We start from the raw sequence: 143,798 nt of genomic DNA on the forward strand, positions 1-143,798 counted from the left end.
TGATAATGTGTGATAAATAATTAAAAATAAGCTTTTATTATCATATTTGTATTGTTATTAGTTTATAAGATATCGATTTTTGAAATATAAAATAAGATAAACTGTTTTTGACCTAATATATGATTTTATATATGATTAAAAACATTTCATCGCCCTATAGACAGCCATAAAAAATAAACAATTTAAAATGTTTTTGTCGATAAAAGAGCTCACAATTACTTTTTTAATATTTTTTTTTATTTTGTCGTTTTTTTTCATTGAAAGTAGCCATTGAATATTTATAAGTAAATAACTAACAGCTCTCATTTTATAAATTAAACTTACTACTTTATTAATACTATTTATAATCTAAGCAAGAATACTTTTTGAAAAATCATATTTAAAATACTAGTATTAACCAAAATATGATACATAAATTTCGTCAAATAATCGAAACAATTTAGTAATATTTCACGATTATAATTTGTTAGCATTATTGCTATGTTTTTTTAATTGTTTTTTACTGCGCAAATTCTGCGTTTCACTTTTTATATCGTTTGATTATTATATAAACGACCGTTGTTGTATAAAATAATTCAGCACAATATAAAATGTTTTAAACCTCTGGCTAACGCACATTGTTATGCAAGTCAAGATTTAATTGTATCCTTTGATCTGATCAATATAAAGAGATTCGGGTCTCACACCTCACCATATTACAGAAGCACGTAAATATATTACAATACAAATGTACACGTTTCCATAATATAGATTAAATATGTATCATTTAATTTAAAGCTTTAAAAGTTGACTTTATATAATATCTACCAATTTGTCCTGAGATACTTTCGAAGCGTGAGAAATTGACGAGATCTTAACAGATCAACGATCTTTCACAAGAAAGGCTGTTAGTAAACGAGTCGAATAGCATAAATATAAAATATCTAATACCACTCATGTTATTCGGAATTTTACAAAAATAAAAATATATATTTTCATACCCCAAGTTTATATAAAAATATGAGAACATAATATTTTTTTAGAATTAATATGAGATCAGACAATTAAAATAAAAGTGACTGCCGGAAATATGGAACAGACTGACACTAAACGTCGTAAATCTTCCTTTATATAGGATTCAAAGAGTGAATTTATTTTTAAGTTAAAAATAGTACACGATACCAGTTGTTTGTTCAACGACAAACATAAAAAGATCTTAACTTTTGAGGGCAGACTTACAGAAGAAACGCGGTTCAGCGATATTAACATTTGAGAAGAATACGAACAATATGAATATAATTATGCGACGAAATTATGTTTCGTTGAAATATTTTTCTTATTTTTAAATTAATAAGCTATAATATAAAGCTCGAACCACAATGTGAAGAAAATTATGTATAATACAAGAAAGGGGTTGAATGAGGCTCATCAAAAATTATGAAAGAACGGTGTGATTAATTTCTTTGTGTACAGCGGCTCCAAAAAATATCGAGTAAGTGAAAGTTATAATTATTTACAGTATAATTATCAATGTATAATTATTAATTAACATTTACTTTGGTAAAATATAATACAAATAATTTTACGCTGTGATTTTATGTAGAACCTCTGCGACATATGACCCAAGATGGTACGACATGTGTGCATTTCTTGCTGTTTAATATTTATGATGAATTATTTAAATACAAAAGCATACGTCACATAACGTTAGAGAGGCCCTACATGAACAGTTTTTCAAACATATAATAGTTTTATAGATATATAAAAAAATCAGGGAGAAAAATTGAACGAAATTAAATTAAAAGTCCTACGGTTTGTCTGACCAATGTAAATTGTGTCGTTAAAACGCGACAAAATGCTTTGGTGAAAAATCATAATTGACGAACCACACTTTCGATGAAAACCAGCGTAAAAAGCAAAAAACTGTAGAGATGCAATTGAAATCGAAATTAAAAGAATAATAGCACTAAATTAAAGACACGACGCGAAAGCAATTTCGGATACTTAGTTACTTAGTTACCAAGCTAAATTATGTGTTAACAAAATTCATACAAAAACAAAGCAATTTGAAAATGAATACACTTGTTCTCTTAGCAACAAACAAACGAAAAAATATCAAAACACAAGATCGACTCAAAGATTCAAACGCAATTGAAAAGTCTACGGCGGCTGAGATATGATCCAGATTACGCTCAAGATGATGACGCTAACATCGGTGGTCGAGACATCGGAAAACGAGACCCGAGAAAGAAAAGGCGCGATATGCAAGCTCTCACATCTCAAAGCTAAGTAACCTTCCAAGTTTCTTGATTTTATGGAGTAAATTTCGCTACAGGCCTTGTTTTTATTTCCTCGTGCAAACTATCCAGCTGTAATATAGATGCTTGCTATTATTGTTTGGCCAGGTTTAAGAATTTCGTAATGCACAATCCATTAGAAATACCACCATACACATATAATATTTTTTTTCGATGTAAGTTTTGTTACTTGATTTTTGGATAACCTCTGTCTTCTACGATGATTGTTGTTGTAAAACACTCATTTTTTATCTTTCAACAAGTTATTGAATGATCAAGTAAAAGTGACTCAGCTTCAAGATCCAGAAGCTTTAGGAATATATTGGGATTTCACAATAAACTAGTTCTTCCCTTGTTCTTAAAAATATGAAGTTTTAAAGGCTTTGAAGTCATCAAAAGATATAATATCATTGATTATTTCGTATTTCCAAGCAATAAGTTAAAAATATGATATTCTGCAGGGGAAAGGTTAGGGAAATATGAGTGATGAGATAAAATTTCCAATTCTAATTCGTTTAATTTTGATAATTAATGAAGTACGTCTATTTACCAACATCGAATGTTTTATGGTTAATTTTCAATATATGACTTCATTTTTTTATAAAAATATTCTGCTGCAATATAATCGCCTGGTTCAAGAAACGATTGAAGAATAATTTCCCCAAAATATTTTTGTGGTGAAAAATCAGTTTCAGGAAATATTTTGTAATGTTTCTTTACTGGCTAACTATTGTCATAACTTCTCAAAAAAAATTCTCGTCACAGATAAGGATTTTATTCAATAATAGTTACTTAAGGTTTTTGGGAAATAACGTACATACTTAAAATTGTTGCTGTTTTTGCCTTTTAGCCAGTTATAGCGGTACCCATTTGTCCTTTTTATTTTACATTTCCTATAGCATCCAGAAAAAAAACTAATATGTAGATATCCTATGAGGCTATCTTTCAATAATTATATCGCTAATAAGAAATTTCTCGAATCAAAGTCCTACAGTACTCTGAAAGTACCCACGCCAAATTCCAACCCAATATTTCTTGTGGTCTTCGCTGTTTATATTTCAGTTTGAACTCATACAATAGGAAGACATTCTCTTTTCATTAAGGGAACGCAAAATATAAAATAACAGCTAAGAGTAGAAAATAAAAAAAATACGATTTGTTTCAATCACATACCGTTTCTGAATCAATAAAAATCTGCCACTTTCAATGAAACGAGCTAATATAATATATATTATATGTAAATACATATTTTGCTTTATCGAATAAATGTCGCGATAATGAAAACTGTTAATTTCCAAGATAAATAATGTAAATGTACTTACGGTATATACGCAAATATCATTTGCAAAAATCAGGGGGTGCGCTTATAAATTATCTACACAGTAAGTTAATTACCATGACAGATACTGTCATGAAACAATTATCGATGATGTAATACTGTTCAAATATTACCATTTATTATATTACATATATGCAACTCTTACATTTATATGGTGAAACCATAGAAGTATGTGCATGTTTATGTAGGTAAAATCGAGTCAGGAACGTTGTGACGAAGCTTAACCAGAACCCAATAAGTTGGACTTAATCAGTCGCAATTGTAGTAATAAAACAGTAGAATTGTAGAAAGGCTACACTTTCCGAAGACCATGTGGTTTATGTTAAAATGTAATGAAACGCATTCGTAAAGCATATAATACATATAGTTTTTATCTTCGCACCTTAATACAAATAATAAAATGGTTAAAATATAATATGGTTAAAACTGATTTTAACTTAATTTATATTAATTATTTATTATTAACATACATAAAGCATCAATTACAAAATAAATTGCAAATTAAAATATAAAGGAGTTAAAGCTAAAGGAATACGCGCAGATAAGCGAATAATAAATTACGGGTTTTAAAGTTAAAGAGACGTTTAAATGCGTAAGATATAATTTAAATGTATTTAACACTAAAAGTTAATTTTATGAAAAGAGTGAAGTAAATTTTTTACAATTCTATGTAAAGAAAAAATATTTTAATTTATATAATAAAGATATATGTATATCATATATTAAGACCAAAGATACATTTTTAATTACATATATTAAAAATTAAAAATCCAGCTCATATCGTATTTTTGTATATATAGTAATTATTAATTTAGCAAACGTTAAGTAAGCAAATATGTATAGTTAATAAATAATAAATTAATATTTTAATTATCAAAATTTTACTGTTTAATTATTAATATATATTAATCAAATTACACTTAAAGTCCGCAATAAAAAAAATCGTATTACACAAATACCTAACTATAGCATTTATTAGTTTCATCACAAAGTTCATGAATGCATTTCTTAATAAAAATTAACTAAAGCGTAAATTGTAATTGAATAACATTAAATCACATATGCACTTATAAAAAAATATTTTCCATAAATTCTTTGCTAGATTAATGAGTAAATACAAACATTAATACCCAACCAACCAATAAAACACAACGTGTTATTAAAGCAATAAGTGAAGTACAACTGATTAGGTAAATATAAAAAATAATAATATGAAAAACACAATACCTATAAAATAAACTATAAACGGTTATTGACAAATAGGGTTTTGAAAATATTCAATATAATTTAGTAGTTTTTACAATAACTAATTACACAAGTCAATTAACATATTTTTATTAAACTAGCACATACACTTAAAATGGTTGGTTTTAGTTGGTTTATACCTAGTAGTACTTTTCATTTTTTAAATCTTAAGATACATATGTGTAAAGTCGATTTCATAGTCTCTTTTAACGAATATTACAATAATTACTAAAAGTATATACTTTTATTTTACTTTCGTGCAGATCCCATTTTCATTAGCTTATAATTGATTTGTTTTAAACAACAACTCGAATATAAATTGTTGGAATTTTACAGACAACTAAATTAACGGAATTACCACAAAGTTTAAGTTAACGACTCGATAATGCAAATTGACAATTAAGCAAATTAAGATATTGATATATAAAGATAAAATAATAATAACTACTGTTTATACTCATGGGATTTATTTTTCTCTTCTGAGAATATTTATTTCACAACACTTAATTGGATGTGAGGAATGGCACCATATTGTTGATATTTAGCTGGTGCTAAAAAACATTTACATTTAACCAAAAATCATCAATTTTAATGATAATAATGTTGAGACATTTAGAGATTCATTTTTATGTAGAGATATCTTTACGCTGACTTTAAAACAAAGCCATCAAAAAATGATATGGTATCCGTATACATCATATCTATAAAGCTTCTGGATTTTCATGGTATGCCCAAGTAATTTTATAAATGTAGGTAATCTTTAGCGTGACCACAAATATATTTACATAACTGTCTAGGGTTTTTAAAATAATAACATTTTTATTCATATGTAAACTTCTTAGTAGATTACCCTGTATACATAATAGCAATAACATGCGAGCTATAAACATAAAGAGAGCTATTTTAAATGATTTTTTTGTAATTAAGATTAAAACATACACAAAATAGTATACTTATGTATTATTAACTATGGAAAAATATATTTAAAATTCATTTTAAACATATTACTATTATACACAGTAAATTTTGAACTAATTTAAATCTGAATTTGGTATTAAAAATGCTCTGTATTTTCTTACAAAATTATCATTAATGATTTATTTCTTTAATTAATTTTCCGTTTTAACCAGACAAATGTAAGCTCAATTGTACCAACTGGGTTAGTTAGCTAGAAAAAACAAATATCTAAGTGCATTCAAATTTTCAATCAATAGATGTTACTTTGCAGCTTGGGCAAATTTTTAACTGCTTTGTTTCGATCCCGTAGACGTTAGGTTACCAGTCTGTAGCTTACGGATTACGTTAATCCGACCGTTGATTTTTTTATTCACGTGCATGATGTTAGTTAGAATTAAAAATTTATTTCTGCTATATTTATTTTTATAATATTATCATTACGGTCCAGCTATATTTTAATTTAAAAAATAAATTTATGATATCTGTTTTGTGAGAAAAAAATTGTAATTGTTATTTGTATGATCTATAATTTTATTCTGATACATGTATAGATGTATCTCTGAATCATTTAAAAACTCAATGTATACATGTCGATTTAATAGGGTAATAAACCAATATTTACAACGTTGTTTTTAACCTCAATCGATTTTGATAAGCTTAAGAAAAATACGTTAATTTTCGCGTTATCCGAGAAGTAATGTGAATTTTATCAATAAAACTACGATTTTTTTCTATTAAATATTATATAATTTTCATCGTCTTATACAACCCTCTTCCATCTTGTAATGAATTACTATTTCTCTTTTTGTAATAATTTTATGGTTTAGAACTAAAACAATCTAAAAGAGCTAAGTTCATTTATTTTAGTTAATTTAATTTTTTTCCTTAAAAAAATCTTTCATTTGAAGACAAGTGATAGTCGAAAGTCCGGGGCTGCAATAAAACTTCCTAACCAAGAATTCAATTTTATCCCGAGTTAATCTAGCAGTGTGTTGCTATTTATTTGAGACGAGTTAAAGTTTACTATACACTTCTGCCATGACCGTTTAATCTTGTTTTAGTATTTTAAAATAAATATTTTTTTCGGAATCCTACCAATTATAAATAATTCTGATTTAGGGGTTGGAATCGCTCTTTCTGTTTGATACAGCCACTGTTTTTCTTAGTTGAGTTTGAATAAAGAACCAATGTTTCATCTTCAGTGATCTGATTTTAGAGAAATTGCTGTAATATTTATTTTTACACAAAACAGTACTGATCCTTGTTGTACTTTAGTGATCGGACTATTTTTCCACCTCAAGCAAATAATTTTTAAGCATATTTATATAGACTACGAAGTACCGACCTTGTTTGATAATTCTTTGATGGTTATCGTAAGATATGTTTCAATTTCAGCTCGTATGACTATTTCATCCATTATTGTGTCATCTATGAAATCAATAACATCAGATTTAATTTTTAAACCATTTAGGTCATTTTCTGGCATCCAATATGTCGTCATAAATTGCACAAATATTATTTTGTAGAATAGCATAAATTTTATAACACTGCCATAATTATAATGAAAATATGACACAAATATTAAGCTACAATAAAATATACTTATTTGTATATAAAATGCTCAAGCTTTAGAAGCATATTTATCATGGATTCGTGTTTATTCATGGATTTTGTTTTTTAATTTTGGAATAAGCGTTTTATTAAAGAACAATATTTTTATTTCAGAGTATTTTTATGGGACAAACGGTATACCATATTGAGACAAAACAACGATAACACGTTGGGCAGACGAAACGGCATGATTCGTTGACTGGTAGGAAGCTTCCGATATTTTTTCATATCGGTGTAATTGCGGACTCGCGCCCCCATCGACGCCCACAAGGTGCAGTGGGGGCGCCCGTAGTCCACCCCGGGCCCCGTTATAAGTTTGGACCGACACAGCTTCGCCCTTAAAAGCCAACCGACCTCCGACAGGTTCGCAAAAGCTCCACGAGCGAAACACTTGTTGCTGTTGCTGAAAGCTGCTAGAAAATTTCAAGTAAGTTTTCCATTCCTGTCTATCGTTCCTTGTGAATTCGAAAGAAAACAATATTTTTTCAATTCGCTATAGTAGCCCGATTTTCATGTTACTTTTTTATAATCTTCCGTAAAATTCATCGTTTCGTAAATTTATTTTGACAATATACTCTTTATAATGTTAGTTCGCAATATTTAATATTATATTTGGAATTTATTCAAGTGTAAAAAAATTATTAAAAAATTTTAATTTCTTTGGTGAATAGATTTTAAACATCACAAATTTTATTTTTCCGAAAAAATAACAATTTTTGCAACATTATTTAAGAGAAATTTATTTTTTGAGAATAATTTTTCCATTTTAAAATTATTTAGAAATATATATCAAAGTAGGAGGCTTAGTTTTTTTATTATTTTTAATGGAAATATTACCAGAGGATAAATAATAAATAATATTATTACAATATACATAACTTAATGTTAAAATAATTATTTCATTAATTCACTTGAAGATTTGCTTCTAAATTTAATTATTTAGGCAGATATACATGAATAGCTTCAGTAATGATATCTTTTTAGCAGATATAGAATTTAGCATTTTTTTATTGTGAATTTCTGATACGCCAAATAGCGTCAACGGTTCATAGCAATTGGCTCCTAAGTGACGCCTTATGGCGCGAACGGCTCATTGTGTTGGAATGAGATTATCTAAATTGTTATTAATTCAAATTAAATTTTTAATGTCGTAAAAGGTATTTTTTGAGCAATACCGGAAAATATATCGGTATTCTTCAACGATAAACTGTATTAGCTTAATATTTTCTTGTCTCATATACTCTTCTTTAGCAGTTTCTCATCCAACTTGTCAGTTTTATTTATTTTGTGACAATTACTCTTGAATTTTAGTGAGTAATTTCTCAGATATTAAACATTTCTGTATATAAACAGTTACGTATCTGTTTTGTTGCGTTGCAAGTCCAAATATTGCGTTATCATACATATATAATTAAAATATATTCTTAGTTGCAAAAATATCAAAATTTCTATATTAAAATTAGTGTTTAAAGTTACAATTATTAAGACCCTTCAATGTTTTTATGAAATTTCCATTAAATGGTGTAATTTATTGTTTTCGCAAATAAATATTTATAATAATATATTTAAGATTAGATTTTTTAATTATATGTCATAAATAAATATGTTGTATGAAAAAATATATTTATTGTGAAACTTTTCTTATTTATTTTATAATTAATTTTCTATAAAAATCTAAGGTATTCCGTATTAAAATATTTTAGTTAAAGTCTAGAATTTTTAATTACATTACAATACATTTTATGCATAGTTTTTTACAGGCCTAATTCAAGAGATTCTTAAATTGGGCAAATGCGATTTTTTTTAGTATACTAAGAAATATTTATTATTTAAACAAACCATCCTATAAATATTTTAAATTATATTTAAAACTATATGTGTGCTATATATAATATCGTTATTCTCATTAAAACATTATTTATTAAAGAAAAATACGCTTTTTACCCGTCGCAAAATTAAAACGTGTAAATATTTAACAATCGTTACTAGTGAAATTTCACTATTTATCTCTTCGTTTATTCGCGAAAAGTCAAATAATAATTAAACCTAAAAAAATACTAGACCTTTTTTTAATAATTATAATAATACGTTTCTTTAATTTATATTTTTCACGTTTTTTGTATTACGATATTTTATTAAAACGTTCGATGATAAATACACAATGTTACTTCAAATACTTATGTATGTGTGTTTTAATTAATAATGTAATTCTATATGTAGGTTTACTCATATGTGTTCTATTACTTAAATTATATATAATATAGTATTTATATTCATTGTTTAATAAGTGTATCCTAGTATTCAAACCAATTTTTAAATAGCAAAATTTGGGTATTGATAAAATTAACATACCGGTAATTATGTAGTAAAAGCTATACGTATTAAATGTGTTTTTACGGATGAATGTTTTCATTATCAAATTATAAATACCTTGCTCTTCGCGATTCTTTCCTTTTAGATTTTTTACTTACTTTAAATTATTTTTATTATATTATTCTAAGAACGGGTAATGCAAAAACCGTACTTTAAAAATATGCTTTCTTACGAGCGAGAAGCACGAGATTGTGAGCGCGTACGTGTTTCAAATGAGTCAACATATTTGAAACACAACTCTTCTAGAATAAGTCTGATGTAGCTTTATTATTTTTGCATACATTATTTAAGTTGCTTATGTTAGCTCTATATCGTACCATAAAAGTATTTATTTTCCCAATATTTATTATTGCATATTCTTATAAATTAGTTTTTATTTAAAAAGACTAATTTATAAAATAGACTTTGCTAAGTAATGTCAAAATTGGCTTCACCCCTTTATTTTATAAATATAGAATAAAACACCAAACGGAGTTTTGGGCTCAATAAACACCTATATGGGTTTTCAGCATTGAACGTGTTAAGCAATTATAATAAAAATAGATGTTATATTGATAATAAATTTAATAGTCTTCTATTTTAATCATAAGCCGACAGTAAAGTTTAAGAGAAATGTATTCTATTATTTATCGAGAAAAATTCATAATGTAATTCGTAATCAAAAGTTCCTTAGAATTATTTTAATTTACATTATTTCTGTGTGAGGAACAATAATAAATATGGAAATTTTTGATCTATAGGAAAACGTGTAATTTTTGAATAAGAAAAGTAAACTATTTTCATAATTGCACATCAAAATTTTCAGTCATTTTCTCCTCCCAAATTTCTCAGACAGCAAAAAGTCTTAATTTAATCCACGTAAATGAAAATAAAGTAAACAATTTTACACTACTGTTTATTAATTTTCTATTTAAATAAAATGGTACGGTTTCAGAGATATAACAATTTTTAATACACTTTCACTAAATTTTATCTTAATCCGATTCTTAAAATAGCTACCGTTAAAGTAATTTATTAAGATGACTAGTCTTTCGGTGATGCTTTACTTTAATTATAGCTTAGCCTAAATATAAAATAAAATTAACACAGATTAAATGTGTTGTTTGTTTTTTTCGCTTTTGTATGTTGACAAAAACCATAAATTAATTTAGAAAAAATATGTTAAATATAGATCTAACTTTGTATGCTATTTTAAAATATTATAATATCATTTTAAATGCCTTATTATATAATATATAAGGCGTTCACTTTTAATAATGGTGTTAAGTATTTGTATTGTATTCAATAATTTATTATTACACCCACCTAAGATTTTATTTCATAAGAAAAGCTCATTGGAAGCTTTTATTTGAGGTCGATTGTCAAATGAATAGGCACAATTCAGCGTGTTTCAAAATGCAGGGAGAATAGAGAACAATACACGACCGTTGTATATAAAAAAACATATTACTTTTTTTTATAATACACGTGAAAATGTACAAGCAAATGCTGAAAAACAAACAGGCAATAAAGCGGATAGCATTATTGTTTCTGCGAAATTAATTTTCCAAAATTATATTCGGCATTGTTGTCGAAATTAAAATTTAACCATTTTAATAATTATATTGCAGCGATATTAATATTGAAATAAATTGCAATTCATTTGTGAAGTGAAATGTTACTTTGCACCTGTTGGGTGAAAAGTAACAATTTGTATGGTCTGACGGACCGCAGTGAAATTGCTTTAATTAATTTCCTCAAATTACTACGTCAGAGGCCGTTTTGTTTGCAAATGGACCAACTTAATTAATTAACTTGGTTCGCACTGATGCAATTAAAAGAGAGGTTACATGTCATATCGTCGATAAAAAAGTCGACGTTTAAGTAGACCATTTTACGAGCAGGTACGCAATTTATATATTTATATATCATTGTATGAGAGACATTCGAAATGTTAAGATTCGAGGATAGGTAAAAAGGAAACGGTATTATACCATTTACGCTTGGGTGCGCGTGACGTGGCAAACTATTACTGTTTATAGCAATGGCATTGCGAGAAAATAGTGTCGTGAATATAACACGAGAAGAGGCTAGTTTAAGACAATAATTCATTGTCACTGAGCAAATCATTCAATAAAGTAAAAACAATTATCATTTTAATAGATGTTTATCGTCCAATGAACAATGTTAATTTAATCAGTTAAATTTTTCCGGATTTTTTTTGTGATACGGTTTCCGAAAGATTCATTGCGTTATGCGCTGAAAAAGTATGAAAATCCAAGACACAAAACATATTTAAATAAAATAAATCATTAAATAACAACAGCTAATCCTTGAAATGCTTATGCACAGCTTATTTACCATATATAGTTATTTGTGTACCCTCTTCCGTTCTTGAAATATATTGTATAAATGTATTACCAGGGAAATATTTTTTCCGCACGGAACCAAAAAATCCATACCACACATTGTACTGTTTTCATTAATAATAAAATAATACTTTTTTACAAAAAAATTTTTGACAATATGTTTCTTTTGGCAAAATATTGAAAACCTATTACAAATTGTTTTTATTTTAGTAGATAATTATGCACTGATTTATAAATGAGATTCGAGCTCAAAATTTTAAGAGTAAAGCTATCAATATAAATTAGATATCTATGAAAGTTATCCATATTTTTTTAACAAATTAAAATTTTGTTACTTAAATGTTGTGAAGCATTTATTGCTGTTTCGCATATACCTTTTCTTTTTAGAGTATAATCTTAAAACAGTATTGATTATTTTTTTCACACGTTTATGGTTTATGCATAAAAATAATATGAAATATCACTTCATACGGTCAAACGACATACTAAGATTCCTCAAGAGATAACGTCGCGCTAGAAGAAGTACTAAAGCGTAAAATTAAATATTTATTTACAAACACATCTAAAATATACTCTTATAGAAATATAATAATAGTTTGATATATATTATACACTACTTCAGTGACAAATTGCTTTATATCAAACATAAATTATTTATGATAAATTTCTAATAGCAAAGACTTCAAATAAAAATATCTTCCTATTAATATTCGTCTAGTATACTGGTTTAGTGTGAAATCAATTGAAAATTCAGGTTCTATAAAAAGTGTTAAAGTGTTAAATTATTAATTTTAATTGTTAAAAAAATATTCATTCTTGCTAAATATATCTTCTGTTAATATGTTCCATGTGAACATTTGTGAAAAATTGTGCCGTATTTAGATATATTCCAATAAATATCAATCTCGTAAAAATTTCGTTTCGCTGTTGAATATATTATAGTAATACAATTACGTGATGAAAATAACTTATAAAATAGAACAATATTTTCAAGCAGTTTATAAAATATTAGGGATTAGATTACTGATATATAAAATATTACATACCTAAATTTCGAATTAAAAAAATAAACTTTAAATATAAATATATTCGTACAAAATTATGGCTTTCTGATATTATGTAAAACTATATAAATCTATCGTTACCATTTGGCATACACGATGCAGTAAACCGGAAATTACTTTTAGATTGAATGTGAAAATTACATACTTTATATTTAGAAAATATTCATATATTTATAAACACACTTTCACGCAGGATTTTTGCTTTCTTATTCGCTTGTAAATATATATCATACTAAGAAGATAAATATATAGATGTTTTATACAATAGGATCATCGATGGTTAATTACATAGCGAGACCCTCCAAAATTACCGCATTATTCTGAATAAATTATTCGCCTGTAATATCTGCAAATTAGTGGGCTATTGTTTGATGTTTGCAATCGCAAAAAATAGTTGATATTTTCATACTAAAGCTAGAAGCTTTTAAGCAAAGTTAATTCAGCTGAATGATCGATCGCTATTTCCGTAAAATATTGTATATTACAATACTAATTTTCATCGTCGATTTTCAATGAAATCCGCTTACGTTTTTTCTCACATTTTCCTTAACTGCCTGAAAGTTGCGCTTAAAACTTCTAGTTCGTAGACTAAAATACTTAAGACCGAGTCTATGAAAAAAGTGCTTATTGGATTACATTTCCGTTCTAGGGCCGAATGATTTATGGATATAATATGTTTTATTTATTGAAACAATGTGTGTGAATTATTATAACATCGACTTAATAAAACACACAACAAAGTTCCTTTGTGGTTTGTAATAAACTATGATGTTATGCTGATAGAAACTTTGTATCAAAATAATAATTTTCAATATACTTTTTTATATTTTTCTTAGTGAATGTTTATGGTTAATAATATTCGGTTACAAGAAATATGATTTGTAAATGAAAATATCTATTTTGATATATTTTATGAATGAGTTCTAATTTTTAACTATTTTTTGTACTGAGCAAAAAATTATATGTTTTATACATAAAAAACTAACATCGTTCCGATATTAAATGCAGCTTCTGAGAATATAATATGACATGAAATAGGTTTTTTTATTACATAATAATTTTATTTGATTTTTTTTATAATTAAAAAACATAGTTTTAAAGTTATGCATATAAGTATCTACACTTAACAGTGAGCTCATAATTTAATTATTTATTTATTAACAATGGCGCCACTTAATCAGTATTTAATATATCATTTGGCACATTTTATTTGTATAAATGTGGAATTGAAAACAATTTCTAAATTAATTTATAAAAGTCATTCATATTGTATATATAAATATAATAAATATAACCAAACCATATAGTTTATAGAACTATGTATACTTTAATTTATTAAATACAATATTGTCAATTTCGTAAAGTTAGTTGTTAAATTAATTTACATACCTTATTTATTGATGGTAAAGTTTGCTTTCTCTTAATCTTTTAACGGTTCAGTGCTGATAAGTATAATACAAATTGGAAAAGTCTGAGTTCTTGATAAATTTAAGCCCATTTCATTAATAAATCTGTCGTGCTTGTTAAAAGTTTTATAATTTTATTTATTTGTTCTTACAGTATACTTATACATCAGAATTTATTTATAATTAAAAATCAATGAAAATTCTTCTTTTGAATGCTTTTTATAACTGAATTAAAAATATTCTTTATTGCTATTCTATTCTTTATCGATCATTAAAAATTATATAAAAAATCTTTGATTTTGATATTGAACCTTAAAGCTGTATACGTATATTCGTAAAGTAGAGTTACAAAATCCAAATATATATATCGGAATAGCGTAGTCTGTACGGTCTTGACTGGTAGCCCAGGAGCCGCGGGTTCGAGACACGACAACAAACTCGAATTTGTATTTATTAAAATGCGCTATTATTAAAAATTAGTGACATGTATTAATTAAAAAGTATAATACACATTATAATCAGTTGGTACAGATTTACCCCGTTGTAAGGCATTAGACTCACGCCTGTCAGGTTACAATATAAGATAAAAAATTATGTAAAATGATAATATAGACAATACAATACATTTATAACACCCCTTAATATTTTCAAGATGCTATAAGTGTCGCATTTACTCTTTTTTGGGCACCCAAATGAGCGTTAGATGATCTAATTTTTATGTGATACTTTAGATACTTTCACCAAAAATATATTTTTCTTTAAACACATATTTTTATCTTCTTGGCATACATTTTAGAAGCTGTGTAAAAACGGGACTAAGAATTGATACGGTCATTTTACACACACAAAGTTCGGCTAGTCGCGGTTAACTCTACCTGACACTCGAGTAAAAGTCTATATTATTATTTTAACTAATCTTGTATCTTTATTTTTTTAATTTTTAACCATATGCATTGGGGAGAAATTAATTTTATGAAGTTTGTTAAGAGCTTTTTAATGTTCTCGACTTGAAAATATTTAATGTCTGTTTCAAACAACGTCATTCTTACCATAGATATTTTCTATATATACCCATTTTTGTCACTACGCATACTGAACACAAGTGCAAAGTTCATCTATTGTATAATACTCAATAGCCGAATTATTCTTTTCTAATACACGCTTTAGTTGTTCAAGGTTCGAGAATTAATTTGAATAAATCAACATAAGCGATAAAATCGCTTACGTTCTTGAACTCTCCAGTTACTTTTTAAATAAAAAATATAATATATAAATAAGAGAAAACCATTCGAGACATTTTCGGAAAACAATCTGCGAATCCCTTGAATGTCTTAGGTATAATTTCATGCTCATTTTTAAATGTCAAAATATATTTGATTACCCGGATTTCAAGGCGATATCGAGTGACCAGATAAAAAGTTTTCTTTCTATTGAAAGGGCTCTTGCTAAGTATGAAAATAAACAAAGAGTATAGAGCTCCCGCGGGGGCGGCTCAAAAATTACTTTTTCATCGCTGCGAATCACGAGGCAGGATATTAAAAAGGTGATTGAAAAATTGTTATATTTGTCTGAATAACATTTTAACAAAAGGGTTAACCTTTAAGAAATTCAAATGCTGGTATAGCTAAATCCTTAATTTGTTGAGATAATGCCAGGTTCGACTACCAAAGCAAAATCGAATATTTATTTATAATAAAAAATTATCTATTAAAATTATCTATCACAGTAAATAATGTGAAAAATTTGCGCTAAGTTTGCACACAAAATAGCAGTAAATAATATAATAGTATATGTATACATGTATTCTAAATAGAATCTCTCGATAATATAACAGTAACTTGTTGATCTATATAATTTACTTTTGTTTGAAATTTTGTTGAGCTTTCGTTTATAACAAATTTATATGTTTATAAAATAAACGTAATTGCATATTTTAATAAAATTAATGAAAAATTTATGTTTTTTTTTTAGAATTATCCACATAATTTATGTAATAAAAGTGCTTTAAGTAGCTCGCTAAATAATAAGTTTGTAGATCACTGCTCTATGATTTTTCACACTTGATTTACAATCGAATAGTTCCGGGAAATTGTTTTGCCGGATATTATGTTATGAAATTCTGTTTTGCCGGATATTATTATTTTCTTTGTATCATTTTCTATTTGTATATAACGATGGTTATTCGAATGGTAAAATCAAATAAAAATCGAAGCGATTTATTCTATGATCTGCGTACCGTAGAATAATTTACTAGACATATTTTTAGCAACGTTATGCTTGCAGTGTAAATTTATAATTAAAAAATACAGGTTCAATCGTTACGCTGAAGTTAGAACACAGATCGCCAAAGTTTCGAGGATGCGGAGCGCGTTCTGTACGATACGCTATTTCATAGCGTCCTCGAATATAGCTCTATTGCTTGGAATCTATGTAAAGCAATGCACTCTTTGCTGTTAGAATTTTTTTTTAAATACAATAAATCTAATCAGTAATTGTAGTCTTTTTGCTAAGAACGATGAGATACAATTCATTGCATTCTCAGCTTAGCAACGACTCAATAAAGTCTTTTTTATCTATCAATGCTCAGATTCGCTCATAAGGAGCCGCGACTGCGTCCCTTATTCTTACTTGTCGCACCCAGGACGTCAGCGCTTGAGAATGCTCCTCTTACACAAGCCATCTAGCTTCTCAACAATCTCAGCAAACAAAAGGAGATTTTCGGCGATAGCTAAAAAAAATATGTGGAATGGTGCTTTTATACTTTGTATTGTATATTTGGTGCTTTGTATACTCTTTTTGAAATGATCATACTAGAATATATAGAACCAGAGAGTTATTTTGTTAATAGTACTTTGCTATGGGAGTCAAATATATAATTAAAGGCAAGAATAAATGTATCTTAAAAATACATATTTAATATGTTCTTGTCATTTTTGTATTTTTACATTTGCCTCTGTAAGTTCTTGCGTGTTTTTATTATCGATAATGGCATTAGGATAAGATTGAATTTCATTCACAACCAAATTAAATTTATTTGCTAAACGCTTCATATCTGAAATCTGTCGCAAATTATCAATTTGCCCTACAATGACTCGTATTTGCCGAGAAAAATCTTCGTTATATAATTAATTTGAAACGTCCTAAATTAAGACTGGCGTTAATCCGAAGAAGATTCCCTCTGGCAATGCCAATTTTAACACTGACTTGAAACGAAACGACCCTCTTGTAAATTTGCATACTTGCCGTTAGTTCCTTGCGTGGTAACTGTATAAGCCGTGACGAACTTCGCCGACATGGCAAAGGACAAAGCTATAAAGTTTAGTTGTGTTTGTAAGTGTTTTGCTGCTGAACATTGTCCCAGTGATAAAAGGATGACGGGCTGTTATGCGATTATGTCGTTAAAGTTGTCTTCAAAGAAAAGAACATATCGCACGATATAAAGAAATTGGCGTAAAAACGATACAATTATGAATCGTAAACATTATCGTCAAAATATATTGGATTTGGCGAAAGATGACATTAAAATTATATTAAAAGCTTTGAGATATATTATTTAAATATATGACATTAGGTTAAATCTAATAAGGAAAGAGTTATTGATGCGTTTTCATTTAATTGCAGAACATATTCCCCAAATTTTCCGAGGCGCTTTTTTTACTATTAGTCGGCACAAATTTTACTTTAATATCTCAGAAGACGAGTAGGATTTTCTCACTGATGGTTTGACCTTAAACTTCCACCCTTCTTATTCGATGCATCGAGTCTTGCTTGTACTTAATTTCACAATAACGAATCTGTGTTTTATCATCAATGACAACGTTTGCCAGATCTGCTTGATTCAGTTTCATATTTTTTTCGCATATTTTAGCATACTTTCAAAGATTCCCATCCACATTTAGAGTCCATACCACTTGTAGATCAACATTCCCCGAAAATCTTTTCTTCAATAATTGAATAGATAATGACTGAGATAAAGACTATTACATCATTAACCTTGTCGTGTGTTATTTAATATATATTTATTTGGTCATTATCGTTACCATTATTCTGTAAACTTATCTACATGTTCTCGTAGTAACAGCGTGAAGTTCATTTTCAGTAATTAATTCTTTAAATTTTGATTCTCTTGTATACGTATTTAAAGTTTTTCTTTTAAATATAGTTTTTAAGTTGTGTTAATTGATTACTGCCTCGTTGTAATGACGACCCTTGTTCTCTTTGGCAGCGAATTTTGCAAACTCACAGTTATGGACCTGATCTTCGTTTATCATATTATTTTAAGCCCGCCGTTTTTAATGTTTAATTTAATATAATCTAATGTAAAATTACTGCTGTTTTCATAAGATTAACAATTTATGTTTATCACCAAATAACTACAACGTTGACACAATATTTTTAAATTAAAAATTCTTAACATATTCAACTTCTAATTAGAAGAGAAGACATTAAACGAGCAATGTTTGTCGTTGCTTTGTTAAACGCCCGACATGAATATTAATGTTATACGTCAGCTCGATTTTATTTATTATATTTTTTTTATTTATTTAAAGCGTAGGCCCGTTTTGTTGTACAGTTAAATTAATTGCCTTCAAGGAGCTAATTTTCCAAGCGGTTTTGTTGTGCAAAGTTGCAAAAGAGAAGTGAAAAACAGCTAGAAAACAAATAAAAAAAACATCTGAGTGCCCTTTGTCTCCTTGCTGCCTTTTCCGGGCAATTTGTCCTAAACGTGCGCCGCAATAAGCTAGCGTATGAAAAATTACTGTAAACGAAATCAATTTCCGCTCTTTTGCCGCATATTGCGTCGGAAAATTGTATTTTCACGTCGGTAAATATCGAATGACGTCTCTATGTACAAATAGCACTATTTTATATATTTATTTTCTGCAGCTGGGATTTCCCTAGTGAAACACGAATGAATAATTGCTTTATTTTAAATCAAGATGTCGATAATTGACGGTTATTGTTAAAACCGCAATACGCAATCATTTCTAGAAAATTAATATTGGAATTATATTAAAAAGAGAAAGACTTTCTGCGAAACTAAATCGAAGTAGTTGTTGTATAAATTATATTATTGTCATTTATCGTTACAATACCCTTGTACTATATTCGGCGAATGAAAAAATTAACTTTGTCAGGTCATACCAAGGTGTTTTAATTTGTCATGCTGAAAAAACGTGAAATTTCGTTAAAACACTTCCCCAATGGAAATCAAATTCTATTATAATTATACGTAGTAGAACACTACTGCTTTTTTATTTTTTTTAAAACAATGAAATAAACAATAACACTTTTCTCATATTCCATTTATTTATATTTAAAAAATCTTAATAAATAAAATGCCCTATGTGCAAAAAATGTTTTATATACATGTGATTTATAGAATCAATATTATCACATTTACTTACTTCTAAGTAAACTAAAAGATAACCTTGTATATTAGTAGTCATAAAATATTTATACGTTATGTCATATATACACGATTTACTGATAAAGATTATATATTGTTTCAATAACTGTTGTATATCGAACTCATTTAAAAAAAATATGGATATAACAAGTATTGTGGTGTCATAGAATCAATCAAACTCCTAATGACTTTTACTAATATTGTCTTTATTTAAAACATATAAAATTTGTTTGACTTTCTAGTTTTATGGATTTTTATTAGAACCATAAAATAACTTTTAATTTTTATTTTAACCATTGAAAATACAATTGAAAGCAAAATATTACAATAGACTCTTTTTCGCATAATCGGCATTTTGATTTTTTCCGTCTAGCATGTGTTTCATCACTGTATTGTACGATTGTTATTGTAAACCACCCATTTATGATCTCCGGTTATCAAATGATCGAGAAAAGGCGATCAGCTTCAAGATCCAGAAGCTCTTGGGGTATGCGGTTACACGCTGATTTATTTATGTTGCTCAATTCGCGTGGAATCCATTCTCCATTGTATCCAAGCCTTCCCAATATTATTTATGTGTCTATGCACGGTTGAATCGGACTGGTTTAGTTTATCGGCAGCTATTCGATAGTTTGAGTAAGATTTGCTTCCATTTCTGCAGCCATGACATCATCGTGTATTATGCTGGTCTCTCATTCACATCCAAGATTATTCTTGATATCGTAATTTTCAGTTCGATTTTTTTAAATGAATATTTAATGAATAACAAATGTTTTCAGTGGTCGTAGTTGTCATTTTTATAAAAAAAATCATATAACATGCAATTCGTATAAATTGTTCACTTGGTAAAAATTCTGCCATCTTAAATTTTGAGGACCAATTCTTTTTAAATATCAGAATAAGATATAATATAATAAAAGTATTTATATAACCTTTTGATTATATATATCCGACAATGAAACTTTATTAAAATCGTAAGCAATCGAGATTATAGTTAGTGAAAAACCACAAAGTCACGTGACTAAACGGTGGCTAAGATTGGTTATTTTTTATTTGTGTAGAGTTTTTTGGACATGTCTGCATTTACGTAAATAACGTGCAACTTTAAAATGATTTATTTTAAAAAATAAATGGGAAATTTGTTTAGTTTCAAAATACTCTTATATACGAAGTATAAATTCAGAAGCGGCAAACTCCAGTTTGATATTTTGTTTCAATTCTGTGAGTTTGTCGTTTTGGATATACCAATCAAGTATTAACTGAAAAAATTATATTAGATATTTATTTGCTAATAATCCTGGATTTAGTCGTATAAGTAAAAATATCCAGATAAAAATTAAAAGTATTTTAGAAAAATGTTCACTTCTCTCAATAAAAATCCAAAAATTACCACACTATTTACTTTTAAAATATAACTTAAAATCTCGCCTCAAGTAGTGTCCTAATAACTTAGGGTCCATATTTATTAAAAAATAATATTGTAAACATCAAATAGATCTCTATTGTGCTTAAGATGTGATATATAGATTTAAAAGAGAAGTATTAAAAATACTTTTTTATAAATAATATTACTCAAGTAATTCCTGCTTGAAATTCAATAACCTCTACAAAACCCAAGGAAATTCACTTTAAGGAAACATGGTTGGAAAACCATGGTTAAATACTTTTACGTGTATTGCTTCTTATCAACTTCTAATATTATTAATAGTTAACTATGATTACAGTGTAACACAAATTATCCTTTACAGTGTAACATTACACTACAAATATAAAATTTTCCGCAAGCGATACGTGAAATTAAACAACCGCTAATGTTTACTTTGTAACGATCGTAAAACGTCGATTGTTCATAAAAGATAAACGTCTGAGACTTTTCTGTTCAGTCTGTGACTTTCCGTGATCTTCGACTTATTCAATCACTATATAATGTTTATATTAATATAGTGCATTTATAGCGCCGAAAACATCACATATTAAACCAGTGACGGGTAATAACACTATTTACTATTATCTATGACGTCTACAATAGAATCAATATCAGACTTATCCATTTTGTATGCTTTGTTTACTATGTATACAAAAATGTTAAGTGAATGTACGTACACAAATTTCCCATTATTATTTTAAAAATCTTATTCGTGTATCGTAAATCTTTGACGTTTTACCAAAATTAAAAAGCTTTTAGCAGTGTTTCTCTTATGGTTCAATACAAATACTACGCATTATTACTTTCCATCAAGTTTCAGCAATGGAGTATGTATTTCTAGAGTCGCGTCGGCACGTATATCGACATTTATTTAAACCGCTAGTTGCGATTTTATACAACGCGAAGACTCTTAAATAACTTTTTAGGTGCCACCTAATTGTAGTATTATTCCAAGTGCTGTTAGCAGAATATAGCTTTTCGCTAAGCACATATTAATAAACATTACTTTTATTAGTAATATTGCTAGTATCATAAACTTAGTAAGGCATTGTATTATTTATCATGAGATGATCAGAATGAATATATTTTTTTATCTTATGAGTTGAACTCTCTTCTATTCTAACGAACGAAAAAAGCTTTACAGAGCTTTCAGTGATAAAACTTAATTAAATTAATTCCGTAATCAATGTACTATGTGTGCAATTAAATTGTATGCTACTGATATAATTTCATACGATTTTATCATCGTCTATCAGTGACGAGTGTCATTGACAGCTTTGTAGACATGTCACGTCATGTTTATTTCTACATTATCGCCTGTCATGAATTGTATAGGTAATTCATTACTGAATTCCATTACATATAATATATGTATCTAACTTATCAGATTACCATGCATTAATATTACTAACATACTAATGCTAAAATTATATTTTTCTATTTCACTTCAATGCTATTTTTTAATCACCTCAATTGAATTATAATATTTTCTGATAATGCTAATTTGATCTGATTCTTAAGGCTTCAGCATTTCCTGATCTTTGGAAATGCACAAAAGTCGCATTTGTTCATTAAAATGGTTACAATTTGTGCATATATAACTTATTCATAGATACGTCTTCAATCTGTCTTTAATCACTAATATGATGTTTTTCCACTAAAACAGTTTACGGATTTTGAGAAGGTCTTCAACAAGGTTTGCCTTGGGTTATTATTTAAAAAAATGTCGGACCTCAGTTACTCAGATGATTTAACCCTGACATTGTGCATTATTTTTTTTCAATGTAACCCGACAGGCGTAAGCCTAATGCGTTACAACAGGGTTAATCTGTAACAACTGGGTAAGTCAATGACACATAATAAATACATATAAGTAAGTATTAAACATGAAACTGAAAGTCTGCGAATCGGTGACATATATGTAACTAATTATAAATTATTATATGTAATATAATTTATTATCAATACATGCCACTTTACAGCTGGATCTGTTTTTTTTATTTAAATAATAGCGCATTTTTATAAATAAAAATTTAAGTCAGCTGCCGTGGCTTGAACTCGTTGCCTCTGGGTTATTAGTCTGAGACACTATTATGCCATGCTAGTCAGTGATATGTATTTTCTGAACTTGATTGCTTGATTATGTTTATAGCAATAATATCGGGGTTCTAAGTAAAAATAAATGTTCAAAATAAAGATTGTCACTGATAATGTTTCACTGCTGTTTCTGTTAAGGTCCGCGTGACGTTGATCAGCAATTTAACCTTATACACAGGCAAAATGTGGCAAAAAATTAATAAAAAACCATCCGTTTTCATTGATAAGCTTTTATATTAAATATATTAGAATATCAGCGGCCATTGGGTGTCGTAAAGAGAGCAGGCGCGAGACTTTTATGACGCATGAATCAATTAATTCGTCGAAGGATTCACTAAGTTAGTGGAAGCTATTTTACAAATAAATAAACGCGTGTTCTAAAGCTATTCGAGTTTAATCCCAAAATACAATATTTTTTTCCTGAATATCCTACGTAAATATAACCACCATATTTAATCTACTCAGAGAGTATGTAAAACTGTTTTTAGCTCTTTTGATTTTTACTTAAAATAACAAGTAATAAACAAACATAAATAGTTAATACTTATTATACAAAAATAAATATATATATAGCGGGTGTTTGATTTTGCTTTGTGCTAACACAGAAAAACATTCCATTTTCAATGAAATGTTCAAGGTAAACATTTTTAACAATGTTTTTTAATAAAATTCAATACGAAATTGAAATATTTTTTCATTTAGTCTGGTTTCAAAAAAAACCGCCGCCCTGGAGGCAAAATTACCATTTTTAACCGTAACATGGAAATGGTTTTAAGCTATTAAAAAATCTACAAAAATATTTCCATTCATAACATATAAAGTGTTGCTTTGTAACACAGCGGTATTCATTAAGATTTTTACGTTTTTAAAAATCAATAATAAAAAATATGTTGTTTAAATGTTTACCTTTGTGTTACTGTACAATGCCATTAATACTTCATATATTACGTAGAAAGGTCTTAATTTTTGCACTAATATTATCCACTGAGATTCAGCCTAATCACAGAAATTTGATAGTTAATAAATACATATGTGTAGTATTTCATTATTAAAACTGTTGGCGAATGTACATGTTTTTCAATAAACACATGCTAAAAGAAAATTTATAACAGATTACATATCAAAATATAACTTTACATATATATATTATAAATCAATTAAATTGGTATTTTATAAAAAATATTAATATCTACAATTCATTATAATTCGTCTAATGTAAGATCAATGAGCTGCTCACAATACATGTGTTGAAAATTGATGAATTTTGAAGTACAGTTATAAATGAATAAATGCAGTGACTTAGCATTCAACGAAAAATCTAGTTTTTTAGTATTTAATAACGATTCTTCTTGGTCATTATTTTTTCTAATAGCTCTTCAGAATAACATTGAATCCCGGAATAAAAACTATATTTTATTTTTTGATAGAGTAATAAATTGTTTGAAAAATGCTTTTAAAATATTTTTGACGCAATTTTCTAGCATAGGTGTTCAGCGATATTAAAGATCCATTTATGACTGTGCCTTCAGGTCTTTTCATCTCATACGAGGGTGCGACACAGCCTCCGGATAGGTATCGCACACACATATGAGAAATTGTAGTGTGTCGAGTAAACAGCGAGGCGTTCTAGACAATTGACTCGAAATCCGATACACGTTCCATGTAGCGAAATTGCGCTTCCTTAACGTTTTGTTTAGTCAAAAGTCGAATCGGACGTGTGCTGAATCAGTAGGCAAACAAGTCAATAAAACACACTGTAAATCACGAATAATCCCACAGGTAACGTGCGTGTGTGATTTAATCGTGTTTTAACACAATTGATGGCGCGCTTCTCTGAATATTACATTTACTTGTCAATGATACTATGTGTATATAAACATCTATGTGATACTAAATGCACGTTTATATATATTACTATAATAAAATCTATGACGATATACCATGATGATATCACATATTACAAAGTAGTAAGCGACTTACTTTGATGCACTGACAATAATCATAGTTTCTCACAAAATTCGAGATTTATTTCACAGATAAATCCTAGAAATACACAGTACTGAGATATTTTCAATAATCAAATTGCAAATAAAAAATGATGGAGTATATTGTATAACTAATAATTTAAGATGTTATATACATTTAATACATTATATAAGCATTTAATATTTTATTTAAATAAAATGTATTAAAGCTGGTGTGAAGTACTTTTTTGTATTTTTAAATGCCGTAGCATTAATTTGATATATTAAAATTATTATGGAATAAAAAGAGGCTTTAAAATATATTTTGTATCTGTTTGTTTTCGCTTAATTAAACGACAAACACTGTGAGGTCCATCAGATTTTCTTAACGAAAGCCGTGCTTTATCAAGCGACAATCGCAAAACTAATTTATTTTAGAATTAGCAAAAGCTATCTTAATAAAAAGTTACATTTTGTAAATGTAAGAATATAATTAAATTGTGTACACATTGCAGTATAAATAGAAAATGCTAATTATAGTATATACGAATCCATACACAAAAAAGAAATGTTAAAATATACCATTATGTCACTCGTTAAGAAGCTGTATGGTTCGTGCAAGAGGCTCCGTTCTCAAGCGCTAACGTTCAAGCCGCAATGGGTTAGAATATGGGACGCAATCGCGACTCTCTAGGACACTCTAAGGCTTGCAGCTGAAAGTCACCGAGCATTGATCAAATTTAAAAAGTGCTTCATTGTATTCTAACGCTCCTAGCAAAAAAAAACACTATAATACAAATACAGATTTAACCCGTACTCCTTCTTGTAGAGATATATCAATTTTCTTAATTGTCTTCAACATCAAGGAGTACTTCTTTTAATTAGAATTCTAGATAATGGACCAATATTCGAGGACGCTACGAACCAGGGACCACATTTCAGCTTTTGCCAGAGGGGTGCAAAAGCTGGCTAGTCAATGATCGTTTCTTTAATATTTTGTTTTCATTAGAATTTATAGTTTATTTCATTAAATGACGTGTATTTTTTCTGGACAAATTCAAGAGGCGTCCCTGTTTAGAATCCACGGCAAAAGCAATAAAATAGTGCTGTCGCCGATGCAGTGCTTATCAAGCATTAATATTACGACTTGCAATAAGTGAGAACATAATGAAGCATATCTAAACCGAATTTTGACCAATAGGAGAGTGCAAAAATCAATTTTCTCTTCTCAGAAGTCAAAAATTCACGTCAAAAGCAGTAAATGTGTTGCAGTGGGAACGCTCGTTACCGAGCGTTCTCACTGCAATGGCACCGACATGATTTTATTGCTTTTGACGTGAATTTTTGACTTCTGAGAAGTGATAATTGTTTTTGTGCCATCCTATTGACCAAAAATCGATTTGAATACACTTTGACCAATACTCTCATGTCAGAAGTCTTTAGTAATATCGGTAAGAATAGCTATCATATTTTTAAAACATAGTATAATATCGAATTGCAGACAAACTATGGAACAATTTGCGAAATGCGACATCAGCTTATTTTCCCCTAAGAGTTGAGTTGGTTTCGTTTGTATTTTGGACTTGACCTAATGAAAGTTCTAAAACTGTAATAAGTTTTAGAACTTTCATTGACTTATAAAATTGGATCGTTTTTGGCTTGCATTTCAGCAAATTAAGATCCTTAACAAAAGTATATGCATATTGTATAATCACTATTTTCCGATAATTGATCTTTTAGGAATTTTATATCAATTTTATCAAGTCATGAAAATCCTGTAGAATATCAATCGTAGTTTCATGTTTTCATTGAAGTGTCTAGTCTTCATACATAAAGCTTTAAATTCCATATGTAAACATCTGCATATTTAAAAGCGAGATGTTAATATATTTTTTTAAATCAGCATTGCTCATAGATTTTTAGTTTCTCATCAAACAATATTCTAAAATTAATCAGGTATTATGCTACTTTATATATATATTTTTTATCAGTTCCACTAAGTCCCCTTTCGTACTGGTCTCTGTGATTATATATAACTGTTGCATATATCTAGTAGCACTGCTCGCAGCACAAAATATTTATTAGACTCATGAATTTAGTATCCTTTACTATTCTCAACGCCTCATACAAAAATCTCAATACTAATAATGTATATTAAGTATAATTATTATTAATATATTAAGTTTTTAACTTATGGATATAATACTTTCATACATAAAAAATACGATCGCTTCGCACATAAAACGTTTTGGCACTTATGTTTTACGTTCTCGTTCTATAAATAAAACATATTTTTTATTTGGGTAAATGGGGTGGAAAAGGTCAGAGTAAACATTATGAATTTTAGGACCATAAAGATCATAGTAAACTTTTAATTTTTTTCAGATGATGCAGTGGTGCCGCGTAGTCCTCGTCGTTTGCTTGTTAGGTCTGGTGTCTTCGGGCAGAGCCTTTCCGACTCCGCGCTGTTCGCCGGAGAACATCGAGGACCCTCGCGCTGCAAGGTTCTGCGCCGCGTTGGCAACCTTCCTGGAGCTATACGCGGAGGCTGGACACTTCGAAGACAAATCTGGAACCCCTGTTGACTACCCAGGTAAACGATCTCTTTCCAGATTGATGTTTTGAAGTCACGGACCTTTTATACCTGTCTTTCGCGACTCACCTTATCAATTTAATAATACAAAAATATTTTTGGCTGATTTTAATTTTAACTCGGTAACATGTTAGTTTTTATTTTGTAGAACGCGAGAGTTGGTGATGCTTTCTCACTCACTCATTTTGGTATAAGTACTCTTTACTATCTATGACTTTCTGATGAACAAAGATAATTTTCTCTGTCACGTCTACTGTTTTCCCTAAATCTTAATTTGGGATCAGATCACATCACTTCCATCCATCATATTTTATTTAAATGCTAGTATATTTTTGGTGGATTCCTAATATTTAAATATACAAACCTATCTCAAAGGTGGATTTCATTAGATCAATTGACTTTCGCATAATCTTCCAAGTGTTCAGTTTGCGTGCTGATGAGCCCATACCAACCATATCTTTATTCTTCAGAGAACCACGGTCTTATGTCGAATTATGCAACCCTTCTGCGATAGATATACCTTCAATAATACTAAGATCCTTTTTTTAATCAATCAGTAAGCAAAAATGTTATTATATTATAACAGCATACAAGTAATGTAACATTTTAAATGGCAACTCTATTTAATTAACCAGAAAATTATAAAATAAAGAATATGTGTATATTTAAATTTTTTTTCAAAGCACACATGAAAACAATCTCTTATGTTTCGAAACGGAAATAATAATTTAAAATTATTTTTTTGTAAGATAAAACCATATAATACCGTATAACCTTGCGCCCTTTTCTAATTTACTGCTTCCTTTGATTAATAATTCTCATTGTTAGTATTTGTTCACAATTAAAAAAATCTTTTGAACCCAAGCATAAAAATACAAAACCCGATGTAATCTATAAAATAAGTATTTTTACCTAAGAATTTACCCACTGGTAAGCCTAAAAGTATCTGGCATAACGGTTAATAACTCACATTCATACTTAAATGCATTTATTATTTTCAGCTCTCTTCAAGGAATATCCACAATTACTCGACACCGGAATGAAAAGGCAAGACGTCGTACACAACTTCTTGAGGTTTGGACGGCGCCGTTAAGATCATACAAGATCACTCGTCCGGCCACTCCACACAAAAGGACTAAATTTCTCTCTCCTTTAAAACGATAAAAAAGATTTTAAATTCATTTCAATACAAGCTATAAATCTCAACCAGCATGGAATTATTAAAAATGTTCAATATTAACTTGCAATTGATTGACATCTCACAATAGTGATCTGAAGCATGACATATCTAGTACTGTTCTGGTTAATGTTGTTTGAAATTTTATTTTTAAATCTTTGTTTATATAAAGTATATGTATAAAATTTAAATACTAAAAAAAATAACATCATCTCTTCTATCCCTAGTTCGTTGAAATGTATTTTAAAAATCGATTAAAGTTCATGTTGTATATATTGATAGTGAAATAATATAGTTAATATAATATACAAAAAAACATGTTTTTCTTAACTTATACGCTTTTTTTACTTTAAACCTAAATGTGTATGCATTGTAAATTTATTTTATTCATTATGAGTTTATTTTTTTTATACATGTTTATCATTATTTGTATTAAAAAATAAACAATTTAAAAAAATAAATATGTTTAGTCTGGCTCCTTGATTGTTTCAAATTTTCTAAAACCATCTCATCCAAATCAGCAAACACAGGAATATGGAATACAGGATACAATTTAAAAATCTATAATAATCACGATTGTTGAAATAATGTATTTTTTATAAAACATGGTACAATATCACAAAGATTTTTTGTATCAAAACATCATTTCAACAAATAAAATACTATAATAAAATTGGCTTATTTACATTTTAAACGGAATACACTTACTACTAAGTTATGAAAAACTCAACATTTGTGATAATGAACATACATTCACTGATTATGCTATATAAAAAAAATAATAAAAAAGATCGAATGAACAAATTCAGTTTGTATAATTAACATTGTGCAACAATTTTTTCGCTAATAACAAGACAATATAATCTGATTCGTATGTAAGTAATTCATTAACTTTTATAACAAAAATCAGATTATCTTCGCCCTGTTGCAAAAAAATAAACAATATAATCAACCAATACATCACTTTGCATTTCATATGGACTTATAATACTTTAATTATTTTATAGATCAGAAAATCAATTATTAGTACACAATAGATCTAAAAAATATATATATTATATAATATACCTACACAAACGCAAAATTTAATAGTTACATCAAAAACCGGTATTTGATTTAGTCAATTGATAACTCTCACATAAATAAAATAAACATATTGAAGTTTATATAACGGAATTTGAAGAAACTAGTTAAGCGGCCGGTTGCGGTTCCGGCGGGGGTGGCCCTGACGGAGGTCCGGAAGGAGGCACCGTTGGATCAGCTAGCCGTTGTTGAGCTTGATGCCGCGCCCTGAATTCTGCCGCTTTTAATTGCTCCAAGTGGAATTGTTGTCTTTCTGTTATAAGTTGCTGCCGCTGATATTCCAAACCTATTAACATTTTAGATCAAGTTTATAAAATTAGCTGAGCCAAATCAGTGTACTTAAAAATAAATCAAGCACATAAATTATACGTACATATATTTAATAATAAATTGTTAATTGTAAATCACCAATTTATATTAGCAAAATAGTTGATAAATAATTTTCGGCAATTTCTAACCGAATCAATAAAAACTAATGATAGGAAGGTTATACTAAATCTGAATTAAGAACCCTATCACATTTCATCCGAATAAGTTAGAATAAATCGACCTACAAAAGTAACTAACGGAAATGTCTCATAATGATTTTTGATTTAAAACAACTTATTGCATATATAGCTTTGATCCAACTTTACTGACATAATGGCAATGTACTAATTATTGGTAATGTAAAAAACAGTCCACAGTAAGGAAATAAAGTGCAATGCAGCTAACTCATTTAAACTAATGATCGCAGAAAAGAAAAGTTCTATATTTTCAATCATATCATGGTGAATTAGATCCTCAAATTCAACGAGTGATTAATAAATAATAATTTATTGTCTAGACAGGAAAACATTGAATGCAGTCAGAAATTTAAAATCAACTTATTAATTTCGAGATAGATACAACTCAAAATTTCTCTTCGTTTCAGTAACTAGGAAAGCAAGACCAATCCAATATTTTATGGGTGGCAGCTACATCTGATATATGTACATAGACAACCCTTTTACCATGAAAATTTTCATTAAATAAATGTCAACGAGTTTTCTCCTTAAAAATCTAATTTTTTTTTCGTTATTTGCTAAAACTGCAACATCACATATTTTTATTGTGATGTTATATCAAAAAGTATATAGATATTAAAAATGCTTGATGCCATCAACATCATTTCTTCACATCAGTACAAAATTTCAAAATATGTATTTGCCTTCACACAACAGATTTGCATATCATTCTAAAGACATAAAAATTTAAATAAAATAATTACCTTCTCTTTCTCTTTCCATCGTCGTTTCCAGTTCTTCGAAATGCCTCAACTTAATTTCGAGTTTCTTCATCTGAGTTTCCACCAGAAGAGCTACTAACGATTTAATTTTGCGCTCTTCGACTGCGGCCAAATGTTTAGCTTTCACCGCAGCAGCGGCAAGAGCCGCGGCGGCCGCCGCTTGTACTTTAGCTTCTAAAAAAATACATTTTAACGCAACTCTCATTAAAATCATAAAAAAATAAAATTAAAACATACCATCTACTGGAGGCGTAGGTTCAGGTTTGACTTCTTCGCTTTCGGCGGCAGGTGATTCAGAAGGTTTAGGTGTATCAGTCGCCGGAGTCGCATTTTCTACTTCCATCGGCTCGCCGCTTCTTGGCGTTGTTTCGGCATTTTCTTTTTTCTCACCACCTAAATTTAACAGTATTTATACAAATCTCTCAAAAAAGTAATTTATTATAATCAAGTCTTATATAATCACCTGGATCTGTTCCTGCTATACCGCTAGCTGCTAGAGCAGCAGCCGGACCCGATTGAGTAGCAGCGCGCAAGTGCATGTCTAACATGGCTGCAGGTACTTCGTCCTTTAAAATAAGTCGAAACTCACATCTAGTACTTTGGAGAATATTATAAATTATTTACCTTTATATTAGCAAATTCATCCATGGCCGCTTGCGCTGCTGTTGCCGCTACCCGAGGATCGACAACGGAAGCGAGGAAAGCGACTGCACTCATTACTGGATTTCCTTGTTTGCTGAACGCGACCGGTTGATAAGCTAATGGTCCGAGCACTCCTCCGGCTGCGTCGCAATCCAAATACGGATCTTCGATGGGCAAACGCAAGAAATGCAAAATGCACTCGTCCTGCGTACGAGAGCCAACATGCTGGCAAACTCGATTCCAGTCGTCTCTGTAAAGCTCGAGTGCTTCGAGAAGCAGTAGTGTTTCTTGTTCAGTCCACACTCGAGCGCCACCTCTATTGGCCATAGCAGTACGAGCACTCCTTCCGTATTGATCGATTTTAAGACCAAACTGTCCGTTGATATCGATACCGAGTTCTTGTTTGATCGGTATCATAGAATCACCGTCAAGCCGCGTCAAAGGACTGTCAATGGACGGAACCTTGTCGCCTATAGCTATAAGCTTAGCTGCTGATGGTTGCACATTCTTCAGAGGATTCAACGGTTGAAGACCAGACGGCGTGTCGGAGAGGACGTGGAAGTGAGACGTCGGAGGAGGACCCATAGCAGTCGGTCGCATATCAGCATCGATCTATTACATGAATAATATTTTAGAATATTTTTACATCAGAAATTAAATTTATATTATCGTATAATACCTGATAGTTTAAGAGACCCCATTGTTCCAAAAATGCGTGCACTCGCATAATTGCACATACATCTCCGGCTAAATTGCGTCGGCAAGCAGTGCTCGTCAAATATTCGTTAGGGTTCAATCTATACGTATCAATCATGAAATTTCTAAAAGTGCACAAACATTAAAATTAATATTACAATAAGTAGATAAGTAGATATAAACAAAAACCTACCTATAAGCAAGATAAATTTCTGGAGTCTTAGATTTATTCTTTCCGTTAAAGAATTCTGGAAGTGCTCTTTTTTCTATTGTGTGAATTGAGTTGTAATCGAACCACGCCGAATAAGACGGAACAATAATATGATGAGTCTGTTCAGTGACATTATCCTCCATATCCTCCTTTGTAATAAAATCCTGAAAAATATTTATTAAAGTATATCTCATTGTTAACGCATTATATTTTGTATATTATAAGGTCATTACTTGAGTATTAGTGTCACTCGCTTTGCCTTGTGAGTCTTCACCGTGAGCGTCTGGTTGTGGTGGCGGGGATACAGCAGCTGGAGGCGGAGGCGGCGGAGGTGCAGGAGAAGCTGGAGTCGGAGCCGGTGCTACTGCAGCCGGCGAAGGCGGTGTCGGATCTTGTACCGTTTCTTCTGTGCCTTCTCTAGAAGCGGCATCTTCACTTTCAGCACCACCTCCATCGACTTTACTAGCTCTCCCAGCGCGACTAATAAATTGTTGATAAATATTATACAGAATTAAGCATTAAGATAATTATAAAGATACATACCTTTTCCGTTTATTTTTAGCAGGCGGAGGCGACGGAGAGCGCTTCCGTTTCGTCTTCTTCGTTTTAACGCTCGCCTCTGGATTGCCTCCCTGCATAAGATCTTCTACAGATAATCTTAATTTATGAATTCTTTTCTTCCCGTTCAAATCCACCTCGTAATCTTCTTCGTTCATCCACTCGTTATACGAATGTACATCAATGGCCCAAGTCGCCGATATGCGCCACGGTTCAGTGCGTTGATTTTGCAAATCGAGTGCCGGACTTTCCGGTGCATCAATCTATAATATAAAAAATATATATTTAATACATATTTTAAAATATATAAAGCCTGAAGAACTTACAGGTAAATCCAAAGCCACCCAAGAATCGTGACTGTCGGGTAAATAATACCAATGCAATAACACTTGACGACCACGGCGAATCACAGGACGTGCAAATTCTTCTTCGAGAGGGTCGGCAGGTGGATATATGACGTGTGTTGCCTCATCTTCTTCTTCTACGATTATATAAGATTTAAATCAACTTCACTCTAACCGGTATTATAATTTAAAAATATATATATATATATTACCACAAATTTCCCCTTGATGGGTTACGATAATTTCACGGATACGTGTAGCAGTCGCCCTATCCACGTCAGGTCTTACATATACGCTCGGTAATTTCATGAATTCACCCTCCAAGAGACTACTCTCAACTTCCATCATGAGCTGTATATTCAAGTCTTTACGAGACGGATTCTAATTTAGAAACATAAATTAACTCGTTAATCGGATATATTCTACAATCATAAATATATCATTCATATAAATCATATTATTTTAGTAAATTTTCTTCCCAACATTAATTAGGACACAAATGGTTGATTATTACTGATAAGGTGCAGATGACATGCTGCTGTTGTCCAGTGAACACAAAACACGAGTGCTTTCCTTAAGATTATTTACGTATCTCACATATGTTAGGTTCACAAACACAAATTATTAAATATGTTACTTACTCACAAAGCAAACAAACGTGTAGATTAATAATAAAGTAAGTTATAAAAACACACAATGGGATATTAAAAGCGCAAACCAAAACAGCGACATTCTTTAATATCGCCGTTTTACGTTTGCAGTATTTAACATAGTAAAATATCAACTTTGCCGCTTTGAATGAATCAAAAATATTATTGTTAGTTCTTATTGTCTTGGAAAGGTATTTTCCAGCAAAGTCAATATTATACCGATGCTGTTATAAGCTTGTGAACGGCCTGGCGAGGCTGTGACGGTGGTAGTAGTGATTGCGGTGGTGGTGAAACGCCAACACACAGGGATGCATACCTTACCAACCTGGAAATCGAACTTGCGCCACCTCTGTTCCGCTTTATAGCGGAACATGGTGGACAGAATCTGACAAAGTGCGCCTCCCGGCTTGAAATCTAAGAAGCATTTCATCTGAAACAAAATAAAAATTATTAATAAAAAATGTTTTTATTTATGAATATTAAAAATGATAATAGCTATAATGATTGATTTTATGTATATAATTTTCCAAAATTTTATAATGCCACTCTTATTAAACATATTAATTGCCACCCCACCCAAACATTAAAATTATAATTTTGATATGCACAATTGATCACTTGTATTAAATTATTGTAAAAATCAATAGAAAAAAATGACAGCTAAAAATTAACATTTTTTCCTAAATTCTAATCTGATCATAAATAAGCCAGGTCTAATAGGTTTTAGTCGAAGGCGAGTACATATCAGGTGGTTAGAATATATGCCAAATCAATGAAGTGTAATTTTTTTATTATTTCATGGCAAACTCAACACGAAAAAGAGGTCTCCATTAATCCCACCACTTAATGACTGAATAAACCCATGCGTTTAACTACCCCTTAATTAATTTTATCTTTCAACACATAGTCAATTAACTCGAATCATTCATTTGAGTTCGTCACTATTATTTTTATCGCCTTTCAAGACCTTGGTGAGTAAATTAAAAATATATATAAAAGTCAAAATTAATTCTTTCAAAAATGTATAATATAACCAATGACAGGATATATTCACGAATTTTACACTAAGATAATATGGCTTTACACAAACATGATTCGCTAAATATTTACTTAGAGAAGGCAAGGATGTAATATAGAGAAATAAATTCGTTGAATATATAGAGGCACCTTATAGGAAACGAAACATCCATTATACCTATTTTTAATGTCAATCTTAATATTTTTAGAGGCATTCACTAAAAAGCGAACATTCAAATTAATCATGGTAGGTATCTATAAGGTATTCTACTACCACCTCGAGATTGAAGAACACCTTGAGAGACAAGCAGCTGTGTGCAAATTATAATATTAATTTTACTTGCGTATAAAATAAACCACCATATTTTTCGTATTTCATCAATGTTTTCATTAAAATAACGTGTGGCTGGTTTACTCCTGTAAAAAGGTAGTTCTATGTAAGCCTTAAAATCGATATGTAGTCAAATATATCGCCTATTTTTTTAAATTTAAAATCGTAAAATTTTTCGATGCGCGATTTTTTTTTTTTGCGTGATAAAATAATTAATTTTTCATGGATTAATAAACGAATAATATAAAAAAAGTTTATAGATAAATATGTATTTATATAAAAATAAAACAATGGCCTACAAGAGCCATAGCATTGGGATAATTGCCAAAGGCACTGATGCAGCGGCCAAAAGAGCGAACATCAAAGTGTGAGGTCAGATATTATAATTTAAAGATTTTATATTGGTTGAGAAGCCAGCAATTTAATTTCATTACTAACTTCAAAGATACATTAACGAAAAGATTACCTAACTGACAATATAGTTTAAAAAAATGTTTGTGAAATTCACACAGTTTGAGAAACGCTTTCGTAATCTGCGTGTCGATAAACTTACTAAATATTCTAATATCAAATAACAAGCATTTTAAAAATGAAAAATAATAATTATTAGCCTTACTACTAAAACTATACTACAGATGTTCGCAACCTTTTCAACATACACACATACACATTAAAAGATTTATATACAAATAAAGGCAAACCCGTTAGGTTGCGCAACGCAAATTTTATGGAACCATAAATGTGGATTTTTAAATAATAATAGTTATTTTATGGTAAAAGGTTGCCATTAACAGATTTGACGATGTAATAATTATCGAAATTCCTGCATGAGTACAGCGCCGCAATAAAAGGTCAAATATGCGTGTTTTTATGTATCGGCAAGTTTAAGAATCTCTGGGCCGACTATCTCAGGTGAATGTATATCAATCGGCGAGTCAATTAGTACACCTGGAGCTTCGACATGTCACCGACGCTGATTTTGTTGTTCTGCGTCTGTGCAATCGCGGGTCAAGAACTTCAATCGGTATTTTTTCTGAATATTAACTCTAAAAACAACTTATTGTGTATCAAAGCAATAAGTGGCCAATAAAAAAATAACTACCGCCGCCACTGAACATTAATACATTTCGGATTTCTACAATTCTACATAACAATCTGACAAGTTGAAAAAGTAATACCTACACATAGCAAGATAGTAAATGACCCTGCATTGAGAGACATATGGGGCATAACTTGTTTATATTGTAATTTTGGACATTGATATTATTTAACCGTTTGGCGATTATTCTCATTTTATTCTATAAATTAAGTCACTATCGTAAAAAAATCCTACTAATTTTGCGATTATTTATGTTGCATTTATTTTAAATTTAAAAACAAACCAGTTTAATCATATGTACATCAGTGGTCTCCAACTTTTTACCATTGCACAACCTCAAATTTAAATACCTATACTGTAATTAAAGAACAAGACAAAAATATTTTAAAAATTAATCACTTGAATTAATATCAAGAGCTTTTTATTTCTAAATTACATTTTCATACACTTATGGCAGTATTCGTTAATCAGTTTTCAAATATATTTTTACATATTTGACCGAGTAACGAAAAAAATATAATTATACAAAAAAAGAGTGGGGGGGGGGGGGTATATAAATATATTTGATCAAAGAGCAGATTTAAAATTATATTCGGAAACTTGTTATTATTGAGCTGCGCATCAATAAATTTAATAATAAAAAAATAGAAAAAATATTTTTTATTTGAGCTGAGCCATAATTATAATTTTATTGCGTTCTGGTTGGCTTTGATCAATTTTAAGTACCTAGTTACTTACTTATTAGTAATTTTTGTATGGATACTATTCTCATTTATCACATAAAACTTTTAATTTTCTGGCCCAGACACCATTAAAACAAATTTCAGCAAAGCAAATGCGTAAATATAATATAAAAATGTAAATATAATATACTTTTTTATATTATAACTTTATTGTTAAGGTATACCAGTTGTTAATTTAACATCTTTACATGGTTTATTGTCAGTTAGTTTTTTTTTTTTATATCACCGGTTATGATTCCACACAAACTAACAAACACAATTATTTCATATATGGTATAGTGTCTGACGATGTATAGCAGACCCCCCAATAACACGGTAAATTGGGGGGTGTGCTATTTGGGTGCCCATTACTTTATGCGTGAGCGAGCCAAAAGGAGGATATCTCACCACACCCTCCTGATTCATACGTACGTATTGCAAAAAATTGTATGAGTATTTTTTAGTCTCACAATTACACACACCCAAATAGCACGTTCCCAATTTACCGAGTTATTGGGGGTCTACTGTATTTATGTGATTATAACAAATTTCAATACGTAACATATTCTACAGTTATATAGATTTACGAGAGCTGCTTTCGTCCTTTAGGGAATTTCATATTCAATTCGACTCCACAGATTTTACACATTTAGTATCAAAATCGAGAACAATTAAAAAATAAGGATGAGAATATAATATTAATTTTACCATGATTTTGTATCTTATCTAAAAAAAAATAGCTTTTATTATAATTACAGCAATCATTTATTGTATGGTTGAAGACATGCCATTCATTGCTATTAAACACAAAATTGCTTTACTCGGTTTTTATTTTATGCATAATCTCCTTCATCACAATGACACTCAACTGCTTCACATTACATTTGAAAACATCATTCACAAAGCGCATCACAAGTTTACATTAACATTTCAAACTGACTTGAGCGATTGCAATAATTTGCATACACATAACACATTCGCAATAAATAATTTCAAACACACTGTCGTCATTATGCGACTGCAACTTAAAAAGATATCGACGACGTAAAACGTTTACACTGATTAAGATACATAATAATTATAGTGCTTTATATAAATTGTGATATTAACGTCAGTATTATTAAAATATAGATAACTAATCCAATCGAACATGGCGAAGGGCCTCATTGGAGCACTGAAGAGCAATCTTTATATTGGGTAGATATAACAAAACGGGACATATGGAAGTTGCATCCGGAATCTGGCAACATCACTACGTGTCACATAGGTAATGTTCCTTCCATTAAGAAAACACAATCACACTTTTAATATACATTATATATTCTACAGAAGAAGATGATGTAACTGTTATCGTGCCGATCAAAAATGAAAAATGCAATTTCGCTGTCGGAGTCGGCGACAAGTTGAAGTTACTGACGTGGAATGGTCGTAATGAGAGTAAACCCATATTGAGCGATATTGCTTCGTTTGCTCCAATTTCAAAAGGAGCACGCTTAAATGATGGAAAAGTTGACAACAAAGGCAGACTGTGGATAGGTAAGTCTATTCTAGAAAATATTTTTTATTTAATGAAAATAATAATCAATTTCACAACCTAACATGTTGATGGATAATATTACAAAGAAGTTATATTATTTTTATTATGATGTTGTTAGATGTTTATACTTTGTAATTTATACTGGTTGTTGATGAATGAATTACAAATAAGTTGTTTCACATTTTTTCTTAATTATATGTTTTTTTAGGAAAATGTATTTAACTAAACCATATTATAAACGTCTAGGAAAACCTAATCTGGAGTAATCGATCCTTATTACAATATAATTGATTGCAAAGCTCAGATACAATTTTACAAAAATAAATGTCTGATATTAATCGTTAACTTTCAAGATATTACAAGACTCACAATTGAACAAGTAATGTCTCATTAATTTGAACTTAATCTTTTCACATTATGATATTTCTTGACTTGTGTTTCAACACATCTTTCCCCATAATAATACCAGTAAAAATTTATATGTAGTTAATTTGCGCACCAAATGTTTTTCTTTATGAAAATAGTGTGCAACAATACTCAAATTACCAATATTCTGGTAACTTATACCAATAACCCAACAGTTTTTAATATATAATCACTTTGATATTTCCTAAAAAGTTTCTAGCATACTAAAAACTCATTAATGGACCCATTTCAGCAATTTGAAAATTTAACAGGAATTGTTCTGAAGCAAATTTATAAATCAACATAAATTTTTAAATAATCTTATGTGGGTATGTACTCACGTGCTTCAAAATCGAGCTTTCTAATGTTATTATTTTTCTTTGATATTATTTCAGAGCATAATTTAAATATTTGCACATAGAGATCTACATGGTTATGAAATAAACAATACTTTCGCCAACTACTGTACAAGCTGATAAAAATAATTCGATTCAAGATATGCACATCGTAGCATGTTTATTTTACTCAATTAACAAGATAGTGGAAAAAGAATGCTATTACTTAAATCCCCAGATCTGAGTGGTTTACTACAACACAAATTAACCCTTATATTTATTTAGAAACCCCATTATACGACTGAGGAATTCAGATCCACCGAAATTGGTCAATGAAACATGGTTGGCTGTGAAGGTGTTGAATGAAACCAAATGAGAATGTGTTTAATCTCAAGATATTGATTCCTAGCGATTTGCCTTTTCGCTTCAAACAGCTTTAACTTTTTATTGCTAATATGTGATGGGCATCTACATGCCATAAATTCTTTAAATATTATAGTTCAATAAATTAAAATGATTTCAGTCTTAAATTATAAAAATAACCATATTACAAGGATCAAAGGTTCATGGCACCTTTAGGTGTCCATTGCGTACTGGCGATTTTCTTGATGGTATCTATAAATCTCATAAAGGGATTAATACTTAATTCACCGTAATGATGAATAAACCACATCAATGTTACAGAAATCGACTCAATGTGAAATGAATGCTAGTGAAAATTATATAAAATTGTAGTCAATTATATTTCAACTTACAGGAACCATAGGTCATGAAGAAAATAATATAGTAGATCCGAACAAAGGAGCACTGTACAAAATAGGATGCAACGACAAAAAAATCGCAGCTATATTACAAGAAAGCAACATAACAGTCTCAAATGGAATAGCTTGGTCGGCTGACGGTTACATCATGTACTATATAGATTCACCGACGAGAAATATCGACGCTTTTGACTTTGACCCTCAGAACGGAACATTATGTGAGTTTATTTAAATTATATGTATCAATCAACTAGACTGGTTTTTCCTTCCGATCCAGTACTTGCTTTCTATTTTTCTTTCTATTATCAACTGTAGTGTCTTCTATTTTAACCCTTAGAGTAATTACTTAAACTACTTAATTTGTGATTGGACATCAGTTAGCATATCATCTAATACGTAATAAAATACATAAATAAAATTTCAGGTAATAGAAGAACGATATTCAAATTAGATGGACACAATGTGACAGGTGTGCCGGACGGGATGACCATCGACGCAGACGACAACTTATGGATAGCGCTCTTTGGTGGATCAGCGGTAAAATTGCACCGATATAACAGACAGTGACTTTCTGTGATATTTTATTTTTATGTTTAGATTATGGAAATACAACCTCATCTCGGCCGGTTGTTGAAAGTGTACAACATACCAAACGTTCCGCAAGTCACGTCCGTTGCTTGGGGTGGTCCCCGTTTGGATATTTTATACATTACGACATCGTCACGGGGAGGAGTTCCAGGCGGACAATTGTATCAATTGGCGAAAACGGGCGCAAGAGGTTATCCCGCCAATGAATTTCAGATACCGAAGTGTTGATTAAATAATATTAATTATATAATAATTAAAATGAAATACGTATATTTTTAAAGACTAACAACTTAAATGTTATATAACGAGTATAGATTGTTTTTATTAGCGGATAAAATACATAATGATTTAAAAAAATATACTATAGTCGTTCACAATCATAAATTTATGACCAATTACTATTTAACATATGTATATGTAGACTATTATCAAAAATATATAAAATACTTTATATTTTTAATACTTTATTTATCTGTTGTCATTTAGTTTTAAATCTAAATCATTAGATTCAATAGAAGTCTAGGTTTTAATACAAATGCTATGCCATCGAATTTTCAACAATCCCAATAATGCTTTTAGTGTGTTTCTTAAACATGAAGTGGCCGATTATTATTAAATCTAAAATAGATCCCGATCGAAAATCTGTGACAGATGTTGTTTTTTAATAAATAAAATTGTGCAATATATGTCATTAAAATATTTAAGAATATTTTTATATGCTAATTCAACTTAATGCACAATCGAGTAAAAGCCACAAGAAAATGCAATTTGATTGTTCGAGAAGGAACTGCTAGTTATAGAAATGTTAATCTTGAATATGAACCATGATGAAGACGTCCACATGTTTTTAAAGTAGAAAAATTAATTGACATTGTTCAAATATATAAACGTGAACCAACGTCGGTTTTGGAACTTTTAAAATAAAATATTTAAGGACATCTTCGTATTTTTTTATTATTAATCGAACGTTTGATGTAAGTATTTCATTATGATAATATCTCAGCTATAATTTGGTGGAAGTTGGTTTTTAGATGCTCTATCGTTTCGGGTTTGTCGGTGTACACAACAAAAAAAATTCAACAGCGTTAAATCACATGATCTTGGCGGCCAGTTGACGTCAACAAAACGTAAATAATGCGACATGGGAACTATTCAAGCAAACCATCCAACGCTGCACTCAATATGTGGTAATTTGCGCCGTCTTGTTGCAACCACATGTTTCACACATCAATATCTTCAATTTCATGCCAAAAATAATCGGTTATCATGCGCCTATTACACTTAGCATTGACTGTTAGCACTTGACCGATGGAACCTTTTTATAGCCGCATGATGTGCAAAAACAGGCAGTTTCGCGAAAACTTTGCGCAACAGATATGAATAAAAAAAAAACGAAATTTATCAAATGCTCTGAATTGTATTGGTACATATGTTAAATATATATTTCAGTCTTCCATGGGTTACAATTTTTATTTTTATAGCTTTGTAAAATTAAGATTAATTTACGATCAAATTATACTAGCATCTCCTGTTTAAACAAAGAGCTCTTTGATGATCCCTCACATGGAAGTCAGCAGAGGCAATAAAAATAATTGTGCATTGAAATATTTTTTTTCTTAAAGTATAAACATTGATTCATATATGGCAGCACAAAACGCTTTAGTTTTTTCCTTCCTGCTGCTCTAACACCCAATCTGTAAATTCTTCACTGGCTTCAGTTCCTGGTTTATTTTAATTTTATATGGATGTAGGTGTAAACCCAGATGCAAACTGCGCAAAAGGGAGCCATAAGAAAAGCCCAAAAGCTGCGAATCCCGATGAATCGACCATTCCGGGTCTTCGGCTACACTTTCACTTATAGCAGCAATATTCTCGGATCAGGCGCCACGATGATGCCTTACCCTATCTCGAACACTTCCAGTCTCCTAAATTTTTTTCACTAGGCTGCGAATTGTTTGCTCAGTATGATGATAAAATTTACCATAATCTTTCTTTAAATTACGTTACACAGTTCATATAGAATTATTATTTATGTAGAACAATCGAACAATTTAAACGAATTAAGCAGCAGTTAAGCAATCCATTTTGTAAATGTGTTGTTCCAAACTAACATTTGACACTTTAAACAAGCGTGATTATTTACAGTAGAACATAGGAAACTTAAATGTTCACTTTAGGACTCTAATTAAACCAAATTTTGTATACATTATTCATTTTTAAGCAAAATAAGTCATTGAGAAAGTAACAGTATTTTTTTTTTACAAATGATTACTTACCGGCAGCCTTGTGAAAGGCGGTTCACTAGCATTTTTTCCAAGTTTTGCCTCTTGATACTGGATTAACTGGATCACGAGCTGACACAGGCTCTCTTTAGTAGGTGGTTCTGTTTGAACATACTAAAACAAATAAACAATTATTAACATTTTAATTATATGGATAAAATAATGGTGTTTTAGTAAGGATATATACACGAAATAATAAAAAGTATAAATTGATTATTAGCATTCAAATAAGGGGTTAACCTTTCCAGCTTTGAGAATGTGCCATTCAATATAAAAATACTTTTTGTCTCCGAAACACTAATGAAATCGTCGGCATAATCAAAAAAAATATAAACAATTATTGAAAATCACAAAAGTAACGAATCACCACATATTTGGCTTTTTTATGACATTAAAATAGTATAGTAACACACACACACACGCGTATATATACGAAACCAATACAAACATGGCGGTCTTGACAGTGTTAGTGGAGCGAGTCAACTGACAAGTATACTTAAAATATGATCTAAGCTGGCTAAGTAGAACGAATCGAACGATCGAATTCATCTACGAATATATTCGGAAAGGGTTTGCTATAGATGAAAAGAGGTAATTATGCGTTTTGCAGCGATTGCGCCGGCGGCGTCGCGTCGGCGTCAGATTCGTACGTCGGCGTACCTTTTTGCAGTTCTTCTGCAGCCAAAGACGGATGGCGTCAAAGTGCGCCATCGTCTCCGTCGACTGGAAAAACTCGACGTTGGGACCTCCATCCTTTTTCGGGTTTAGCATCGCGCCTTAGCGATCCCGCACCCGCTCTCTCGCAAACAGTATCCGAACCGATTGGTCGTAACGTGACGTAAAATGACCATCTTATAAAATTTTCATTATCGATATTTTTTATACCATAACATCAAATATTATTATCATTTTACAAGACACTTATACAGTGATGAATTTAACATTTTTATCAAATATTTTTTGATGAGTTATTATAGTTTTTCTATACCAATCCAATACGACAGCAAAAAAGTTAACTCACTTATTTGTAGCTTTAGGTTGGTTTGATTTATATTATTATTTCCACTAAATATCGCAGACAATAATAAAAGTCAATAAGGCGTTTACATACGCATTTTTGAAAATACATGCGAATGCACGGCTTTCGTCTTTATTTCGTGACTTTGTATATGTTTTAATAAAATATTATTTGTTTAAATTAACACATTAATCAAAAGTTACAATTTAACAAAGCTATTTTTTAAAAAAGTCACTTAGACATTAAAACGTTTTATAATACTTTGTAATCCCAATTGACAATATCTGTTCTACTGTTGAATTTAAAATTTCACACTAATATGTTCTCTATAACTATTTTTCTCTATCGCCCATTATGTGCGAAACATATCACTTCTTTATTCTTAGGTCCTCAGACAATACTTCGTATCTTCATGCGTTTTTAAAATCTCACGAATGCATTGGAAAAGTTAAGCTCTTACGTTATTTCGTCACTACCGAACGATTTATTATTTGTTGGTCTCGTAATGATTTTGAGAACGTATTCGACAGATATTGCATTAACAATATTAAGATCATTCAAGGCCCTAGTTTTTTTTATCATTTAGCAGACCCTATAGTAATATGAATTACTTTCAGGAGCTTTTTATTTTGTTTAGAAAATTATTTAAATAATAATTGTAAACTAATTATGTCTAATTATGAATTTGATACCATTAAATGAAATAAGTATTTTATGAAATTGTTGGAATATTTATATAAATATGTGAATAAGTAAATCAATTTATTACGAAAATGAATAAAAATAGTTTGAATGGTTGTGAAAGTACTTTATTAAAAAAAATATAATTAAAATGTATCGATTAATTGTATGACAGTTGAAAAAATTTGATACTGGCAGCACTGAGCGTAATGTCAGTAGGTCGTGTCTCTTGACTGGTTCCTAATCCTATACAGCCGTCCGTGTGCAATCATGCAAATATTTGCTTGCAAAACCTATCGTAGCACTCATATAACAACTTAAAATACATTTTAAATTCTTATTACACATCAATTGACGTTTATTTTACTCAGAAAATCGTAAAGGGACGACATAAACTTGATAAATCGATTTATTGATAAGAATTATGAACGATACAGGTTGTAAAGTTACGTAATTAATAAGCGATGCATAACACAGAGCCTAAACGATGAATTAGATATTTCAAATATAACTTCCGAATAAAAAAAGCTAAGCCATGTTTCTCAGCTTTTTCTATATAATATTTTCGTATCTCAAAATGTGGCAACTCCAAACGATACGCACAAAGCTGTTACAGCACATATCCTCTAGTTCGTGTATTGCTTTTTATAAAATATCCGAAGTCGCCGAAGGTGTGATAACGTTATACTTTATTTTATTATATTAAATTCATATTGTGTATTACGAAGACTTCGTTTTACAGATTTTATTAGCGCTTGTTCGTCGCATTGCGTGGAACCGAATAAAGCGTATATCTCAGAATTATTATTTGCTAAAAATACCAAGTACGGTTGTTCGCTAAAACCGTTGCAATACGTTTGCCTTTCAACGTGGAAGGCTCCTCCGCCAAATCCGATTCGCATCGCATTCTTGCCTGATGTTCAATCGAGCCTTTGTCAAGAATTGGAAAAAAGTAAACCGTCTACATCTTCAAATGTTGAGATACAAAAGGAGTACATAGATGTTTTGATCGAATGTGAATTAGGAAATGAAGATACTGAGCAAATTAACATTTTACCTGCATATGGAGAAGTAGTACCAATATTTAATACATTTTATATCAATGTATAATAATTTTGTTCCATATTTTAGGAGAGTAATATATGGAAGCTAGTAGCTTGGAAAGCGAAAGATACTAACTTATCATTAGCACTTAATGGTGATATTACAAATCTTACTGTACTCGCAGCGACATTTCTAAATTATGAAACACCAGTCACGCGAATAATGAGTATAATATTTTACTATTTTATTTAACTATATTATAGCTAAAATCCGAATAAACTTGTACATATAAATCGCCTTTTGTTATCTTTATGGCAATTTTTTTATTCTATAATTACAGAGATACTAATCAAATCAATACTTTCAGGTGTTAAATTCGAGGGTTCTCCGATAAAATTAAACGAAGCCGAGTGTAAATCTCTTTCGCATGGCAACATCAAAGGATCCCCTCGACATTGTTTCAAATATATATCCATGTTACAAAATATTAGTAATGACGTTCCAACCGAAGATAAAACTACTAATATAATTGTAGAACCGAAAGTATCCAAAAATAATTATGTTGAAAAAGTAGAAAAAATAGAACAGACTGAATCATCGGAAGACGAAAATTTGATCGTTACTCAAATAAACGATAAGTGTGTCACTCAATTGGAAAGTAGTCACAGTAAAGAAATAATAATTCATGAAAAAGAAAACGGAACTGTCGAAGTACAAGTAGATAAAAGCGAAAAGCACAACTCACATTCTCATAAGATTAATTCTAGAAAGTCTGATTTGAAACTAGACTTGAATAACAAAACAAATGATAAAAACCATTCTAAGCCCAACGCAAAACTCAATTTAAATAAAAATACTCAATCTAAGCTAGACGGTCAATTGACTAACGATAAGAAATCAAGAAAACTTGGAGCATCCTGTCCTTCTTTACCGACAGTAAAACCTCCTAATATTTTAATTTATTCCGAAAGCGCTGTGACACAAGAGAATATTTTACGGACCTTGAAGAGTGTTTTAGATCCTGATAGGTATTTATTACTAAAATACTGTTTAAATTATCACTTATGTATATTTCCTATTATGATTTGTAGATATGCTATTTATTGCACTGGAGATGAAATCAAATTAGAAGAAGCCGGTCCAAGCGGAACTGCTCTTTTAGTAGCTGGTGGAGCTCTAACGGCCAGATCTTCTGCTGCGCTATTATCAGCTCTACTCGGCGGTGCTAGAGTCTTATCTTTATGCTCCGACTTATTAATTTCAGTATTACCGTTCTATCAAACAGCTGAAGTAAATGATATACTATTTGATTAGATACTATATAAGATATAAAATCCTTATTTACATATATATAATTGAAGGTGCGAGAACGTGAACTCGTCAGCTTCACATATGAAAATTGGAAGTCTGTAAAATTGCTCCATCATGTGTTCTGCTATCAAGCTTCTCCAGCAAGACGTCAATTTTCAGCCGGACCGAACACTCAGTAAGATACTAATGAATTAATCTTTCATTTTATAAGAGGCATTGGTAAATGCTGTCATTTCAGAATAATTTGAAATATATAATATATGACACAAACTATAAGCGAGTTTATCAAAACGTCTTGACAATCTTGTTATGATATACAGTTTGTAATAAATCAAAATTTATAATGAAAGTGAAAAATTAATGTTACCTCATGGTTATTCACTCAAAGTTTCACTATACCGTATGAAATGAGTGTTACTAAACTAATGTGAAAAGGTTTGATTTTTAATAATGTTCTTAAAAATTGCTGCTGTGTCCGTTTCATTGATGCTATGAGCTATAAGTCACACATTGATATAAAGAGCTTGAATTAGATTTTTCTAGTATTTTAATTTTTTACTACTACTATATATTTTTCAACCTGTATATTTAATTTCACAAACTTTTCAAGCAGAGTGAAAAAAATAATAATGAATTCTTTTAGCCCGACTGAATATAAAGGCCATGGAAATCATGTTTTGACAGTTGAAGTATTAGCCGCTGAACAAACTTGGCACACTCCGTCATTATTGAGAGCTACTGATGATCAAAATGGAGGAATGGCTGTATTCTCTCAAGTAATTCATAATTTTATAATATTTATTGATTAAAAATATATTTTATCATGCTGTCAATGTTTCAGGTTCACTTAGAATTGGATTCTCGCGAATATCTCGGCGATGAGGCTGCGTCTTCCGAGAAGGCTCGTCTTGGAGTGCTGAGAAAAATCTTAGGCAATCTCGGATTATCGACAGCCCCTTCCCCCATTGTGTCTTTGCTCTCCAGTGAGCCGATGTATACTCCGGCTTATTTTTTAGGAACTTATGAGGTAAGACTAATATTTATCAGCTATATTATTCTTCACTTTGTGTAATGGATTAAAAAGCATGACCTCTGAATGCATTCTAGCATATTACCTGTAACGAAACCCGATAATTACATTACTGTTTACATATTATCTGTACAATAGTTAATAATTTCTTATATGACAAAGGATACTTTAAAACTATTTTTTTTAATTTTTGTACCTTACATTACACATCAATGATCAGCAAGTTTTTATTAAAAAATAATATATTTTCCAGCCTCTTCATAATATTTGAGAATTAATAACTATGTAGTATATTGCAAAACAATATGTGGTTAGTATTGGAGAAAAATTTAAATGATTTTCATGAAGCCTGAATAAAATTTTAAAACTGATTCAATATAATATACATTAACATCAGAAGGATAGAGTGAGATGTCCGATTTGACTATTTTTCTCGGGGTCCTAAAGTGCATCTGATTTTTTAATAAAAGCCATTCAATATAATACACGTTTAAATCAGAGGATTGAGATGAGGTAGCTAGTGGTATGTGGGAGGATGCTTATATAGAGGTTTGATTATATAACAAATATTATTATCTTAGGTAGTGATATTGTCGACATTATTTTATTTATTGATCAGTTTGTATAAAAAAGGTTGCTGATTGTTGATATTATTATATACACTAGTTGATTGTAATTAGCATAATTAATTATTAATTTATGTTATTGCACCATGAGGAAACTCAATAGGTATACATTTTGAGAATTGTAAATAACGACTTAAACTTTAGTTTAAACTAAGCAGTAAATAAATTAAAATTTTTATTACATGTCAAGTCAATGATCAAGTTTTTTATCTCAGTGTTTTACAGTCGAATCATATGAATATTAAGACAGATGTTTTTAACCTAATATAATTTTACTGTAAAATATCGAATAAGATTTCTACGTTGAACGGTAAAACTGAATGACCTTTAATCTCACTTCATATTGATCTCAGCGATTATGAAACACTATCATTGCCTACCTGAATATTATGTCCAATCTATGTAGTATAATAAAAAAAAATATTTAGTTCTGTATTCATATTTTTAATATGATACATTTGCTGCTGTATAATATCAGACATGTAATATTTGTTTATTTTAAGCTAAATATTAACATAATAACATTAATAAATATTTTTATTTATTATTATTCTTGATGGATTAGGTTTGTCTGTCTTTAAAAAACTAATTTTACAGAAAGATGCTCATTTGCTATAAATTTCTATATACCAGGTTCTTGTTAAGTCTTTGCGTTTTTAAATGTGTAATACTTTTACCTTTATATCCTATCAATTGTATAACATTGTCTTATTGGGGTGTAATCCTGTTTTCGGTGTTGGAATTAGGGTTGATTGGCATCCTAAATTATATATTCTCAATCTTTTTTTACAATTATTCTCCACATGTCAATCAATTTTTTTATATCTGATTCGAAAAATAATGTATTTTTAAAAGCAGTAATTTTTTTATGTTGTTTTTATATCTGTTTTTGTAAAATATATTTTTCCACCTAAACACTGTTGCAGGGATATAAATAGATGATAGTCGTTTGGAGCAATATCTGAAGAATACGGTGGGTGAAAAAGGAGTTCCCAAGAAAATCCATTTATTTTTTTCCACCGTCTTCATAAAGGCGAGCGCTATCTTGTTGTAAAATTACTTTTCTTTAATTTATAAGGGAAAGTTTTTGTATGGCATGAGTCGCTTTTGAGCAGACTATGTGCCTGTCGTAATTGTCTGCTTATAATCCAATAACTCATAATGAATTATGCCCTTCATAACCCACCAATTGGATAACATTATTTTATTGAGGTGTAATCCTGTTTTCGGTGTTGGAATTGATTGGTATCCAACCACTGCATTTTACATCGAGTGTTAAGTAAAAAGTCCACTTTATATCTTAATTAACAATACGATTTTAAAATAAATCTTTCTGTTCTAGAATCATTAATAATTTGCATATTAAGATTCCCTGCGCAATATTTTCCTGACAATTTATTAGATACTATATATACCATATACTGCAAATTAACACCTTTCCTAATTTTGTAAATGTTTGTGAACTGATGTAGGCGACACGTTTAGCTTTTGTGTTAGCTTATGAATTGTTAATCTCGGACCTGCTTTGATGGCAGCACTAATATCCTCACTAACAACCCTTACGGACTACTAGCCCTTACGTAGATATTCAATGTCAAAATTCCCAGAGTGAAATAAATTTTTAGAACAACATTTGATAATTTCTAATTTTAATGGCATCCCTGCCCATTGGATTACAAATGTTTTTAACTGCAACTGTCGCATTATGACCAAGTTGAAACTCATAGAGCATAATATAGCTTAACTAAGATTATTTTATCTTTACTGCCATTGTTGATTTAGGGTTGAAAATATCGAAACAAAAATTATCCCATTACTAAATAGCATAATTTATACTGTTAACAAACACTGAAAGAATCGTTAATTTATAAAAAGGTATACATTTTTGCAAATGTTAGAAAAAAAATCGCAAAGACTTATGAGTCAACTTGATAGATAGTAAAGAAATCATTAAAAATGAACATATCTGATTTTGATTCTTAAAATCACGTACATTAATACTATGTGCATGCTAGTTAAAATATTTATTAAATAATTATAAAACCTAATTCTAAATTGAAAAGATAGCATGTAGATTTTTTATAACTATATTTATATCGGTAAGTATAAACTCCTTGTATGTAATTGTTAGTAGCTTTTATAATGTGATAAATGCAGTTAGTTTTAATTTAATAATTTGTACTTGTTTTGTTGAATTGTGGTTATGGTTAAAAGGATGGTGATTGGGCTTGGTGGGGTCACCGGTTTCCTTCCGGGCATTACCCCGCGTGATGATACACCGTGGTAAGAGCCAAAGTTTGACATAATATGCATTTCTAATTTGTATCGCTTTTATCGTACAATATATCAAACTTTCTTTAACTCGTTCGGCTGTTTGGTGTTGCATCTATCACTGAATGAGGTCAATGTTATCATCAACCAAGTAAATAATAATTTATAAGAAAAATACAATCAATACACACTTTACAACAATTGAACCCAATCATCAGAGTTTTGATCATTGTTAGATTTTGTGAATGTTATTTAATATTATTGTTTTCTAACGTGATTAGTTTTCTTATCTTGTAAATAAATTATTTTTCTAAAATTATTGGCAATTGCATTTTTTATGTTTATAAATCATAACAATATTTTAATTTTACACAACAAATTGCCACTTGTGCTTTTTATTCACAATTTTGTAGCTTACTAACATTTTTTATTATGACACTACTATAAATTTTAATCACTTTTTACTTAACATATTATAAATACGATATTGTTAAAATATTTTATCCCGCATTTTATTATAATATTATCATAAATGCACATATTTTTATTAATTTTTTAACACTGTCGTTTGTGATTTTTTGCATATTGGTTAATATCGATATTCTTTTAAATTAAAATAATATTTATACGTTTATAGTAGTCCATTTCCATCTGTATATATATTGTAATTAATGTTTATGGTCTTATTTTTAAAATAAATAATAATCATTGTCCCACAAAATTTGTAAATATTCAATATTGTGTCAGTTGGTGAAGGATTACTATTATATATACTCAATGTTTTTATTTTACTTCTTTAATTCAGCAAAATATTACCTTTACGGTATATTCTATGCGATTATCTCAATTTTTGTATTCATGATTTAATACACTAAATCAGGGGTTGTCAACCTTTTTATACTTACTGACAACTTTTGTAAATTTCTTATTGGAAAATTTCATTAACGCCCACCAACGTTGCAGTAATTCAATTTAGTACACGTGTAAAATATTTTTAGAGAGGGGAAGATTTGTAATACATTATTTAATATTACCTATATATAAAAAACTGGATGTTCTCACCCACTCCTTATGGTCGAGCATAAGCCCTTACCCAATGGTCCATTAGCGACCCGTAGCTTCAACATCCTGTAGGCTTCGCATAGTTAGCTGTGCGCCAACAATTTGCTCCACCTCCGTTCTCGACCTAAGCCGTCATATTTTTTATCGTATTCATATTTTTTCTATAAAATATTTGTATTTTCAAAATAATACATCAAGCAAAAAAGTAATATTATATAAATACACCAATACATTATCAGGGCTTAAAATGAACCAAAGCGAATTGGAAAGCAGCTTGGTTTGTAAGATTATTATTATTAGATCAGTAAAATTAATCGTCTTTTTAGAAAATAAAGTTTATAATTTATTGATAGGCACATAATAGTAATTATTGTATTACTTTAAAAAACAAAGGAACTTTCTTGCTCTATCATAATGAGATAATCGTAAAATTTCTTAATGCACAGTCTAATTGAAATTTCTTTAACCCTTTAATTACCAAGTCTTTTGAGATTACTTTCTTTAATGTTGATGTTGGTTCAGAAAATTATCGTCAATATAGCAAAAGTTGATTAATCGGATTTCGGCAACCAAAGGGTTAAAGAATTTTTACATAACTATAATTAATACGTTAATTGCCAAGCCAAATTTATTTATTATTACGCATTATATAAAAAAATATCAATTAATTAAAACTAAAATATTTTCCCCTGGTTGTTATGGTTTGCATTCAACTGGAAGATGCTGTCAGGTACATTTGGTGTTAAATCTCACTATAGAACCGATGGCGCATACAGTTTTATTTTCGTCAGCAAACTTTTCCGGGCATTGGCACACAAGCAATGTCATTCTTGTTTGCCACACCATGGCAGTTAACGTGTTAAGATAAAAGTCTTAAACTCTAAACTGAACATCACTGCTCTAGATTCTCTGAAAACTTGCAATTAATTGCTTTAATAAATAATTTACTTGTGTTCATAAAATATTTGTAGAAATGCAGTCATTTCTGTATCTCTATTATCTTATTTTAAAATATGCAAATAAATTTAATTGCATAATTAATGATAAAAAAACAACTAATAGGAAACCAGATGTTATTGATTTTATTTGTGTTTGAAGCTGCAATTGTTTTCTATTTTAGATTTGTCCAGTAAAATTAGATGCATAATTACATGAAATGAGAGTACAGATAAGTCAAAATATAAAATTAAAATTATTTTAGAGTAACTATTTCATATATTTTATTTTATTAAATGTGATATCTATAAAAAATATCTATTTATTTTTTGATAAAATAAAAAGTTATGATAAAAATACAATATATGTATATAATTTTATATTATATTCATTTACAAATTTATTTCAATCAATAACAATACAGATATCAATATTAACGTAAGCAATGCAATTTTTACTCAGAGATACCATTTTTTTTATAAATTGAGGGAAAGATTTATAATACATAATACGCATGCATGTTAAAATTATGCTATTTATGTGCGTTTAAGTATGGATATAAATATATTATTAATAGCGTAAACAAGAAGCAGCTGAGTCGGTAGCTGTTGGATGTCTTCATTTGGTTCTTCCAAAAAACATTCCACCGATTGCTTCATCAACAATTACACCTCTTCTGCTTCACGCCTGTCCAGACAACTATTCAACTCTCTTATATTTCCAGGTAAACTAATAATATAAGCATATTTCATACTAAAAAGAAAAACTAAACAATATAAACTGATTTCAGGAATTAGCTACTAAGGATTTTGGTCGGTTATTAATATATTCCGATGTCCTATCAAGCACCCAAGCGATCATAAACGAGCGGACACGAGCCCACGGATTAGTTATAGTCGCTGATCGACAAACTAAAGTACTATTATCCCTTTGATTGTATTATGGTCTTAAAATTTAATTGAGAATTGAAATATATAATTGCAGGGTTTCGGTCGTGGAGGCACCATTTGGTTGAGTCCACCCGGTTGCCTTATGTTCTCGCTGCAAGTCATTGCAAACGTGAAAGATAATATGATCACGAGTCGTCCTGCGCTGTTCCAACACCTAGCTGCGCTTGCCTGCATTTTAGCCATCCGTAAAATGACCGGTTATGAAAATATAGATATAAGGTATGTAAAAATTGCTGCCTTTTGACTGAAAATGACTAGACATTTTGTTAGAGTAACAATATTTAATTTGTGTTTATGTTTCAGAATTAAATGGCCAAACGATATATATTTTGGTACTAGTGTAAAATTAGGAGGAATCGTAGTCAACACCAGCATAATGGGAAATCTAATGGTGTTTAATATAGGTTTGTCACTTTGGAATCAATTGTGTAATATAAATTATGCTAATTTAAAAAATTATTATTTTAGGTATCGGTATCAATTTGGATAATAAAATTCCAACTCGTTGTTTAAATAATATCATATTGGAACAAAATGCTCAATTAGCACCACTGGAGCGCGAAAAGTTAATTGCGCATATACTTAACCATTTAGAGTATTTTTATAAAAGTATTGAACAAACTGGTGACTTTGGTGAATTTTATGAGCTATATTATAAATACTGGCTACACAGGTAAATTAATTTATTTTGTGCATATAAAGAGGATATTTTAAAAATATTTTATAAAATTTTAGCGATCAAGAAGTGTCTGTAATTCAAGATAATACAGATGAAAAAGAATGCACTGCATGTAAGATTTTGGGAATAGACGAAAACGGATATCTGGAAGCGTCCGGTCCTTCCGGAACCATAACTTTAATGCCGGACGGAAACACGTTCGATATGATGAAAGGATTGATAGCCCCCAAAATCAAATTGTAAACATTCCAATATGAAGATTCTTAAGAAATGTGATTCAATTATTCAATTTTGTCCACATTTTTTTTTAATTAAAATTTTGCACCTCAATTGTGACTTGAAAATTAATTTAATTTTTAAAATGATGGAATATTGTTCTGTCATAATTTTCTCATTAAACATAATATAGCATTAAATGTTAAAAAGGCAGATTGTAAATCTAGCCTTTCTTTATCTAAAGAAAGACTCGTAATTATATGATCAAATTTAAAAGGTGTATAAATGTCTGGATAGAATTTAAAAAAACACTACTAAAATACACTGGTAGGAGCATATCTACCTTCGTTTAAGATGTTCCTACCCAAAATATTAGATAGAGTTTATTGGCAAGAGATACAAATATATGTGTATTTTACTTATTAAAAAAACAACTAGAATGTGTCGATGGATAAACTTCCCTGTAAACAGGGAAAGGAGTGACTTATAGATATAGTCAAGATATACAATTTATTATATGATGACTGAAAACATAACGTTATTAATAACATGCTTGATCATACTATGTATATTTTATTAATCTAAAAGTCATTTAAAGTTATTTCTTTATGAATAATAATATATTATGTTGTAGTGATAAATATGTTGGTACATCAAAATCTGTGTTCATTGCATTTATACAAATTATATTAGATTTTCAGAATTATATTTGTGTATGTGTGATGATTTTTCATTTACACTTCTACATTCTTGTATGTATATTTAAATTTTAAAATTAATATATACATATATTATACTTACCACATCTATATTACTGTAATTTATATATATACAACTCCATTGTGCAGTTAGAAAATTATTATCTTTTATAATAATTATAAATGTGAATTTTAGACGTAATTATCTCATTAACCTATTGGGTGCCTAAGACGAATTTATTAATCTCCAAGTCAGAGATTTATTACTATAAGCATGGAATTATTTAAGTTATATTATTTTTATTTAAAAGATGCTATTTGTTAGTAGTGTTTTTTCACAGGCTCCTACATTCTAAATGTGTTTTTAATTATTCCTACACTAGTCACAATATTTTAATGATTGTTATCTAGGTTTAGTGTGTTTGTTTGAATCTCACTTTGCCAAAAGAAATGTTATAAACCCGTCAAAATTTTATCTATGTATATCGTTGGTTGTTAATGTAACTTTTCCGTCAAGCTTTAGTGCTTTAGGTATAATGAGAGAGAATCATCTTTTATTTGTGATTCATTAAAGTCAAATATATCTTTATTGTATTGTTGTCTAATATTAACGTTGGATTTGGTGTAATTCATGAATTCATTAATAAATGTTATATTTATGACAAACGTTTTTTCATTTTCTATGAATTCTATATTTTTACAGTCTATTTAATAATTAAAATCATCGAGAAAAAGAATTTTCACGTCTATCCATAAGAATATGGTTAGATTTTGGAGACAAGCATACTTCATAAATAAATATATGTATTTATGAAAGGGAATCAAATTTAATAACAATATCTTCAAATTTTGCCTACTCTGATGATAATTGACCATTTATTTATAATGATTTTCGTTTAAAATTATGTTATTACATATGCACATCAAAATTTTTTGATTTAAAAACATGTGTTAGTATGATAATGTGAATAAATAGACAATGAAATAAAGTTTTAGTTTAATTTATATATGATTTAAATTAAAACTAAACGTTCAAATAATTTATACTAAAAAATAGTGATAATAGCATAATAAATAAACTTATTATCAGCAACTCTATATACAGGTAGTTGTTGAGATGGACTTCTTAATATCGTATACCTTTACTTTGACATTTTATGTTTCTTAAAAGATCTAGCTATTTTTAGTATTAATTTGATCTTAATATTTTCAACTGGTTACTTATAATAATTTGCTCTAAATATTTTCAAACGTTTAAATAACTTGAAAATCAATTATCTCAAACCTATTTTTTATTGTGCTCGCCCCTTATTACCCAAAGCATCATATTTACCCTTTATATAAATAAAACAAACGTTGAGGTTTTTAGTGATTTAAACTAAAAAAACATTTGTATTGTATGGGGCCTATTTATATGTATTTATTTAGGTTTATTATGGGAAAAACTTTGGCGAGCTCGCAAGTTGCAGGCCACAATGTACAACCTGCTCATTCACTGTAACTGTAACAATATTCTAACGTGTAATTCAAATCATCAATAAAATACTACTGCAGCGGTTCAGTCTATGCTAATTGCCATCCGTCACTTCCCGTCGGCAAAGTATATATTATATCTTACTGTACTATTTACACTTTTAATAAAATTTTTGAAAACTATTTACCAATTTGAAAATTATTATTTATTATACAAGAATTTTAAATATTTTTTATACTAAGAGACCTTTTTTAATTTTTAACATTGGTTTCAATTTTAGTTCTTTAGACCAAAAAAATATTTTATGACGTAAATTATTGACTGTCAGGCTCAGTCGGGTTACGTTCGTCTTGCTGAGCGGTTTGTGTCGACTTGGTCTGTGTGTATATTTATAATTTTGTGTAAAATTTACTAATTATAAACGTATATTTATTTACAAATTCAATTGAACACGATTTTGTACACATTTTCTGCTAATTTTAACATCAATTAAAATTTTTATACATACACGTAGAAATTGATTAATCAAACTCATGCTTATAAATTGCTCAAATTACCCGGCAAACATCCGCGATTAACAAAATTGAATCAATACGATACGAGTACCATAAACAACATTTATTATAAAATAATATTTGATATTTAAATTTCAGGATTCTTTATAAAATCAGACATGAGCACTCCTCAACCGAAACAATTTTCGTAAGTCAAATAATCATAAATTAATATTTTCTTAGAACTATGTTTATTTGCACAATTACATATTATGTTTACTTTTAGTGCTAATTTAATTTTCATAATCATGTTATTTACACCAAGAAGACGATCTTGAGCCTTTATTAGTTGTACAAATACAAATGTTTTCAATATATTTATTCTATTCAGTTCAACCGCCTTTTCAATCATATAAACGTGTAATTCGAAACATGTGATAAGATATTTTTATAACTAATAGTAGATAAATTATTGTACTGTTCCGATCACTCTTATCTTAATGTTAAATTATTATTTAACTTTGTTTTTAACATGTTTTGAAATATTGCACAATTTAGGTGCTATTGATTTTATAATTATTTAATTATATTGCCTTGTTAAATGATAAGGTGTATTCAATCTTAGACCAGGTGCAAGCGGACTTGGCAACCGTTCAAAATATGCTACTTCGCAATGATCGGTATTTGTGAAAGCATACCTAGGCTCGTTTAAGACTTTGAAGAATCTACGGTCAAAATTTCCGAGCAGCATTCTTATGCCAAGTAATTTACTAATGCAAAAATTACATTTGCACTTTGGCGTTATTGAATTATATTGATCTGACCTTGTATTAACATAAAACCAAAAATTGTTATGTAACACGTCAATAATCAATGTCGAGACAATTTTGCATTTATATTATGTTGCTAAGACAGTATTAGGAGCATAAAAAGTTGGCTCTCTTAATATCGTATAATAGTAACAATTAATATCTTATAAAGATTGGAAAATCATTATTGTTCAATAATTCTTAATAAATTTTAACTTGCTCAATCTTCTTTCATATACAGAAAAGAATAGGAATATATATTATGAAAAATATTTGTAAAGTAATATTGCAATTTGAATATACTAGTCATGAAGAACCTGTATAGCCAAACAGTTAACCCTTTAGAGTTAAATAAAAACCTTGAATATTTTCATCTCATAAATTATCAAACGAAAAAAATACAAAATCATTTTTCTATATAGTTCCTATGGCGCTCAATAAAATTTTTCTAGCGCTTAGTAAGCTTGTTCCAAATTATCCTTCGATTATTTTAAAGTATATTCTTACTTTAAAATTATTAAATATTTAATATAAAATTTTATTAATTCCGTTTCAAAGCTAACTTTGTCCTGGGCCCCGTGCCTGTGTGATGTGCACCTGTTGCTCCTGTCTAGTTATGGTACTTGAAGAAAAAGTTTAAGAGAGTTTTTTTTTGTATATTTTTACAGACTTTTGCCAAAGATTATCAATGGCGGCATTGCAGGAATCATCGGCGTATCCTGTGTCTTTCCCCTGGACTTGGTCAAGACCCGGCTCCAAAATCAAACCATCGGTCCTAAAGGGGAAAAAATGTATTCATCAATGTAAGTATATATTTAAAAAAAATAAACAATTCATTGTTTCGACTTAAAAAATACAATATACATTGACTGTTTTTTTGTTCTAAATATATAATGGACGGACGGCATTATATTTAACATTAGTTCAACTCTGGACAGTTTCCAAAGAATTTTTTTTCGCATATTTTGTATAACCTGTAACTGATGACAGATGGTTACGTCAAAACGAAATATACATATTTACATAATATAATTCAACTTAAATGAATTTACATAAATCCTCAATATGTTTATTAAAAATGCATTATCTACATGCAAATCAAAAATGTGATATAATAATATAATTATAAATTTGTTTCATATAAAATGATCAATTTTGATAATAAGCTATTTTTTTGTAAAATAATAATGTTCTATTTGATTTAACGGTCTTCTAACAAGATAACGATAAATAAGTCTTTTGTTTATAAAATTTATTATATTTAATAACTGAAGTTATCAATCACTCCAATTAATCAACGAACAACAAGAATACGATAATAGTCAAGATTTAACAATATTTATAAATATCTATTTTTAGGGTGGATTGTTTCAAGAAGACTTATCGCGCTGAAGGATACTTTGGAATGTATCGAGGCTCCGCCGTTAACATTCTGTTGATTACACCCGAGAAGGCAATCAAGTTAGCAGCTAACGATTTCTTCAGACATCACCTTCAAACCAAGGAAGGGTAATGTTTAGTTATTTAAACCGCAAAGTGTTAATCTGTGGTAGTGTGTACTTATTTTAATGACAACTTGCAGAGCTTTATCAGTTCCGAGACAGATGCTCGCTGGAGGTCTGGCCGGCATGTTCCAAATAATAGTGACGACTCCTATGGAGCTTCTCAAAATTCAACTTCAGGATGCGGGAAGAGTGGCATGTAAGAAAATAATTTTCATTTTAATAAATTAAATAAATATTTAAACTAGTTTTTGAATGAAATCTGAATATGGATTCAATAGAATAAAACCAGGGGATATATGATGATAGAATTAGATCTGCCACATTTGTGTTTAGTATGGCACTGTAAACGTAATAGCGCATTGCTTAAGTTCGGTTTATTGAATTTTATTATGTTATGTTATTATCGTAAATATTTATCTAAACTCCAAGTCATTGTTGAAATTATATTATAAATATTGTAATTATCAATACTTCTCAGTTTTACTGTATCCTTCAATGCTTGATGATGATTTTTGTTGAATTATTTTAATCTGGCTCCGTGTAGAAGTGTTTTGGATACTCTTCTCGTGATATAGGAACATATAATTTACCGTGAGTCAAGCATTAAACTTTTAAGTTTATTACTTATTAATCTGTCACATTGAGCGATCAACTGTGGTTTATTTATTATCACGGATTCAGAGAATCGAAGAACTCAACTAGATAGCTGATAGCATTATCTCTTAGATTTCTAAATTGATTGGATCAAGTGTTGCTTTTTTCTGAAGCGATTCGCTTATAGCTCAGGTTTCCAACCTATGGGTCGTGACCCCATTTGGGTTCACGAAAGGTTTTTTGTGGAGACAATAAAATAAAGAAATAATATTATTTTTTTATCAGTGTCTTAAAGTTTAAATAGAATCATAATTTTTAATCTAATAAACAGATATATAAAAGGGAATCCACTGCATGATTCACCGATATGCTCTTGTTAGTAAGCTACCAGCCAGTATAGTACAGTAGAACCTTGATATAACGGACTAATACGGGTGAGAAAATAAACGACACAATACAATGTCAGTGAAGTTTGCATAAATGCACTAAAAATATATATTGTGATTTTAAACAATGATTAGGTAGGTATAAAAACTTTATTTCGTAGAATATATTTTTATCAAATTAAAATATAAAATCAAACTTTTTTCCGAAAATACACTTTATTCTTATATATGTAGGTATAAAGTTAGAAGTATGCCGTGATTATCACGCGTAAAACATTATTTACAAGCGGTGACACTTGGATTTAAATATGAGGACAATTTAAATGAGCAATTTATAAAATACTTTGTTCCATAAAACTAATTATTTATGTATTACAATAATAAGAAACGAGCATTAAATAAATGCATTGATTGAGCAACATTTTATTTGTGGTGTGCATTAAAATATATAAACTGTGCATTAGCGTTTCGGTAGTGTAGCGAACGACCGAAGCTAAGCAACATTAGATGTGGCCATTAATTGGATGGGTGACTGCTTATAAAATTTCTGTAAAAGTTTTATGTTTTTAAAATAATGTTTAATTTGCGTTTATTAAAATAGAGTATGATTTAAATAAACAATAAATAAAATAAAATGCGCATTTATTGTAAACATTTCATAAAATATATGTGAAAAATAAACATAGTGAGTTTTCTACCGTTACCCTCTGGACTTGCACCTACGGTATGCAATATATTTTGTGCTTCGGTCGAGTTAATTGCTTATAATAATATTTACAGGAAAATTACACAACAAAATTATTCGAGAGCGTTTATCTGAAAAACAGCAATAATATAAAAAATAAAAGTTGAATTTTTCAATGACTTTAAAAACAATTTTCAGTATAAGAGTTAAAATAATTAGCTTGTTTATACGTGGATGATAAATTGTTAAGGAGATATGTTTTTAGCATTTTGCAATAAATGTTAAATGGATGCTAAAATTCAGACGGGATGAAAAAAATATATTTGCTGCCAATTTATATAATCCTCTTTTTAAATAGATTCGTTGTAGCGAGTTATTCATGAGGTGATCACTTGTTCTGACCAACGCTTGCTCGCACCTAATCTGTCCCAACAGTTATATGAAAAACTTGCTATAGTTAATATTTTTTTAATAAATAGAGTGCGTTGGTCAGAAACAGTGAACACCCCATGAATAACTCTCTGCAACGAATCTATTTAAAAGGAGGATTATATATATTTTTTTCACTTGGGCGTGCCCAATGCTGCTTAACTTCAGTAGTTCGCTACAGTAACGAAACGCTAATGCACGGTTTATATATTTGAATGCACACTACAAATAAAATGTTGCTCAATCTGTGTATTTATTTAATGCTTATTTCTTATTATTGTAATGCATATACAATTAGTTTTATGTAAACAGATTATTTATTTAAATGCTAAATCTCTCAAAATAATTCCCTGTTAAATAGCACCTTTTAAATATGTATAACATTAACAGGATGCTTTTAACAATTTTCACATTTGTCCAGATATTTTGCCCATTATATTGAGGTTCTACTGTACCTTGACAATTATTTAAATTACATAAATGATCCACATTTTTTAGTAAAAACATTCCTATTTTATCTTATATGTATTTATTTAATTGAACTCTTGTGATTGATGAAGCTCTAAAAGTCCCATCAAATTGTCATAGCAGTCACTTTTACTTGATTGTTAAATGAAACCATATAAACTATTTGTTATTATTATTTTGGGAATCGATAACTTACGATTTTCCTTTTCAGCATCTAAACACGAATCTGCGCTCTCCATCGCTAAGCGACTGGTGCAAAAGGAGGGAATAGCTGGATTATATCGCGGAACCGGTGCAACTGGAGCTCGTGACATTTCGTTCAGTGTCGTTTATTTCCCACTCTTTGCTACACTAAACGCTTTGGGACCCCGGTCCAGTCCCGGATCTGACGAAGCCGTATTTTGGTGGTCGTTCTTATCTGGTTGTGCGGCTGGATCTTCCGCAGCTCTCGCCGTTAATCCACTAGACGTTATCAAAACGAGACTTCAAGATTTGAAGCGAGCGCAGACCAACCCTTACAAAGGATTCGGAGATTGTGTCATGTAAGATTTAATACAATATTCATAAATATAAATGGACTTTGTAATAATTTATGTTTTGTGTAGTAAAACTATGAAAGAAGAAGGTCCACGAGCGTTTTTCAAAGGCGGAGCTTGTCGAATGATGGTGATAGCGCCTCTGTTCGGTATCGCCCAAACTGTGTATTTCTTGGGCGTAGCAGAAGCTTTGCTATCAGGTAAATATTAAACTGATATATAAATTCAACCAAAATGTCATATTATTTATTTATTTATTATTTCAGCTCTCGGAGTAGGCTCTAAATAAGTAAATACTGAGTAACTACCATACTACTTGTGTTCCAGATACGCATACACTAACTGTCCAGCAAGATTAGTAAATTGCAGATTTTTTTAAATCATCCATTATGAAGCTGTAGCTATTTTTGGTAATAATTATAGACGAATTTATTTAATCATTAATGACAATGATGCAATATTGTCTTTCAGAATGAATGAGGTCTTCGATAAAAATATTAACGTTTAGGTTATCTTATATAAGTCATACATACGCTTTGTTTTCTGGAATAAGTGCTCGTTTTAATATAATTTTTTATTAAGTAATTTATGATAGAGTTACTTAAATTTATATATTAGTCTTCAAAAATATTTATTTTACTGTAATATTATGACTCTATAAGATTGATATTATTATTTGTAAATTATCAGCTTCAAATGTTATTTTATTACACTTGACTGTGTATATATTATTAATTTTCAATTTAATAAGGTGCTACCTCAGTGTATACATTTTTATTAAATATGTATGTATGTCAAGTATTTGAAACAAAAAGCAAACTGAGTTTATTTTATACTACCTTTATTATTGTGCTTATGAAGTTTTCCTTTACAGACGTAGCTTTATTAAAGTTTTAATGAAATGTTTAAAACATTCATCGATAATTGAATTATCGTTAAAATCATCAAGACAATAAATATGGTAAGCTTTTATTAATATGTTATATGTATGTATGTAGGAATAGAATTTTGCGTTAAAACGATTGTGATAAACAATTTTATTGTTTAATGTGTTTCGTATTATTTAATGCTTAATATTTATAATGGGTAAATGATATTTATAATTGTCAATAAATTGTGTGTACCTATAACTTTATTTTGAAATTGTACAACAAATACACTATCATCCAAAATATATCAATTAGTAATGGAATAGTTAAGATATGGTCAATTAAATTTATTATACATCACAAATATCCTTAATTGTGTTTCTAATATTAAGTACATTGTTGTTATATTAATGTAATTTGTGTTAAATATTATAAATTGGTGTATCGCTGTGAATGTTTTGAAACAAATTACGTCAATACTGTTATAGGTTAGGCGTGTTAAAAGTATTAATTAATTAGTCGAAAAAATTGTAGAAAGAATTATTTTTTGTTTTTTTTCTTATACGCGTTTGTATGAATGTAAATATTTAAAGGCTTAAGATAGGTAATGAGGTGAATTTATATGCACTCGTATACCATTTATGTTATGGATGATTGAAAATGTATTGTTTTCATTATCTATTTTAATAAAATGTTGTAATATGTTTGTCGTGTATTCTTCTATTTTTTTCTTGATAAAACTTTTACTTAGAAATATTAGTACAGATGATTCAGAGGTCAACATAAAAATTCTAAAAATATTTTACAAATACCTATAGCATATGGTCTGCCCCGCTCTCTTCTCTTCATTGATATTTTTTTTACTTCAAAAGATAAGCATTTTAACCATGCACAGCTTATAAATATATATTACACATCTTAACCAGCACAATAGACTACTTTTATAGATCGGTGACTTATAGTTGAAGGACCTAGTTTATCCCATATGTTCCTACCCTAGTGTTTTTTATTTTTATCTTGTCTTGGAGATTGGAATTAGTGATTATTATATAAGTATAATTACGATTATGTTTTCTTAGGTTATCCTAATCTAACGGAGGAATATTGTGATAAATAATCTTCCATAGTGACATCTATTGATTGTAAGCTGTTATAATAATTTATAATCAATAAAATAAACGTCACTGATTCCAGTCTAGTGTCTCACTACTATCTTAGTAGTTGTTAACTCTTAATTTCATGATTTTTTTAACGTCAAAAAAATATATTAAAGGGTAAATATTACTCTATATAATAAGGAAAAAATATATTAAAAATCAAATGCGAACTATTTCAGTATTAACAGTATGTTTCAAATATGCCACATTATAAAAATAAGGAATTTATGAAGCCATATATAAATATCATTACGTGGTGTTGCAAATTTGCAACACCATGAATCGAAGGGTTAGCTATGTTAATACCATTGTAACGCATTGGGCTAATGCCCGTCATGTTGCAACAAAATATTTACAATAAATAAATGTTACAGCTGCCATGCTCATTACAACTATATTATGAAATTAATTAATGAAAAATTACGTACCGTTCAACACAACTTGATTTCTATTATTGTAGATAAAACACTAAATAAAAAAATAATATGACTAATATTATATATAAAATTATGACTCGGCTTAAAACCTATTTTTATTTTAATAACTATAGCAAAAGTAAAAAATATCACTAAAATAGTAATTTGTAAATAAAATACTGAGCAATTATTGTAGAAATTATTATATTAAAAACTCATCTCTATAATCCAAATCAGTAAACACTACTTTAAATCAATTTAATATATTCTGTTTATCATATAATGTTAGTGTTTGTGACTTATTGACTCTTCTGTTTATATCAGGGCATTGAACTGTTCTTTTTTTCGTTCCAGTTCAATTAAAAACATATAGTATATATATATTGGTTCGGTTCCGGTTTTCGTTCTGGAATAAATATCTGTTTTTACCGTTTTCGGTTCAGTTCCGAGTGATTATTTTTTTAGTGTTTTTATTTGTATTCAAAATTAATTTTCTAGCATATTTTAAAACATTTTATTTCTTCTATTGTTTATAAGCAAACTATAATATAATAATTGATACAATAATATAATTAATAATTATTTAAAGGAATAATAGTTAAAACTATAAGTACTTATATAATATATGATAACAATATAATTCATTCAACGAAACATGTAAACAAAGCAAATTCGTATATTCACAGTTTAAGTATACAGGATTCTTAGGTATATTTATTTATAATTTAAAAATATGAAAGTTTCCTCTAATTATTAATATATTGTCCAATGTATTTTCATTAAAATTATTTCGATTTTCTCGCAAAATAAACTTTAAGCCATTTCAACACTAACCTGTGTTGTTAAGGTCCTAAAACTACCATTGCAATTTTGTAGAAATGTGGATATGCATTTTTATTTTCCTCTGAAAATTCCAAAATATGTTTTTTTCTACTATCTAATCTTTATACGTGGCTAAAGTTATACAATATGAATTCAATGTCCACATCTGTAGAAGGAGAAATCTATGTCTCTCATTGCCAATTCTTCTTAAGAAATCCTCTAAATCGTCTACCTTTTCATCAAATGTTTCACTATATGATTGTGCTTGTTCATTCGTGATTGAAATTGCTTTCTTTAAAAATTATAATTTGTTCCAAATATTTTTCAAATGTTGCACAGCTTACATTTTTTGTGACTGATTTGGTGAAATAATCGATTTTTTTCCAGTTTTCGTTCCGACAAATATAACGTTTTTTTCTGGTTTTGGGTTCAATTCCGATTCGAAGGCCTGGTTTATACACGAAAAATAATAAGTCATATTTTTATGCTGATGTATATTGTATTTAACATAATATTGTGCCAGTACAGTCACATTACATGTAATAGGGGAACATTCACATATTAAGAAACTGAAATTGTTAGATTCTATTATATCAACATTGTGATTATATGGTTAACAGTGCCGGTCGGTGAAATACTTTCCCTCTCTATCGCTCGTGTGTTATTAACTAGAGTGAAAGAGATGGAGAGGCATGCAGTGCATGCCTCCTCATCTCTTTCACTCTAGTTACTAATCCGCGAGCGATCGAGAGGGAAAGTATTTCACCGACCAGCACTGATGGTTAATAACATAATTTTAAATGGTTTTAATTTTTTTCAACATCGATGTATAATATTTTGTATATTAATAACACTAGTCTGTCTTCTTGACATATATTAATATTGGAATATATAATTAACATAATTATATAAGTAAGATAATTATAGTATATTTATTTTCTTATAATATAAATGGAGCTTGGCCCCAAAAAACAATTAACAAGAAGCTAATACATCTCCTGGATTTTATTCTGTAACATTTACCTATATCAAAGAATTAAACTTTGAGAAATTAATTATTTTGGCACATATATTTGAGATATAGCTTCTTATATCTGCTTTTACCCTGTTTATAGAAATCTTTGGTTGGTATCATTCAAGTTGGATGTTATATCGTTCCAATTTTGGACAACGGTGATGACTTCATTTCTGTAATTGATGTTATTGAAGAGCACAAACGTTGGCTTTTCTCTAAAACGCAACACGGTATTCAGAGCTGCTTTCAGAGACAAAATACCCTCGGATCCCTCAACGACACCGGTGGACCATAGCAATTCGTGAGAATCAGCCCAGGATGATAAAGAATCCCAATTTTTCCAAGTATTACCAAAATACTCCCCATTACTATGACAACATGTGAAAAATCCGTCAAACTTAGACTTTTTAATATGTAAATTATCTTCCTCGTCACGGACTTGTCCTAAGAATATCGCGTCGTTTTCAGTGTCTCTTATGGAAGATTTGCTATTCGGAGAGAGTAGATTATACCATTTATCGTGCTGAATGTTAAACGACCCCAAAATATAAATTATAGGCAGTTCAATAGAAGAGTTATCTTTCTTGTATTTATACAATCCTGGATGTCTTCCATAAGTCTTAAGGAAGTGGTGTATTTCTTTCTTAAAACTGACGACGTTCCTCTTGTAATAATTCCTCAAAATAATCGACAGTTTCAAACCGTACTTTGGTACTAGATCAAACAAACGCTTTAAGACACTGCGACTCGATTCTTGATGTTCGGTGATTGCATAAAAGGGGTATTCTAAGACAATCACACCGCATCCCATATTGCGGGCCGCTTCGATATTTTGCATGAAAACAATTTCGTCTGTCTTCTGATTGTCGTTTGCAGAATGAACTGTCTTTGTATCGTCAAGCATCTTATTGTAACGATTCACGTACATCATATGATGATGGTCGTTTAAGTATATCTCTTTGTTGATCCGTTCGAAGTTGTCTTTGGGCAACTTTTCAGCCATGCGGCGTATCTTGTTTGCCATGATCTTGGCGTGTACTTTTTGGGCGTCGTACTTTTCGATGATGAACGCGTTCTCCGATTTTAGTTCGCACTCCATCTGCACATCGATGGGCATGGGGGTGGTTAGCAATTCGTTGTTATCTGGTTGTATTTTTTTAACGGTAGCGAAGAACGTGGTGCTCTGAAGACAGTAAAGCAACACGAATCCCAGTATGGTGATGACGAATCCCATAGAGAGAAGTGATTCAATATGGTTTCCGGGCGGGCGTTTGATTTTTCTCACCGTGATCAACACATCTGCCACTAGTAGCGTCATTATCTGAAGAAAAGTAATATATAATAAAGAGATTAATCAAAATAAATATTATTGGTATGTATTTTATTTCAATATGGTACAAATTGAATCTTATAAAATATTTTGTTATTAGTTATCTTTGTAAAATAGCAATAAAAAACTTGTAAAATTGGTATTTAGTCATAGTTAACCAATGAAATGCTCTTTATAGTATTTGCTCTATGAACGTCTATACACTTCCCATCATCCAGTTCGTCAATTATATTTAATAAAACTAGCAATATGAGTTAATTATAGATTCACTGAAATCTTACAAAGAAAGGTACTATTTTTAAATATAATAAAGTGTTACTTTTCACGAAATCTTAAAACGATAAAATACTGATTATTTTCCAATAGCTTTTACTATGATATATACGCGTTTACATCTAAAATAATTAAAATGAAAAAAATAATCTTGTACTGACCACAAGAATCAAATATATTTCGTGTGTGTATATTTAGAGAAATTAATATATTGAAAAGTTCCTCTGTGAAAACATTTACTAAAATTTAATATATTAATCGCTTATATTGATAATAAACCTACAATATAGACAAGCTCTTCTTTCCATAAAAGCTTAATATTGATTTAAACGACGATTATTTGTATTTAATATAAATATTTACGTGTTTCTTTTGAAAATAATCGCTGTATCTCTGCGTTTCCTTGATCTATGCTCAATTCAACAAGTCTTGCTTAGTGCACGATCAATAATGGCACCTTGTAAATGTATGCACATCATATAACTAAATGATGCACATAACTATTATTGTGCAGTGGGGCATTTTTCACCCCAGAAATCGTCAATACCGGAATATCCGGTGTTGCCATGTCAAATTGTATGTACGACGCTAAAAATTAATAGATTTTCATGTAATTTAGTGTATTCTTTATTATTTCACGGTATTATTATTTTTTCACATTACAGGAGAGGGGTTAACTTTGAAAAATTTCAAATTCTACCACAAACAAAAAAACCGCGATAAGTATGACTTTTTCTGAGAATGTGTATTTGATGGCCATAGAGATGGCCAGCTTTGCTTCCAAATTTAACTACACTCCATAATATGTTAATAAAAAGTTATATTCTACAATTCAATCCCACCTCTATTAATTTTTTTAGATTTATATTGTTATTCTATTCCGATAAATATTTCAGCATAATATTTGATACGGTGTATAATTATATCATACACCAGTTATACTTTCTACAATTAATATCTAAAAAAGCTTATTTAAATTATAGGTTGTTATTCATTAGGCAGCGCAGCGACCAAATTAAGATTTTTTTCTCTGTTAAAGTGTGGTGGATACTGCACCAGTAGTTAGTCCTTAATTCTACTTCAAGCTTGAGACCGATTTTCTCGAAGCCTTTTTTACCACTCAATTATTCAAGAGTTATTCAAAAACATCATGGACTTCTGAAATAGAGACCTCAAAAAAAATGTATGTAATGTATTGAAGAATTGTCTTGCAGAATTTTCGAACTTGCCTTTGAAGACAAGCTTGACCTCCATTTCATCCCTGAAGCCGAGTGTTATTACAGCTCTCAAAACTTACCTTTTAAAAAAATTCTCGTCAATACTTATTATTGATCAGCCACATTTTTTATTGACATATGTCCAGGGACGTCATTTCAGTTTTTTCCAGAGAGGCCAGTCAGTAGTAAATTTTTATTATTTCAATTTCATTAAGATTCGTAGTATTTCAATAATGCCATGCATTCTCTGGCCAAATTCAAGGGAGAACAAATGCCCCCACCTGCCTCTTCTAATGACGTCCCTCTTTAGAATCCACGTCAAAATCATTTCCACGCAGTGGAAACGCTCGGTTATATAGAGTTCATATTGTTGTACGATCGTTACCGAGCGTTCTCACTGCGACGACGCCGACACGATTTTATTGCTTTTGCCGTGAATTTTTGGCTTCTGAGAAGTGATTTGCGCACTTCTATTCACCAAAATTCGATTAGAATATACTTTGATCAGCCCTCTTATATCAAAAGTCCATAGTAATATTGCTAAGGATAGCTATCATATTTTTAAAACATAGTGTAATATCCAACTGCAGACAAACTATGGAGCAATATGCGAGATGCGACGTCTGTACTTCTTTTTCCGCTTTTTTTCTCCTGAGAAATGAATTGGTTTAGTTTGTATTTGGACTTGACCTGATAAAAGTTCTAGAACTATAATTTGATTTACAACTTTCAAACTCAAACCTAACCGAATAGTTTTATCCCTAACAAAACAAAGATAAAATCAAATTTATAATAAAAATCATTACAAAAGTCATAACATAATTCAGAAAAAAAAATTAAATTTGTAGTATGAATTTTAAAGGTAAATAGTAAAACCAGTCATTTTTATTGATTCGATAGTTTTAGTGTTAAACACAAGTGATGGGTAGAGAAATATTGTAGCATATGGTGAAAAAACGTACATATTTTACTACTGAAATTATCCAATAATAAAAGTAAAATTATTAAATGCTTTTTTGTACATAATAATAGGGTTTTAATCCAATCAAATTCGTAATCAATGATTTTCAATTTTTTTATTGAAAATTAACATAAACTAATGACATAGATACATTTTATTATAAATCATTTTGATATAAAGACAGAGAAATACACTTAAGATAATAATAATAAAAGAAAAAAGTATTCGATACTGACCGTACTAAATTCAAATAAGATATTGTTTACCACAACCCAATTTTTATATCATATTTAACATGAATCTAAAATAAGTTATTCATATTAAGAAAAAAAACTAATACACAATCATATATCACCTCTTAGGGTTTTTTTTTGGTAGGTATTACAATTTTTATGCGCAATTATTATTTTAAATATTATTATGCTCATAAAACAGATGTGAATATATAGATACAACGTTACAAGCTCATAATAATTACTATAAAAGATAGTGGCGAGATGGGGCAGTGATATATTTGAGTTAACAAATCATACTTCAAATATGTACACGTATCTTTGGTCACGCATCTAACTTTATTTTATAAATGATTCTCGCGTGTTTTTAAGTTATAATTATTTATAGGCACTTTCAATAAAGAAATAAATATTAAGAAAATAACCGACAATGAAGGAAATTTACAATAAGTATGAGTAAATAACCAATATGATTATTTAATGGTTTAATAATTCAACGTTTTATTTACAGATATTATATTTACATAAATCCGTTAAATTGTTCGATATTGAACTGTAAAAAAACGATAATTTCTTGTGAACTTTTGGCTTTCACATAGGCTCAAAATCACAATATTGGTAAAAATAAGAACTAACTAATTGTTGCAGGACTTGGCGCTTTATGCAGAATAGCGAAAATTTGTTCTGGAACTAAATAACTCTCGCCTTAAAATTACACAACAAAATAATGGTTACATACATAGCACAAAATTTAAACAATAATCATCTCTATATTATACATAGATTTAAAAAATCTTCACATCGGATTTTAAAATACAACCCAGAGAATCAAATTAAAAAAGATTTTTTTTTTTTTTAAAACAATTTCTGACCCATTTTAAAAATTAAGTATGAGGAATGAAAGATTAACAATATTTTTTTCGATAAAATTCCTAATAAAAATCAACACAACTTGCAATTTAAATTTTAATAGTTCTACACAAATAATAAATTTATTATTTTCAGTACAATTATGTTAAAAAAATACATATGACTAAGTAAATCACACTATCTGGCTTTCAACGAATAGTATATATTTTATCATATTATTAGTATACGTAACATTCACCACTCGGCATCGCCATTTGCTTTTTGAAATATAAAATCCTTTCCGGATAAGTTCATTATTCCGTCTTTCAAATAAAACTTCCATTTGTTCCGGCTTCGGGTTATCTGTAAAGTGAAAATCGCAATTTATAACTAACAATCTGAACGAGCAAGTAAACAGTATCATGTGTTAAAATATTGTTTTATATTAAGGCCTATTACGCACTATCGACTAGTCGCCGGGCAACTGTACTTTATGTGGTTTTAAATGGGTGCTTACGCACGCAGTCGTCGAGTCGCCCAAGCGTCTAGTGCGCCATTGCGCAGCGGCAATGCACAGACAACTTGCTAGTTGCCGCAACCGATAAAAGCATGGGTTTAGATGAGCGCTTTCACACGAGGAGCGACTTATATATCATTCACACAAAATGACTTCGACACAGAAAAGCCCATCGTAGAACTTGAATACCGAATTGTTTACAATAATTTTATATGAATATTAATAACGAAAATGAATTTATTATGAAATAATATGTGTAATTATATTATATTATTTCTTGCTTCTTGATTTACATTAATTTTAATAACAGAATACAGATACATTTATAATTGCATTAAAATAAGTACTTAAAAATGAATTACAGCGGCGGCTAAAAAATATTGATTTTTACTGTGCTTGTCTGTGAGCATGGGATAATTTTAATATATGAATTTGCTTATCGTAAGAATACATAAAAAGATTTAACAATCCTAATACCATTATTGACAGCAAAAACGTGTTTCTACTGAGTCAAAGGATTAAAAGAAACTATGAAGTGCCGACCATTTTCAACTCTCACAGATTGTAAACTTGAAACCTTCATAAACCATTGTACATACAAAAATTGCTCTATTCATATTTGTAGATGCCAAAACGAAATAGGTCATAAATCATAGATTGTGAAATAATACTTTCAGACTGTTATGTATGTCCCTTTTCGATGCACCGCTCTCACTACTTACTTAATCCCTAAATGTACTACTCAAGTCAAGTCGCTCGGCTTAGCTGCCTAGCTTAGTTGCCTATGTTTTCGAATCGGCGGCAGCTAGTTGACAGTGTGTAATAGGCCTAAACCGTATATGGAAGACAACTAAAGAAAATATCTCCCATTATCCATTGTAAATTTTAAAAATGCTCTAGAAATCGATGGAAATTACCAACCCAAAACATTATAAAACGTATATTTTATTAAAAATTAATATCATCTGCCAGTGATCATTATTTAGCAAAGACTCACCTTATCATATTGGCATACTACTACGTTATCAGTGTCAAACAAATCAGTGGGATCTTCTTCGGAAACGTCATCTCCGGAATTCAAAGGCTCTTCTTCCGCACCTCCCTCTTCTCCATCTTCAGCATCCTCGTCATCGACACCGGCGTCGCTGCCCAAAGCCGAACCGGCGCCATCTGCATCATCGTCAGATGCTCCAGCACCACCAGTTTCAGAGTCGTCGTCGGAAGAGTCATAACCGCCGCCGTCTAATTGTGATTTGGCTACACTCGTCGTAGGGGTGGTAGCTGAATAAATAATATAACGGTACATGTTATAGACTTGTGGTTAAATTTATACAATAATGTGTTCTTACTGAAACTAGACTGCTGTCCGAGGAGAGCTGCATTGATATGCTGTTGTAATAACGTAGCCGCTAGATTTTGCGGTAAATTCATGGTAGCAGTTATAATCGGGCCAGTTAATATCTGAAAAACATTAATTTTGAGTTATAATAACACTTTACCGATCGCCAACACATGTAATTTCATCATCTCTTGATTAACTTTTTTATGCATATGTGCATTATTAGAAAAACATTATCTAAAAATGGCATTCAAATTTGCGCACTATAGTAAAATATACATAAATTTATATAAAAAAAACCCATAAATTTGTCTTTATTTAAAAAAAAATGGCCAGTGTTTCAAATAATTTACTTTATAACTTCCTATTGCGACACAAAATAAAAGGATTATTAAAATAATATGAAAAGATGAGGGTAACTTAGAACTGAAAAATAATAGTGTTTAACCATTTTTTGATTTTTGAAATTAATCATCGTTTAAAACGAAATACATTTGGATTAACCCAATGCGTCACCTCGAGATAATAAACCCTTACTAGTAGATATTGTTAACTGATCTTTGAATCTGAGACATTCACTTTGCATACTAATCACAAAAGAGGTAACTGATTTTTTGTGGTTTTGGATTCTATAAATACCACATTTTCATTAAAGAATCGTCTTATAAATTGTTGTAAGTACACATATAAATAACACCTTCGTGCTTACTAGAGCAGTTCTTTTACTGTATAGCAGCAACAAGTTTTTACTGATAGCATAATTTTAATGATAAAAATGTGATTATGTGAAGCGAGTGTTTATAATTACATACTTGGTGTAATTGATTGTTATGAAGAGCCGCCGCTGGAATATGTAGAGTAAATACTCTTTGTGTTGATCCAGGAACTCCAGTTTGAGCGGGTAACGTTAGCTAAAACACGAAAACAATAATTAACTGTTGTTTAACACCGATGAAATTTTATTCGACCATACCTGTACAGGAACTTTACTGTGCGGATCGAGGTTCGCTATGTTAGTATTTTGCGGTGTACTATTCGAACTACCCTGCGTCTGATTAGGCACACTATTTGTATTATTGGCTTGCTGGTTCAACACAGTCTGATTTGACGAGCTTTGTTCAAAGCCACTATTTTTTTTAATAGCACCTGAAGTACAAACGAAATAATGAACAATTTGCGGGGCAAGTATATTAAATATTGTTAGTAAATGAAAGCTGTACGGGAGTTTGTCGCACCGTTCGCTTTCAAATTATTGGCGACTATCGGCGGCGGATGGTGTTCAGGCGGATCCGGCGTTTGCTCGACAGCTTTACTCGCCAGCAATTTGGTCTCCCAGAGCTGTTTTAGCTCTTGCAGAACCTGCTCGTCGACGCCGTCATCCAGGAAAGTTTCCCGTATGCCGGCGATAACATCTTCCATCACCATGGTGTAGAGACGGAGCTGAGGAAGAATATTACATTTTTATACAATCTAGATTGTAGATATACATCCACAATAAAAGCATGCACTACACACTGTATTCAAAAATAATATTATTATAAAAAATAATACAAAAATAAAAACTAATTTTGACACTCCTTTACTGAAAATTTTTCGCTAGAAACCGCTTACAATAGCGGTTTACTATGAAAAGAGAAGTGAGTGCGATTTTAAAGGCAATTATTTTAAGAGTTACGTGCATTTAAATAAATACTCTGTTCCATACAACAAACTGTTTGAGCATTTATGTAAGGTAAATACTCAGATTTTTTCTTTGGAGAAGGATCCGTTGTGTTGAGTTATTTATAAGGTGTTTACTGTCCAACAGTAATGCACAAACAATTCGTTTTACAGAACAATTATTTTATATATTGATTTCATTTAAATTGTCCGCAAGAGAAATTACTGCTGAAATTCATTGCCAGCTTGGTTCTATTTATGGTAATGCTGTTATAAACATGTAAAACGGTGTCTTGCATTGTAAGTAGAAGAAGTGACGATTATGGTGAAGAAAATAGTGGAAGGCCATGCGTTGTCACAGATGAACTTGTTAAAAATATTGAAGAAATATCTTTGTCGCACACAAAGAACTAAGCACACTTTATGAAATGTTTGCCGAAAGATTATGCTATCGGAAGTTCTGCTAATATTAGTTGCTGAAAGAGAGCAAGTGCAAGACTTCTATGATACATTGAGGTCCATCATAAAGACGTAAATCAATCTTAAAATAAAATGCTTTAGAAATATTTTTATTGTATCATTACTTTCAAAATTTTCATTTTACCTAAAATATTTCGCATACAGCATATTTCAAATTTTTTTTAAGTGTCAGTTCAAAATTTGACTCAATATTTTATTTTATTTCAAAATTGATTCTAGACAATAATGTTAATTTTCCTGAATCAATGCGCCTCTCAATGCAACTATTGTCTCAATCTATTGGTACCTTATTTCATAATTTGTTTTTTTATTATTATTTTATTGATTTATTTTTTCCAAGTATTGGTATCCTTTGTTTCCATTGTGAATTGAGGGCACTCAAATATATACATTACAAAATGCTTCACTACTACTATTATATTGTTTTAAACATTTCCTAATTTACAATTGTAATAATAATTGAATACTTATCAGTAGAACTTTATTTGAATTAAAAGATAAAAACGCCAATCTCTTTAAACAACTTCTTTAATACTTTCCGCTACTACTACGGGTACGAGTAATGATAATCTGTTAAAAATGGCAAATGCAATAATTACATAATTAAACTGTATATTCTAGACGTCTTCAAATGAGATCATGGTGATAAGTAAAACTAAAAAAGTTGCCACTACTGATTTCTAGATCTACAATTTCGCATAATATAAAATGTTTATCTTTTAATAATGAAATATAATACAATTGATTGATTGATTCTCTGAAAATTGATGAAGTAATAACATATTAAACAATCCTTCAAAAACCTTCACATTTTTTAGGGATAAACTTTCTTTGAGAATAATTACACAATGGGTAAAATAATTTACAGTCAATGCAATATGAGAAAATAATTATTTTCTTAGGCTTAAACATAAGAGTTAATTTCATTTGAGAGATGACAAATAAGAAAGAATTACACTACAGTAAACTCTTAAAATGCAGAATCATTCGTAAAAATTGAATGGACGCTCATTATAAGAGTAATATTTTTGCCCAAAATGTGAATTAATATTATTAGTCAGTCTTTCTATTAATACAATTTCTATATTTTAAGGGTAATCAAAAAGCCACATAAAATAACATGCAAATAAAAACAAAGATTAATTACAGTGCTGTCTTGATTCATGGTGAAGTGTTAACGGTTAAACGGGGATCGCTGCCGTCCTCTCGACTATCTTATCATTTTTACAGGCAACTATAAAATGCGGAAAACGAAACACTTAACCTCATAATTTTAATGAAGTCGAATAATCAACATTTTAATTATTTAAGAAAAAATATTTTATAGTTTAAAAATGTATCTTTTTTTAAATTTTATCTAAATGACATTATAGCTTTAAAAAATTAAATAATTGAAATAAAAATTGTCAGTTAGTGAACTACTACTTATATATTATTGAAATATACATATTAGGAAAAAATATATATTTAAATCTAAAACGATTAATTTGAACTTATAATTGAAACGTTCGAACGTGTATGGGCGACCGGACTCCCAGAACATGAGGAAAATCGTCTAAAAACGCATATGTCACTGTGAATAATTAGTCGAAAGTGGTCGCGGGATGATGCGGAGCATTAATAGGAAGGCGTAGTAGCCGAGGCATCGATTCAGTTTTGTCCAAATTTCTACTCACGACGGTGGCCTGGCTGAGCGCCATGACAGTTCTGGACTCTACGACCGCGCTTATATACTGTAGCCGTCCGCCGGACACGCGCCCCGGTAGCCCGCTGAGTGCGATGCCTTTTCGCCGTCCCGACTGCGTTGCGAAAACAGCAACACGCAAAATATCTTTTCAAGGTTGACTCTACGAAAATATCGTATTTTTGCAAAATAAATCTTCAAATAAACATTATATTAAGTTTAAATCGTATTCAATGTAAAAAAGATTTAATAGTAAGTATATATGCGATTGCTTTGTGATTATGATTTTTTATCTGCTACACATTTTTTTCAACAAGCATGAGAAATATTTTACCTAAATACTTAAGTTAATCATATAACATCATAATAGTATTCAATTATCGATCTCTATTCTATACTAATACTCCATTTACTATAGAGAAGGCAAAGCTTTTTTACGATTCGTAAATATAATCAATTGTTAAATTCTGATTTATTTCAATATTCCACCTCTCAAAATATTTGTTTAAGTTTTAAAAAATCTGCTTAATCATTCGTAAATATGGCTGTGTCGCTAATGCGTTTTTATATATACCTGCTCAGCAAATGATCGCTTTAAAAATTATTTTAAATGTGACTTTAATTAAATATTTGTAATTTAAACATCGCACTTAACATTTGACAAATTTCACCATCGGGCAAAATATATGAAAATTGAATGAGGTTGACTAAGAGGGCGTTAGACACTTCTGAAGTGTCTAACGTAAGCTTTTTCCCTTTCGCTCGCTCGTGTGCAGTGGCTTAGTGCTAAAAAAAGTGACATAGCGCTGAACTTACACCCCCCTCTCCTTTTTTCGTGTATATTTTTAAATTAGCCAATATTGATATTTCAAAACATTTATATTTTTTTAAATGATTTTTTTATAAAAATAAAAAAACTTATTTTAAGATTTCAGTCATGTATTATAGAATTTTCTTAATATTATACAAGTAAAAAACTACCTATAAAAATGGACTAACTAGTTATTTTTATTATTCTTTCATATTACACGTGCACAGAAAGTGAACAATTATTCCTCTAGTTTAAAAAATTAATTGATTTTGTTATAGAATTGGTATAGAAAAAAATGCCGTAAAGTGCCAGCCCCACTACATCAGTGCTCGTGTGTTAAGTGACGATGTAGGTAAGTGAGAATATCTCAGCTTCCGAGACTGAACAAAATCATACCTCGGTTTCGCGAAAAACATAATTTGTCAATATTTACTGCAAAACCAAACTTTAAATAGTCGTATTTGTAGTATATATAAAAATGTTCACAAGCGAAAAAAATTTAAATTACAAGATATATTTTTAACAATTGGTCGATTAATATGTTGTTATGGGCAGCAATTTAAGACGCGAACTCTGACGCCGGCACTACCGCGATTGTCAAACTACTTTTGATAACCGCATCAAAAGTAAAGATTCTTTTATTATATTACTTTCGAGAGCGAATTACTTATCTAACTGTAATTCGTTTCGATACAACTTGTATATTATGACTCAAATTATCTCATTGTTTATTCATGTCTTAAGAGTTGCTATTCTTCTCAAGCTGATATTTTTAACAATATTTTTCTTTTAGATGTTTTCACAGTTCGTCACTCCCGAGAAAGATAGATTTTTTCCTCTTGCAAAAATATGTCGACTTTGCGCCGATACAAATGGTCCGTTTATGAACATATTTGACGAGTTCGTACAGTTGGACAGTAAAATCAATGAGCTACTTCCGATTATGGTATTATCTCTAATAAATACAACTATATTTACTATCATTCATAATAATAATAATGTATTTTTTTTAGGTGAACGAAACTGATGATTTTCCGCACAAACTGTGCTATATTTGCTCTGCCAAACTTCAAGATTTTCAAAATTTCGTCAAAAAATGTATGGAAACGCAAGATAAATTCCATAAATCGATCGGAAAAACTCCTCCCAAAGCTAAAGAGATCATTAAAATAAAAGAAAGTCGCGAATCTGAGAGAGCGAAGAAAGTTGTTCCCGCTTCTGTCGAACCAACGGAACAAATTCCCACCATCAAACTATTTAAAGATCAAAACGATTGGTATATACGCAACCATAATTTAAAAGAACTCAGTGTTGTTTTAACTCGACTGGAAGACGAAGACCCCGAAGAAATCAGAAGACGAATCGATGAACAAATGAGAGCATCGATTAAACCATTTTATAGCATTATTAATGTGACTGGTTTCGGAACGATATACACTTGCAATTATTGTAACGAAGTATTTACACAAGACACTATCTATACCCATAAATGTAAAATGAGAAACAATATGACAATGATTGAATCGCTAAAAATCGAAAAAGAAGCAATGTGTAATGGAAATCAATTGAAAACTAAAAAACGCAAGAATACTGTTCTTCGAGAAACTACTAACTTTGACGAATCATCTAGTGATAGCTCCGAACCTCTTAATAAAATGCTTAAAATAATTGATAATGCACATCCATATACCACTGTAAAAGATGTTAAGACGCATATAGCAAGAATGACTAAAAATTTGGTTAAATACTTTGTAATTACTGGAAAAGGTTATTAAAACATGTATTTATTAGTATATTTTGTCCTTACTTATACACAGTAATAATTAATATGAATGTTTTGTTTTCTTTTTTATTTATATTAACTAATTTCTATTATATTATATAATTGTAGGATATTTAAAATTATTTTTCTTTTCTCCTTTTTGTTATTTTCTAATGTTAACGGTCAATCTTATTATCTTCCATGTTTGTTATTGTAATTTTAGTGTAATTTGTTATTAATACATGAAAATAGATTATACATTTTCTAAATTCTTATTATTTTTGTTACATACCTAAATATTATCACTTAAATTCAATGTGATGCAAACCAGTACCTCATTTAGTAATAACTGTTTGCATAAGCTTTTAGAAATGGTTACTTACTGATACTAACCCTTTTATTAAACAGAATATTTGATATTTCGCAAAGTGAACTTGTTATAATTTGGCATTGGGCGCCTTCGAAAAACCTGGAAGCACCAAAGGAGCTGAGAGTAAAAAAAGTTTGGTAACAACTAGGGATACACTCTTAGATTAATCAGAGTATACACACTAGGGGCTTTTATAGGGAAATAATCTGTACATTTATATACTTATAGTATCGAGGTAATACCTTTTGAGGTTATATTGAAAATAAATAAATAATAGAATTTCCGTGACGACTGTGTTAAACATTGAGGTAACGTATTTAGTGAACAATCTTTGATGCTTTACCAAAATTGATATTCTTAATGAAAGATAATAAACAATAAAGTTAAAGTTAAAATTGTTATATCCCTATTATACTAGTTAAAAACTACACACTATCATCAAAACCCTGAACATAACCTTCTGTGAAAACATACTTCGTGCTATTATGACACTATTCAAATTGAATAAAATATTCTACTAAGACTCCAAAGGAAATTCAGATAAATTGAAATATATTATTTCATGTTTTTCTTTCAATTGTAAAAAATTAACTTCAAAAACTAAATTATATAAAAGATTTTATGAACATTTCAGGACCAATGATAAAACTATTAAGAAAAGATCAAGAGTTTAATTGGAATTCAGAGCAAAAAAATGCATCATTGTTGCAACATCCTGATTTTACTTAATAGTTTATTAACACATTGCATTCTGGGCATTATTCCTAAAAATGCACCCGTGCAATGCTGGGCTTATTTGCAAAAATTAACACTTAAACTTATTTTTTAAACCATTAGAACTTATTAATTAGTAAACGTTTTAACGTCAAATTAAAAATACATTTTTGTAATGATTGTTTTTTATATATTCACACTGATTAAAACAGTAAATGTCAAACTGTGGATCGCGTATAAATAAAATAAAAAATAAATTTATGTTTCGAATCGCCAAATATACATATTTTAAAAAGAAAAATGATACAAATTATGATAAAATACTTTTACTTATTTTTAAATCAACAAATATTAAACTTTGTAACCTCTACAATAATTTCTTTAATTTTAACATTTAGCGATTTAAATAAAAATAATAATAAAAGATTTAAATCTGAAAATTTTTGTTTGAAAGACAACCCTTGAATAGAACACCAAAAATCATCGATGATGACTGCATATTGGGAAGGCGTGTGGGTTCCACAGGCACTAAGCGACGATTCTCATATTGCGAGAAAAAATTAATGTTCTCGGATGGCAAACTGTTGCTCACCCTCCATATTCTCCCAATATATCAAATTACATAATTTAGATGGTAAAAAATTTAATAGTGTTAGTGAACATTGTGCATATTTCAAACAAAATGTCAACAGCTGGGTGCTGTGCGACTATCACCGCATATATTGACCAGTGTTAAAAATGATTTAAATACATTTTTATTTTCTTGGTACTCGATTCACAGTTTTAGGTTAAGAGATTTAATTATTACGAATATATATGTGGAATATATTCATAGAAAAAAATCTGTGAACACTGCCTTGAAACGGCTTTTTTTTGTACCGGGTTTTGAACCTCTGAAATTTTGGATATCGATTTTTTCAATTATTTCAGTTAATAAATATTAATAACATCTTTGGCTAGAGCACTAAATGAGTACGCTACGGTAAATATGCAGCTTAACATGTGATTTTATATGAAATTGAAATGACGAAAAGCACAAATTTGTGCACACGGTATTAAATGTGTAAAATACAGTTGCAATTAAATTTGCTATTAAATCTCTTTTAGATCGAGATAGGAAAATTTTTACCTTATACTATCGAGAAAAGAATTTCTATTACTTTAAGTATTGAAAACAAACTATTTTAATATAGCTCAAGAAATATCAGTGTTCAAAATCATCAAGTATTTTAAATTAATCTTTATGTATATGTACATATGTATATGCGGTATTGGAATGTTTAAAATAAAATAACACTAGTAAAATAAAATACATTTATTTCTAATATATCAGCTCTAATTAATTAATAGTAACATTAATTAAAAAATAATCAACAACTATTGTATATGTTTTCATAGAAAAAATACACCAAGAATGGAATTAAAAACCAGGATTCCAATCCGTTGTGCGTTTAACGTCTACCATTTTATAACATGTTACAATATCTCCGGGCACAAATTCCACGGATCCGTTGCCGAATTTAAGTCCACATTCCACATCCTTTTTGATACTCTTTACTTCATCTTTCATATGCCTCATTGACTCCAATTTTCCTATTTTAAAAATAACAATTTAATTATTATACAATGTATATTTATTTATATTTATTATCATACCCTCTGGTTAAATCGAAATAATTCACATTCCACCATCAGAAAAAAAGTACATGATATCGCACAATGCGTTACCGTATACCCTCTGCAAAGTTTATGACTAAAGTGCTGCTTATAACTCACCTTCAAAAACAACTTCCTGTCCTCTCATAACTCTGAACAAAGCATCTTTTTGCAAAACTCCTCTCGTACAACGGCAACCGGCAATGTTAACTGTTTTACGTTTCTCATCAACTTCAAAATTTTGCAAAAGGTTAGCCTCTCCTAAAAAATAATTGTCATTTATCAATAAATAATATAATTCTCAGTTTCACTGTCAAATGAAACACTACATTGATATAACATTTTTGCAGAATGACTGCTGCGAATTTATAGTTTAATCTAATTTTTGGGTTAAACTAGAAAATCAGTAAGGTAAATTATAACAATACAGTACATATTTATTAAAGGACTTTCTAAAAGCATATTTTTCACTATTTTGTCTTTGATAATTATTTTTTAGGAATGTAATTGCAATGATTATTTAACAACAAGCAAATTAAACTTGTGTGATATAAATTATGTTTAAGAAATGCCAGTTGCAGCATGCTCATTTATTTAATTGACAAAGAATTCTACCTTGAATTCTTTAAGTTTACCTCAGCCAAAACTAATGATAAACTTCATTAGTCCTACTAAGAATTAATGGTTCTGGTGAATTTGAATTTGCCAAAACTATAATGAAATGCAGTTCAATGTGTAGGTATTGAAACGTGTATGATTAAAGCTACATTTTTGAAATGCTCGTTTTACTTATAGACAATAAATAAGTCATAAGGACAGTCAACAAAAAACATTATGTACAGACAAGTGTAAAGGATAGAATATAATCAGAAACAAAACTAAAAGCTTACTCCAATTTTAATTACAAACGTATCATCTATTACCTAGAAATTGCTCTTCTTGGTGCGTCGGTATCCGATTATTGATTTCAGATTTCAGATCGTCAATCATGCTGTAAATAACCTTAAACTTTTTTATTGCAATTTTCTTCTTCTTTACTATGGTGGCTATTTGAGGGAGAATCGAAACATTGAAGGCATAAATTTCAGCTTGAAACGATTCCGCCATCTCCAGATCATTTTCAGATACGTCGCCTATTCCGTAATGAACGATATCTAGTTTGCATTGATTGTGACTGTCATATGTTTCCAAAACATCTAAAATAGCTTCCACTGATCCGGCGACGTCACCTATTTAACATATAAATGAGATACATTTTATGTTGTACATTGTTGCAAATATAACTAACAAAGTAAATGTTAATCTTAATTAATTTTTAATTTAACAGACTGTGATGCTCACAAAGACTATCCACAATTATTTTTGTAGACTCGCTCTTTAAATAAATTAGATTACCTTTAATCACGATACTGAAAATGGGATGGTTTGATTCGATTATCATCTTTTTTCTGGGACCTACTGGTCTCATTCTATAGTAGCCGAGCAATCTTTTCTTTTCTAATAATTTTTCATAAATTGCTCGGTGCTCGGCATCTTTGGCGGCAATGATTTCAGCGTCTAGTAGTTGTTTTTCGTGTGTTTTATTCTTCAACCGCCAGTCTATAACTTGATGTGCCGTTTTCTAAAAATATTTTTAGGAATAGTATTCTCTGAGGGTACTATTTTAAAATGAATAACTAACCTCAGACGGGACTTCTAATATTTCATCGCCAGCAGCAGGGAGTTCTCTCCATCCGAGTACTTGAACGGGCATAGACGGAGCAGCTTCAGTTATTGCAACTCCATCGCAGGAAAACATCACACGTGTTCTTGCCCACCCTGTTCCGGCAACCAAAATACATCCTCGTCTCAAAGTACCCCTTTTTACAATGATAGTAGCTAATCTCCTAATGAAAAAAATACATGAAAAATTGTACGCAATTTATATAGAATGAGTTGAAAATACCCTCTTTTAGGATCGGTTTGAGTTTCCACCACCACACCTTCGACCAAACCAGTATTATCAGCTTTTAACTCCATTATTTGCGACTGCAAAACGATCGCTTCGACCAGAGTTTCAAGATTCGTTCCTTTCAAAGCCGACACCGGAACTGCTTGCACATCGCCTCCCAGATCTTCAACAACAATACCTTGCTGACACAACATCTCTTTGGTTCTTTTCTAAAAAAAATTGTTGATACATTTTACTTTAATAGAGCAAACATAAAATTTAGGATTAGATTATTATCAGAAAAAATCACATTCTTTTTCAGTCTTATATTTCTGTCCAAAAGAAAAGCACTAAAAACATTCCAACTATTATAGATACAAAATACTCTTTAAATAAAATTGTAAATTTGGTAATCTCTCTTGCTAATATTAATCTTTCATACTGTTAATTGTTATTATAAACGTTTACCTACAATGTCTGCTTGAGGTTTATCGATCTTGTTGATGGCAACAATAATGGGTACTGCAAAAATATATTAAGTGATATGTATGTAATTGAAATATTAATGTCATATTATAAACATTTACCATTTGCTTCCCTCGCCATCCGAATTGATTCAATTGTTTGTTCCATTACGCCGTCGTCGGCAGCTACGACTAATACCACCATATCAGTTATGTTAGCTCCTCGCGCACGCATCGTAGAGAAAGCCGCATGACCAGGAGTATCTAGAAACGTTACAACCTCGCCACTATCGAGTGTAACTAAAAATAAAAACACATAACATCGTGTACTGAAAAATATGAATCGAAGTTGTGAATAATATACCAGAAAATGCTCCGATGTGCTGTGTAATTCCGCCAAATTCTTTAGCCACGACGTTGGTATGCCGTAAAGAGTCCAACAGTGTAGTTTTGCCATGATCCACGTGCCCCATTACAGTCACCACCGGAGGCCGATATTTTAATTTTTCTTCAGGCGCCGGAGGAGCGGGAAAAACATCTTTACTCTGAAGAAACATCAATTTAAATAATACATCAACAAATTTTATCGATGCAACATTTCATACTTGGATTTCTTGTTCAAGTCGTTCGGGTCTAGCTATTGTTTTAAATCTGTAACCCGATACTCTCAAGATGCCTTTAATCACTTCAGGATTGTCAATAATACTATCGTCATCTTTGTAATTATTAGAGTCTTTTACAAATTCCATGGCGTCATAAACGTGATCTGTAAAAAGATATTATGAAAGGGCAATCTTTACAGATTGAGATTAACCAAATACTGACCGACGTCTTTTTTTATAGCATTGGCGACTTCCGATACGGTCATGTTTCTCCATATATCTATAATTTCACTGTTTGGTCTTACTTGCACTTTTATGCTGCGTCTTCCAGTTTTTTGGGCAGCCTATAAAGTGTCCGGAAGTAAGGTATACCATCCATACAAATATAAAATAATTAAAATAACAACCTTCTCTTCGTCGGTTCTTTTTTTCTTGGATAATATACGTGATGTATGTATGTTTAAACACAATAAATAATTCAATTTATGATTTATTTCACAATTAAAAACATTTTCTTGAAGGTTAAGATTCTTAAGAGCATTGTAAGTATGCCTGAAACAAAAAATATCCAATAATCACAAACTAATACATCCTAATAACTAAATTTGATGGATAAATAAGTTAGGTTAGACAAAAAAATTGCCTAATTGGAGAATGTAGAAATATTCAAAATTTTGTTTTTATTATTTTAGAACTAATATAATGTAACCTTTCTTTTAAATGTCATAAAATACCTTGAAAACAGAAACGACCTAACCACACCGATCATCTTATGTATAATTTTATGGTCACAACGCCTTATTAACCGACCATGACAAATAATTGTAATTAAAACAATTTTAATAAATAAGCTGTGTTTTACAAAAGTACCTCCTCTCTATATTAATTATTAAAAAAAATCAAGAAAAATATTAAGTCACAAAAGTTATAAAATTGTGGGGGCCTGTTTATATATTATTTATTTAGGTACGGTAACTACGGTAACACTGACGTGACGGGCACATTCTGTTAGGGACACGGGACAGATAGTACATATATGGAAGCGGCGTCACGGTGAAAAACAAAATACGTCCAAGTTGTAACTCAGTCCACTGACATCAGTCGGCCTTTCATCCCGTGTGCAACGGATCTCCACGCTATTTTTTTCAAAATTCGGTTGTGTATTAAATATTATGGGGGCCTATTTATATTTATATATAGATTTTTATTTTGGCGAAAACTTGGCGGCACTCTACTAACACTGGTGTGATGGTTATTTCTCTTCCCTGGCAACACTCGACCCGCGCGGGCTCGCGCCCCGTGATTGTATAGATAACCATGTAAACAACCTTAATACTTCAATAAAATACTACTGCAGCGGCTCAATCTGTGTCTAATTGCCACCCGTCACAAAGAAAAAATATGGTATAACTTTTCGCGTGTAGGCACAAATGAATACGTCTCGCGCACAGAACAGGGTCTCGCAAGTGTGTATTTGACAAGGCCGAACTTAACCGATGTTTAAAATATACTGTAGGGGGCTTATTTATATTTATATATGCTGTGATGTTTAATTTTGTAAAAGCAATAGTTTTCATAGTTGTTCATTAGTCGGCTTGAAAAATAAGGGAGGTTAAATATATCATCAGAAGATGTCATCCGTATTTGCTTAAAAACTGAAATTTACATAAATTGTATTATAAGTTTAACTATAAATAATTCAGTGCCAAAATAAATAAAAAACAAATTGTCAATATGGTATTAAGATCCTTCATGGGCATAGCTATCTTTCAAGATCTACGTGACAATATATTTGAACAATTGTATAAATTTATTAAGATACTGTATTGAAGGAAGTTTGGCAGTTTTCTTTGCAGTTTCTTTTGTCAATACTAATAATTTAAATATAAAATACTATAGCAGAAATAAATAAGTTTTAAATTGTATTTTATTATTTTATTTAAATTTAATCTACCTAATTGCTGCTCTCAGACGAAATACGATTGTGCATTTTTAAAGTGACCAATATATTCCCACCGATCATCAAAGTTGTTAATTTTATTAGATCGTCAATTTTTTTTTCTTAATGACGTGGATTTTTATTTTTAACATCGAAGTTCGATGGTTAAGTCGGAGGGAAATACTAAATTGCTTTTATGAATTAACAGAGGAAATTAAGGTATTCTTGAAGGTGAAGGAATATCCATTTTGTAGATTTGCCGACAAGTAATGGATGTTTGATTTTGGATTCTATATTGATATTATTCAACATTTAAATGATTCGAATATAAGGCTGCAAGAACCAAATAAACTGATAAGCGAGATGATTGATAAAATAAAAGCTTTTGAAAATTAGCTTATAATTTGGAATCGTCAACTTAATTGAAATAATTACGCACATTTACCGATATTAAGGAAGGAGAATCCATCTAATACGAAAAATATGCAAACGAAATATAAATGCTTTGACAAGAATTTGATTCACGGTTTAAAAGTTTACGGTAGAATAAAACTTCTTTTATTTTTTTTATCCTCTTCCAATTAGGATATTGCAATTTCAAATGAAAGTAATTGATTTCCAATACAACACAGAAGTCAAAAACAAATTTCCAAACGTTGACCTCCATCATTTTTATAAGAAATATTTCTCATTTGAAAATTGTTATTCTTAGCTAACCTAGGGCTGCCATAATTGTCGGACTACCGACCGGGACACCCCTCCCCCAAAAAAAACTTTTATCGACAATCATACCTTTATTAATAATAGGTATTCTAAGAGCGAAACGTTGGGATTAATAGTGAATCATTTTAGAGTACTCAATTTGACTGGAAAAATTTGATGTTTTTTTGTGGATGCGTCTGTATCAAATATAAAATAATAAAATATAAAAATATAAAGTATCAAATATAAAAAATAAAACCAAATAGAACCTTACATTTCTTCTTCTCTTGCCTTCACTCTCCCCCTTCTCAGACTTCGGTGACTTCATTATCATCGCTCTTCTTTGCCCAGTAATACTTTTCCGATATGCGTAAATTTTAAATCGACCGGGACAAATGACTCTTGGACATGGACACTGGGACACAAACCTCAAAACCGGGACATTTCCCGGTGTACCGGGACGTATGGCAGCCCTAAGCTAACCACACTAGGCAAATAGTTAGTTTATTTGTAGCTACCTATCTCTGAAAACAATTATTTTTAAAAATAAAATTATAAAAAGTGACTATCGAAACCATCCTGGGGACGGGCGTCTGAGAAATTACATACGAGTTGCAATATCTTCGATACCGGCGAATATTGATAAGCTTGTGAAAAATTGTGCCAAATATCTTATTTAAACTACGACGATATTTTATTTGTATGTAGTTTTTATTTGAATATTATCTAATATCTGTAGTTTTAAAAAATGTATTTGCAAAGTTAAATTAAATATAATAGCCTTATATATGCATGTATTATTATGTATTATTATATTATAAATAAAACTAATCATAGATATTTGTAGAGCTGCCAACAGTACAGAATTGACCGGGATTTCCCCGGAATTGTAATCGTCGTCTAAGATCCCGGTTGAGTGGCAAATTGTCCCGGAATTTCAGATAAAAAGACATTTTTGAACAAAAATTTCCGAGATGACTTTTTTATTTTTAGCCCCCGCAGCATCCCTAAATGAATAAAAATTTTCGGGATGTCATGTTTTTAACTCCCACAAAACATTTTTGTGAAATTGTCGCAGGTGACTTTGTTGCGGCCCATGTGGCTTATTGAGATTTCAGTTGTAACCCGCCACAAAATATGTGCTTAAGCTTATGCGTGTGCTTAAGCTTAACAGCGACTATCAGAGGCAGTGGCAGATCAAGCTTTTTGGAGGCCCCAAGTGCAATATAAATTGGGCTATATATGTATATAAAAATTAGCAATAATTCTGTGATCTGTTTTGTTGATTATTAAATTGTAATGAAATTATAAACAAAAAAGAATGATTTTTAAGATTGTATTTAAGTTGAGCACCATCAAATTTATTGAAAATATCGAAAATTAACTATGTATTGAAATAAGGGTAAAAATATATTTGTTATCATACTTTTTTCAAATTTTGAGGTCCCAAGCGCACGCTTATTTCGTTCTATGAATCAGAGATAATGGCAAAAGGAGGAGTGGTCATAACTTTTAGAGATCACGCATTAACATTATATATTTTCTTCTTTAGTCCATTTAAGTTTGAATTAAAATTATTGTCACTTGCTGATGTTCTGCGTTATCTTTTTTCAACTAGAACATATACATATATTTATAATTTTTTATGTGTATAATAAATGAAAATGAGACATTTTACTAAAAATGGGTGTAATGTTAAAATAAATTCATGGATGTGTTTTGTTTAGTGTAATATTTATGGTTTGTAGTCTATGGCCTCGTTCTAGGAGGGTGACAGCAATTGAGAGTGCGGGGTGCGGGGTGCGGGGAGTGTGTTTACCGCCGAACGAAAACGTCGGGGGCGACATGGGCCCCCAGCGGAGGGGTCTGATGCGCGCCCCTGTGCCCGTCGCCCCCTGGGCATCGTTCGAGCATCCTCGCTACTTTGACAGATACGCTTCCAGGTGACGACTAACGTGATTTCCTGTTAGACGATCGTTCAAACTTCCCCCGCAATTTTTACAATTTCTTAACCCCCCGAGTAAAACGAACGTCCACTAAACTATATCTAAATACTTATACGTTATTCGGAGATGACTCTTATTCTCGTTTTGGTAACCTAATGGTTTTCTTAGGTTAACAATTTGATGCCTTAACTAACATTTGCGTCGTAAAAAATATTGATACTACCATATAATAGCGCAATACAATGTGTCATGTTGTTAGATTGTTTCGTGTATAATACCGTAAGTTAAATTAAACGACAACTAATAATAATAACAACAAAATAGATTTCAACCATTCCAAAGATAAACGAGTATATATAATATAAAATAATTAAAATTTGTGGATAGTTCATTTTTGGACAAGGAAACGTGAATGGTGAATGTTTTGCCATTTCTGATATTTCATTTAGTACGTGTATGAAATACTACTTTGTTTATGCTGTCACGGTAACCAAACAAATATAACAATTACTGTTAAATAGTAAATATTAAATCCGTCGCCACAGTGAAGAAAAACGGAAAAATGGTATAATTCTTCATTATTTAGTTTTATTAGTTGGATCTCCAATTATGCTACTTCATAACGGCAACAAATTAAATGGTCAGAATAAAAATCGAAACTCAGTTACAATTTTATTATTCAGGGTCAGAATAAATATCAAATGGTTAGAAAAAAAAATAGCATATGGTCAAAATTAAAATATAGGACGATCATATGAATTATAAAATATTTAAATTTTTAAATATAAATAAGCAATAAATTATTTATTTTAGAAATATCTTATAAAATATGTCAGAACAGTGACTACCACATGAATAACTCAACGAATCTATTTATTTGTATGTAGGATGCCAAGGTATTCAGAGAGCGGCGGCGGAGGGCACACTTGGTTTGTTGTGTTAACATTTGACACAACGCCTTGATAATGATAATTAACTGTCGACATGTAAATGACAGATTGACCAGTAAAAACTGAATACATATTCAGAATCAAAATGAAAAGTATTTTTAGATTTACTTATTATTCCTGGTGTAATGAAATTTTCTTTCGATTCCGTTAACCACTGATATTAATTATTCCATTGCAAAAATTATTCGTTTTAATGCACATGTATTTTCAAAAATAATTTCACTTAAATCTCGACCATATTTAATCAGTTAATCCACAAATAAAAGTGTTTAATGTGATAAAAAGGGCCAGGAGTTTTTTTTGTGTTTTTAAATTAAGGGTATTTCTAATTTTACTACCGGTATTTGCGATTTGATGATATTTCTGGAAGTAAGGAAAATTATTACGTTTGTACCACTTCGCATACAAAGACGAAATAAATACGAAAACTTCACAAAAATGCTCGACAAACCGTTCAAACGTGTTTTTGGGATTAAGCGGCACTTTAATTACTAGGACCTAAATTTGGGATTTTAGTATTTACTTATCTTTTGAGCGTAATCGATGCTTTCGCTCTTTCAGCTCGTCTCCACAGGGATTGGATGGTACTATTTCATATTTTTTCATTGTGATCTATGGAGAAATGTAAAAAGTAATAAACTAGTAGGTAAAAAAAAACAGGGATCAGTTACTTGGACCCTGCCATAAAACATTTTATACGTACAGATTTGTGCACATTCCGAAGACGAAAATGACAACTTTACGAATTTTTATTCTGCATTTCTTATTTATTTAGTGCCGTTTATATGTAAAGACTTGGCCGTAAGGTGGGCAACACAAAAATATTGACTGGGCCTCGAGTTGGTTCTTGCTAGTCTATCAGTAGTAACAATTTTTTCTATAAACATAACAGGGTCAGCAGTAAAACGGATGCCGCATAGAAACAAACTTTTTATTCCTAACTTAAGGCTCAAAATGTTTTGAACCTGTTCATAGAAGATGCCCACAGTCTAATATTTCTCAAACCTTGATTACTCACGAAATCATGAATCAAGTCAATGTTTTTCTCAGTGGCAGCAGTTGCAGATCGTCCACAGCTAAGATCATCTTCAATGTTTAGTCTTCCATGTTTAAATTTTGCTGCCCTTTCTGATGAACACTTGACATCAGAAAGCTGTACAAATTAACGAGACACTAATGACGGTTCACAAAAATAATTGTGAATCCTATCCTGTACTTAATCTTCCCTCATATGTCATAATGGTGATAGTGTTTCTCTTAGGCATATAATACTCCTAAAATTCCCCTTGTTTATCCCAAAAAAGCATAATCTTTCCCGCAGATTGTAGGGTGTAAATTTTTTTGATTTTCTTGAGGGAGATGTTGCGCCATTCCTTGGTCGCTTTCTTGGTTTCGGGCTGGCGTTAGTGAACCCAGGTTTCCTCTTCAGTAATCCATCATCTTCTACTTCAAAGCATTACAAAACTTTACATGCAGACACTTTGTTGAACTGTAGAACATCCTGGACAATGTGATGGGATGATTTATGACTAACTTGGCAATTTTCCTTAAACATGACTTCAACTGCTGCAATGGACTCTGATGTCACTGCTCATTATGCTTGACCTGACTGAGAAGAGTCTACTACAAATCTTACAAGAGTGACCGACATGCGTCACCATTCTATGCTTTTATTTGTTGATGAATTAAAATAGTTTTAACTCTTTCACTACTTAAACGTTATGTACAGTTTCATAGACAAAATTTGTTTCCATATCTCGATCATAATTAAATATATAATTTTTGTATTTCAGAAATGGAAATTCACAATGTTGGGCCAATAACGATGTGCAATATGGACCTAGATCCAACTGGCAAAGGCCGAATGTTCCAAGTGTCCCGCAATATCGATCAATCACGCAGCAGGTTCATCCTCCGCACGGCGCGTACGGAAGGTTTCCGAATCCGCATCAATTTCACAGAGGACCGAGGCCGTTCAGAGGCCAAACTCGACCTCCATATCTAGTTCAACGTCCTGATTATTATCCGAACGATAATCAATTTAAACAAACCGAAATGCCGCCCAAGTTTTTAGAACCGAACGAAAAACCTTTTGATAAATCTCTTAATGACAAAATCGACACTGTCAAAAGAAAGTTAAGAGAGCGGAAGCTGAGTGAGAATCTCGAACACTCTGATCTTATTTTTTCGCCCACTGAAGCTGCCGTGTCTTTCAAAGCCGCCGAGAGAAAACGGATAGAACACACCAAAGTGTCACCTAAAGTGGTGCCTGCCAAAAAATACGATAAAAAAGAAGAAACTGGATGTAAGCATAAAAATAGCTACGTAACGCCGAAAGCGAACGTTTCTAAAAAGTCACAAGTGCTACGTAAAAAGATTTTGCATCAACTCTTCAAAATGGGCAATAACAACCTGAGACAGATTGTCAGCAATCCGGAATCGTCTGACAAATATAATTTTATATTAACTAGTTTGATCAAAGATAGGAAGAAAGCGTTGAGTAGGGAGTTGAGGAACGTTGCGGAAAAATCATTGCAGTTTCATAATATATCGCCCGATAGTGCTAGAGGAGAACAAATTATGCAAGATGCGTTCTTGGGCCACTTGGGCACCATGCTTGATACGAACGCTTCCTTGGAGTTGTTCAATATGGAGCCGCAGTTAATTAAGGAACTGAGCAACGTCCTTCAGCAAGATCTTATTTATTCGTCCAACGACGAAGTTTCCGCAATCAATCTCGCGAACGTCATGCATGAAGACTTTTATGAAGAGAACGATTCTGACTTGATGAACATAGACGATGGTTATTTTAACAATTTAGAATCCAAATTTGATCCAACCAGTATTATAATGAACGAAGCGTATCACGAGGAGCAATCGTTTCCTTCTCAAAGAACAGAAATAAATCACAATATGGATGTAAAATATATTCCCCAATCACAAAGCGAATCTCATTTTATTTTACCGTTACCTCCGCCGCCTCCACCACCGATCTTGCCGTCGCCGCCGCCACCGCCAGTGCTGACAATGCAGCAAGTGGCAGCCGATATGACTGGAATCCGACTCGTGAATTTGTCGTTCTTAACTACTAATAAAAACCAAGATCTTACAATAACTAGCGAAGATATCTCTGATGCTAAAAACAACGGGGCTCATTCTCAAGAAATTATTAAAAATTTTGATCTCGCATTCGACAAATATGAAATCAGCACTAAAAAAGCTAAAGATTATAAAAGTGACATTACACAAACGAGATCTCATCACAAAAGAAGTAATAATAATGCAACTGACAAAAATGAAAATAAACATAAAAAAACTTCCAATAAAGATAGCTTACCGACTGTAGACCTTAGCCACAGTCCGAAAAAAAGCCGACATGATCATAAATTTGAAGCCAGTACTCCGACTGTCGAAGTTGTCCACAATTTGAAAAAAAACCGACATGATTATAAGACGTCAAATGAAGCCAATTTTCCACCCGCTGAAGTTAATCCTAGTTCAAAAAAAAATCGGCACAATCATAGAATGAACAATGAAAGTAGTTCTACACGCATCGAAGTTAATCCTAGTCCAAAAAAACCCAGATATAACCATAACGAATCTAAAACAAATCCACAAAATAAATGTTCTAGTGAACCTAATCTTCCATCTGCTGAAGTAAGTAAAAATAATTATATACAAAACGATATGGCAGCATTAGCTGAAAGCAAATCATGCGGTGAAGCTATGTTTGCATCCATTGAAGCCAATAAAAGTCCAAAAAGAAGCAAGTATGGTCACAACGAAAATATTTATTCAGCTCCACCAAATGTGAGTAGTGCGCAAAAATCTTTCAAGCAAGAAGATCAAGAAAGAAATATACCCAACGATGTCAATAAATCTTTAATATATAAATTCGATAAACCAGGAGTTTTACAAGATAACTTTAATCACTGGACAGATTCTAACAGAAGATCGAGAAAGAACAAACATAAATATAGAAGTAAATCTTTTCCTAATGCAAATTACGACAATACTTTAAATCGCGATGTTAGGAATCAAGCACCGATAGAACAATTACCGGGTCCGATTAAGATTAAATGTGAACCTTTAGACCTTATAGATGTTTCAAATATTAAAATTGAAGCTCAAGATTCTCCCGTTGCAAATGAGAATAAAAGATGTGAAAATTGTTCGAGCAGAGATAAACTTAAACTGAAAAAGTCCCAAGGCACGCAATATTACGACTTTGGAAAGACACATTCGTCTACTCAAGTGTATGCTTCGTTGATCTCTTCAAAGTCGAAAGGGTCTCAGTGTTCGAGACAGAATTGTAAAGATAGTGGCAATCAAACGATGAAGGTATTCGACGCTTCTCTGAATACTTTCACAACTATGGCGATCACAGATACGTCTGACTTTTCCTGCCAGGTTGATTTAAAACCGTTCAAAGAAACTTGTAATGCGGAAGTCAATACAATTCACAGTTCGGACTTGAACTATATAAACGAGGAGGTGACGTCGCAATCGGATATAATGGATCGTATGAAAAAAATCGACAACGATATACATTTATTAGTGCAAGAAAAGTTCAGATTATACAAAGTAATGGGCGCAAAATCCACGGTTGATAAATCGGGTAGTAAGAAAAAAGTGAAAGATTTGTGTAAACCTAAATCAAAATCAAAAACAACCAGTACGCCTATGAATAAAGTAAAGAAAAAATCTACTTTGATAAAATCAGCACAGCCAAAAAAAGACGAACATAGTGAAGTGATGAAAATCAAGAAGTTTTATTCTATAGACGCAAATGGCGAAATTAGGGTTCATAATAACATGCACGATATGGAGTTCCTGTCAACTAATCAGACATCCGAAGATTACGCAGTGAACTATGTCGATATGTCCGGCGAAGCGATCCCGTCTGGGATGGACGTCGCTTCCGAAGAGGTCATCGTTGACAACTGTTCGAAACCGTCGATCAGCAACGAAAACACTAGTCGCAAAACTAAAAAAGTAAAAAATAAACCCGAGAGTAATAATTCGAAGTTGAACATATATAAATCCGTGAAAAATATCAAAAAGTATAATTTGCGCAGCTGCTCGGTCATATTGAACAAAATGAACAATAATCAAGTGCAAGACTTTGTCGAAGAGTTCAACAATCACAACATGAACAACTCGTCGGATGCGTTTCACCATGACTTCCACGACTACGGCGACGGTGATTATTCATTGTGCTTGGACTCTTTGAACTCTGTGCATTTTAACAATTTCGCCGATCCTGATATACCGACAATGTTGGAAAATATAAGCGGGAACGAGACGGTGAATTTGATCGACAATTGGGATTCTAAACTGTTTGACAACATCACTCTTTCTGATGGCTTAGACGCTTTGAACAAAAGCGGCGATTCAGACTTACAAGTGCCTACTGAAATTACTACGACTGTGGCGACTACTAGCTCTTGGGAAAATAGAGCAGAAATTCCGATAGTGATGTCGGATCATACTGATTCTATTATAGCGTTACAGGTGAGGGATGAGTTTAATTATGTCCTATGAATACGAGTATACGTGTAATCGTTTTTCAGTGCGTCGGTAAAAATATTTTGGCTGCATCTTTGGACGGTAACATTTATTATTATTGCGGAGAAAGAGGGACATTATTACGAACCATTGCGTGTTCAGGACTGGCGGTGACTAGTCTTTGGGCTCAAAGTGACCTGTGTTTGGTATATGCCGGTTCATTAGATTCAAATTTGAGGTGTTTTGATTATGAGGTGAGTTCTATTTTTACGATTACACAATATAACAAATTTGAACTTTTTTCACTACGCATTCTGTTTACATTTATCATATCTTTTAACACTTGCCCATAGATCTTGTATTTTGCTGAATTATTTTTATCTATTTTGGATTCTATGTTCGTGACATTAAGACATAAAATTTGACTATCGTCATATATGGTGTTGTACTATAAAATATAACCGAGAACAAAACTTGTACATTTTAAAAGTACTTATTTTTATATTTAATTGGTTAATATCGTTAATAATGACTATTTTTTTAGAGGGGTATAGAGTTATTTGATGCAGTTAATATTGGAAGTGCAATACAGAGTATGTGCCATGCTTGGGATACTCTTTACATCGGAACAAGAACAGGTTTTGTGATACAGTTTGATACAAAAGTATATCATTAGTTTTCACTAATAAATTTTAATATAAAAATTATATTTAATAATATGAACAATATTTGTATTCCAGAGCAATACAGTGATTGAAGATAGTACCATAAGGTTTTCAGAACAAGCCATATTGGCATTAGAAGCGATTAAAGAGGGTCCGAGAAAAGTGTTACTAATAGCGTCTCGATCTCAAGACGTCACTGTTAAAGATGCGAAAACCGGTCTATTATTGAGATCTTTCCGCGGTCCCAATACCACAGTGTACAGCTTGTTATTTGATTCGGGAAATATTTATTGTGGAACGAGTGGATCCGACGTTCAAGTGTTCAATTTTGTGGTTGGCATTTCAACAATTTACTATTATCGATTAAATCATTGTTACTGACATTTTTATAAACTGTTGTAGACTGGCGACCTAATCGGTCTGCATAGTGGCGGAAATGGTGCTGTGTGCCTTCAGATGTACAGAGGATTACTATTTGCCGGTTGTTATGACGGTATTATATATGTGTTCAAGCCAGGTGTTCAACAGCCGCTAGCGAGCATTCCAGGATCAGGAACAATGCTATTGGCAATGACAATCACCGATAATATGGTAATTTAATAACTTTTAGTTGTAAGATTTTTTTAATAAAATTTATTTTATCCGTTTTTTTTAGATTATTGGTGGATGCAAGGATAAATCGTTATCAATTTGGACGATTCCGCGCAATATTTTAGATGAGATGATTTAAAGAATATATTTACGTTAGTGTTAGTGTTGTACATTATTGTGTATATTATTACATTTACTGTACTATTTGTATCAAAAATCAATATTGCTGTATTTTAATAAATTTATTTTTGGTTTGTGTACAAAATAATTAAACAGACTATATAAATAAAAGTTATTACTGATTATTTTTTATTATTATTAAAAATACACATTTAGTAGTCCCCATTATCTGAGAAAAATTTCTAATTATTTTCACAAAGGCAAAAATTGGTAAACGAGAGTAGATAAAAAAAGTGGTGATGCAAGTCTGTTATTGCAGCATTGGGTGTAATGGTTAGCTAGAAAGTTCTCGACTAGGTCAGCCATACTATGTACAGTGCCGACCTTGGGCATTTGACCGTCCTTATGCAAATCCAATTTTTGCCGCCCCCTTACACTGTTAAAATTAAATTTTGAAAAAATACTCGAATAGTGTACATATAAAATTTAAAGCATTGGTGAGCAATATTTTTTCGCGGCGGGCCGCAACTCACAAAGTTAGAGTTATATTTTTATCTAAAATAAAATAATGAGATATAGAATACAATATTCAATGTTGTTAATTTGTTTGACACTCCAATATTCATACTAGACAAGGTTTTTGCTCCTTTGGTTGATATTACCGCGATCATTTATATTGGGACATTAAATCCGCACAAAACACTTTTTAATTCTTAATAAATTTCTACTTAGGTGGTATTTCTTTTCAATTGAACCAAGGTTCCTAGTTCTTCGATTAAATTAAAACTGGAATTCGTCTTCTCAAAAAACAGCATTTCGCTTATGTCACAACTTTCAAAAACTAAATATATTCACTCCAGTTTTAAAATTCGCTTCTTTAAATTAAATTCTATATCATTTGAGAGATGGTCAATTCTTGTAATTGTAAACTGAGATAAACTAATTTTTGAGATTGTTTCTTTTTTATCTGGGAAAGCAGCATCCAAACATTATTTTTTTAATTCTTCATCAGAAAACGGTTTCATTTCTTTTGCTAAAATTTGATTACCAATATAAATTGCGCGAACTGCCGTATCAAGCAATGATGAGCCCAAATCAAAAATATTTCGTTGCCGCTTCAAACTTTTTTTAATTTGCCTTTACGCAATTGTTATTATATTTCTTAAAACTTTAAAGAACATTTAGTATCGTAATGGCGCTTGATATTATATTCTTTAAAAACATATATTTTCTTCTGAACATATCAAATAAACAGCATTGTTTTTTATACATATAAAAAAGTTGTATGTCCATGTTTCGAGGATTAAACAATATGAGTTTCAGAGAATCATAAATAAATAAGACATATCAACTGCAAGACGAGCTCCGTGAAAGTAATGCATAACGGCTAATTTTTGTACTGAAAGTAATAAATAACTAATATTTATACTTTTAAAAAGTCTCGGTGGGCCGCAAAGCAACTTCTTACGGGCCGCATTCAGCCCGCAGGCCTCGGTTTGCTCATCCCTGATTCATAGGATAGGACGAAAGATTAACAAATTATTAAGGCATAAGCATCAATAACTTATTAATTGATCTTCCTTTAACATTCCAATTTAAAAAAAAAAACCCCTCTCGGCTTCACACGTGCAAGGCACATTTTTGTCCTCGTCAGGACCGACCCTTATCATGTAGTGATATCAAAATAAAAAAGTACCAGTTTAATGCATCATAAAAGAAATTTGCAATAGAATAGTGAATAAAATGTTTTCACTTCTAGAGATGAGTCATATGATATGGTGTGACTTTACAAGATTGGCACGACAATAAAGTGTGTACACCTCAAAATTTATCTAAGGCGATTTGAAGCAGAAAATTGTGACGTTCGAAGAATGATTTTATGACGAAGGGGTGGTTTTTAGCATTATATGCACAGGAAGAACATTGTTACAAATTTGACATGTGTAAATCTCACCAATAATTATATTTCACTCGCGAGAAAATTTGAGAATCCTAAACATCCGATATATTCACTAGATCTGGCCCTTGGTGATTTATAAATTTTTAAATCGTTTATAAAGGCAATATGAAAAAATAGGCGGTGCATTAAAAAAATATACACCTTTTAGCGGTGGAAAACGTGTATTGAACTAATATATTACGTTGAAAAAAGTATGTCCCTTTGTATATTTTTATATTATTAGTTTACGACTTAAGAAATTGGGCTTTTCATTTAAATTTTGTTGTAATTTTTGGTGTACGGACTATTGCTCATATGGCAACTGGTCACAGAAAGATTGCTCACATTGGTCACAAAGCAACTTTCTCACACGAAAATTGGTTACAAATCTATCACTTACAAGGCGATTGGTCATACGATATTAAAACCGGATAAAATTATTTAAAAAATAGTGTATGAATATTTATTAATATTTTATTTCGATTTTTTTTATTTTGTGTCCTGTTAATATTGAAATTTAATAACTTTCCTTAACGAAACTGAGTAATGTTTCGTGTGAGCAATATTCAATCAAGTTATTGAGCAAGTTACTTTGTGACCAATATTCGTGTGAGCAATAATCCGCTTGAGCAATCTTTCTGCGACCAATTGCCACGTAAGCAATGGTCACCGAACATAAATAATATTTTATTTTTCCTGTTTCTTATTCCCAAAAATAAGCTCGATTGCTCGTTTGAGCATGCTTTGTTTTTGTCTATGGCAACCCCACGAGGAACTTCTGATGTAATTAGACGTTTCGCATAACCTATAAGTAATGTGCATGAAGACCGGATTTTGACTTAAAACATTGATTATCTGCATTAATAGTGCAAATGATGCATTTGTAATGGGTTCACGATACAAAAAAATACTGAAAATTTTAGAAAAATGGCCTCTAGATGCCGCTAAAAATGAGAGGTGTGTAAAAATTTGAATGATACCTTAGTTATAAATGATTTGATTCGTGTAACTATTGTTTCAGAGATCTTGGTTTATTTATACGAAACCAAGTGAAGCAAGCTTTTAATTCGGAAAAGGGATTCGTGGGCGATACGAGGGTGTGCGATCGTCAGTGTGAATCTATATCCAGATTATCTAACAACGTTTATTTTAATTCTCATACGCGCAATTGTCTCGGCGCAACTGGACTCGATCACGAAAAAATAAATTACGTGCTTGCAACAGAATCGTTAAAGTTCTGGGAAGACTATAATAAGGGCTTCTTCTCTAAACATTTTGGTAGAAAGAACAAAACTAAACAATGAAAACGTTTGCTCGTTTGTGTAAAATCAGACAATTGTTAATAGACTTTCGAAAGTGCCATTATTCTAACAAACCGCAATACAATGTAAGCAAAGTGGTCAAACATAGACCGGTTATGGTCAAAGAAGTTTTGAAATACTTAAACTTAGATGATAATAATGTTCTCATTGATATGACGTTCGGAGCTGGCGGTCACTCTGAGCATATATTGAAACATAGACCCAACACCACCATTATAGCCCTGGATAGAGATCCTATCGGGCACAAGTTAGCATGCGAGATGGCCGAACAATATCCTAATCAAATTATTCCGCTTTTAGGTAAATTTTCTGAATTACCCGAATTGATCAAATCAATAGGATATAATCAAAACAGCATAGATGGCATATTGTATGATTTTGGATGTTCCTCTATGCAATTTGATACTGCAAACAGAGGTTTTTCGGTAAGCAAAGATGGCCCGTTAGACATGAGAATGGACGGAGACAGATTTCCGTATCAAATCACAGCCATGGACGTTTTAGAACGCTCCACCGAATTGGAGCTGAGTCAAATATTCAAAATCTACGGCGAAGAGAAGCAGCATAAAAAAATAGCCAGAGCTATAGTCGAATCTAGATATTTGTTTCGTAAATTAGAAACGACCCAAGAGCTAGGAGATCTGGTGAGTTCCGTGTGTGAAGGCGAAGAGAGGGTTGACAAATTGAATAGACGCGTCCACACCGCCACCAAAGTATTTCAAGCACTGCGAATCTTCGTTAACAATGAATTGAACGAAATTAACCAGGGTATGCTGATAGCGCACAGGTATTTGAAGATCGGAGGTCGTATGGTCGCTTTGACGTTTCATTCACTCGAAGACACTATCATAAAACGGCACATCGAAGGAAACATCGCCAATAATGTTGCTAATTCGCTTCCTCTCAGATATATAGATCAATCGATCACTTATGATGCAGATTTCGTCGCCAGCATAACGGACAGTAGTTGGAAATCAATCCTCAAACATGTAATCGTACCTACCAGTGAGGAGGTGGAAGAGAATTCTAGAAGTAGATCGGCAAAGCTACGAGCAGCTATTAAAGTTAAATAGTCACACCAAATTGTAGTTAATTAATTAAATAAATAAAAATATAAAAGGTTGTATGAGTTTTTATTTATATGTACTGATACATATGTTAATAAAGTCCTTCAATTTGTTGACTTTTAATGTTGTAGTCAATGTCATAGATGCATGGTCTTGTTGGTAATCCAGGCATTTTTGATATGTCGCCAATCAACGGCACGATGAATCCTGCACCGGCAGATATGAAGATATCGTTGATTGTGAGAGTGAAGTCTTTCGGAGCGCCTTTTCTTCCAGGGTCGCCTGTAAGCGACATGGATGTTTTTGCCATACAGATTGGTAGACGATCGAAACCCTGAAAAATAAATAAACGAGGGATTGCAACGGCGTCGACACGACTTTATTGCCTTTGATGTAGATTTTTGACTTCTGAGAAGTTATAGTTGTTTTTGCGCCCTCCTATTGACCAAAATTCGGTTTGAATACACTTTGACCAATACTCTCATATCTGAAGTCCGTAGTAATATTAGTAAGGATAGCTATCATGTTTTTAAGATAGTTTAATATCCAAGTGCAGACAAGCTATGGAGCAATATGCGATGTCTGTCTGTACTTCTTCCGCTTATTATCGCCTGAGAGATGAGTTAGCTTAGATTGTATTTTGGACTATAATTAGTAGAACTTTCATTAAGTCAAGTTGGTTTAATTCATGTAGGTTATGTTTGGGTTTGAACAGCGAATGGACGTTTCGCAACTGTCAAATTGAGTTTCATAGACATTTTAGAGCAGCATATAATTTCACTAGCGCCTATAAGTTAAATTATATTTTCCCTGGTAGAAATATATATCTACTGGTGAAAATGTATTTGGACTTTACTAGTGAAAATATAACTACTGAAAATTACACATTCACTCTAACATTTATACATTGCATGTAAATAAATAATGATAAGTATGTGAATGTATATATTATTACGTATGGAAAAGTTTAAATTATATAATTTTACTAGCTTTTTCTAGAGAAATTATATTTTCACTGGTAAAAATATATATCTACCAGTAAAAATGTATTCCGCTACGATTTCATTGAAATGATTTATTTCAAAAAATATTTTCAGGGCAGATCCAAGATTATTTTTTAGATTTTCTTTGAAGAATAACCTTTTCAGCTTTTTCCAAGGGGGGGGGGGAAGTTCGCCAGTCAGTCGTTATTTTTTTAATATTTCGATTTCATTAAAATTCATAGTTTTAAATTAAGTGACATGCATTTTTCTAATTGTTATTGCCACACAAAGACATTTACTACATACAAATCTATACCTCTTTTCAATCACTTTAACTATTAATGATTTTTTCTCACCTGTTTGGTATACTCTCTTATCTTTCCTAAGGCTACATCTGAATATACAATTTCGCCAGCACTGTACATTTTTGAAGCAATGCATTTTATTTTATCCATGATGGAGCAATCCAATGAATATAAAAATTTGAAGTTAGATTTTTCATTGCATGCTTCGATAACAGCTTGTGCCAAATCTAAGGCACCTTCTCCGCCTTTGCTCCAATGATCACACAGCACAGCTCTGTAAGCTCCATTTTCCATTGAGAACGACTTGACCATTTCAATCTCATCTATTGTATCGTTCCTATAAAATAAACACATTTAAAATAACAACATAAAATATTATGTTCTAAAAATAAATCATTCATACTGATGCTTATTGATGGCAACTACAACTGGCACGTTGTACATGACACCATTCTCGATATGTTTTTGTAAATTGCAAAGGCCGTTTTTCAACAAATCTAAATTTTGCCTAGTATATTCTGAATGCAAAGGCATTCCTGATGTTACATTTGGACCACCGCCGTGCATTTTCAATGCACGTATCGTGCTCACTAGAACGATGCAATTCGGAGAGTTTCCACTAGCACGGCATTTGATGTTAAAGAACTTTTCCATTCCTGTACATTAAATTATGTTAAATTCAGTTTTTAAATAAGAAATATGAACAGCGTAATTTTTATCTGAAAATTTTGGCAAGTGTTGGGTGAGTCAAATGGAAATTTGATGAAAACTAAAACCAAATTACAGCTTGTCTGATCGAAAAGCTTTAATATTAAATGGTAAGATTAATTGTTCATCTTTCAATGTAATATTGTGACTTCTTTCGAAGGTATATTATAATTACACTTAAATAAATGAGTATGAAAATGATTTGATAAACTTATTTTTAGATATGATATATTAGTTATTTAGAATTGCTTCCAGTAGATGAATAAGAAATTGTCTGACGGGACAAAAATTCGCATATTATGGTGATGCAAAAAAATAATATTTAAGATGACAATTGTACTTAATAATATAATATATCCTAATAGTTCTACTCTAGTAGTATATGTGATGTTTTTATCATAATAGTTGTAATATTATAATGGGCACTCTCTTTTTTGACTATCTTACGGTTCATATTTTATTTAATTAAATTACCAATGTCCGATCCAAAACCGGCTTCGGTGGCTACGTATCCGTCTTCCTTAACAAGTTTCAGAGCAATCTTATCAGCCAAGATTGACGAGCAACCATGTGCAATGTTGGCGAATGGTCCAGCGTGCACCAAAACGGGAGTACCTTCCAATGATTGCATTAGAGTTGGTTCAATGGCGTCTTTCAGCAATACCATCATAGCACCAGTAGCTCCCTGATGATTTGAAAATATGATTACAAATAGTCTAAACTTGGAATGGATGCCATAAATATAATATATATTTATATCAGAGAATGGTATGAGGATGTTTTGAGCAGGGTCTTAAAGAGTAATTATGCAAAGTTTGAGTAAATATATTGACATGCATTAAATTTTATATATATAGATTTTTAAATTACCAAGTCATCAGCGGTAACGGGTTTTCCATCTATGTCAAAAGCAACTACCATCGACGCCAATCTATTCTTCATATCATTCAAATCGTTAGCCAAAGCCAAAATAGCCATGATTTCGCTAGCTACTGAGATTGAAAATGAAGTTTCTCTCGTGTAGCCTTTCTCAGTTGGCGACTGTCCAGTTGTAATCTTCCTCAAATATCTATCGTTAACGTCCAAAACCCTCGTCCAAACAACATTTTTAGGGTCGATATTGAGCCTCGAAAACTTTGTGATCTCATCCACTGTCAGCGAATCAGGATCGCTTTTATCGATGCCCAGTCTTTGCAGTCTTCTCAGTTGAATGGTAGAAAATTGCCTCTTTCCTTTTATTTTAGGCACGAGTCTATCATATAACGCGTTATCCTTCTGCGTCAGCTCGTGGAACATCCTCGCGTCTATTTGGGCAGCCAGTAGATTGTTTGCGGCAGTGACGGCGTGAATGTCGCCAGTCAAATGGAGATTGAGATCTTCCATGGGTATGACTTGAGAGTATCCGCCGCCGGCGGCGCCTCCTTTGACTCCAAAAGTCGGACCTTGAGACGGTTGCCTGATGCATGCGATTGAATTTTTGCCTTTGTGAGCAGTTAAAGCTTGGACCAATCCAATTAATGTGGTACTTTTACCTTCTCCTAATGGAGTAGGAGTGATACTGAAATGATAACCAATAAAAGTATATATAATATCAATATCAGATGCATGTATAATATGAAATATCTAAGATAAGAGCATGTTAAATTGAAAAGTGAGATGGGGGACAATTATTCATTAATTAGAAAAATATAATTATTATATTGAAAATTAAAAAATAATGAAATTTTACATCACTTTGAGTAAATTCTTTAAAATTAACATATTAATCTTGTTACAGATACTTAGCATAATTTCTTTAAAGTCATACCCAGCCACGACGATATATTTTCCATCTTTTTGCATCTCAAATCGTTTTAATATATCCAATGATAATTTTGCTTTCTTATTTCCATATAAAGAAATTTCTCGAGGCAGTACTCCTATTTCATTACCGAGTTCCATTATATCTTTGGGTATTTGTGATCTCGCTACTTCAATGTCACTAATATAATCAACAAGATTTATAAAGATATATATACATATAAAAAATGAGTGAAATCTTTAAAAATAATACCTTGGAACTGGTTGTAAAAGACTTAAATTCAACGGCTTCAAGTTCCAATTCTTGTTAATTAGCATTTGTAAAGATCTGTGTGCACTTTGTACAGTGTTGGACATTAACATGGCGACTGTCATCGGACCAACTCCTCCTGGCACCGGAGTTATAAAACTAGCTTTATCTTTCGCTTCCGAATAATCGACATCTCCGACAATTCGAAAACCGGACTTCTTAGAAGGATCTGCAAGATATAAGTCCAGAACCATAAGGAATATACAGAAGTGCTTCCAAAGTATTTCATAAATAATATTATAACCACGAAAATAGTCTTACCAGGAATTGAATTTATACCACAATCAATGACAACTGCACCAGGCTTAATCCATGAACCTTTCACCATTTCTGGTCTGCCGATAGCGACCACTAAAATATCAGCAGCTCTTGCCTGCGTATAATTTAAAATAATTAATATAAGAATATAAATAAAAATAAAAAAAATAAACTACTACATATGTAACGAACAAAATTATTAAACATACCTCTTCTTCCAAATTTTTAGTTTTCGAGTGGCAAACAGTGACGGTAGCATGTTCCCATTTTAAAAGTTCAGCTATGGGTGTACCAACAATTTTACTGCGACCGATTACAACAGCTTTACGTCCGACAATGTCTATACCACTCTTTTTAATAAGTTGAATACATCCATTGGGAGTACAGGGTACAAAGCCAGACATGTTTCCGATTGCTACACGTCCTTCGTTCACCGTGTGAAGCCTGCATATATTTAATATTTAGTTACTTATAATAAGTTTCAAAGGAGGGAAGGATAAAAGGCATTGATGCTAATGAATATTTGATAATGTGAAGTTAGCCATTTGTTAGTTTTTTTAATTTTCTATAGCTTCAATATAATATAATATTTTTTAGTCACTAAGAGAAATGTGGATATTTTTATGTGTTCGTTGCTTATTAATTAGTGTATAAAAATGTAATATAACAGACATATTTTTAACTTATAGTGAAGTTTACCCATCAACATCTTTTTCAGGCCACACTGCATCAGTGATCAAATTCGAGTCAACTTTTCCAATAACATCGAGTGGCATCTGCACAATGATTCCATGGATACTTGGGTTGTTATTCAAGTTATTGATTTCACGAAGCAACTTAAAATAATATTTTGTATAAAGAAGTGTATTAATGAGATTTATTTAGCATTAATTGCTATTACTTCAAACTCAGTTATAGTTTTGGGTAGCTTCACATGCTCGGCTTTGATTCCGATTTCTGCCGCAGCTTTGATCTTCATCCGTATGTAAACATCAGAATCTTCACGGCCGCCAACTTGAACGATCGCTAATCCTGGAATGAATCCGGATGACTCTGACGACAGCTTTGTAACATCGTCGCGTAGTTTCTTTCGAATCTCACTGTGATAATAATTAGGATAAATAAAATAATAATAATAGTTATTTTATATAGTTCAATACCCTACTTTGCCAGTTGTGTGCCATTGAGGGTGTTCTCCATATTTAAAAGCAATCTTTTCACACAGTACGTTCTGGAATCTTAAAGAAAACAGAGTTAATAACTGTACTGCTTACAAGGAGACGTACTTGAGAAATGTTTTAAAAATAACTTTGAATGTTGATGATAAGTTGAGAATTTATTTCTTACATTAAAAGGTCATTAGATTATCACTTGTGTTAAACAAACAACTTTGGACAAATATGTTTTCTACTTGATTGTTAGTGTATTATTGATAGTGTAATCATCAACGAAAAGAAAATATTATTAACCAGACACTTACACATTTAAAAGTATAATATTATGGGAATGAAAAGATTTAATTAAAGAAATATTTATTATTTGATATAAAATCCCTCATTTTGAATATTGATAATGCAGGTCAATCAGACGCGTACGTTTTTGTAATGGTAATTATATTTATTGTAACAATAAAACTGTGAAGAATTATTAATGTTGATTCTCTTGTCATCGAAGGTTGTGGTCCATCATATATCCTATGTGTCTTAGGATGGCTTACGACTCATTTTGCTAGCCAGTTGCAGATTTCACCTGCATCCCTTAATATTTCCGAATATGTGTAACTATATAGCTGCTTTAATTTATATTCTTATCTACTAGTACTGTAATAAAAAAAAAACTATCTGCAGCATTAAAAACATTCAGAAAAGTAGTACAGAAGTAAAAATAATAGTCAAAAATTCTAAACCAGAAAATCATCCAGTAGAAATTGACGATGGAGAATATTAAAATGAAAACTGCCATTTATACATACATATATAAAATTGAACATACCATTTGACTAATTGAAATATTTTTTGCATAGTTACTCTTTGGGACCCTACTCAAAACATAGAATAAACTTATATATTACATATGTGTATTATAGTGAATACCATCCATTTCAAATTTTACTTAGTTGTGTTTTAGGAGTCTGAGATAAAGACGCCACTACACCCCCCCCCCTTCCATCCATATAATTGATAAATAAATTAGATCAGTTGCAAATTTTGCTTTAAAATTAAATAAAGTGCCTGTATCATTAAAAAAAATTAAAGTTGAAAAAATTATATTCTGGTTTGTGTGTTGATATTCATATTGTCAGCGTATATTAGCATTAAAGCTTCACCAAAAGGCCTATCTTTTGTAGTATGCTCAGCTACATTAAGCAATGCGTGAGATAAAGCGTCACTTTGACATACTCCCAATTGTATTCGCAAGGATCTGTAAGTATACCGGTGCTTTTATTTTGAAAGGTCTGACGAAAGTTAATGGCATATTTCTGTTTTCACTATTGCTTCATGGAAAAATCTGGTCTACGTGGGCATGTAGTTGTCATGTTCAGTTTTCACTTGGGACAGTAAAGGTTTCACTAATATATTGGACAAAAGTTCTCATGCCATGTTTAACAGTAATGTGCTTCCGTAATTTGAGCACAAAGCACATCGCCTATTACGTGAATAGAATTTATAATGAATTTACACCAATTTGAAGGTATCTCTTATTTTTCCATATGTACCAACTATTATTTATTATATTTATTCCTTATCATGTTAAATGACTTTTTCAACAGAGTGAAGTATTAAAACCATTTATCCTTTAGTTTTATTTATCAATGTTGAATTATCAGCATATTGGAAATTTCTTTACCTATTGATATTTCAAGGTGTTTCCATATTTAATTTTCAGTTAAATATATTGGTGATTTAATGGTTGCTAATTATATATTATATGTATTTCTTTATTAACTAGTTATTACAAAATTATTTAATAAAAAAAACACATCATTAAGAATTTGTATGACAGGTCAAGTTTATTAAGAATATGTATGAAAAAAAAAATATACAAACAAATTAGTGACAGTGACAGAACTATTTGTTTTACCTTCTTATTTATTATTAAATATAATATAATAAAGGTGTTTCTTAAACTGACATTAAACATATTTAAATTATTTTTATTCTGGCACAATTGTTATCGTTATTATTGGAAAATTTGCAAGATACTGTTACTTTAGAAATAACCTTATGTATATTGTGTAATTATAATATCACTTGGAAATATATTTTACAATATATATATATATATATATATATATATATATATATATATATATATATATATATATATATATATATATATATATATATATATATATATATATATAAAAAGTACCTTTACACAGTAGCCTTAACATAGTGAACTATAATAGTTATTATTAGTTTCAACTAGAGAAGTGTCGCTGATAATGTCTATTCAATTACTAACTAATTCAGGTAACATTTGCTAATACATTTAGAAATTGTACACATAAATAAGGTTACCTAATAACAAATATCACAAATTAAACGAGTCATTTTCACAATTGGAAAGTACTTTTGCTCACGGGTTTATTACATCAAACAAAGTATAGTATAATTCTCGTTCCCATGACCATGATCCATCTTTGTCACTAATTTTTGGATAAGCTTAGTTCTTGTTCAATATGCATTCTGGAGTGTAAATGCATACTGAGGTTGTGCATGGTAAGCATACCAGTGCCGCAAAGCGTACAATTGAGTATCATGTTATTGTCTTGAAAAGAACTGCTGTAACAAAAAAAAATATAATATAAAATCCGCAATGTTTAAATAGATAAGCGAAAACATTCAAATCAATTTACATATTGCTTAAAGCATGCAATTTTTTATTTTCCAGCACAAGTTTTTCTATTATGTTCCTGTTGCGTGGTTTTAGTTTTATTCCTGAAATGGGAGGCAGTATGTAATTACTGACATCCTCGACTTCGAAAGCTTCATAATTGTCCATGGAGTTCCAACTCCAGACGTTTCTAGTTGGTTCAAAATTATGATTTTTGCGTTGTACCGAGAGAAGTCTGAAAAGCAAATGATAAGTTAGGATGGTGATGCAATACACAAAATGACAATAAAATATTTTAAAGGCTAACAATAGTATTTTACGCATTCAAAAGATACTGTTATAAAATATGTTATGTATCTTAAAGCTTATTTTCTCAAAAAAGTTATAATGATGGTTCTTAAATAAATCTACAGCTTCGTAGAAAAAAATTGGGCATAATTGAAACGTACTTGTTAACGAGGATTTTTATTTTATTTGACGTATGTAGTTTGGTATCTTCGTCAAAATATCCAGTTTCCATGTTAGATAAAGCGATACTAATAGTCTTTCTTAGCAAGTTGATCTAAAAATATAATACATACTCCAAATCAGAATTGACCCTAAGATATAAATATATACAAAGCAATTATAAAAAATAGTATATATACATTTTCCAGATCTTCATTAGTAATCTCCACATTTGTGTCTACTACTATGTCATATTCGGGGAATAGAGCTTTGCCGTTGATGTGTCCGAGTCCACACAGTGTTGAAACAAAGCAAGAGTGATGCTCGTCTGTAACCAATTGCGCTGTAGGACTAAAGATCAGGGCCAAGATTGAAGCGATGCCCGGCAAGTTTGGCATGATCGTCGTATTTCTTATGGTGTAGCGGCTTCCGCTCTCAGATTCGCTGATGCTCGCTGCGATCAGCATACTTGAACATACAAATAATAATTATATATTGTTTAATATAAGTAAAAAGCACAGGTAAAATTACCGTGCAGCAGCATTCGAATCCGTATTCAATAGAACGGAGTTGACAGAACTTCTGTCGATATCAATCGCTTTGTTGGCTCCGATGTTGAATAAGCCAGTGACTGTAGTTTCCAATGGGCTAAAACAGTGATTTATATAAATATTTTTGCATATAAAAAAAGAAAACAAACTTACGTTGATTTACCTGAAAGGTCCTTTCAACGATATTCTCTGGGTGCAGTATCTTTCGTCCGGCGCCATATGCCTGGAAACGCGTTGAACATTTTTTAGAATTTGTTCGTTATTATGAACATGTATTTCGACCGGTTGCATAGTGTCGACTCTCCTACGCAGATCTCTGTTAACCTAAATTTATAATAAGGAATGTAACAAAGAGCAAATTTATATAACGACCGAATTGATTACTTTTGACAAGTAGCTTTCTTCAGAGGTTTGAGCGAAACCTTCTCTTACTAGCAACTCGTTGATATTCACACTTCCATTGAACAGTTCAAGCGATATTATGGAGAACACAACAGAAAACACCTGAAATAGATTAACATATTTTTTGATTATCAACTCTTAAATTAACATTATGTAATAAAAAACACACGAAAATTCAAGTAATTTAGAGATTCACATACGAGTAGTATTTAAAAAATATATAAGATGCTACAGAAAAACAAACGTGAAGATCTTTTAATGAACACGTTACAGACCGCGCAGGTGTTGAATAAATGTCTACATCTTTTGATCTATTTTAAAATTACACTTAAAATCAGTTCTTGCTTAGCTTAGTCTATTTATTGAAATGTGTTCATTGAAGATGATTGCATATGATCTTTAAAATATTTTTACCAATTTACCTTTCCTTTAAGACGCTTGCCTTCCGTAAGCTCCCTGATTTTATTCAGAGCATCTGTACTCCAAAACCCTCTAATATCTTTAATGATCGACGGAGTTAACTCGGAAAGCACAAATTGAAAAGCTGCCGGCTTAATCATTCTCAGATCATAGAGCGACGGTCCGAGCAATCGCAAATTGTCTATTCTAACCATTTTAACCTTCCCCATATCGATGAATGACACCTGCAATTTTTATAACCATAAAAAACATATTATGAAGAATAAAAGAAACATTTAAAAAATGAAAATCACCATAGCTTTATCGCAATCGACCAAGGATTCAACGACAACTCTGTAAAACTGCTGCTGGGGAGTATTATTATCATAAGCTGCATACAATTCTCCAATAGCTGGTGGGTAATTTAAAATAACTAATTCTGCATATGGTGCGTTCAGCTTGTTATTTATTCGTTTCAATTCTTGAAGCGAGCTTTCGTCAGCGTATTGAGCCCAAAAGAGTCCAGTCATATCAGACTGAAAACAAGTAGACTATATTGTACGACTCAAATACACTACCGATTGAATCATATTTAAAATGTATACATACCCTGAGAAGTCTCAGTATTACGTAACTTTCATCTATACCAGGCAAACATGGAACTATATACATGTTCTTATCTAAAGAGGACATTTCCAATTTTTTTGATAAGTGTGCGTCCGTGGAAATACCCAGCTCGGAGGCACGATGTAAAGCTTCTTGTAATCTTAAAAAAAAACATAATTTGTCATTGCTGTATAACTAATACACGTGGTTTATTTTTGTATCAAGTATACTTACGGCAAAACATTCAAGATCATGGGAACTTTTGACATTCTCATTTTTATTACTTGGTATATAGGTAATGATACTTTTCCCATTACTGAATCGCTCTGTATGAATAATTTTTTATTAAATTTTGTTTATGAGTAGGGTAAAAGTGTACAGTACAAATTTAATTGTTTATATGAACGTTAGAATGCGTAAATCTCAGTTAGTTTGCAAGGTGTCATGATGGATTGTAGGTAAATGGTAGTTACAGCCAGTTCGAGCAAATAGTAATCTTTATTTTTTATAATAATTAACATAACCAAACCTTGCGTGTCTGATCTGAATAAAAAATAAAGTCAGTTAGCTACACTGCTTTATCGGAATTATAAATTCTGATTATCAACCTTTACGCCAGACCAGTGGTATCCAACCGAAATGGATTACTGGGGTAAAAACAAAAACACTTACCTCATCTATGCCGATCGATGGAAATGACAAAATTATCTTGCTGAAATGAAATATAAAAAAATTAATAAGTGTCCAAATTATTGTTATCTTATATTGCTTATCTGAAATTACATTTCATCAAAATTAAGAATGGCTAAGTAGATCTGAAGAAAAAATACTGAAGTCTAAAGCCAGGATTATCAGTGAAAGACTATGGAGAAGTGTAATGTTGCAGTTGATTCCTTTATGCTTTGGCTAGCAAGGTTGCGGTTTAATATATGGTCGGTATTGTACTCATGGCAAGCAGAAATAAACTCGAGGACTTAAAAATATTGTTTAGACTAAATATGTAAGAAATGACACAATACTCTAATGGTAAACGTATAAAAGAAACATAGAAAACAAGCATTAAATAGGATAGCATCAATGTCTTTGGAATTACTTGGGTGCTTTTTAAAACGTCCAAAGCATCTAATGAACGGAACTTATACAACATAATACGTAAAATTTACATAAATTACCTGCTATTTTTATCAAAGTCAAATTGCATATTTTTGGCAGTGCAGCCGTTATTTTCCAACATTTTCATAAGTTGGGAAACATACAGTTCACCAGGCTGACGGTTATCCATATTTGTGAAATAAACGCTATTGAAAGGGTTCCATCCGTTGAGTTCCTTAGCTGCCTCGCGATCGTCTTCGTACCGATTGCTCATAAGGAAATAATTCGGGTAGAAAGCGCCTGCCATTATTATCTTCAAAACGAGCGTAAGCTCGACTTTTGACCAAATTTTCGATTTTTGCTGATTGATCTGTATGTCCACGGAATGCAGCCTCATCTTTATTTCATTGACGAGCTTAACCCAGTCCCTTACAGAATTCTGTTGTAGGAAAAAGTTGTCAGCCCAATCATTAAACCCTCCACTCCTCGCAGTGAAATTTCTCCCTTTGTCGAGAGATTTGTAAACCTGGAAATTAAATTAAAAATATATTTCAATATACTTAAAAATATAAAATAAATGTATAAAATTATAAATGTACCGCATAAACATGTAAAAAGGCAATACAGTCACTCATTGATCCTTGGGCCCATGATACTTTGCTGTTATACGTTGCTAAGAGTTTTAAAAACGGTGCCTTAAATATGTTTTTCGTTGAAATGGCAGCTCCTATAACATATATGTATGTATGTAATGATCAATTGAGGTTTATGCTATTTTTGGATAATATTGTATCATATAATAAAATGTTTTTTTATAAGGCATGTTATTGATAGAACACAGATATCACTAGAAAATATTAATACGCTATTTCTCAAATTCAAACTAATGTTGTGTAGAATGTGCAGACATCAGCCATCGTAGTAAAAACGAGACATGCATTTGTAAATCTCAGAGTTTAAGAGAAAATATTTTCGCCCACTCAAGTAAGGTTGCTCATTTGCACTATCACAAAGATTGTAAAAAATGATAATTGACTAGACTTTAGAAAAACGAGTTGACAGGATCTAGGGTGCACGATTTTCTACATACAATAGATGATTACGAACCTCATTTATGAACATACCTATTATTATAGCTTCTTCTACGCATCCGAAAATATATCCGAGCACAATCAACTTAGACACTCTGAGATCTAAGGGTAGCTTGCTCATAATTTCCCCGAGAAAGGTTATATCTCCGTCTTCATTTGAGTCAACATTGTTCACTGTTTTATATAAAGCACCCATCTAATAAAAAAAAAAAACATTCAGTTAAATGCTAAATAGTACACTTTAATAAAATATACACTATTTAACCCACTGTTTTAAGGAGTAATATATTTTTATGAATGTTGCTGAGATCTGGTGGGTTCATAGCGAGAGCCAAAATGTTTTTCGGGGAACCCATCTTAAGCATTTTGGCGCTCAAGATGAGAGTTTCAATGTTCGATCTTTGGATTTCTGGCACGTTTTCTTCGGCAAAGTTTTCCTAGAAAAAGTTTTCATTTGAATTGTTTTATTTATTGCGATTTTTTCTTTATTAAAATATAAGAGGACTCACATAGAAACATTTCGGCACAAGACGGTAAACTTTTCCTGGTTTTACGCGACCAGCCCTACCTGCTCTCTGAATGCAGCTCGCTTTAGATGTCCAATTTAATTGAAGCATCGGGAATTGCGAGCCAGGTTTGACAACATTAATTTTCGTAAGACAGAAGTCGATGACTGAAAACGTAATATGTTAACAAATATCATAAAGTGATATATACATACATATGTGATTGTGTATATTATAAATACCATATTTGACATCCGGTACTGTTATTGAGCTTTCGGCTATGTTTGTCGCCAAAAGGATTTTTCTATAACCATTTGGCGGTTTTTGAAACGCTTTATTTTGCTCAAAGACCGTGATTGTAGAATGAAGGGGAACCAACCACCACTTGTGCATTGGGCTTTTGTCGTCAATTTTCATACGTCTAGCTTCCGAATTTAACAGGCAGTATAAATATTCAATCGTTGATAATCCGGGTAAGAAAATCAACACACATGGTCTTTGCTCATCTTGAGCTGTGTCTTCTTCTCTTAAATCTATCGTTTCAAACGCATTTAAAAGTTTGACCGTTAACTCAAACATTTCATCTGTTATTTCAGCTTTGTTACCTTCGAATGCGGGTACCTGTAAATGTATTATTGGCTTTATTAAATTTAATTGTAAAAGTATAAGTGAACTATTCAGTATATTTAAATATTGTTTTAGCATAAAAATTTGCCTGAAATGATTATTTTTTCATGATAACTTTGAAGAAATACTCACTCGCAATTTTGAAAGGTGATCAAGATAGAATATCTGTACTATGTGCGGTTTTATATTGTCTCTGTGCCTAACTGTTAAGACAGGGACACTTTCGAAAGCATCTGACACACTCATTGCGAAATAATCTGCAAATGCTACAACATTAAAAGTTGCAGACATCAGTATAACCTAAAAAATAAAAACAGCATTTTGTAATGATTTGTATTGTTAATAAATGTGCTAACTATCATATTTACCTTGACGTTGTGAGAATTGTTTCTCAGCAATTTTCTTATAACGATAAGAAGAAAATCCATTTCTTGATCACGTTCGTGTACTTCGTCTAATATTATATGGGTGTAATTTCTTAATGACTGCTTTGAAACTGTATAAAAATATAAATTTTTGTATAAGAGTGGTTTATGAATTGAAAATAAATTGTACGAGCTCGGATCTGTCTGACTGAGCTCGGTAGATTTATAGAAGAAAAGTTAAATTTATATAGTGTCTAAATTTAAATGACATTTATTAATAATAATAATATATACATACGTATATATACCTTGATCTCTTCATACATTTTCAATAATGATAATAACTTTAATTTTAGTATAGTTAAAATTATATTTTTTATTATGTATTAATGTATGTAATATTTACATATCTAGAGTCTCAAGTGCATCTTAAATTTATATTATTTTTTCTATTGTATAGTGATATAATAGAAATGGGTCATAAAATAATAAAACTTTGAAAAAATTTAGACGTCGGCGGCAACTTTATAAAGGCACTGTAAACGGTCGTTTACGCGAGCACGATCTCTGCTCAGATCTGCTTGACCATGTCCGATCCGTTTGTTTTGAGCACGGACAACGGACAGACAACAGACGGATCTGTCCGACAGTTTTAACCCCACACACTGGCGGATTTGTCCGTCGGACATCCATTTCGGACAAATCCGACGGGCAAATCAACGCTCAAGGAATACTCAAGGGCTAAAAACGCTCAAGGAATACTCAAGTCTCAGCAGTGAAATATTAATTCAATGGCTAATTGAAAAGACTGGAGCATTGATGAAAAGCGATGCATATATGTTATGTTAATTTACTGCAACTACTCAGAAGCCAATCAGTATTTTATTGCCAGAAGCAGAGTCAGTTTTAGCGTGGAGCCAAGTAAGCCTCGGCTTAGGGCACCACGGTAAAAGGCATTTTAAGGGGTGCCTAATTTTGAATTAATAGGCATATAGGCATCTTTGTGACAATATATTTTTTGCACGAATAGTGAATTCAATCCATTCGAAGCTTCAGCATGGAGCATTGATTCAAATGGATCACATTAATAGTTAATGATAAATATTTAAAAAAAGTATCAGTCATGTTTTTCTGTGAGTCATCCATTAGTATTTCTAATACTCACTGATTTCATTAAGAAGTACTCCAGTCGTCACATACTGTAGCCGCGTATCTTCACTCAATTTTTTCTCTAGTCCGACCTTTTAACAAGTAATTATTATTAAATAAATGTCACGAAAACATATCGCGAGATTATTGATATAGTTGAAATAAAAGTCACCCTGTAGCCAATGAGTTCTCCCACTTGACAAGAATGTTCGCATGCCACACGATCTGCGATGCACATCGCTGCTATCCTACGCGGTTGCGTAACAATAATATTGCAGTGCTGTTGTGCGTCATAACACTCTTTTAAGATCCATTGTGGTATTTGTGTTGTTTTTCCGCATCCCGTGGGACCTTCGATGATTGTTACAGTTTGGGAGGCTATAAGTCCAAGGATCTGGTGTAGAAAGTTACGATTAGAAAGCAATCAGCTAAGAGTCAATTGAAAATTTAAATGGCATACCCTCGATTTGTAGTCTTCGATAGGAAGTTTAGTTTTACTTCTGTTAAAATTGTATTTTCTCAATACAATTGGAGTGTTGCGGGCAAATTCAGAATTTTTCTTGCATTCGTCATCTTCGTCATAATCAAAAGTTTGAAGGTCCTTGTTAAAAGAGAGTATGTGATATGTACATCGTTATAAGCAAAAAGGAAATTGAGAAAAAGTAAGATATTGTCGTTCAAAAGCAAAAGTAGTCATCTAGCCTCACAATAAGTATAACAGTTTTGCTTTTGAATGTTTATGTGTAATGATCGGATAGTTGTCTTTACTTTTTTTATTAAAATAAAATTGTGCAATACATCAAATGTGAAATGGATTTTTCTTTAATTGCGAGAGTTTAATTATCAAAAACAACAAAGAGAACCCGCTATCCGATTAGAAACTATATGTAATATTACCAGCATTTGTTGCCTTTCATCTTCTTGAATCTTTTGGGCATATTCCTGGCCTATATGCAATTTCTCCTTCTTTTGACAACTCGAGGAACTTGCATAGCTCGAGATTATTCTATACCCACCTGACTGAGAGCCACTCAATTGCTCAGTTGGGGCATTAGATTTGAAAAAATTGTTTATTTCGTCCATCGTACATCACCGTTTTTGGAAATGAAGTGTTGCAAATGCGAAAAATGTCATTGTTGCCAGGCCGCAGCTAGTGATGCGCATAATTTAGGGATGCGCCGACGGAAAAAAAACTCCGGCTTATTCACGATAAAAACATGTTTGTTTTTGTAAGAATAAATGTAAAATTTAAAGAAATATAAAAAAAAGTGATGATTGTTTTTGCGTCCTCCTATTCGGTTTAAATACTTTGACTAATACTCTCACATCACATATTTTTAAAACATAGTGTAATATCTAAGTGCAGAATAACCATGAAGCAACATACGTAAAGTGACTAAATTTTAACATTGGTGAAACGGAACACATTAATCATGGGGAGGGATGTTCTTGTTTAAAAAAATGCTCTGGAGCAACAAAATTTTATTTTCATAAAACACAAAAATTGTATTGTAATATATTTTTTAATTTAAACATATGTAAAATTTACAAATATACATATATTTATATTATTAAACATCTTCAAAAACCCTTTATTCTATCGCATATTTTTTATTAAAGTGATTTTTTAGTAGACTGACAACTGAGAGTTTCAGCATTCAGAGAGGCGCAGCATTCTTTCCAAAAATCGTGACCTTTTAAAACGCCACGGGACGCAGGACAAATTGTGAAAAAAGTCCTGCATCCCGCGTCCCGCGGGACTGTCTCGCCAAAAGCGGGACGTCTGGTCACCTCAAAGGTACGATTCGGATCTCCGCGACATGTGCTGCGCAGCATATAACGCGCGATAGCAGAAATTGCTGCCGGGCGTCAAATGCGGTCGTGATTGTTTCCGATCTCCGCGGCAGCAGCAGCATCGAAAGTAGTGTTTTTCTTAAATTATGAATAATATAATTCAGAGCATTTTATTAGAAAAAGTTATATTATTGTACTATTACTACTTCAAAAGCAGAAAACCAATAATACAAATGTACAGTAAAGGTTGCATTTGGGGACGCGAGACCGTGGCACGCGACAAAGACGCACGACCAAAACAAGAGACTGGTGTGTATGCAATTGTATGGAGAGCATTTTGTATGGAGAGCGCGCGACCACGACAAGCGACAGCGACGCGCGACAGAAGCAATGCGCAAGCAAGTCTCGATCCAGTAGTGTCACGTGATGCGAGCGGCATATGTATTTGACAGAAGAAAACGTGGAAAAACCATGTACTTTAAGGATCCCGGAGACGATGAATCGTGATTGATCAATCGTTACGTGATTGACGGTTTCGATTGATGCTATTATAGTAGAATACTATTGTTGCACAATAATAAATATATAATAAGTTAGTAATTGGTATGAATTTCCTCCTCGTACCTTGGAAATGATAATAATGGAAACGCGTGAGGCTATATTCTAAAAATTAAAAGAGAACATTGCTTTTACTAATTTATTTAGTGTTTAGTGTGTAAAAAATTAACTATATTAGCTATATTAGACATTTCCAAGGTACGAGGAGCAAATTCATACCAATTACTAACTTATTATTTATTTATTATTGTGCAACAATAGCATTTTTATAATTATCGGGCTCAATTTGTACCAACGTCTGATTCTTTTCAATTTTTTTCTGAGTAGAAAACGCAAGAGTAATTGCAAGAAATGCAATATCTGCGTCCGAAATTATCTTGACAGATCGGCAGGTACTAGAATCAGAGTTATCAACCGTCCCGGATTTTCCAGGAATGTATCAGAAATTACATATTTAAAAATATATTTTTGGGCTAGATTCGAGTATTTCTGGTTTAGAATCAGATGAGACTTCAGTTTTTTTCAAGGGAGGGGGGTAAAAGTAAGCCTATCAGTGGCGTTCTTTTAATATTTCAATTGCATTAAGATTCATAGTAATTCATTAAACTACATGCACTCTTTTTCTGGCCAAATTCAAGGGAGGGGAGAGGGAGTGCCCATATATGTCACCTCCATTTAATGTCCCTGACAGTATCGAACAAAGCTGTAGCTTCTTTTCAAGACTGACGACTCAGCACTGAAAGGATTTAAAGTTTGACAACGGGCGGTGGAGATTAAGCTGCTGCAGTAGTATTTTTATTGACGATTTACTGAAGTTACATGTATAATAATATAATAAATTGACAGTGCGGTGGACCCGCATCAGCTGTACGGGCCCGCCGAGTCACCTCGAGAAGATTGTATTCGTTACGCCAGTGCTACCAGAGTACCGGCAAGTTTTGGCCATAATAAAATCTAAATTGAAATATATATAAATGATGATTTTAACGTCCATAAAACTAAACGTAGTTAAATACAAATTGAGATTGTAGATTTTTTAAAAATAAGGTTATTTTTAAATAATGTTTTATAATAATTTGAATTATTCACTAGAAATATTTAATTATAAATTAGCGCGCCGGTGAGTCAATGGCCGAGTTTCGTCGGCGCTGTCTTCTCGGGTGCTGCTGACCGTGTATTAGGCCGTCTAGAAAAAGACATGGCCTCGTTGGTTCGGCGAGGGGGCCGCTTGCTGGGGGTGAACGCGAAAAATGCGACTTCGGTGTGCGGGGGCGCGAGGACGTGCGCTTTGCCGGCGGTCTTCCGGAACAGTTACATAACCTGTTCGGCAGCTCCGCCCAGCTGGTGGCACTCGCGATCGGCTGCGTGGAGGTGACGAAAATATATTCATCTGCACTACCCGTTTATTATATGCCTTCGATAGAAGATGACGGCCTTCGCAAATGTGCCTTTCACCTGTCACTCTTTTGCATGTCAAATTTTGCCTATGATCTAATAGTCCGTTTCGAGGTTATGTCTCATTTATCAATTTGCTTTTCATCTATGTGGGGAATAAAAAACGCGCTCTCTCACACATTAACGTTATGTAATACGGTAACACAGTTGTACATAATTGACAATTGAACGTTTATTTGTAGTTCGGCGCTAAGATTGAAGATTGACCTTGAACTTGGACAGCTGTCGTCGATTGAATTGCCTATCATTTTTTATGTGATAAAATCGTTCCCATTGTACTTCGAAAGGAAGTTACTAGAAGCGATCACTTGGTTTGGGTTTAAATGGTATAATAAAAATAAAACTAGTATTACAGTCTAAAATACGATTACATATCTACTTTTACCTGCATTATCGACCAACATGCTTTATGTATGCCTTGAGTGATATCGCCGTACATGTACGGTGGTCGATCTTTCACTGTTTTCATTTACATATGTATATAACTGAAGAAAAAATAAATAAAAAACATTTATATAGTACTTAGTGATGTTTATGTAAAATTATATCAATAATGAGTACAGAATAAATGAACATAACAAAAAATATTTTTTACCAATTTTATAAAAAATATTCAGACTGAATTAATATAAAAAAAATTCACAAAAGTCGAACAACATTTAAAAAGTATGTAAAATAAATCAATGCTATAAAATGTTGACAATTTTTTTTATAATAAATAAATAACAACAGAAATCATTTTGTAAAAATACGTAAAATTAACTTACTACTCTAAGGCCGGTTTCACACGTGCCGGATGGATTCACCCGGCACCGGGCCGGCGCCGTTTACAAAGCTTTCACACGTGGCCGGTTTCTTCCCAACCCGACCTATACCCCGTCAACTGGTGCCAGTAATTTAGGATTAACGGCTTCACATAAGTCCTTCCACACATTTCGCGTTATTTTTTTATTTTTGTATGTATTCTACTAAGATAATTAAAAGAGATTACATTAATATAATTAAAATTTCGAGGTCTATTTCTTCCGCTATTGCCTAAACACGAGGAATATATATTATATTTTATTACAAGATACCCCAATCACTGTCGACGGCCCGGTTCATGTTTGAGTTTTACCCCCACCACACTCAATTCGGTACCCGGCGCCGGACAGTTTAGTGAGCGCGGCCGGCGACAACCCGGCAGTCAGCGTCGGGCCGGCGCCGGGTAGATTTGTCCGGCACGTCTGAAATGATAGGTACTAGCCCATACAACACCATCCCCACTGCACGGCGCCGGCCCGGTGCCGGGCAAATCCACCCGGCACGTGTGAAACCGGCCTAAAGAGTTACCAATAATGAATTTAATCAAAAGACATTATATATTTGAATAACTGTTTATTTTATATATGGTAAATTAATACCAGATATGGACATATCTCTAATAAACGTTTTAAATTAAAACTTTATATATGTACATAGATAATGTTTGTGAAAAAATACTCTAATATTGCTAATAAATGTATTTTTAGAATGCATTGAAGCTATAAATTTATTTTTTAGTGATTGATTCACAGACTAACGTTGTGTTTAAAGATTCTTTTAATTTAATATGGTTTGTACCAAATATGAAACTAGAAATACAGATGATCATTTATTTCTTTCAGTAAATAGTATCTATAAGATATTTTCAATTTACTTTTATTAAATTTTGATTTTAATTAATTGGCGAAAATGCTAAAATACCAAATTTAGCAATAATTAAATTTAATCATTGTGAACTTGTTTTTGAACGGTAGAATCTTTCGAATTAAAATTTAAAATTATTTGTCAATTTCCAGACCCTTACCTGCTGGAGTTCTACAAAGTTCAATTTTATGAATAATGCGTCATAATAATGTTTTCTCGTAGAAGAAAACAGTCTTCGCTGTCAATAAATTAGTAAAAATTAAAATGTGTAACAATTTTCTAGTTTGGCAAAGTACCTTGGATTCTAAACTTTCCTGGAAATCTCATACAAATAAACTAACTCTAAAATCTAAAACAACCAGAGCAAAACTATACCCTCTGCCGCAAAAGTAAACTAAATATCAAAAACAAATTACTTGTATTTAAATCTACAATAAGATCTGCAATTTTGCACACTTCTCTGGTTTGTTGATACATAATTAATACTCATAAGGACCCAATAAAACTTGAATCACAACAAAATATTCCATTAAGAATCGCGTCAAATGCTCCATGGTTTGTCCACTTGTTACACCGTGATTTAAAAATAGATACCCTAACTGAACACTTCGATAAATTTAACGTAAAACAGGGAGTAATATAAAATAAATACTAGTTAATAAGATTTTCACTCATATCAAGATTACATTTCAGTTCATTAGGTTGGAGAGGAAATTGCAATATACAACACACCTGCTGTTAGAAAAAATGTACTTTGGTTTTAACAAAAGCATTTGTTTTGCATAATCCGTAATCTTCCGGCTGTTATCTTTACATATTGTTTCAGTGTAATCTTTTCCTTGTTTATTTTAATTACTCTTGCAATGCTCAACTTAAATGGGATAAAAGTTAAAGTACTCAGTTCAATTCTTTTAAGATGTTTACATTGTTAAATTGCTGTCGTAGATATGATACATTGTGTGTTTTATCAATGTATAAATAATTAAATTTTTTTCGTGACAATTAGTGTAGGCTAATTTAGATTCTTTGCTATTGTGTATCTCTGACGATTGTTCCCAATATTACTTTGTGTATTTCTGGGGATTGATAATTTATATGACATTCACGACACTGACTATATATTTCATTAAGGATGCATTGTTTATAAATAATTCGATATAGTGCTAAGTGAAAATAGAGTTAGTCATTTACATTTACTAATTTAATAAAAAAATGCCCAATGATATACAGTACACCCCCCCATAAATTGTAAACGTGCTATTTGGGTGCGGGTAGTTAGGGATTAAAAAATACTCAATTTTTTGCAATACATACGTATGAATCAGGCGCGTCTAGTGAGATATCCTCCCTTTGGCTCGCTCACACAAAGTAACTGGGACTAAAATAGCACATCCCTAATTTACTGTGTTATTGGGGGGGTCTACTGTATATATATAGTGTATATTACTTCAACTTACTCTATCAAATTGTTCATTATATTCTTCTTACTTCCACTTCAATTTTTTTGATAAAAGTATGTATGGATAATTTTGTAATTAAATGTAATTTTTTAGATCAACCTATGAAAAGACATATAAACGGAACATTTATGTGTCTGCAAAGTTGTTCGAATCGAGAGACATCGTCGCGCCGACCTTCCCTGATTCAGTTTCAGAAGGCGACGTAAAGTATGTACATAACTATCTACTTTATTTCGACCAAAATTATATTCTCATCAAATTGTAATTTATTTTAGGATAGATCGAAAAATAGGCGACTCCGTTGCAGAAGATGAAGTCATTTGCGAGATTGAAACTGATAAGACGGCCATGCCGGTCATGGCCCCCGTCTCTGGAGTTATCGAAGAGTTTTATGTAAGTAACGGCGATACCGTGAAAGCTGGTCAAAAGCTCTGCCGTATCGCCGTCGGAGCAGCTGGAGCCAAAGCTCCGGAGAAAGCGAAAGAAGCTCCTGCCGCAACACCTGCACCATCCGCTGCGTCTACGGCTCCTCCGCCGACGCCGGTTCCCGTCGCAGCAGCTCCACCGCCACCATCATCACCTCCTCCTCCAAGAGTATTAAAATTTATAATATAAATAAATATACATTTTGATTTTTTTATAAATATTAATATATGTTTGTAATATTTAGCCAGCGTCTGCTCCTGTATCATCGATTCCGGTAGCTGCTATAAGACATGCGCAAGCTATCGATTCCGCTACTGTTAAGGTACATAAATTCACATATTAGACACAATTTTTAACTGTAACTAATCTCTGGAGCTGTTTAAAAATATAACTTGTGGAAAAGTTGATCTTGTGCCAAGATTTTTAGACAGAGATCTATTTCTATGACTTGAAAGATGTGTTTTTGTCGATAAGTTTTATCTATGTATTTTTTATGATGCATAGGTTCCTCCAGCTGATTACGCGAAAGAGATCACCGGAACACGTACCGAGCAAAGGGTAAAAATGAACAGAATGAGACTACGCATCGCCCAAAGGTTAAAAGAAGCTCAAAACACAAACGCAATGTTGACGACGTTCAACGAAATCGATATGAGGTTTATATTTTTATGGTTTTAAGTTAACATATGATTATGGTAATTTGAATTTGAATTTTATTTTTATTTTTAGTGCAATAATTTCGTTCCGAAAGAACGTTTTACCCGCTTTCCAAAAGAAGTACGGCATCAAGTTGGGCTTCATGTCGCCGTTTGTCAAAGCTGCCGCATATGCCTTACAAGACCAACCCGTAGTTAATGCCGTTATTGACGGAAACGATATTGTTTATAGGTAAGATATGATGAATATTTTCTAAAACTACTATATCCATCTCTAGTTAAATAAGCGAATATTTAAAGTAGGTTTATATTTTATTTTTAGTACTTCTATTCTAATTTATTTTGCTGCCTTCAACTGCCGCTAATCTTATTTTCTATTGTGTATCAATTTCTCAACTTTTTCAATGAATTTGTGATAATTATCGTCTTTCAAAGCATCGTTGCTCTTTTAGAGTATAAGTTTTTTGAAAAAATGGATAATGAGGTATTTAATCGCAAATGACCTGGTTAATTATAATAAAATAATTCATTAGTATGAGTCGTTAGTGAGATTATCTTCATTTTCAAGTAACATTGAATTTTTTATATCTACTAATTAATTATTTTACAGAGATTATGTGGATATATCAGTGGCTGTAGCGACGCCTAAAGGTCTCGTTGTTCCAGTATTAAGAAACGTACAGGAGATGAATTATGCCGACGTTGAAGTAGGCATTGCTGCTCTAGGAGAGAAGGCTAAAAATGGTACATAAGTGATTTTTAAGTATCTTCTTTTATATGAGCAATGCTCTAAATTTTTTTAATCGTTTTACAGGGCAGTTAGCAATTGAAGATATGGACGGTGGCACTTTTACGATCAGTAACGGCGGAGTGTTTGGCTCGTTGATGGGCACTCCGATCATCAATCCTCCACAATCGGCTATTTTAGGAATGCATGGCACATTCGAACGACCGGTAGCTATCAACGGACAGGTTAGTATCTATTATTAATGTTGCTATAATGTGTATGTTTTGATTTTAATGTAATTTTGTTTTTAGGTTGTTGTACGTCCGATGATGTATGTTGCCTTAACTTACGATCATAGATTGATAGACGGCCGTGAAGCCGTATTGTTCTTGAGAAAAATCAAAGACGCAGTTGAAGATCCTCGAGTCATCCTCGCCGGCTTGTAACGGAATAAATTGCGAAGTGAAACATTGAGATTGTTCGAAGTTGGTTCTTGTCGGTTGCTTGTTAATGATTTTAATTCAAAAGTAGCACTTTGCACGTTTATTAGTTGAAAGTTGACCGATTAAGTCCTTTTTATTAAAAAAATGTAATCAAGCAATTTAACGAAATATATTGTGTAGATATATTAGTATTTATATTTCAATGTTGATTCTTTATAATTTATTTATGTATTAATTTAAAAGATTGTCTCATCAGCATTTTCTTTATTAATCTGTCAACATTTTTTTTTAATAACTATTTATTAACATTTTTAAATCTCGCCCTGTCATGTTTTTTAGGGTTGCGTCAAGATGTAATCGTTTTCATTATCATTGTAAAATATTTTTTTTATTTAATTTTTTCGATGATCTTAAAAACTGATTTTTTGAAAGTATTAATAATTTATGGTTCTTTTTGAACCATTCTTTATCTCGGTGGACTCGTTAAGAGTTGTTTTTTTTGTGATTTTTATATACATTATGTGTACGTGTTGTGCGTACATATTGTACATTTATTGGTTCAGAATTATGATCATGATGTCTGTTTTATTTTTGCTTCATTTGGATGTTGAACAAAATTTTGAATTCAAATAAAATAGTGATCAATTCAATGTTATGTCTTTGATTTATAGGTAATAAAACTATTTAAAAGAAATGCATTTGTCTTTTGGTTCCATTATTTCAGTGTGAGATAGTCTTATTTTTTTATTAAGATATGAGTTGCCTAGTGGTGTTATGCAAATAATATTTTTTTAATCTAAGGTCAACTTCAGATTATAAATTACATGGTGACCAATTAAATATTATCATTGCAATTATTTTTTGGGTTCGGTGATTATTGCACACAGCGAAAATTATAATCGATCAATCACCTATGCTTAGAAGTTCGGTGTGGAATTTTCGTATTTGCAATAATCCTGCAATACTAATTTGTGATTTGGTAGATTTAACTTTAACTTAAGTTACTGTATAATTATCATGTAAAGGTAATATATTTTATAATAATTTATTTCAAATCATATATTGTTATATATATTTATTCGTATTAAAAAATAATTTTTATAGGTAATTATATAATTGTTAAATAATCTGAAATAATTATAGAATTATTTTTTAAAAACAGATAGTATATTATTGCGTCATAATGTATAAATAGATTAAATAATTATATAACTAAATTATTTTTATATATAAAATATAATAAATAGAAAAAGATTTTGTATAAATTTAGCCAAGCTTGAAACCATTTACAAAATATTTCCCCTGTGACCTACTACTATACAATGGGTGTTTCATATAATAATTTTATGAGCATTTCACAGGTAACCTATTTTATTAATTATATAGAGATGTAAGCTTGGAAAAAGTAAGAAAATTCAATATAACTGAACACAAAAACTCGTTAATAATTTATTGGGTTTTCTATGAAATTCTAGCGTTTTGCATTTTTTACAGTGAAGTCTAATTTGAATGTTAGAAAGTTAGTGAATTATACCGGGCAGTGGGATCTGGAAAATGTAGGAATGTAACTAGGCAATGCTGATAGGTAGCCAGTTTTCAATCGACAACATCTACAGCGACTCCAGGATTTTTTGTAAAGACAGCGAATCCGCATTTGTGGGAATACTCTGAAACACTTCCAGGTCGTCAGCATATTCTGAGTTTTCAACACAGCAGAGAAAGAAAATTGGATCCTTGCGGTACTCCAGATGAGCGAAGCTTATGTACTAACGACGGTTACTTAGTTATTCGGAAAAAAGCCAACAAGATCGTTTGAGAAAGTTGCTTAATTTTCGAATAATATATTTTTCGGGTTTTGAGGTAAAATTAGTGTGACTTTGCAGCCAAAATATACGCCGGAAAAGCTGGTAAAAGTTTATTTTATAAGCATATATTGTCATATATATATGGAAATGTTGCTGCCACTATCCGGTGGTGGAGTCAAAATGGCATGTCTTGGAAGTCAGAGAGTCGAATTATCGTCGGCTGTTATCTATCATTCTTGTAATGATACTGACGTGTCTTGTGCTGTGTCGCATCTGACTCTATGTGCCCCGTTGTGACAAAGTGTCACATATTTTATAATGCTGGGTCGAATTAGCTCTGGCGAATCACAGATTGGACACAACCACGAAATGTGTTTACATCTTAAAAGGTAAACTATCAGATGTCCGTTCCGGCGATTATTAGCAAAGGGATAGAAGCACAATAGTCTTGCGCAGGGTAGAACGCATTGTCTATCACGCATCCTTTCCAAACAAAGAGTAGTTTTCCGGTACTTATGGGCGCTTACAAGAGAATAACGGAAAGGATGTGCTAAAAGGTGGTCCGTGAAATATTAACAATTAGGAGATCTCTATTATATTGCTAGGAATTACCATTGAGACGAGTTGGTTTCGAAACGGTAAAAAAATTAATTGTGCAGGTGGTTGAAATCTCCACAAATGCAACTGTGATAGTCAATTTATTGTAAAGGGCTTTGGGAGACATATGGCAGCAGACCAGCATTTTCTTTTAGGTCCATTTTAAATATTTAAGTCTTTTTTAAGCATTTTGTCACATGACTTTTTTCAATACATTTATCAACATACATATTTTCGTAAGAATTATTAATTTTTTTACTTCATACTTGAGCAATTCTAAAAACAGAAAATATATGACGCATGTAAATAATTATGCTCAGATAAATGTATTTCTGTTGATGTAGTCACACTTTTTTAACGATTAAAATGTTATGTCTATTGCAAAAATAATGTATATGCGACCAATATCGAAATACTGAAGAGTATAGGAAAGGACAAATATATTATATATTTTTCGATTTGCTCACTACAAATGCATTTTCAGACTAATACTGTCCTTATTTAGGATTACACTGTTATGAATACACCTATTATAATGTTTCTGTATCTTAAGTTTATAAACATGATTGACCCACATGAAAAAAAGAATGAATATTTTATTATAAATACGTCCATATTTTTTAGAATTCTTTGACCTTTGAACATAAAAGATATAAATTAAATCAGGGAAAACTACGTTTTTTCTCATCCCGAAACAATTTGCTAAATCGTAATTTGCGAATGCGTTATCGAATGGAACGCTGTCGTCTTCCCCTTCATGAATACAAATACAATTACTTATTTCCTCCCCGCGTACAAACTTGAGACATTTCTATGTAAATTAAGACGAAGGGGAATACTGTGTATTATTCAGAAACAAAAAAATGTCTAGATATTGTGCTAAGCTTGGCGACGGAGGAAGATAGGGAGAGAGCTCTATATACCCACCCTTCGAATTGCAAAACTTGCCGATTGGTCGAAGGGAGAAACGACTATTTTTTGGGGGTTGGAAAATATTGCGTTTTTTACCATATAAAGATACGTGCAAATTTTGATTTACGACTATGGATATAATAATAACAGGCGATTTATTAAAATGCGTTTTTGATTTATATACATTTATAAGGATGTACAAGGGAAAGTGCAAAAAAATCGGTTTAAGCATTATTGAAATTTGTTGTGATATGTAAGTGTATAACAATTTAGCGGAATCATTATGTAATAATTTATTTTAAGTTAATGAACTTAAGATTTTTTATTTTGAATATAGTTTACGACATTTATATATAGGGCATGCATGACTATGTAATTTAACAGGTTTTTACCCTAAACGATACATTTGACCTCCATTTATGCAGTTTAAAAGTAATTCACCTGCTATTTTTATTATATATCTTTAGTGCCTAGAATTATATAAATAATTTTAAATTTGCCTTTAAAAAGGTTAACACTGTCACAGTATATTCAAATTTGTACTGTTATGCACTGTTTTTAGGATAAATTAATTTTATTTTGGCAACAGTAGTAGTATACTGCCAGCTTAGTTGTGTCGGAATAGTCACGATGTAAAATTTGGCCCTAAAAAAGAACATTCGATTTTCTCTTTCTTCCACATGGTAAATCTATACGTAAAAAAAATCCAATATATAATACATAGTAACATATTATTTATTTTAAAGATGGTTAGTGCTTCCTTCTATTCTCTCGTCATTGTTCTAGACATATTCGAGTAACGCGAGTGTGTTCCTTTTAAAGAGCACTTATATAAAGTCTGATGGATATTTTACACTAATTTTCGACAAAAATAGCAAGCATGTTCTTTTCTTGAGGTTTTTATTTATTAAATATAATATTTTTTTGGCAAATACTGACATATGGGGTATACTTAATTTAAATATATACAAAAAATATTTTCAGGTTTCACTTGCTTAGATAACTATATTATATATTTATGATGTAAGTGTTAATTTAATTTATATGTGCATAATATGAATTATAATGTGCACACTGACGTTAAATTGTGTATCGGTTAAGATATTTTCACGTTTAGCCAACTAATGCAAACTTGGATGTCTGTTGGACGAACTTGCGAAACTGCAGTTTTAGTTTTCAATGCATTCACAAGAGTTTGTTAGTAAAACTAGATCGGATTATGTCTTAACTTTATAATATCTTCATTTCGTGCTGATTAATATTCTGCTTTGTATTGCATAGAATTAACTGATGTATAAAATATATTATTATTATATGTTCAGCTGTTAATTTCAACCGGTTAAAAGAGTAGTGTAAATTAACCGTATGTTTTCTTTATTAAAAGTTATTATTTAATTTAAAATGTTTATTGTTGCTCAAAAATAGCTTTTAAATGCGTTTAATCGACTACGACATGTGAGAATAATAATATTGTATTTTTTAAAAGCTGACAGTATGTTTTGATATATGTAAAATGCATGTAAAATAAATTATGATGTCATAATAATTAATACCGGTATTACTTATTGAAAATAAAGTCTATACCCTGAAGTAATAATCCAATATTATTTGGTTTAATTTCTATTAGTACAAATTAATTTTAATTTATAATTAATGAACACAGTTTAGACCTGAGATGCATTATGACAACTAGTGATTCAAAATATATAATATATATGTATATACAACAGTTTACTACTAATTAAAAAAATATGACTTCGATTTTTGAATATAAATATTTCTTGGTAAAGTTAAAATACAAGGCTAGTAAAATAATAAGCAATTTTCTACTCTGCTTGGGTCAATGTATATCTTTTTAGATCTTAGTTACAGCAATGCTGTGATTGCTGTGTGTGTTTAAAATAATCGTGGATATTCTTAATTTAAACAAGGTTCGTTCAATGGTAAATTTCTATGGAAATTTGTTTTTCATAACGGCGACGTGAAATTTATTTATTTATTCAAATTAAATAAGTACTATTGTGATCTGATAGGTTACCCCAATGCGTCACGGTTGTCAAAAAACAATGGTTCGTTTTGAAATAATTACTGAAATATTAAATTAAGATAAATTAAAATAAATGTTTTAAAATATTTTCAGGAGATTCTATATAATTTTTAGAATATAACTCGTATATTTCTGCATGTGTATTAAGTTATTTGATTTTAAAATTTTTGAAAGCAATTTCTTATTTGTCTTAAGTTTGATATAACTACTTACAAAGTAACGTATACATTTTTATTTTACTTTATGTACTGTTTTTATGTATACGCATTTTCTTTAGTAGTCCAGTCAAATAAGGCGAAATAAAGGCTAAACCTCGGAATGAAAGATAACAAGCTGAAATTTTGCACAGACTTTCGTATTGATGTTCTAAGGACAGGGTGAAAAGTCTCATAAAATATCGTGTCTGCTAATCAAGATATCAAAGGTCAAAGGTCACAAAATTTGTTTTTTGCAAATATCTCGCATTTTATGCGTCACACGTCATTAGATGCTTTACAAAACTTGTAAAGAATAAAATTTTCTACAAGTTTGGTTAAAATATTTGTTTTGTATCCTTAACCGTTTTTGAGATATAGCGCGAAGAGTGGGAGGCGTACATCCGTTTATAGAATCCAGCGAGTATTTCTACCTGCTTAACTTGGTACAAGCTTTGAAAAAGTAAGCAATCGTGAAAAAAGTGGTCTCGGCAAGTCGTTTGAACCATAATTTTATTACTTTTTTTATTGTATTATTAGGAATTATGAATGCAATATTGCTCGACTAGAAATTTGTGCGAAAAAATTGAAAGAGTTGAGAGATGTCCTTACGGAGTATGTACCAGATGATAAGAAGATCATTTCCAAATTAAGAGAAAAATATTTAACTGACAATATAATTACAACGAAGATTGGATCATTCCCTATTTTTTCTTTTCGCGATGCTCAAGCTTAAATTTTATCCATAGCTTGGTATGAAAATAAAAAAGGCACTTCGGAAGAAGAACACTTGCGCGTAGTGGAAGCTGCTGCGGCGATTATTAGAGAAGATTTTCGATCTTCTGTTGTTGAGACCAAGTCCTATCCGCCCCCGAGTAAAATATTAATGAAGAAATTCCGAAAACTTTATTACATTTTCTGCAAGAAGTTATTATAAAGAACAGAAAAGGAAAGACGGGGCATTTTAAAACGAAATACACAGCTATAAGTCATGCTATAATGACTTCCATACGAAAACGGTCCTTTTCTTCGCAGTTATTAATAGGCCTATCTGTATTTCTTCATAGAAGAAATACGGATAGGCCAAAAATCCATAAAGACTTTTGGATGTTTTGTCAAGTTTAGGTTTTTTCGCTTCATATAGTGATACTGTAAAATGTTAAATTTCAGCTGTTTATCACCCACAGCCTCGTAATCAACCATCAGAGTCAAGTGCCTTAGTACAGTATGCAGCGGATAATGCAGAAAAATATTTATACTCTTGATGGCTATAATACTGTTCATATAATGGGAATGATAAAAATAATAACTTCAAAATCTGAAGTTATATCCGATGACCGCATAAAGAAATTTACAACAAAACCAAGTGCAAAGGAGTTAGCTATCACATATACCCCTTCTAGTGTATGAAAATCATGTCGTACCCGGATTGAGCAAGAGATTCAAGTTCGAAATTTTAATGATGTAGAAGAACTAATCGAACAAATATTTAATGTAGTTTATTTGTTGTGGATGTACGGAAAGTGGAAAAATATCTCACCGTTGCCAGGGTGGAATGGATTTATTGAACAACTTACAAAAACAATGAGAACTTTGTAACTTCTCGGATTCTGTTTCTTACTTTTATTCATCATCCTGCGAGTAATATGGACACAATTTACAACACATTACAGTGTACTACAAACACTGCCAAGAAACATGAACAAAGAACATGCTTAATAACTTTTGATCAGCCGTTGTACATAAAAGCACGTGAAATCGTAGCAGCTTCAGATGCTAACTCAGACTTGTCCAGAGTAGTTGTGAAACTAGGAGGCTTTCATATGCTTATGTCTTTTATTGTATGCATAGGGTATATAATGAATGGAAGCTGAATCAAGGAAGCTCTCAGTACAATTTATGCTTCGAATTCTGTCGACAAAATGTTGGATGGTCACGCTTTTGCAAGAAGTATCAGAGGCCATACGCTATTAATTTTTACATTATCGATGATGATTTTTGAAGATATGGAGATTGAAAGTTATAATGCTTTAGATGGGTTCATTCAGCAGATAACAATTTGCGATGTTTCCTATAAAACTGTGGAAAAATGTGCAGGTAGCTCTGGCTCCGTAGTTCACATAGCGTTATCCTATAAACGGATGCGCGCTTCCCACTCCCCGCGCTATATCTCGAAAACCATTAACCATACGAAGAAATAAATTATGACAAACTTGTAGAAAATTTTATTTTCTATAAGTTTTGTAAAACATTTAATGACATGCAACGCAAAGGAGGCGAGATATTTGCAAAAAAACGATTTTTATGACCTTTGACCTTTAATATCTTGATTAGCAGACACGATATCTTATGAGACTTTTCACCCTATCTTTAGAACGCCAAAACAAAGGTCTGTGCACAATTTCAGCTTGTTATCTTTCATTCCGAGGTTAAACCCTTATTTGACTGGACTATAGCTATACTAATAGACGTATGATAATTAGACACCAGACGACAAAAATATTCGTATTAATAAGATACTTACGGTCGTACTTTAAGAAAATTAATCTAAAACCAATGAGCAACACGCGCATCATCACAACAAGGCGGCAAGCAAGGTTTTCAATTAAGAATACGAAACGGCACTCACCGGCTTTATATATCTAATATTAATTAATTCACTTTAAGTGCTGGTCGGCAGATCAAAGAGCCGAAAATTTTGGCAATAACTTGATCGTTCGGCGAGGGAAATATGACGACGAAGGAGAGAGAGAGGCCTTACAGAGGTAGCAAATGCGAGGGCATCCCGTGGGACGGGGTGGGTCCCTCCAGCACTCCAAGAGGGAGGAAGTCCAATCGCAAGAAACGGGACCTGAGCAAGTTCTTGCGAGGACTAATGCAATAAGCTCGCTGAGACGGGTCCCTTTGGACGAAATTGGCCGAACGGCGCCGGGACACGTGTATTGCCTCTTAAAGGTATTGACTGGGTATCTATAGGGCTTGAAGGTAGATGCACTAAGAAAAATTATCAGTAGTCACTGTAAAATTTCAGATTTTTTAAATTGTATTGCGTTTTAATATACATATTTTAATTTTATTCTGAGCTTCAAATATAGATTTTTCTATTAATGTATTCCTGAAAATACAAAAGTTTCTTTTTATTTATATATTTATTTTACAATGTTAGCTTAAAGCTAAGTATTTTTTATAAGTTATAGACTTTTAAAATTAATACTATTGTAGAATATATATTGTATAATGGTATTCATTTGAAAGTCAAGTATTTTGTTTGTATAGGGATATTGTATGTATGCAAAAAATTGTCAGAAAATTCCACGACTTCTCTACGTACATTTTGATGAAACCTCTGCAAATAATTACTTTTTCTGTCCTATGTTTTTTTTATTTATGATTTGATATTTTCTATGAGCTAAAGTTGCTTATTATTAGAGAATTTTTAATACCAGATATGTATGACTTAGCTCGATTTGAATTAAACATCACGATATTCATCCGTGAGATAAGGAAAATCTAAGAAAACCTATCTGTGATGTTCATTAGTAATTCAATTCCGATCTCCATGACACTTCTAATATTTTATTTATAGATAATTTTATAGGCATTTACATTTGTCTGATTAAATAGTCCTTGAAATATATTGCTAACATTTTATGATCTACCTTATAAATCAATTAAATTGCACATACTCTTTCACACTCATTTAATTTAATTCTTCCAATATCCATATTAACTCCATAATATATTATTTAAAATCGCTCTTATTGTTATATTATTCAACAACACTATCTGTGAGAGAAGATTTATCTTAATGTTACAGTGAATGTGTATTATCAGTGATGTTATATTTTCACTGGCGTTTCAGTGAAATCATATCCGATTACATTTCATCTAGGTGCTACTTCAATTTTCCAATTACGAAACGTTCATTCACTGTTTAAAACCAAACCTACTTACTTAGCATAACGAAAGTTTAAAAAATATAGTTAGAACATTCATTAGATAAGATTGGATTTGTTTAATTTGATTATGTTAGGCTTGGGCTTAAAGATTTTGGTCCTAACAGGTGATATGTCGCCCGACACCTATTTTTTGAAAGGGTGTCGGTAGTGGTCTATAGATTGTTTTATAATTTATATTTTATGAACTAACATTAGTTTAATTCGATTTATGAAGTATTGGGTTTGTTTTAATTTATTTTAAATATTGTAGTATTTTGTTGAGCGATGTGACGTAACAATTCTTAGACTCTCTGATCATGTGGAAATATGCGTGAAAAACCATTAGTGAACAAATACAGTTTTACTGTTATTAAGCAGTAAAATTGTAAATAAATTGTTTAAAACTCTTAACTGGCTGTGTTGTTAAAACTAAATTTATAATAGTGATTATATAAACTTTTGTCTCGCTAATTGTGCAAATTTATTTTAATTTATATTTTGTGAGTACTATATTATTTAAATATCGCAACTTCTGCTCAATAAAGTGTTTTGTGACAGTATGTTATACGCATTCCTTTGTTTTTTTTTCAATTTTCCGTTGTAACCTGACAGGTGTAAGCTCAATGCTTTACAACGAGGTAAATCTGTACCAACTGGGTAAGTCAAACAGACATAATAAATACATACAAGTAAGAATTTAAACCACCGTATTTTTTAATCCGGGAAGCAGTGAAATCTTTATAATTAATTATAAATTATAATTCATAGTCATTAGATATCACTTTGCAGTGAAACCAGGTTTTAATTATTAATAAAAATTCGAGTCTTTTTTCGTGGCTCGAACCCGTGGCTTCTGGGTTACCAGTCAAAACCGTACGAATTACGCTATTCCGACATTTGTGTTTTTTTCAGGGCTGTGGAGTCGGAGTCGGAGTCGGAGTTGGAGTCGTGGAGTCGTGGTGTTTTGGCCGGAGTTGGAGTCGGAGTCGGAGTCGTGAAAAATGAGCGACTCCGAGCATTTTTTTAAATTATGAAATTTATGATTTTTAATTGCGTAATAATGAATGTGTATAGCGTATGAATATTAAACGTGTAGAAAAACACCAAAAATACCTGATAAAATTAAACTTTTTTGAGTCAGAGTCGAAGTCGGAGTCGGAGTCGGAGTGGAGTCGTGTTGTTGGTAAATATCGGAATCGGAGTCGGATTCGGAGTCGTGTTTTTTTTAACGACTCCACAGCCCTGGTTTTTTTTTTCAAAATTTTCTGATTCTCGGTACCTTGGCTCAATCTAGGTTATACCAAGTCACCTTATGTCAAATTAAAGAAAGTACACTTTAATATTTTGTTTAATTAAAGGATTAGGTAATTAACTATTTCTAGAGGCTTCTGAAAACAGTTATAACTAAATGAGTAACTTGTTTGTACTTCCTAAATTGAAAATATAAATTAACTTACCAAAAAATGTAATAGGTGAGAAAGCCGAGGCGCATACTTACATGAAATATATGAATGTTTGCGTAATGATGTATGATAGGTGCTACACAACTCATAGTAGTGAAGCTAGCAATGCATAGCGCTGTTGGAAAAAATCTTCCAGTAAAACAATTTTATATTAACTTTTAGTAAGTGTTGTTCAATATGTTCTACACACTTGTAATATGTTTCGGTTTATATTCAATGACCGATACGCTATTTTTTGGCATAAATAGGTTCAAAAGGAAAAGGAATGTTCAGTCGGTCTCCAGAATGAACCAAAATCAATTATATCTGAGTATAATACATATTTTATTGGAACACATCTTATTTTGAAATGGATTAAGAAAATTATCTGTTACGTATTTTTTAAAATTGCGTAAAGAAAGCAATAATAAAATAACATGTGTTAATTATTTATTTATATCCGATTTAATATAATTCACATTTCGTTATATTATAAAATATAGTAAGAAAGCTTTGATTTCTTATGATATTATTAAGTTTGTCCATCTGTCATAGGTTAACCCTATGCAGGTACCCATATTATCGTTTTAATCGGAGGGGAATATAGTACAATAATAACCGCAAATATTTGTTAGAGATTACACATTCTGATAAATCTAAGAGGATGGGATGGATTTAATTTAAATGCAATTTCTGAATAATAATAATTACTTTTATTATATGAAATGATTTTGGTTTAATTTTATATGTTAAGAAATCGTATTTAATCGGATTTACGTCCGCTGATTGGGAGCTACTGGATTTGTTTTCGGCACCTCGCACTTGGTCAATTTATCGACAAGCAGCAGGAGTGGGCAACTTGCCGCGGGCCAAAGTTATACTTGGCGAATGTTTTGAGTTATTGCTCATTTAGGTGTGACTATGAATGTTTCATGGGGCTTGTGGAAATTTTGTCCAAGCTTACCTACCCTAAGTTACGGTTCGGACCTGGCTTAAAACTTTCGCCAATACATTTATGGCGTCTTTAAGGCACCGACCAAAGTTCGCACAACTATAAGAAAACATTTGCAACTAATAAAACATACGCTCCGAAATAAGGCCATTACATAATGTATGCGGTCGATCATAATTTATAGCGATAAGGCTTCGAGCGAAAGCAACCGATGTATTAATTAAAACTTTATGTTTCACAAATATGTATAAAGAATTCATGTTGAAAATAAATATTTTTATAATAAATTTCAAATTTGAGATAGTTTAATAAAGCACTCGAATTTATTAGATTTACTGTGATATGAAGTTAAGTAATATAGATATCATAGATAAAAAGATCACATTTATATTATTTTTTATTCATTTTATTGCCATAAATATTTGCAAAACTTGAAACTAAAAAGAAATATTTTTTCCAAAAAATATGATAAAATACATCCGTCTTGATTCATATAACTTTGCAAAAAATGATAAATAATTTATATGATACTGATTTTAAATTTAGATTACACTATATTTAGAAAAAAATGCCTACTAGAACATATTCAGCTAAAGGTGATACAACTATGTGGTTTCAAGTCATTAAAGGAGCTCTTTATTCACATACATAAATATGAACAATATTCCAATATATTGGAAAGCCAACAAGAAAGCCTGAATTACTTTCTAACTGTTTTGTTTCAGAACAAACGTTCCGGTTTTTTTTTTTAATGGGTTCCCGGTTATTCAAATTTAAATATAATATTTGATTTCTACATATGAAATATACATATATCTCACACAATTTTTCAATTTCAAACACCCATTTACAGATTAGGTGAACTCTTCTCCGCAATGATATTCGGTGCTTTCAAAAAGTCCGCTGTTTTCAGATAGTGAAAGCTGTGTATCGAAAAGGGACAGAGAATTCCTATTTAACAGTCTGAAAGTATTGTTTAACAATGTAAGTTTTATGACGATAAGATAATTCTATTTCGATGAACAAACACATTTCGTTTTGTCATCCTCGAGAATTTGTCGGTTAACAAAAAAATAAAAATGCGGATATTAATTTACTGGATTAATTTAATAATAGGTCAAGGGTTCAATCACGGCGTACATCTCAGCGAGCTTTTGCTTGTAATCTAGGATTTGATTAGGTAATTCATATTTATTATCGTTTTAGAAATATTTGTTCCTTGAAAATTCATGTACACCTAAGTAATTACTAAATAGAAGACTATAAAATTTGTATTCAAAATTTTATGATGCGTTGACAATGATCAGTGCTTATTTGAAACACATTTTTATTGTCAATACTGTATTGGGACGAGTGAGCCGTTTAACGTGTTTTTACGATAAGTAAAAACGTATATTAAAATTGTCCCACTTTCACGGAAAAAAGGTGAAACAGGAGTAGTTCTGAAATATTTCTTTTACATTTTTACTATTTTACTTGAGTTTCATGAAAAAAAATATTCATGAAACCAAATTGTGGACTTTAAAAATTATATATTATGACTAAAATTCATTTTTAATCTAATATTTCACTTCCAAAAACAATTTTCTATTCTATTCAGCTATATAGTTATAAATATATTATTGTATTATACTCTATTAGTATTATGAAGAGAGTATACACGCAAGATAACGATGTTGATATTGAATTAATGGAATATAATTCAGAAAAAGTTATGGGTAAAATCTTCGGACACTGAATCTTTAATTCAAGAAATGAAAAATACTATTATTTCGGTTACGAATGCTACCAAAGCAAAAATAGGATTCATGGGATTTACTAAAACATTTTAAATTTATGGAATTGCTTGCTATCTATTAAATCTGCATCAACGGCAAGTAAATACGTTCACTTGCCGTTGATGCAGATTTTCCGTTGCTAGCAATTTTTCATTAAAAATTCGAAGTTCCATCAAATATGAAACACTATAGTCTATTTATTTTCAAGAGTCAGTGCGCAAGAACATTGTTTAACGCGTAATCATAACATGCTTTTAAATTTCTGCCCTGTGATTGGTCGTTCGCCGTAAGATCAATCGTTTCATTGTGAACGACCAAGCACAAGGCAGAAATTTAAGAGCACATTTTGATTACGCGTTAAACAATGTTCTTGCGCACTGACTCTTGAAAATAAATAGACTATAGATGCATCGATATTTTTGAAATATTACTTTTTAGAAAAAAAATAACAGTAACGAAAAAACATATTTTTAATAGATTATACTTTGGAATTTAAAAATGAAATATATAAAGCATTAAGCATGTAATGTTATTATATGAATTGAACTGGGTACCCGGTTAGTTAATTTATGGAAAAATATCCGAGAACCGGGTAATGAATTTGGATGCCCTATTACATACGAATATACATATGTCCTCATTGGTTTGTTTGCATGGCTTTGAATTGTGCGGCTTTGTCAGGATACCATTTTAGAATACCAATCAAATTTAAAAAATAAAATAATATTTATTTAGGAGTAGCTTATGAATATTCAGGATTAGATTTATTGTAATTTTAATGAACAACATATACACGTTTTTAGTCAAAGTAAAATCGCTTATAAAACAAAAAAATTGTGATGGTTAAAATCGAAAAATTATTAAAACAACAGCACATATATTATTTTATATATTTTTTATTACAAATCTGACTATCTTACAGGTTTATCTAATGCGTCATGATAGTCACAATATAAACATTAATTAAATAATTTACAGTGCACACATGAACTGAATGGCTCGTGAAGGGGAGCGTTTTCAATCGCTGACGTCCTGGCTGCGAAGAATAAGGGACGCGATCGCGTCTCTCTAGCATTGACGGGTTGTCAGCATCGTCCCGTAGCAACTGCAAAAATACGTATGTTTATATAGATATTTATGTTTTAATCAAACTAAGTGAATCTTGTACAGTGTATATTTTATTTGCTATTTTCATTGTCAAATATATATACATATATATTTAAATAAGTAATCTATAGTTGCTGAAACATCCTTTTAGAGTGTTTTGATTTCGAAAGATGACAACAGCTACGTTCACAGTCATAGCAAAGTTGTAGTATGGAGAAGTAGTTCCAATTGGTTTGCAACTATTATTTTATAATAAATAAATATTATAAACATGTTATTTAACGTAAACTAAAACGTTTACACTTGATAATTTTCCTCATACATCCGATACTTATATGAATGTGTGTTTGAATGTTTCCAGACAGGAAATGTTTCGGGATATTATAGAGGAGGGCGGAACGCGGAGACGTCCTCCTATACGAAATTAATTTCAATCCCCGATTACATTCTAGGTATACATCAATAAATGTCTACACACTCAAGTGACATGTTTTCCATTATATGATATCAAAATTTAAGGATTAAACTTGCTAGATAAATAATTTATTGCGCAAATGCATATTTGGAGTAATAGTTCTTTTAATTTTCAGTAATTTTCTCATTGTCCGCACTTTAATACATTTTCAATATCCCTCAATTATTTTTTAACATTATGGACCTTAATATAAATTGTGAACTTGTGAGTTGTTTAATGCAATGAAATACTTGTATTTCATAATTAACAGAGCTACACACTTATGAAACTTATCCATAAGCTTAATCAATTGGTAAACGCTTATTTTTTACGATTTTATCGGTGAAAACCGAC

The 143,798-nt window shown here is 31.0% G+C and overlaps 14 protein-coding genes and 1 long non-coding RNA gene across 24 annotated transcripts; 9 read left to right on the top strand and 6 right to left on the bottom strand.

Annotated features, from left to right (window-relative positions):
• The first annotated feature begins 7,508 nt into the window (after positions 1-7,508).
• Positions 7,509-29,764, top strand: LOC148232012 (myosuppressin-like). 2 transcript variants are annotated; one of them, XM_088193202.1, is made up of 3 exons: positions 7,509-7,855; positions 27,902-28,109; positions 29,111-29,764. In XM_088193202.1, exons 2-3 carry the CDS (start codon positions 27,902-27,904, stop codon positions 29,200-29,202), a joined length of 300 nt encoding a protein of 99 aa, XP_088049328.1. In that variant the 5' UTR covers positions 7,509-7,855; the 3' UTR covers positions 29,203-29,764. The 2 variants fall into 2 exon arrangements, with proteins under 2 accessions (XP_088049328.1, XP_088049329.1); XM_088193203.1 differs by lacking the exon at positions 7,509-7,855 and adding an exon at positions 21,929-22,017.
• Positions 29,765-29,856: 92 nt separating this feature from the next.
• mor (SWI/SNF- related protein mor) lies at positions 29,857-44,638 on the bottom strand. Of its 2 annotated transcripts, none has more exons than XM_088191682.1 (14): positions 44,475-44,638; positions 43,809-43,928; positions 35,063-35,167; positions 34,300-34,468; positions 34,070-34,224; positions 33,729-34,006; positions 33,419-33,665; positions 33,168-33,349; positions 32,958-33,099; positions 32,261-32,890; positions 32,100-32,202; positions 31,874-32,029; positions 31,619-31,810; positions 29,857-30,655 (listed from the first exon to the last, which is right to left on the bottom strand). In XM_088191682.1, exons 1-14 carry the CDS (start codon positions 44,583-44,585, stop codon positions 30,477-30,479), a joined length of 2,769 nt encoding a protein of 922 aa, XP_088047808.1. In that variant the 5' UTR covers positions 44,586-44,638; the 3' UTR covers positions 29,857-30,476. The 2 variants fall into 2 exon arrangements, with proteins under 2 accessions (XP_088047808.1, XP_088047807.1); XM_088191681.1 differs by having other exon boundaries at positions 35,054-35,167.
• Positions 31,415-32,443, top strand: LOC148232014 (uncharacterized). Its single transcript, XR_015810599.1, has 2 exons — positions 31,415-31,531; positions 31,572-32,443. It is a non-coding gene; the product is annotated as an uncharacterized LOC148232014 (long non-coding RNA).
• On the top strand, positions 36,988-42,470 carry LOC148232015 (regucalcin-like). The gene is made up of 6 exons (XM_088191683.1): positions 36,988-37,109; positions 39,038-39,173; positions 39,236-39,442; positions 40,941-41,162; positions 41,369-41,481; positions 41,542-42,470. The coding sequence occupies exons 1-6, from the start codon at positions 37,047-37,049 to the stop codon at positions 41,758-41,760; spliced, it is 960 nt and encodes a 319-aa protein (XP_088047809.1). The 5' UTR covers positions 36,988-37,046; the 3' UTR covers positions 41,761-42,470.
• Positions 44,639-45,683: 1,045 nt separating the features above from the next.
• Positions 45,684-57,002, top strand: Hcs (holocarboxylase synthetase-like protein). 2 transcript variants are annotated; one of them, XM_088192408.1, is made up of 14 exons: positions 45,684-46,184; positions 46,256-46,584; positions 46,645-46,783; positions 46,925-47,585; positions 47,649-47,847; positions 47,919-48,043; positions 48,512-48,644; positions 48,710-48,895; positions 54,371-54,517; positions 54,584-54,709; positions 54,778-54,962; positions 55,047-55,147; positions 55,212-55,416; positions 55,479-57,002. In XM_088192408.1, the coding sequence occupies exons 1-14, from the start codon at positions 46,049-46,051 to the stop codon at positions 55,663-55,665; spliced, it is 2,859 nt and encodes a 952-aa protein (XP_088048534.1). In that variant the 5' UTR covers positions 45,684-46,048; the 3' UTR covers positions 55,666-57,002. The 2 variants fall into 2 exon arrangements, with proteins under 2 accessions (XP_088048534.1, XP_088048535.1); XM_088192409.1 differs by lacking the exons at positions 54,371-54,517; positions 54,584-54,709; positions 54,778-54,962; ... (1 more) ...; positions 55,212-55,416; positions 55,479-57,002 and adding an exon at positions 50,451-50,561.
• A 1,112-nt stretch (positions 57,003-58,114) lies between these two features.
• Positions 58,115-65,289, top strand: LOC148232017 (mitochondrial glutamate carrier 1-like). 2 transcript variants are annotated; one of them, XM_088192730.1, is made up of 8 exons: positions 58,115-58,189; positions 58,464-58,512; positions 59,782-59,916; positions 60,473-60,622; positions 60,696-60,814; positions 63,392-63,722; positions 63,786-63,916; positions 63,983-65,289. In XM_088192730.1, the coding sequence occupies exons 2-8, from the start codon at positions 58,484-58,486 to the stop codon at positions 64,003-64,005; spliced, it is 918 nt and encodes a 305-aa protein (XP_088048856.1). In that variant the 5' UTR covers positions 58,115-58,189; positions 58,464-58,483; the 3' UTR covers positions 64,006-65,289. The 2 variants fall into 2 exon arrangements, with proteins under 2 accessions (XP_088048856.1, XP_088048857.1); XM_088192731.1 differs by having other exon boundaries at positions 58,144-58,185.
• A 2,749-nt stretch (positions 65,290-68,038) lies between these two features.
• LOC148232018 (uncharacterized) lies at positions 68,039-70,166 on the bottom strand. The gene is made up of 2 exons (XM_088192297.1): positions 69,962-70,166; positions 68,039-69,316 (listed from the first exon to the last, which is right to left on the bottom strand). Exon 2 carries the CDS (start codon positions 69,311-69,313, stop codon positions 68,090-68,092), a length of 1,224 nt encoding a protein of 407 aa, XP_088048423.1. The 5' UTR covers positions 69,314-69,316; positions 69,962-70,166; the 3' UTR covers positions 68,039-68,089.
• Positions 70,167-71,876: 1,710 nt separating this feature from the next.
• On the bottom strand, positions 71,877-78,629 carry TfIIA-L (transcription factor IIA L). 2 transcript variants are annotated; one of them, XM_088193506.1, is made up of 8 exons: positions 78,530-78,629; positions 78,001-78,087; positions 75,935-76,154; positions 75,688-75,860; positions 75,527-75,625; positions 74,725-74,836; positions 74,373-74,656; positions 71,877-73,221 (listed from the first exon to the last, which is right to left on the bottom strand). In XM_088193506.1, exons 2-8 carry the CDS (start codon positions 78,016-78,018, stop codon positions 73,114-73,116), a joined length of 1,014 nt encoding a protein of 337 aa, XP_088049632.1. In that variant the 5' UTR covers positions 78,019-78,087; positions 78,530-78,629; the 3' UTR covers positions 71,877-73,113. The 2 variants fall into 2 exon arrangements, with proteins under 2 accessions (XP_088049632.1, XP_088049631.1); XM_088193505.1 differs by lacking the exon at positions 78,001-78,087.
• A 1,263-nt stretch (positions 78,630-79,892) lies between these two features.
• On the top strand, positions 79,893-81,368 carry LOC148232020 (uncharacterized). The gene is made up of 3 exons (XM_088192341.1): positions 79,893-79,974; positions 80,142-80,294; positions 80,362-81,368. Exons 2-3 carry the CDS (start codon positions 80,142-80,144, stop codon positions 81,121-81,123), a joined length of 915 nt encoding a protein of 304 aa, XP_088048467.1. The 5' UTR covers positions 79,893-79,974; the 3' UTR covers positions 81,124-81,368.
• A 2,128-nt stretch (positions 81,369-83,496) lies between these two features.
• Positions 83,497-87,672, bottom strand: mIF2 (mitochondrial translation initiation factor 2). 2 transcript variants are annotated; one of them, XM_088192056.1, is made up of 13 exons: positions 87,581-87,672; positions 87,254-87,398; positions 87,070-87,190; positions 86,850-87,010; positions 86,609-86,789; positions 86,368-86,544; positions 86,249-86,302; positions 85,796-86,010; positions 85,532-85,736; positions 85,246-85,471; positions 84,774-85,079; positions 83,971-84,111; positions 83,497-83,787 (listed from the first exon to the last, which is right to left on the bottom strand). In XM_088192056.1, exons 8-13 carry the CDS (start codon positions 85,993-85,995, stop codon positions 83,615-83,617), a joined length of 1,251 nt encoding a protein of 416 aa, XP_088048182.1. In that variant the 5' UTR covers positions 85,996-86,010; positions 86,249-86,302; positions 86,368-86,544; positions 86,609-86,789; positions 86,850-87,010; positions 87,070-87,190; positions 87,254-87,398; positions 87,581-87,672; the 3' UTR covers positions 83,497-83,614. The 2 variants fall into 2 exon arrangements, with proteins under 2 accessions (XP_088048182.1, XP_088048181.1); XM_088192055.1 differs by having other exon boundaries at positions 86,253-86,302; positions 87,581-87,656.
• Positions 87,673-91,246: 3,574 nt separating this feature from the next.
• LOC148232022 (uncharacterized) lies at positions 91,247-99,452 on the top strand. 2 transcript variants are annotated; one of them, XR_015810588.1, is made up of 7 exons: positions 91,247-91,430; positions 94,177-97,897; positions 97,957-98,145; positions 98,245-98,555; positions 98,632-98,889; positions 98,959-99,147; positions 99,212-99,452. XR_015810588.1 is itself a non-coding variant. In XM_088191485.1 (7 exons), exons 1-7 carry the CDS (start codon positions 91,333-91,335, stop codon positions 99,284-99,286), a joined length of 4,650 nt encoding a protein of 1,549 aa, XP_088047611.1. In that variant the 5' UTR covers positions 91,247-91,332; the 3' UTR covers positions 99,287-99,452. The 2 variants fall into 2 exon arrangements, 1 of the variants encoding a protein (XP_088047611.1); XM_088191485.1 differs by having other exon boundaries at positions 98,436-98,555.
• Positions 99,453-102,249: 2,797 nt separating this feature from the next.
• On the top strand, positions 102,250-103,650 carry LOC148232023 (putative methyltransferase-like protein 15 homolog). Its single transcript, XM_088193371.1, has one exon. It carries the CDS (start codon positions 102,507-102,509, stop codon positions 103,599-103,601), a length of 1,095 nt encoding a protein of 364 aa, XP_088049497.1. The 5' UTR covers positions 102,250-102,506; the 3' UTR covers positions 103,602-103,650.
• Positions 103,645-109,254, bottom strand: pug (pug C-1-tetrahydrofolate synthase, cytoplasmic). Its single transcript, XM_088193370.1, has 12 exons — positions 109,125-109,254; positions 108,861-109,059; positions 108,659-108,795; positions 108,169-108,403; positions 107,963-108,074; positions 107,645-107,870; positions 107,399-107,572; positions 106,462-107,149; positions 106,066-106,276; positions 105,287-105,539; positions 104,935-105,220; positions 103,645-103,929 (listed from the first exon to the last, which is right to left on the bottom strand). Exons 1-12 carry the CDS (start codon positions 109,157-109,159, stop codon positions 103,687-103,689), a joined length of 2,799 nt encoding a protein of 932 aa, XP_088049496.1. The 5' UTR covers positions 109,160-109,254; the 3' UTR covers positions 103,645-103,686.
• Positions 109,255-111,492: 2,238 nt separating this feature from the next.
• Positions 111,493-120,147, bottom strand: spn-E (tudor domain containing 9 protein spindle E). Of its 3 annotated transcripts, XM_088192328.1 has the most exons (25): positions 119,929-120,147; positions 119,492-119,632; positions 119,204-119,425; positions 119,048-119,123; positions 117,886-118,013; positions 117,650-117,817; positions 117,496-117,511; positions 117,133-117,423; positions 116,894-117,057; positions 116,654-116,821; positions 116,418-116,580; positions 115,893-116,020; positions 115,374-115,819; positions 114,874-114,913; positions 114,436-114,527; positions 114,205-114,361; positions 113,910-114,131; positions 113,619-113,840; positions 113,179-113,298; positions 112,958-113,118; positions 112,775-112,891; positions 112,444-112,711; positions 112,246-112,358; positions 111,819-112,031; positions 111,493-111,744 (listed from the first exon to the last, which is right to left on the bottom strand). In XM_088192328.1, exons 1-25 carry the CDS (start codon positions 120,112-120,114, stop codon positions 111,609-111,611), a joined length of 4,158 nt encoding a protein of 1,385 aa, XP_088048454.1. In that variant the 5' UTR covers positions 120,115-120,147; the 3' UTR covers positions 111,493-111,608. The 3 variants fall into 3 exon arrangements, with proteins under 3 accessions (XP_088048454.1, XP_088048453.1, XP_088048451.1); XM_088192327.1 differs by having other exon boundaries at positions 111,493-111,741; positions 117,133-117,511; XM_088192325.1 differs by having other exon boundaries at positions 117,133-117,511.
• Positions 120,148-122,505: 2,358 nt separating this feature from the next.
• On the top strand, positions 122,506-128,912 carry LOC148232026 (dihydrolipoyllysine-residue succinyltransferase component of 2-oxoglutarate dehydrogenase complex, mitochondrial-like). The gene is made up of 9 exons (XM_088191354.1): positions 122,506-122,754; positions 126,060-126,173; positions 126,242-126,560; positions 126,637-126,714; positions 126,897-127,048; positions 127,122-127,280; positions 127,659-127,792; positions 127,863-128,020; positions 128,087-128,912. Exons 1-9 carry the CDS (start codon positions 122,582-122,584, stop codon positions 128,219-128,221), a joined length of 1,422 nt encoding a protein of 473 aa, XP_088047480.1. The 5' UTR covers positions 122,506-122,581; the 3' UTR covers positions 128,222-128,912.
• Positions 128,913-143,798: the final 14,886 nt, after the last annotated feature.

Source organism: Plectrocnemia conspersa, unplaced genomic scaffold, assembly GCF_051122295.1.
Source record: "Plectrocnemia conspersa isolate PC_06_02 unplaced genomic scaffold, ASM5112229v1 ptg000009l, whole genome shotgun sequence".
Lineage (NCBI taxonomy): Eukaryota > Metazoa > Arthropoda > Insecta > Trichoptera > Polycentropodidae > Plectrocnemia > Plectrocnemia conspersa.

Excerpts from the sequence above, each read along its gene's own strand:
- LOC148232017 (XM_088192730.1), top strand. The coding sequence starts at position 58,484 with ATGAGCACTCCTCAACCGAAACAATTTTC. Across the intron at positions 58,513-59,781 it reads CCTCAACCGAAACAATTTTC|ACTTTTGCCAAAGATTATCA; the intron begins GTAAGTCAAATA and ends ATATTTTTACAG. Across the intron at positions 63,723-63,785 it reads GGATTCGGAGATTGTGTCAT|TAAAACTATGAAAGAAGAAG; the intron begins GTAAGATTTAAT and ends TGTTTTGTGTAG.
- LOC148232026 (XM_088191354.1), top strand. The coding sequence starts at position 122,582 with ATGGCCTCGTTGGTTCGGCGAGGGGGCCGCTTGCTGGGGGTGAACGCG. Across the intron at positions 126,561-126,636 it reads CATCACCTCCTCCTCCAAGA|CCAGCGTCTGCTCCTGTATC; the intron begins GTATTAAAATTT and ends TGTAATATTTAG. Across the intron at positions 126,715-126,896 it reads TCGATTCCGCTACTGTTAAG|GTTCCTCCAGCTGATTACGC; the intron begins GTACATAAATTC and ends TATGATGCATAG.
- mor (XM_088191681.1), bottom strand. The coding sequence starts at position 44,585 with ATGCTAAACCCGAAAAAGGATGGAGGTCCCAACGTCGAGTTTTTCCAG. Across the intron at positions 34,469-35,053 it reads TCGATTTCCAGGTTGGTAAG|AATCCGTCTCGTAAAGACTT; the intron begins GTATGCATCCCT and ends TTTCTAAATTAG. Across the intron at positions 32,891-32,957 it reads GGGGTCTCTTAAACTATCAG|ATCGATGCTGATATGCGACC; the intron begins GTATTATACGAT and ends TTCATGTAATAG.
- pug (XM_088193370.1), bottom strand. The coding sequence starts at position 109,159 with ATGGAGAACACCCTCAATGGCACACAACTGGCAAA. Across the intron at positions 108,796-108,860 it reads AAACTATAACTGAGTTTGAA|TTGCTTCGTGAAATCAATAA; the intron begins GTAATAGCAATT and ends TATTATTTTAAG. Across the intron at positions 105,221-105,286 it reads GTTGCCATCAATAAGCATCA|GAACGATACAATAGATGAGA; the intron begins GTATGAATGATT and ends TTTATTTTATAG.
- spn-E (XM_088192325.1), bottom strand. The coding sequence starts at position 120,114 with ATGGACGAAATAAACAATTTTTTCAAATCTAATGCCCCAACTGAGCAA. Across the intron at positions 119,124-119,203 it reads GAGAACTCATTGGCTACAGG|GTCGGACTAGAGAAAAAATT; the intron begins GTGACTTTTATT and ends ACTTGTTAAAAG. Across the intron at positions 118,014-119,047 it reads AGTACTTCTTAATGAAATCA|TTTCAAAGCAGTCATTAAGA; the intron begins GTGAGTATTAGA and ends ATTTTTATACAG.
- LOC148232015 (XM_088191683.1), top strand. The coding sequence starts at position 37,047 with ATGTCACCGACGCTGATTTTGTTGTTCTGCGTCTGTGCAATCGCGGGT. Across the intron at positions 37,110-39,037 it reads CGGGTCAAGAACTTCAATCG|ATAACTAATCCAATCGAACA; the intron begins GTATTTTTTCTG and ends ATTAAAATATAG. Across the intron at positions 39,174-39,235 it reads CATCACTACGTGTCACATAG|AAGAAGATGATGTAACTGTT; the intron begins GTAATGTTCCTT and ends TATATTCTACAG.
- LOC148232023 (XM_088193371.1), top strand. The coding sequence starts at position 102,507 with ATGAAAACGTTTGCTCGTTTGTGTAAAATCAGACAATTGTTAATAGAC.
- LOC148232022 (XM_088191485.1), top strand. The coding sequence starts at position 91,333 with ATGGGCCCCCAGCGGAGGGGTCTGATGCGCGCCCCTGTGCCCGTCGCC. Across the intron at positions 98,146-98,435 it reads TGAGGTGTTTTGATTATGAG|AGGGGTATAGAGTTATTTGA; the intron begins GTGAGTTCTATT and ends CTATTTTTTTAG. Across the intron at positions 98,890-98,958 it reads TTCAAGTGTTCAATTTTGTG|ACTGGCGACCTAATCGGTCT; the intron begins GTTGGCATTTCA and ends AAACTGTTGTAG.
- TfIIA-L (XM_088193505.1), bottom strand. The coding sequence starts at position 78,553 with ATGGCGCTCAGCCAGGCCACCGTC. Across the intron at positions 74,837-75,526 it reads ATAACAATCAATTACACCAA|ATATTAACTGGCCCGATTAT; the intron begins GTATGTAATTAT and ends AATGTTTTTCAG. Across the intron at positions 74,657-74,724 it reads CGGACAGCAGTCTAGTTTCA|CTACCACCCCTACGACGAGT; the intron begins GTAAGAACACAT and ends TTATTTATTCAG.
- Hcs (XM_088192408.1), top strand. The coding sequence starts at position 46,049 with ATGTTTCTCAGCTTTTTCTATATAATATTTTCGTATCTCAAAATGTGG. Across the intron at positions 46,784-46,924 it reads ACCAGTCACGCGAATAATGA|GTGTTAAATTCGAGGGTTCT; the intron begins GTATAATATTTT and ends CAATACTTTCAG. Across the intron at positions 48,896-54,370 it reads ATTTTTTAGGAACTTATGAG|CGTAAACAAGAAGCAGCTGA; the intron begins GTAAGACTAATA and ends TATTATTAATAG.
- LOC148232012 (XM_088193202.1), top strand. The coding sequence starts at position 27,902 with ATGATGCAGTGGTGCCGCGTAGTCCTCGTCGTTTGCTTGTTAGGTCTG. Across the intron at positions 28,110-29,110 it reads AACCCCTGTTGACTACCCAG|CTCTCTTCAAGGAATATCCA; the intron begins GTAAACGATCTC and ends TATTATTTTCAG.
- LOC148232020 (XM_088192341.1), top strand. The coding sequence starts at position 80,142 with ATGTTTTCACAGTTCGTCACTCCCGAGAAAGATAGATTTTTTCCTCTT. Across the intron at positions 80,295-80,361 it reads ATGAGCTACTTCCGATTATG|GTGAACGAAACTGATGATTT; the intron begins GTATTATCTCTA and ends TATTTTTTTTAG.
- LOC148232018 (XM_088192297.1), bottom strand. The coding sequence starts at position 69,313 with ATGACGCTACTAGTGGCAGATGTGTTGATCACGGTGAGAAAAATCAAA.
- mIF2 (XM_088192055.1), bottom strand. The coding sequence starts at position 87,615 with ATGATCGGTGTGGTTAGGTCGTTTCTGTTTTCAAG. Across the intron at positions 85,737-85,795 it reads CAAACCGATCCTAAAAGAGG|GAGATTAGCTACTATCATTG; the intron begins GTATTTTCAACT and ends TTTTTTCATTAG. Across the intron at positions 83,788-83,970 it reads ACAGGAAGTTGTTTTTGAAG|GAAAATTGGAGTCAATGAGG; the intron begins GTGAGTTATAAG and ends TTTTTAAAATAG.